The 142,468-nt window shown below is 42.0% G+C and overlaps 8 protein-coding genes and 1 long non-coding RNA gene across 22 annotated transcripts in view; 6 read left to right on the top strand and 3 right to left on the bottom strand.

The window, feature by feature from the left end:
• The window catches only part of sorcs2 (sortilin-related VPS10 domain containing receptor 2), a 443,700-nt gene extending 425,789 nt beyond the window's left edge, over positions 1-17,911 (bottom strand). For all 4 annotated transcript variants that reach the window (XM_078936689.1, XM_078936690.1, XM_078936692.1 and 1 more), the window contains exon 1: positions 17,303-17,911. In XM_078936689.1, the coding sequence (XP_078792815.1) occupies positions 17,303-17,845 (543 nt within the window). In that variant the 5' untranslated portion in view covers positions 17,846-17,911. The remainder of the gene's footprint in view (positions 1-17,302) is intronic.
• A 32,167-nt stretch (positions 17,912-50,078) lies between these two features.
• Positions 50,079-55,113, top strand: grpel1 (GrpE-like 1, mitochondrial). The gene is made up of 4 exons (XM_004080010.5): positions 50,079-50,241; positions 51,898-52,045; positions 52,760-52,841; positions 54,430-55,113. The coding sequence occupies exons 1-4, from the start codon at positions 50,174-50,176 to the stop codon at positions 54,774-54,776; spliced, it is 645 nt and encodes a 214-aa protein (XP_004080058.1). The 5' UTR covers positions 50,079-50,173; the 3' UTR covers positions 54,777-55,113.
• Positions 55,114-56,851: 1,738 nt separating this feature from the next.
• Positions 56,852-63,384, bottom strand: tada2b (transcriptional adaptor 2B). Of its 7 annotated transcripts, XR_013651212.1 has the most exons (4): positions 63,031-63,384; positions 58,175-59,935; positions 58,054-58,095; positions 56,852-57,635 (listed from the first exon to the last, which is right to left on the bottom strand). XR_013651212.1 is itself a non-coding variant. In XM_023965782.2 (2 exons), exons 1-2 carry the CDS (start codon positions 63,382-63,384, stop codon positions 58,748-58,750), a joined length of 1,542 nt encoding a protein of 513 aa, XP_023821550.1. In that variant the 3' UTR covers positions 56,852-58,747. The 7 variants fall into 7 exon arrangements, 1 of the variants encoding a protein (XP_023821550.1); XR_013651209.1 differs by having other exon boundaries at positions 57,769-59,935; XR_013651208.1 differs by having other exon boundaries at positions 58,054-59,935.
• Positions 63,385-63,389: 5 nt separating this feature from the next.
• On the top strand, positions 63,390-100,468 carry cfap184 (cilia and flagella associated protein 184). Of its 2 annotated transcripts, none has more exons than XM_011487732.4 (3): positions 63,390-63,993; positions 67,831-68,178; positions 68,251-68,596. In XM_011487732.4, the coding sequence occupies exons 1-3, from the start codon at positions 63,604-63,606 to the stop codon at positions 68,569-68,571; spliced, it is 1,059 nt and encodes a 352-aa protein (XP_011486034.1). In that variant the 5' UTR covers positions 63,390-63,603; the 3' UTR covers positions 68,572-68,596. The 2 variants fall into 2 exon arrangements, with proteins under 2 accessions (XP_011486034.1, XP_023821549.1); XM_023965781.2 differs by lacking the exons at positions 67,831-68,178; positions 68,251-68,596 and adding exons at positions 93,274-93,615; positions 93,688-100,468 and having other exon boundaries at positions 63,396-63,993.
• LOC101165008 (tripartite motif-containing protein 16-like) lies at positions 79,421-88,567 on the top strand. 2 transcript variants are annotated; one of them, XR_013651206.1, is made up of 2 exons: positions 79,421-80,286; positions 81,197-81,331. XR_013651206.1 is itself a non-coding variant. In XM_023965780.2 (2 exons), the coding sequence occupies exon 2, from the start codon at positions 86,383-86,385 to the stop codon at positions 88,051-88,053; it is 1,671 nt and encodes a 556-aa protein (XP_023821548.1). In that variant the 5' UTR covers positions 80,154-80,286; positions 86,231-86,382; the 3' UTR covers positions 88,054-88,567. The 2 variants fall into 2 exon arrangements, 1 of the variants encoding a protein (XP_023821548.1); XM_023965780.2 differs by lacking the exon at positions 81,197-81,331 and adding an exon at positions 86,231-88,567 and having other exon boundaries at positions 80,154-80,286.
• LOC110014400 (tripartite motif-containing protein 16-like) lies at positions 100,178-130,295 on the top strand. Of its 3 annotated transcripts, XM_078936687.1 has the most exons (4): positions 115,374-115,561; positions 117,793-117,874; positions 120,537-120,675; positions 127,971-130,295. In XM_078936687.1, the coding sequence occupies exon 4, from the start codon at positions 128,123-128,125 to the stop codon at positions 129,782-129,784; it is 1,662 nt and encodes a 553-aa protein (XP_078792813.1). In that variant the 5' UTR covers positions 115,374-115,561; positions 117,793-117,874; positions 120,537-120,675; positions 127,971-128,122; the 3' UTR covers positions 129,785-130,295. The 3 variants fall into 3 exon arrangements, with proteins under 3 accessions (XP_023821645.1, XP_078792813.1, XP_078792814.1); XM_078936688.1 differs by lacking the exon at positions 120,537-120,675; XM_023965877.2 differs by lacking the exons at positions 115,374-115,561; positions 117,793-117,874; positions 120,537-120,675 and adding an exon at positions 100,178-100,253 and having other exon boundaries at positions 127,935-130,295.
• Positions 100,194-113,591, top strand: LOC110017127 (tripartite motif-containing protein 16-like). The gene is made up of 2 exons (XM_023965876.2): positions 100,194-100,253; positions 111,261-113,591. The coding sequence occupies exon 2, from the start codon at positions 111,413-111,415 to the stop codon at positions 113,075-113,077; it is 1,665 nt and encodes a 554-aa protein (XP_023821644.1). The 5' UTR covers positions 100,194-100,253; positions 111,261-111,412; the 3' UTR covers positions 113,078-113,591.
• Positions 130,296-132,317: 2,022 nt separating the features above from the next.
• Positions 132,318-136,946, top strand: LOC111949232 (uncharacterized). The gene is made up of 3 exons (XR_002875251.2): positions 132,318-133,293; positions 135,268-135,634; positions 135,707-136,946. It is a non-coding gene; the product is annotated as an uncharacterized LOC111949232 (long non-coding RNA).
• Positions 136,947-138,153: 1,207 nt separating this feature from the next.
• On the bottom strand, positions 138,154-138,897 carry ccl36.1 (chemokine (C-C motif) ligand 36, duplicate 1). Its single transcript, XM_023965879.2, has 3 exons — positions 138,693-138,897; positions 138,504-138,615; positions 138,154-138,390 (listed from the first exon to the last, which is right to left on the bottom strand). Exons 1-3 carry the CDS (start codon positions 138,760-138,762, stop codon positions 138,297-138,299), a joined length of 276 nt encoding a protein of 91 aa, XP_023821647.1. The 5' UTR covers positions 138,763-138,897; the 3' UTR covers positions 138,154-138,296.
• Between the last annotated feature and the right edge of the window lie 3,571 nt (positions 138,898-142,468).

The raw sequence follows: 142,468 nt of genomic DNA, 5'->3' as shown, positions 1-142,468 counted from the left end.
TTCAGGTTTTGTGCAATATTCAAAATGTTGTTTTGCATGCTACATATCTCTTACAGCTAGTTTGAAAGCAGGATTTCTGCATTTTGTGCTGAGGTGGTTCATTTTAAACACGTATTAAAGACTCTGTCTCAAGAAAATGATGTTCTTTACCCTTGTGCTATCTTGTGGGGGTCCAGATGACCCCACTCCCAACGTTAAGGCACGTTGACGTTGGGAGATAGCAAAAGGATGGCATTTTTCTCATGGTGGAGAACATAGAGTGAGTAAATTAAGCTTAAAGTTGCAATTATTTCTTTATTCAAATTGTTTTGAATCAAGAGCAGAAAAAGACACTGTTGGAAATATATTGTATCTGTGACATAGAAAATACATTGGGAGGGCCACAAGCCCCTTGCTTCGCTCAACAGTCCTACCCACAATTTGGAGGTGAACTTCTGATGAACTACGACCTCTGTGCAGAAACTACGTCCTTGAAAACGATGAATGCTCCTTCGAACGCAAATGCTTTTACAATAGATCAAAAGAAGTTGTGTTGTTGATAATTGCAATAAATGTTGACACAATATTCATCACATCGGTAAAAAGTTTCATTTCTGTTCCATAACTAAAACAGCCACAAAAACGTTGCCAGGTCTTTGAATTTGTTTTGTGCTGCACCCATAAGCCTGATGTCTAACTCCCAATCATGCACGCTTCTGCTTTTTCATCTTTAATAACTGTCAAAGGTGCAAATCAATCAGCCTGGAATACGCTGGGACGAAGGGTGGCAGACGGGACGCAGCTCAAAGAATCGGATCACGCCGCCTCGTCTTCCGCAGAGAGCAACCGCTGCATCTGACCTGAAACCACCCGTGGAGTTCGCTGAGCTGAGATGCAGGAGCGCCAAGTTAGGAGATGTTGCCTCTCCTCTCGCTCCCACACACGCTCACCACCGACGCCCCGTCTCCCCCGACACACCGGTGTGCTCATTTCTGTCGACATGAGTCACCCAGCAGTCAGCCCGGGTTTTTATTCTTTCTCCTGAGAAAGCAATGATTGCTGGCAAGCTTCATGTCTGTCAGCACATGGTAATTCGTGTTTTACTGCCGCAGCTTGCCTGGAGTGTGGGTGTGTTTGGCAGCGATGGCTTTGAACCACTCAGCACTGAGTAAAAGGCTGGTTTGAGCTCCAAGATAAACTCTGGATAGTTGAATACGGGGAACAATTATCACTTAAAAAAAAAAAAGGAAAAGTAAAACAAAGCGCCCTGAAAAACCATCAGCAGAACAAACTTCAACCGTCCAGGACTACAAAGCTCGTCCGGCTCTCTGAGAAGGTTCAGATTAATGCAACTTTTTCAGAAGTCAAAGTTAAAACACGAACTAACAAAAAGAAAGCAGATTAATGACTTTAAATCTGATTCCATCTGAAATGAATGTTTTCAGCAGAGCTGCTCTCATGAATGATCCTTTTAACTGTGCAGAATAAAGAGAAGTCCAAACCAAATGAGATTACTGCAAATTAACTCCATTGACTTCACAGATGATGTGCTGAAGAATTAGTTAAAGGAAGGACGGGCCGGGCTTTAGAAAAGTCTTTGGGAGAACATTATGAAAGACGAAAGCTTCAGACACAAATACGAGTTCTTCTACAGCAGGATTCCTGACAGAGTTAAGACTCCCCAGCTGCTGGTCACATCAAACGTGACGAATGGGAGCAGTTTAAAGGAAGCGTGGTTCCTGCATCCTGAACTGCATCAGGACCCACAGAGGCTGTTCCCCTTTCATCTGCAGAAAGGCTCTCATTAACCTCATACAGTACAAATGAATCGTGTGAGCTGGAGACTTCAACTTTTAGAAAATCTTTATCCATGATCATTACAAAGTTCAGAATCCTGCAGCTTTGACCAGAATGTCATCAAATATTTGATCAACTTCTGGACTAACTGTGATGGACTGAGTGTTAACACACAAACCACAGGTTCAAACTATGAAAAATATGTTTTATTTTTTTAGAAACTAGAAGGGCAAAACAATTTAAATGTACAAAATTATTAAGTATTAAGTTGTGTTGACACTGAAAGGGAGTCATGTGTCAGAGGCGTCCAGTTTCAATGTTAAGTCAATGTACAGAGACCCCATCAGAGGTGCTGTGGTGCATTTGGAGCGTTGAACACAGTCTGGTGACTGCTGTGTGACCTTTTCACCGCCATGGCGTGGCGAATGTTCTGACATGTTGCAAATATTTGGCCGCGCCACAAGAGTTCAAATATCTGAACTTTGGCAAAGAATTTATGGCGTTTCAACCAGTCAGGAACTGAGCTTTGGCCGTGACAGGTTGATGATGTAATCTGTGGGTGGAGTCCAAAAACCATCATAAGGGAGAATCGGATCATTCTCCTCCTGAACTTTTTAAATTTTATTCTTCTTTTTATTTGTTCCTTCCTCGGACTAATGCGGTACAGCGAATCTTCAAACTGGGTCACAGAGAGGCAGAAGTGACCGTCATTCTGCCGCAGCTCCTGCAGTAGACGGTGAAGCTCGCCGTTCCGGGAGAAGCTCTGAATGATGTCATGAACCCAGACATGGAGACGGGATTACCGACGTTTTTGTAGAGCTCCTCAAAATTCAACCTGTCTGTCAACATCATCCGTGTCTTCCCTGTTTTGTAAAATAGCTATACACTCAGTCCTTCCATGTAGCCATGAGGATGAAAACTTTGACAAAAACTTTGACACTTGACCTTAGCTCCTCCCACAAGACATTCTTTTAGCTGAAGCACAAGGGGTAGTGATGCAACCCTTGCATGACTGTGATTATTAAAAAAATATATATATATTCTTGGTTTTATTTTTTAGTACACAAAATGTTTGCTTTCCATCAAATCCAATATTTACGTTAGAAGTAACGGTTCTATGCTTGTGGGGAGAAAAACTAAATCTTTAACCGTTTAGATTTGCTTTTGCAATCTCCTGAGGTGTCCCGCACGGCTCTGTTTTGGGTCAAAGTTCTTTTAGTTATTCATCCTGCCTCCAAAATAGTTTTTTTCTGAACCAAAAAAATACTTTTAAAGAAAACCTACACAGTCATAAAGGTGTGTAAAATCTGAACCTGCCTATGGACGCAGAAACCATATCATAAAGATTATGTGTGCTGACTTCTGCTGATCCCAGATCTGAGCAGCCTCTAACAGACTTGAAGAATGCCGATTATTTCCCTGTCACCTCATTATTTTAGTTGCTTTAGTCGTCTAAGTGTGGCTGGCAAAACCTTATTGCAAAAAGCTGCAAGCCTGTGGACCAACACAGACCGCCACTGAATTCAGATCAGGAACTGGACCACAGAAGAACCAGGCAGGATTCCTGTGTGGGTTGCCAAGGCAACATGGTAAGTTTCTGCTAAGACAGCCAGCCTCCAAACATTCAAGCAGAAGGAAAAAAAAAATAAACAAAGCTTTACATTTACAGTAACTAAACTGATAAAGCAGACAATAGCTGTATCCTGGGTTCAACGATGTATCGAGGAACTTGATAAAAGTTTGGATTTTGTAGCGTTTTTCTTGTTTTCTGCCTGTCAAGTAAATGTTTTCGCTACTGCTTAACAGCTTGTCTACCCCTTTCTCTATTAAAAAGCATTTTTTTTCCAACCTTTGTGGTTTCAGAGCCTTTAAGAGTTACCAAACCTCAAATAAGAGCCTTGTGAAACAGCAGAAGGCAGGAGATGTGCATATTTCAGCAGAAGCAGATAAAATGTTTCTCCTGCTGTCAACAGCATCCGATCTGAAACCTAGAAATTAAACATGTTGAAGTTTTCAACTGCTTGCTTCATGCATGCTACTCTCTTTCACAGTTCCTGCAACAAACCACCCAGAGGCTGCAGAGGGAAGCCTTTGATGCTATCAGTGGCTAAGCTTGATCACCTGGAAAGCTCCAATGTGGGACAAACATGATTAGAAAAATTGCATTTGTTATTTTAAGAAAACATGCCTTCTTCTGAAATGACATCAATATGCTGCATCTCTCTAACCCATCATGCGGTGCGGGAATCATTGGTCCATGAAAGGAAGTCAAGAGGCGTTTGACAGCGCTGAGGAGACGCCCTGACACACCGTGCTCAGATGAGCTCTGACAACACAGTCGTCCGTCGAAGCGGCTGTGGCGGTGTGGAGGACTCTGTAATTTAGAGGAAGAGCGGCCGTCCCGTTATGAGAGACAGGACAGGAACTGGTTTGACAAAGTACAGTCTGGGTCTGGGAACTCGTGATGAATGAGAACGGACAAGATAAATGACAAGAGAGGCTCGTCTCACATGTGCAAACAATTTTCCTCCTCAGAACAACCAGGGGCCAAATGAACTGTCTGCTCAGCCTGTGAAGCGTGAACGAATGCCTCTCACATTAAGTCACGCTGGTGTGTGTGTGTGTGTGTGTGCGACCACGGCGCACATTGACTCAGAAACACACTTGTAAACACACCTGTCTGAGCCATGATTTTACATTCAAATCAATGCAGGCTCCTTATCAGAAAAGAATTTGCTGTTTTCTAAGTACTCCATTTAAATTCCAATGCCGCCTGTAGATCAGATCCATCCTGCAGGCAGATAATCCTCGCTCCAGATTGGCTGAAAAGAGAACAGTCTTCTAAAGGTAACGCACTATTTTGGAGATGCTGCAGAGGCACGAAGGATTCGGGCTAAATGCGGTTTCTATAGAAACATCTGTGAAGAACGGGGATGCTGAGGCCAGGAATAGACAAACAGACGAAGTCGTACTCGCTCAGCAGTCTGTTGTGAGACTGAGAGGATGAAGCAGAGGACAACCAGCAGTTCAGCTGCAGACCAGTCGCCTCGGGGGAAAAAAGCTTCACATTTGGTTGCACCGCGCCTCGGTGACCCAGAGCCCGTCTGAAGCGAAGGTGTCGAAGAGGCAGCGGGCCGAGTGTGAGGCAATGGCAAAGTAAATATCTTCAAGGCTGGGAGAGGAGTACCAATGATCTACTGAGCTGACCTCGTGTCCTCTCTGTCTTCAGGCGATAGTAACACACAGCGCAGACGTGTGTGAGGACACTCAATGCTGGGCTTTAGAGAAAGCGAGTGGGAGCTCCAGGCTGAGGGTTCATTTGAAGGAGACGTCACCTGAAACTGGGAACAGGCTGTCTTCTTGAGGCTTTCCTGTGAGGTGTTTGCACTCAACTCACACGAAAGGTAGTTCCTCCTGTCTGAGCTGGAATGTTCTGGTGTCCACTGTCCTGGTTTGAGTTCACATTGCACCAAAGAAATCTCTGCCAGAGAACAAATACATCGTGTTACCCCCCCACCCACCCCCACAGGACCACCCTTCACACAAAGTGGAACAAAGAAGGCGTTGCATGCACTGAACTTGCATGTGGCCTTTTGTGACTCCTGTCATGTGATGCAATCACACCACAGGTGAGTCTGTGCCTGAATTCACAGATCTGAGCCGTTTATTTAACGCTTTAACTCTGGAGAAGTCACCTACGTAACCGTACCTCTTCAACCGTTGACACGATCATCGTGAAAGCGCTGATTCTGACGCAGAGAAAAACGCCTCATAACTTTGGCTTTGCGCTGAAATGCTCCGCCCCAAATGGAGGATTCAGACTTCACTTTTGGTAAAATGTTGCATATCAATGCAAAGCTGCTTTTCTTTTCCAGAATCCACTAGAATTATATTAATTGCGTAAACGGTTAAGGAGTTCTTCTTCCTCTTTCGACTTCTCCCATCAGGGGTCGCCACAGCGAACAAGTTGCATGGTAAACTTGGCAATGTTTTACGCCGGATGCCCTTCCTGACGCAACCTTCTCAAACCAGGCTTGGGACCGGCACAGAGGTAGAGAAGGGAACAGGGAGCAGCCTGGAGTCGAACCCTGGTTTCACGGATGGAAGGCACCGCAAACCAGCACGAGCTAAACCGGCTCCCCAAACGGTTAAGGAGTTACCGTAGTCAAAAGAAGGTCAACATTGGAACTCCAGCTCCAGAGGAAAATGGCTAAACCGCGAGTGGACAATATGATAAAATGTTCCTAAACACGGAACAGAACAATAATCCTCATCTAATCCTAACATGTTCTGGTGGCATTTTTCTGATTATGGAAGACATATATGAAGACAATTGCCTCTTTTCCTGAACCTTAAGGTGTACAGGCCGCTTTTTATGTGGCTTCATTCTGGTTGTTCTTGTTGATGTCGCAGGGATTTTGAGAGAAACACGGCGCTCTGTCAAAATTTGAGTCTGTTTTTTTTTAGCAAAACAAAGTTGGGCGTTATTGCGAATACGCCAACACGGCTGACATGTGGAGGTGTGTTTTATTAGGTGTTACTTACAAGGGTGCGAGTTAGCATAGACACAGGGATGTTTTAGCAGCATTAGTCTGTTTTTTTGCACGCTGCAAACAAAAGGCGTGTACTCACACAACGTTGGGAGTTACGTGTGTTTGCAAACACGCTAGTGCGGCTAACGTTTATAAAGTGCGACTGACTGACGGACTTATCTCTGACTCTTTGAACCCTTTTTTGACGGTGCACCATATGGTGCGGAAAATGCGATGATTGCAAAAACCATCTAAGACTCACAATCGTTCATGTGTTCTTTCCTGATGTTGGCAACAGCTCCGGCATTAAAGGGTTCAATTAACCACGGGATAATATGTTGGAAGTGTGCCTGAACACAGAACAGAACAATTTTACAATTTAAAAAAAAAAAACTGGTGATCCAGTGCCATAAAAACTGAAAAAAACATGCTTGGGTTAGTTGACTTCCTGTGAAAGCACACATGGTTAGTATCATCTGTGTTGCCCTGTAACGGACTGATTGATGCTGATAAGAAGCTGCTCATCCTCTCTGTCCATCACCAATCTTTTGTTAGTGTCTGTTTGGATCCACCCAGTTTTTTTTGTGTTTTTTTTTCAACGTTTCATGATTTCCTTTCTCTGAAAAACACTTTGTTTGTTTGGTTTTCTGGGTAGTTCGTCTGTGTTCATGATGTAGTGAGACTCTATGTTTCAGGTTTACCAGAATACACCAAACATACCAATGAAAAAAAAAACATCCTGCCAGAAACCGTCCTTGTGTGAACACATGGCAAAAACTAACCACTGATTTGATGTATTTCATGAATTATGGGATGATTCCTCTGAGGTTCATGGTGTTAGAATATCAGTGCTCCTCCCCTTCTTTCACTTATTTCCACCCAGGAGAGCTCTTATACCAGAAAGTGGCAGAAATTATTCACAATTCCCCGGTGAGTGTCCAGGGTTTGGACTGTCGGTGGCCCTTTTGGAGCTCGTTAATCACTCAGGCTGCTGCGGCCCGGGCCGCCTGGGATTAGCAGCTCACACATGCTCCCAGGTACGGCCACAACGCCCAATGTTTCATTCTGTTTTCTGCAGAACACGGGATCGCCGTAAACAGAGGAAGGCTACCTTTCCAGACGCCGACAGAAGGCTCCCGCTCTGTGAGGCTGTTCATCACCAGAGAGAGGAGATGGAAGCAGATAGAAGACAAGCGGCGCTCAGGGCTCCCCAAGGCTGCTCAGCAGCTCAGACAGAGGAGAGACAGGCACAAAGAGGCTCCTTTCAACAGTGGAGGCTCTCGTCATTCAGGCAGCTGGTGTCATGTTAAACTGACTCCCCCATCAAAGCAGATCCTGCAGGAGACACGGCGTGCGTGCACACATGTGCGGAACAACCTTCCTCTATATTTAGACCTTAAGAAAGAAAGCGATTTTGCCGGGATAAATGACGATATTCATGCTGGAGCCATAAAAAAGAAATGTATTGTCTTTAAAATAATCCCGACTGCATGAAGGGAAGAATGAGATTTAAAGGAAACAATGAAAATGTGTTATTGCTTTGTTTGTTTTGTTGTTGTTGTTTTTTAAAAAACCAGAATAAATAAATGGAAAAAAATAGAAAAAGAAATGATTAAAGAAAATAAAAAATAAAAATTCAAATAAGAAAGATGAATAACAAAAATAAGAATAAAAGAAATTTAATAAAAAATAAAATAAAGAAATAATAAAATAATTTTTAAAAAATTGTGTTTTTGATATTTTAACATTTTCTTGTGGCGTTTTCTGATGATGGAGGACATCTGTAATGAATATTAAGCAAAAAAAATGCACTTCTGAGTATTTTTTGTTCAATTTGTCATGAATCATAGTTTGTTTGTGACGTAGAAAATACGCTGGGTGGGGATGATCCTTGCCAACGGTGCAGAAACTATGACCCAGAAAATGACACAGCTTTCATGAACATAATTAAAAACCCACTTGGAACACTTTGAAAATATAATGTGGAACTTTAACCCTTGTGCTGTCTTGTGAGGGTCCAGATGACCCCACAAGACAGTGGGCAGAACCTTTAATCTTCAATGATCTTCACTGGTGTCCATGGATTACATGAAATCCTCTCCACCTTTATCCACCTTTATCATGGTATGGAGAACACGTCAATGTAAGGGTGGGGTCATCTGGACCCCACAAGACAGCACAAGAGTTAAGGCAGAAGTGGAAGACCTGGGAGTGCATCCTCACACAGACGCCTCATTTTCTTCCCTCCTGCTCTGCAGACTTCTTTTTTCTTTTCTTTTTTTTTACAAACATTGGACGCTACAGCTGTCACAGACGGTCAGTCTTAATTTTGTTAGGACTAGTCTGACAAAACAAGCTGCTCCAGTGAAGAGAGATTGCTCAGTTATATGAAAACCGTGGCCATTTACCAAACTGGAAGAAATCTGTTGTTTCATTGTGAAGATGAGACCAAATCGTTTGCAGTTTTTAACAACAGATCACCAGGTTTTAACTTAGGCCCTGTTATTTCTAATAATTTTATTTCTACTGATTTAGGTCGTTGAAGAGCTCCAGGTTTATTTTTTCGAATTATAACAACTGTTAACCCACTTTTTAATGTTTTCAGAGTTTAAAATTTGCTCTGCTAAATAAACAGAATTGTAGAGGGTTTTTTTTAAACACAATTTAAAACATTAGTGATATCATAAAATGATAAAAGTCCAAACAAATCCCCATTTTATGTAATAAAATAGCATAATAAAGGCACCTACTTGTACAAAATAAATAGCAATTTCTGTTTCTATTTAAAAAATCAATATATGAACAGAATTGAGAAGATGTTTTTGCTTTTCAGTGTCCAAGAAAATGTCTGGTTCAAGGAAAAAAAAAAAAAACTGAAATAAATGTGTTTGTTAAATGAGGCGCTTATAATTTCAAACGAAATGCAAGTTTTGTCTTTGTGTGTTTTTCCGTCTCACGTTATTCAATAAGCACCCAAATCCACAAATCGATGCATAAACGTTGGTGGCGATACGATAGAATCCAAGTCTTTCACCTAAATTGGATAATAATCCATGCCCTTTGTCAAAGAATTTTTTTTAAATATTAAAACAGCTTCAAACCTGACATTTAGGGTCTTCTGGACGGTTTTGCTCTTAGTGGTTAAAACGTTTGTCTTTTATTAGTTTACTCAGATTTAAAGTGCTGTGAAAAGAAGTTTTCTTCTGTTACACATCTATCACTGTGGTTCACTTTCATGCAACTGTAAGTGACCCACCTTGGTAGAAGGTGATCGGACATCTTTTTTGTTTGCATCACATGTACATAAAAAGACACAACAGGAAGAGAAACTGACTATTTACTCCTGATGGCTTTTGCACCTTTTTAACCAACATCATCTTGTTCATATCTGGGGTTTTCAAACAATACTGCTGTTATTACTCGATCAATTTTTCCATTTAATATCTTCTACATCCATACTGAACACTAAAACAATCCATAAACAAAGCCACCTGACCCAGAGAAAAGCAGACATGTCAGAAATGAGAAGATACAGAACAGCAGAGATGCCGTTATCGCTCAGATCAGGACATCAAACAACCTGTTTAGATCCCAGAATGTCTACAATTTCAGCTCCACCTTTTATGGAAAGATCATATTTGCACGAAATGACCTAATAGTATCTGAGAAGCAGCCATAACGCTTCCTACAGCATAGCCCTTAGTGTAAAAAAAACAGACATTAGATCTGCCAGATCTGTGCCGTCACTGCATTGGAGCCACTCGTGAAACGGTACTTTATGGTGGTTTATCTTGGCGAGCAGCGATTTTTCATTTTTGATGCCACTGATGAATGTTCCCGCAGCCCAAACAGCTGTTAGGTGTTCAGTCCTCACTCTTTGTGTCATCAGTGGGTTGGTTTCTGTCACAGGTCTGAGACCTGGGGGGCTGAACCAGAGGGAAGCTCAAACCTGACACCTTAAATGTCCCTGAACTGGAGCATCTGTGTTCTTGAAAAGGTCTGCACTTTGCCAGATAAAATAATGTCACACTGCATATGTCGAATGTCCTCTGATGCTCTACTGCTGCACATATATAGATATATAGAGATATTTTCAATTAAAAAAAAAGATTGTATATTAATGTGTTTGAAAATATTTGGGGCTCTCACAGTGGAAAATGTCTTAAAATTAGTTTTTCAATAAACGCATAAAGTAATAAATAATGGACGACCAATACCAGAGCTGGAGGTTTAAGTGTCAAATTTAAGTATAAATACATTTTTAAAGGATTCAAAATCTAAAAGAAGATAAGGAGGACTTTTACTCCAAAGTCAAAGAGATTTGAGGCCTATTGACTTCCTGGTCACGACTCCCCTTACCGGAGGATATGGTCTGTTTGCAGGCGAAAACCCAACAAACCTGTGTAGGACACGCTGGCACCCTTCTAACTTGGCCGTTGCGAGTAAAGATTGTAACTTAGGAAATAAGTAATTGAGGAAGTTAGACAATCAGAGCGTAGTTTGTGTGGGCGTCCGACGGGCGTTTACGCATCACCATGCGTGCACCATTTACATCCGGTCAGTAAGGAGTCAGTATGCGGATCTTACAAAAGACTAGAATGTGATGTAACTACACTGTACGACAGAACTACCAGTACATCATAAGTTTGCGAAACTTACATTATCCTTAAAAATGCTTCACAATACTCTCACCCATTGACTGTGAAAGCAATGAACAGCTCAACCCCTCCCTTCCCGTGTTCCCAAATAGGAAGTACCACTGCTTCCTAATACGGGTGCCGCCATGTTGAACCCAGTCGACAGTGATTGGTCCGAGTCCCTCTGAGTCATCGCATCATAGGGCAACTACTGCTGCCATTGCCATACGAAGACTGTTTTTAACATGCAGTGCCCGTATCAGGAAGCAATGGTGAGGGATTTGGCCTTATTCCGCGTGAGCCGGAGGTAAAGCATTGTCTATGGGTGACGTCACACCTCGGTTTGTCCACTGTTTTTTACAGTCTATGCTCTTACCACAAACACAACAATGGTACGTTCCATCTTCCTGAGGTAGCCGCACGAGCCTCAAGGAAGCTACAAGACACACCTTAAGATGCGAAGGCTCGTCTCTATAACCCCCCCACGGACCTGAGCAACCTAAAACCCTGCTGAACCGATATGGGTCAACCCTCGTCCAGGTGCATGTGAGTAAGGCTGAAGGTTGGCTTCCACTGGTCCGTCTGCGGTCTGTCTCCATTGCATTGACACAACTAAACAGAACATTCATTAATCAGTTGGAGCATTTACGTTGCCTCCGTCATGTCTGCATGTCGTCCCTCTGCAACGCAAAGCAATCTTTACGAAGGAGTTCTATTTCCAGTCCGTTGAAGCAGAAAAAATCCGGAGAAACCGAAAACAGGCCAGGGTTTCAAAAGAAAAACTTCCATTGTCCTTTCAAAATAAAACTTAATCAGATTTTATTTTATATTTAAGGCGATAACGCACATTAACTCCGGAGATAACACCGGCGTCCATTTTTGCCAATCTTGGAAATACAAAACAAAGCATCATTTATGACGTCAAACATGTGTTTTACAAGGACTCAGTGAGGAAGGAGAGGGCATGGGGCATGATTGCTGAAGTTTGAGATGAGCAAAGAGAGCGGGACACCAACTACTCGCCATGGGGGTGGCAGGACACACCACTCCTCTGGGAGCCAGGGGGCAGGGACCAGAGACAGAACGAAGACGATATAAACTAACTGATAACTAACTGATCTGATCTAACCGCATTCATAGTAAATATAGACTACTACTTAAAAAAACAGACTGATACTGTCAAAACAAACGTTACTGTTACTTCCATAACTCCCAACCTTGTTGGTACACAGTCAGATGCCGCTACATGTTAGCAGCGTTAGCATATTCAAAACAAAACCCAACCATGACAGAGCACATGTGGCCCCAAAATTGCTTCAACATCAGTATATATCAGTCTCTATACATTAGGCACTCCGGATCTTAAGGCAAACTGTTGTTATTCTAAGGCTTGCAGTGCAGAAAAGACGTTCAATTTTATTCCATTTTATTTCAAGCAAGGATCACCTTAAATAACCCCCTTTTAAGAAAAATGGCTCAGGTGGTCACGCCCGTTTTTCCAGCCAGACGTTATCAAGACAGATGTGTCCATGAGAGTTTGACCCTTCCACTGAGATTTACCGTCGGAATGATTCAATGGACCCACAAAGGAGGCGCAGATTCCTCTTTACCTTCCGTCAATCTGCACGCTGCTCATAAATGTCAGCCTTAGGGAAATTGAACTGCACCATTTGTCTATGTTTATGAGGTTGGGCTTGGTCCTGACGACCTTTGAGGCGTCGTGCACAGATAATTGAGAATACGTCTAGTTTGTGCTTCCAGCCCCCGGAGAAGGAATCCCTGCAGACCCGTCGCCTCCACAGAAGAGGAGAAGACAGCAGACAGAGTCCAGTCAGTCTTTAATACCAGAAAGCTCCCACATAAATGTCAAATGGTTTCTGCTCAACAAGTTAAGGCTGAGTTGTGGTGTGATGTCTGCATCACCCAGGACAAGTTTGACCTGAAGAGCTCTGCAAATTACAAATAACAGCAACAAATCTCTGTCCCATCTTCATCTGCCACCTCTGCAGCTTGTAATGTCAAATGTTTGGGTTTCTTGTCCTGAAACTCTGGGTCTGAAGTTGCCTCACCGCCTGCAGAGCTGCTGTGGAATTTGAGGTCACACTCATCAGAAAATCCAAGTTGTTCTTGCGAGAAGATAAAATCTGATTTCCCTTCCGATATTGCGCTGCAGCAACAAGGATCTCTGCTTCTGCCTCCTCTTTGAAAGGTCTGGAGAAGATTCAGAATGCATGAAAGAGCGGTGGCCAGCGCTGATCCCAACAACCGTAAAACAACTGGACAGAATCACATGACCTGATGCTTTGTGTTGAAGGCGACCGACCCCCACATTCCACTACCAAAACTGAAGCTGGAACCAAACGTTGCAAATCCTCAAATGACCACTAGAGGCGGACATCAAAAGGAAGCAAAATCCGATTGACTCCAATGTAAAAAACATAAATAAATTAAAATACAAGACATCCCTCCAAAAATAAACTGTCAGTTGGGTTAGGCTGTTTTATATTTTCCAGTCATGACAACTGTGTGTGTGCAGGGAATATTCTTTTAAAGTTACATGTTTTGATTTGTTTAGTATCGTGTTTCTGGACTAAAAATTAATTCAAATTCTACCATTATAAGCACGTTTCCTGTTCCAGAACACCTCAAAGTGCTTTAATACAAAATAAATAAACAATAATAAAAATAATAGTAACCCTAATTAAAGCCCCTCAACACACATTCACATTATACAAAAACAAACAGTCGATAATTTCAAATTAAAGCATAAAATCGACTCTAAAGCTAAGCTAAAAAGATGAGTTTTAACGTTTCGCTGAAGCCCTCACATCCTCAGGCAGGCTGTTCCACAGGTTAGGCTCACAGTGCTGCAATGTGGCCTCGCCGTGGGTTTTTGTGCTGACCTTTGGGACCACCATAAGACCTGCACCTGGGGACCTGAGGGGCTCTGGGAATATAATTCGGATAAAAGCGATGGTCCAATTCCATCAAGACAGAAAACTGCGCATGTCCCGTCAAAAATGACTGATTCTGAAAATTTGGCAAACTGAAAGAAATAAAGGCATAAAGGCCAGTCTGAAGCATTACAAAACGGAGTATTTAATAGTCACCTGTCAAAACATGACCTTACCCAAAAGGTCATGTCGTCCATGTTCAGAACCCGCTGTATTTCCAGCAGGGTCCTGGGTAAAGGTGAGGTTCACAGCTCACCGGTCCATTGCAAGACCACACGCTCATATTCCCACCTTAGAGAACCCAATAAACCAATGAAGCATGAGAAAAACCCACGGATGCACGAGGAGAACATGCAAACTCCACAGAAAGAACCCAGCCGGGATCTGAACCAGGACCTTCGCTGTGAGGCGAGAGCGCTTAACATTAACACCACGCAGCCCCCAGTCGGGTTTTAACATTACAAATATTTGAAATATTGAACAGTTTCTGACGTTTTGAATAAAACCCTTCATGCTGCTTTTGTGATCCTCAACTTCTGATTCATCTCATTTTAGAACTTTACTGGTTTGGGTAATGTCATAATTAACCGGCTAAAGTAGCCGTGAACACGTCAGTATGTTTCACAAATTACCAAAAAATTGAGAGTTTCGTAAAACAGACGAAAAACAACAAGATGTCTTTAGTCTATATTTGACTTATTGTGCAGAAACAAACCCATTTACGGGCATTTTTTGTTTGATGACTTTTATTTGAGCATCAACCTACAGAATCAATTCAAGTTCACCATTTATGCAATTGATGCAGCACAGTTCAATTAAATACCGCCGTCTTTTTTATTCTAAACCCTTTACTTTTGTTGGTTTAATTGAAAAGAGTTGACATTACAAAGTAGAAAAATGATCAATTCAGAATATCAGGGTTTTTTTTCTCCCAAACACAAACGATCTACTGTCGCCTGACAGCAGCTGGGGTTGGTTCTGACCGGGATCAAGCGGTTTTGAAGCATGGATTTCTGTGTTGTTTTCTTCACATCATCATCAGATTCAAGTGTAGGACCACCAGAATCATTTTGTGGGAATGGCTGAAATGCTGAAAGCCGTCAAAGAGAAAGTTAGCTGAATTTTGACTGAGATCTTCGGCAAAAACCAAAGACTGAGCAGGAAATAGAAGTTCTGTTAGAGCACAGGTCTCAGATCTTAGTCTGAAAATATTTAGCATGCCCCTTACGAGGTTCCTGAACAAATTCAGAAACCCGACCACAACATCAAAAACTGCCACACTTTCAAGCTGCAGGACTGTTGGAACGGTCATGTAAGCCGAGTTTGACCACTGACTGAGCTCAGCGCCAACCGGAGCTGCGCTCCGGAGGACAGACGTGACAGCTGCGGGACTCTAGAGGCCGCAGCGGTGCCCTCTGAGTGAAGGGATTTCCTTGTGACGAAATTAGCGCTTGAAGAATGTGGAAATCATAATCCTGCAGTGAGTATCTCGCAGCCTTCTGATCCCATTCCTGAGAGAAATGCTCCCTGACTTCAAAAGGCTGGATGCTAATTTCCAGTCTGCAGTGTGGCAGCGGAGCTGGCGTTCAGGGGAGAAATCACACCGCCGTGAGAAGTCATCTGTCAAAAGCAACCACTAACACTTCTGGAGAGGGCAGCCTCTGCAGAAACCTCCCAGGATGCACCTGATTACCAGTCAAATCTTTGCAGAAAGCAGTCAGAGTTTTTTTGGAATTGTTTTGAGTTTTACAGCTCGCTTCAAATCCCAAGTTTTTGTTTGTGTCTTCATGTGTGACATGCAAATGAGTGGTGTGGTAATCCCAGAGCAGACACCCCGCTGAACTGCAGTAAATGCTCTGGATGTAGGTCACTTCCACAGCCGCCTTTGTAAGTGTGGCATCGGCTTCGCAAAGAAACCAAACCTCGGTCCAGTTTAAGGCAGCATATCTGTTTCTGACAGACACACTGAGTCTGTGCTTCTCTGCAGCGCTACCTTTGCATTCAACTCTGCAGAATTATAACATTAATTGCAATAAACAGCTTGTTGAAGCCATATTTTGTGAGTTTTCTGCAAGAAATAAGCAGGATTTTTACTTTTTGTAGTAATCAGACAAAGGTGCAGCTAACAACTTTAGTAAATGTTTTTTTGCATAAATAGATTCATTAGTCCTGCTTTTACTCTGATTCTATGTGGAGAACCTAATGCAGGAGAACATCAGGGGGAAAAAACAGTAAAACATGAACTAAACTGTGACAAACAAAAAAGCTTGAACTTCATGAGCCAAAAAGGTTAATAGGAAACGGGCACTGACTCGCAAACCTGAAGACGGAGAGATCATTTCCTTCAACAGAGTCAGCTGAGGATCACATAACTTTGTGATTCACCTTCAGGTTCCCTGAGGCTTTGTTTCTCTCAGTCACAAATGGTTAATTTAATCTGAGAAAACTCAACATAAAAACACAAAATCATCAATAAATCTTAATATTAGGTGATTTTTTTAAAAAGCATCTTTGTTCCGCATATCTGTTCTTTTTTTGGGGGCTGCAGCTTCATTTCATTTTATTTAAACTGAATCTACATATTATATTTATTCTACATTGACCTCAACAGAAACAAATTCAAATTCTGCTTCTCTTATCTTCAGAATCAATATTCATGCGGTATGAAGCAGTTTTTAAAAGATTTTCTGCATGTTTCTGCATTTTCACACGTTTACCAGCAAACTGACAGGAAAGCAGCTTCTTCTGGTGATTCTTTTGCTTTCTGTCAGGGAAGCAGCTGTGTGCTGCGCTAATTGTTGCTGAGAGAAAGAGCCTCTGACTGAGAGAGATGTCCCCACCAAACACCAGACAGCCCCTGCTGCCCTCCACCACAAAGCCTCCTCTTTCCTGACATGAGTCAGGGGGAATGCATCGTGAGGATGATGTGCCCTTTCTGTCTTTTCAGTCCAGTCGAAAGTCCTGCTGGTGTTCAGACTGTTTCGGCGCCCAGATTCACTGCAGAATGCAACAAAACGCGTGACGGAGACACACACGTACGCACGCATGTCATGTGTGCGGTCCTCAGCACACTGACTCTTAAGCCACAAACATTAAACACTGACTTTTGCTGCATTGTGGAGTATTAGGGAAGCCAGGCAGTTGTCAAAGCCATTAATGTGTAAACAAAGGATAAGCAGGATGCCCGTGACCCCGGGCCACCCCGTGAACGCGACACAAGTGTGTGGATGCGCGTCCTGGCTCGGCCTCTCCACGCGTAAAAACAACTTCCATCCGCAGCAGCGCAGCACTCTCAGCGGAACAATGGTGCTGTGCGCGCAGGCTGACAAAGAGGAGGATGGCGCAGCAGCCAGCGGGTCGTGGCGGGACAGGGAGAGGGGTATGGGAGGGGGTAGTTACTTACGCTGCTGTTCTCCCCTGTCCAGTGGACCATCGCCTGGTTGTGGGTCGCGTCCCCTTTGAGCACGAACGAGCTGCTCAGCAGGGATATCTGTTTATCCCGGGACAGCGCTCTCCTGAGGCGGGCTGAGGTCCCCGCGCCGACTTCTTCCTCCTCCGCGTCCGCCCGCGCGTCCAGCTGGGAGCCTCCTCCTCCTCCGCTGCCCATGTCCATCGCACGGTCCTGCCCGACGCGCCGGTTTAAAGCCACGCCGCGACAGCGCGCGGGTCCCGGCAGTGACATCCAGGCCGAGGCGACCAGCGCGAAGAAGAAGAGCTGCGCGGCGGCGGAGGACGGCTTGTCAGCCCGCAGAGGTGCCATGCTGTACTCCGTAGTATCGCGGAGACTGATGGAGATGCTGCTGATGCTGTGGGAGATAGAGAGGTGTGTAGAGAAGGAGAGAGAGGGAAGTGGAAGCAGACAGTGTGGACAACGCGGACGCGTGTCCGTTCCAAGCGCCTTCCACAGGACGGCGCAGCGGTGCCATCTGCCGTCCTGCAGCTGCATCGGGCCGCTCCAGGCTGCAGACTGATGATCCGCTCTGAGTCTGACACGCTCTCATTTGCCCTTCATGCGCAGAGCATGGACGCAGACACTCCAGATGAAAAATAGATAGATCAGGACTTTTAATGCCAACAGAGATAAATGGTTCGTTAGTGGAAAGAAGTTTGGAGCACAGACCCAAAAACGTAAAGTGGAACTTCTATCTGAACATTATTGTAAGCCTGAACTTGGACAAAACAACGTGTCTTTCAAATTTATTAACTTAATAAATATAATTTTACATGTTAAGATTTTTAAAGACCCACTCTGATTGTGTTTTAAACCTGTTCATGTGGCATTTTTCTAATGGTGGACAACATAAATAAAGAAAATTAAGTTTAAAATAGCATTTCTGAGAATTTATTTACTCAAATCATTGAGGGAAAAATGCAGTTGGAAAAAGCTTGTAGGTGTGAAGAAGCTGCGGGCCACAAGCTTCCTGCTCCGCTCCATTCTGATGCATCCAGACAATTAGATCCATTATCTTCTTCGTTTTCCTCGTCTGGGCTGGAATCTGAATGACTGGATAGCTCCAACACTACTCGCCGTGTTTGTTGCACAGCCCTTCACACCTGGTAAAGGGCTGTAAGTGGGAATGCATGTAAACATTAGCCCCTCCCTGCCTGTCCAGTGTGAGCGTGCATCACATGACCGGTGTATCCTAGCTTTTAGCATTCAGAGTGTTAGTATTTGGAGTTTCTTCATGGGGTGTTGTGGAGCAAAGCCGAATCCGCCCTTCAGAGTTTATGGTTCCTTAGGAGGCAGAACAGAAGAATGAAGCTGGACACAGGTGAAGGACTGCTCCAGGTATGATGGTAAACATGATTGCGGCCCCAACAGACTCTTCTGTTTTTCTAATATGTATTAGGAGATCTCTTCGAGGTTCTTCTTCCCTGTTTTTATTCATTTTTGAGGGAGGATGTTCAAGATTCTTCCAATGTGTGGCCCAAAAAACACTGCTCTGATGTAAGCCTTCATAATAAATCACAAATTTATCATTATCACAGTATCAAGCTGTGCAATAAGTCATCGAAAATTGCGAGAAAGGGTTACCTTAAAAAGGCTAAAACAATCTTATGGCTGCTTGAAGTATTTAACGAATCAAATAAATCCCTTTCTGCATTTGAACAATTGGATGGAGCCCTTTTATGTTAGATGCTCGCCTCCTATGTAGACCAGGGTCATTTGGGGTGTAATTTAATGCATGTTTACTATGTGTTTGGTGGTTTTGCTATTTGTTCATGTATCGCATATATCGTCATTGCAATATTGATCACTAAAATCGCGAGTTTTCCTCGTATCGTGCAGCCTTACTCTGATGGTTATTTAGTTTGATGAACTATGCTGAGGCACTTGAGAAGTTTAGCGCCCGAGATTCTTCACCTCCAAAGTGAAAGGTTTCAGGTCAAATAAAAGCATTAATGTCAATCACCTCTGAACTTTCTGCATCAGTCGCTTACTGTATGTTCACTAAAAGAATTTTATCATTATTTTTTCAGAGATAAATTCTTTGTTCCCTGACCTTGAAAAGACCGTCTATAGGGAGGGGGGATGCTATTTCTAAGCTCCTGTTCAGTCACGGGGTACATGTGTGCATGGAGGTTGGTTTAAGGTCGAGGTTGGGGGTCATGGTCAGGATTGGGCTGCACAGAATCGATCAAAAATCAATGTGAGGCCATCAAGCTTGAGCTGCACAGACGTGGGCAACATATTGTGTGTGTTGGTGGTCAAAGTTCACACCAGAGGGAACGCTCCTCCACTGCATCCGTCTGTGGCTGTTTATCAAAGACTACATTCACACTACAGGGCTTAATGCACTCTTTTTTTTTTTTAAATCCAATTTTTTTGCAAGGCCGTTAACATTTCCAATTAAATGCGAACTTTTGTGATTTCCTGTGTGAACGTGAAATAACCCAGAAGTGACCCGCATGCGCAGAAGAGTACTCAACAGTGAACAACGTCATTCGTTTGCAGAAGTAGCTAACGTTAAGAATGGATGTCAACAACAGTGTTGTCAAAGTGCAGCTCTTTTTGCATTATTACATTTATTTTCACAAAGGAGCCAGCACAATAACAATTTTCTCATTTTAAGAAGGCATTGGAGCCGGGATCGTCTGGACCCACTGTTGTGGAATGGGGATGTGTATGTGCTGGGGCCGCGCGTGTGTGTAAGAGAGAGGAGAGAGAGCGCGTGCAGGGAGTGAGAGGGGGCTTGTGTGTTACAGAGGAAGGAGAACGATAATAAAAGAAGGCTCCTCCCAGAAGAACCGCTATTGACTCTTTATTAACCCACTCTGGAGAATCTGAGGGTCCGCAGGGGGAAGTGAACCCCGAAGGAGGAAAGTCTCCTCCGCGCATCTGACCACGGTCGGAAAGGGGAAAAAAAAGTAATGGCGGGAAAGGTTCAACACCACACTCGGCCATTTCGCTGAAAACATTTTCAAAAACCGCCCGGTTGCGATAAGAGCCCTGGAGTTTGGCCTGAATAGAGCTGTCACCCCAAATATGAATCAAATCAGCGACCTCGCTTCCCTTCCACTGACTGGTCTCAGCAGCATCGTCCGCCATGGTTGATGTTTATGCTCTCGTTCCAGCCTACTTCAACGCAGAATGATGACGTTTGTAGCGTATCGATGATGTACGAGTCGGGTTCATGTGGCCTGGCTGTTCAGACGGCGGTCGCATTTCAAAAGATCAGACACGTATTGGATTCAGGACCACATACCCAAGTGGCCTGGGTCGCATTTGAAAAGATCGGATCTGTGTCGTTCAGACTGTCATGAAAAATTCAGATACAGGACGCATAGGGGCAAAAAAAAAAAAAAAGTCAGACTTGGGTCGTTTCAGCCTGCGGTGTGAAGGCAGCCAAAGAGGAGACAATAATAACAAAGACTATCATACATCAATTTTATTGACGAAAACCATAATTTCTTCTTTGATTTTGCTTTAGTTGTTTGTCATTCTGGGCATTGTTGTTTGTGTTGACTCTTCACATCAGCAGAACTGCATCCTGTGGAGTACATTCAGAATTATTTCACATAAGGAAAGTGACGAGAACCCGGTTAATTATTGCTGACCTTACATTCTTCTGCTTGCAGCAATTTTGAAGTGGAGTGAGCTTTTTTCTGCAGGGCCCTCAGGGGCCTCATAAGTCCTCGGTTTGCCATACGCCTACCACTTTAATTAATGTAAAATGATTAATTGCTGAGATTTGAATAAAACAGGAATACATAAGCGGCTGATTCAAGGTTTCTTTGAGGTGTTACCCAGGTGTCAGGGGATGCCACACGGCCTCCCTCAACAGTTGCTTCATCTTTGGGTTTAGCACTGAAAGGTAACACCAGCTGGCTTTTAGTTTTTTTTAATGCTTACATTTTTCTTGTGCACACATCAAATAAAATTTGAAGTCAAATTTACCTGAATTCTCCTCCTGAACACTGTGAGATCACAAAACCCAAAGCTCTCATCAATCATCACCAATCTCACATTTGGTAAATTGGCGTATACTTATAAAGCGCTTTCTACCTTCATCAAAGGCCCAAAGCGCTTTGCTGTCGCAGTCCCATTCACCCATTCACACACACACACACACACTGGTGGCAGCTCCACGGCCGAACACTGGCACCAACCTTCCACCAGAGGCAAGGTGGGGTTCAGTGTCTTGCCCACGGACACTTTGACGCATGGGTGGGCAAGGCAGGAATCGAACCTGTAATAATCCGATCAGAGGTTGGCCGTCCTACTGCTGTGCAACGGCAGCCGTATTGCGTGATTTCAGTCCCGAATCAAAGGTTTGAATGTCCTTCCAGACACTTCTGCTAAAGCTACGGTCACAAGAATCTTCATGATGTCGTGCCGCCGCTCAATTTTGTGATAATCTTTGGTCATGTATGTAGATGGCGGCACTCAGGTGAAGATGGTCCCATTACGAAATCAGGCGACAGCTGGGCGGCCACAGGGTAGTGGCAGCCAGATGACCGAACAGCAGCAGCTCTGGTTGGACGATGTGTAAATGTCTCCAGATGGTAGCAGTCCACATCAAGTGCCACCAGCTGCCCAGTAGCCCAGGGGTATAAAAAAGGCGGGTCATTCTGCACCACTGGCCATTCGCAACTCAGATTTTAAGCACACATTATAATCTTGTCAGTTTACAACTTTTTAGACAACATGCCTTCCAAGAAACCCAGCAAGGGCAAAGCCTTAGCGTCCAAGAAAATGAAGATCCAAGCGGTCCAACCACAGCGGGAGTCTTCATCGGATGAAGAGCATCAACTCATCAATGCCAATGCCAATGCTATTTATAAATGGGACCTACGGGGGCCGGGATCAGCAGATTGACCTCTGACATCCCCGGGCCATGTCAACAGCCCTTGTCGAGTCCCCGTGCTGCTACCGTACAACTTCTAACAATCAGACAGTGGCAGTGGGATGACAGCACGGGGGCAGGGGGGTGGCTGAAGGGTGGAAGTCTGAAATCGGCCAATCATCAGACGATTTTGGAGAACCTCCCATCAGTCGGTTATCTACTACCTTCCTGCCACCCGCCTGTCATTGGACTGCCCCAGCGTCACTGACCGATCTAAAAAAATCGTCCAGTGGCCATTTAATTCAAACTTTTTCTTAAAGCCTCAGCGGCCGCGTGGCACGTAAAAATGTGAAAGCCAGATCACAAGTGCCGGCAACTACTAAATTTGCTGGAAAACTTGCAACTAGGTCTCTGCGTGGTGGCATTCTGGGACATGTGACCATAGTCTAAAAGAAAGACGTCTGCTGTAGTGTGCAAAGTTGAAAAGGGTGTTATAACTGAATTACATCACAGCTCCTTTGTTGTTACTGCTGCTGCTTGCTCTGCTGGTCTGAGGTCAGTTTCAGAGTACCAGTCCAAAGATTTAATGGATAGGATGCAAACATTTGGTGTAGGCAATTTAAAAGTTTTTGCACAAATGGTTGAAAAACACTGACTTATACAACCCATAAGGCTGATTTCCAGTGCTCCGTCTCTGGTGCGTCTCTGTTACGTTGCGTTGACACGAAATAAATTAAAACGTTCATTGATCGAACAGAATGTTTCCATCCCGGTTCATCTCAAAAAACTTTTTCTAAAAAGAACTTTCCGTCATACTTTCCAAATTAAACTTTTTTTTGTATTTCTGGTTATGTGCAGATAACGAATGAACCGCAAATAACACTGGCATCCATTTTCCCCGTGGATAACCAAGTTACTCTTTGGAAGTAGAAAAACACAACATTTATGACATAAAAAATGCATTTTACAAGGACTTAGCGAGGAAGGAGAAGGGGATAGAGCCTGATTGCTTAAGTTAAGGATGAGCAAAGTGATTGGGACAAACTACTCGACATGGGGTGGCAGGACAAATCACTCCTCAGGTAGCCAGGGAGGAGGGGTGACGGACCGGAGACGCAACAAAGTCAATGTAAATCGGCTGATGGCGGTCACAGAGACTCCCTATGCAACACAACAGAGATGCACCGCAGATGGACCCGTGTAAATTCAGGGTTAGGGTGATGCAGGTAAGATGGAGGAGTGTCGTTCAAATGTATATTTTTTTTCCACAGCCCCGTAAGGCCTGCGTACGGCGCAAAAGACCTGTTAGTGTTCAAGTGATAAGTGCGTGTGGCCTGACTGTTAGAAATTACGTGCACGTCACAAACATTTGCCCACGGTCAGTAGGAAGCCAGTACTCACACCTCTGGAGTGCGGCATAAGGACGTACAACAACAACACCGGTACATCATAAGTGCGTGTAACTTCCATTGTCCTTACAAGTACTTCACAATACTCTCACTGCACGCACGACCATGAGTTCCATTATCATGACGTCCCTAAAGGTGGCCGTACGAGCCTCAGAGGAACTGCAAGACTCACCGGCGCACCCCTTAGGATGCAGCCACCCGCCTCTACGACCTTCCACCGCCATGGTCTACCCAAAAGCCTGGAACGATTCAACCTGCATATGGGTGCTAAAGCTTTGTAACTACGATTTAGTTTGAATTTGTTCCCATGGACACTAGCATCACGAAAACCTTTGACTCCATGTTAATTTCTGAAGAAGCACAGCTGATTAAAATTGCACAGCAGAAGCAGAGGATCAGGGGGATAAAAGCGTTCATGTCTAATTGATGATGATGTTTTTGGAATGTGTGTAGTTATTTCAACAATGATTACCAAGTAGACAACTGAACAATTGATTATTTCGCACAGTTTTATGTATTTATGGAGTTGATCAACGAGACAACAAGTTAAAAAAACGACCTCATGGAGTTCTGATGAAGACGTCTGCAGCTGGCGTGCAACAATGAGGAAGAGTATGATCCCACCTTGACCTCCATTATCAGCATCTTATCTGTAATTTTCAGTGCTTAACTGAAGCTTAGCGTCAAATATTTCTCCAGTGTGACTATTTGTTTGCATGAGCATGAATAGTAGAGGGAATGCAAATTGGATCCATCCGAAAATGTGGAGCTAATCTGTTATAATCCCAGAAGCTGGCCTACATGAACCAAAACTAAAAAAAAAACAACTGCAGATTCTTTTGGAGAGAAAAAGATCAATGCCTTCAAACCAAAACTTTCGAATTTTATGGAAGACGTGAAAAATGCAAAAGTGAGACAGAACGGAAGAATCAATTTGGGGGCAGAGCTTTGACTCTTGAGTGCTGCTTTCTGGTGGATCTGATGGTTAAGGTCCGACTGTTGTGATGATGCTATATTCAGACCAGTTGCAGAGTCTCAATCAGTGAGGCGGGTGCTGCCCCACACCTAAAAACTTTCTCCATCAGTGCCATAGTTTGTGTCGTGTAGACAAACCTGGGCTCCGGTTAAGCCTATTTTCTACCGAGGATTAGTTATGAGGTAACAACATAAACTGGATTACCGAGAATCTTCACATTTGTTTTCTGCTCACACATCTGTAAAGAACTGCCAACACTTCTTTAGTGATTAGGGCGGGAAAGATGTCTTAAAGAAAACCAACATTGAAGTTTCCGCATCACTCATCAGCCTCATCAGTAAACTGGAACACGGTGAGGAGCTCAGCGTGGCAAAGCTCATCTGTTAGGAACGTTCAGGTGATTGTTGTGAGATCATAAAAAAACAAATGTCAGTTCTGTTTCACTAACAGAAAACACCAGAAAACCCAGTGTGTTAAAAAAGATTTAAAGTCCTACAACATTCCAGTTTCCAGCTTAGACCAAGAAAACAAAGACGTTCATGGATCTCTTTGTCTGCAGGTGGATGCATCAGAATGGAGCGGAGCAGGAAGCTTGTCACATATAGGTTTTTTTCCAACAGCATTTTTTTCATCTTCTCTTTATGCTTAATTCTTTTTATACATGTCGTCCATCATCAGAAAAATGAACATGTTACACACACCAAAATCACCATTTTCATCATTAAACATGTTGGAGGTTTCCTCCCCGTGAGGAAACATACTACCAGTTAACATTTAGAAACATCCTGGTAATTTCCTCTGGCATTCAGTTTCTAACATTGAGCAGCCAATGAGAAGCAATCCTGAGTGTTCATGTTTACCCAGCTGCTGTAAAGCTGGTTAAGAGCAAACTGGTAGAATTCATCCACAGTAGTTTGATTACCTGGTTGCAGTATTTTCAGGTTCCTTGATTTTTGCATCTACAGATTAAACAGCACTATTCCAGACATACTAAACATTATGATATTATTTTAATATTGAAATATATTTGAATAAGAAGGAAAAAAATGATCATGTGAGGATAAACTGTTTTTGAATGTACTTTGCAATATTTCTCATGGGTTTATATTCATGTCCACATTTATGTCTAATTATCAAATAAAATATGTTTAAATAAAACCAGTTTTGTGGGATGGACAGCAAAAACAGTGTTTCACACGTTTTTTGGATCAAGTTATGGTAAAGTTTTGATCCAGATGAAGAGCGCAAAAGCAGAAGAAGCGACAGAACCGGTTTTTATGTGGATCCAGAGATCGCTCACCATCCAGGAATCAAGTCGGCTCCACGACGAGCTTCAAAGAAGTGCAGCACACAGGGCCTCTGTTTGCTGGTGTCTGTCATTCTGACTGTGACTCAGTGAAACTAATGCACATTAATCTTCCTAAAATCCAATTATCCATGAAAATTTCATGACGTGCGAATCTGCAGCGCTGCAGCTTGATAACAGGGTGGACCCCTGCTGCCTGACGTCTCCTCCACATTAAATCTTCTCCGGGACCAGGAGATGAAAGAATAAACCAGCAGCTCAGTTTTCTGTTCACAGCAACATGAGGATGAAGTTCTCACTCGACCAGCCTTTCTGGTTTTTGTCAGTTGGGTATAATTGGATCTGAGGTTTTCCGTTGGCTTGTCTTCCCCCTTTGGCTTCTGTCAGGTATTTTGTTCACATTTTGGTTTAGTTTTTTTTTTCCCCACAAATCTCTTGTTCACACGCCACTCCTCCTGCATTTTGATCCTCTAACAAGAACGTTATAACAATTAATAATTTGTGGCCACAATTTAGTAGCCTATTTTGTGCACACAAATTCCTATTTTAGTATCTTTATCTACTAATGTGTGCACACAAAAATACTTATGTGTGGGGACAAAATACTAAAATACTAAACCCCAATGTGCCCATTCGAGCCCATAAAAAACAAAACAAATTATATAACTTTGTGGCAACAAAATAGAAAATTCTAGCCACAAAAATCTAAATTGCGCCCCCAAAAGGCTCAGAAAATCCTGACAAAAGTAGTGACAAAATACTTCTTTGTGGCCTCAAATTACTAAAAATACTAATTTGTATGCATTTTTATACGTCTGCGTTGGATCATGTGTATTCTACCCGCTGATCGAGTCACTGAAAACGTCATGTGCCCAAAGCGGAGGCCCTGATTGGCAGATGCGACGGTAGCCACCTAGCCAAAGTTCAGATATTCGAACTCTGGCCGCTCCGCCCAAAACGCCTTACTGCCAGACCTTCGCGCCCCTTAAATCACCCCGCAGGACCTCAGATTGCACCTCTTCCATTGATTGAACATGAATTAAAGGACTCCTCTGCTACGCGAATCGTTTTCGGATCAAACAGCACCAGCACTGTGCTAAGTCTGTGAGCAGCTCCGCTCATTTCTAGAAGATTCTGTTTTTCCGTAGACCGTGAGGACCCACCCCCGCAACCTGCTCCACTGTCTACGGGGCAGCGGCTTCTTTGCGCTCTGATCATCAGCGGATTGGAGCATAAAAAACATTCAAATCTGTTTTTCGGTCTATGGGAACACCAGAATCTTCGAGAAATGAGCGGAGTCACCGACAGAATTTTCACCACGCTAATGTTCGGTCTGAAAATTTCAAATGTTCACCAGCGCTGCCATGAAGTCGTAGCAGTCCCGAATCAGAGGGCAATGTGAAAGCAGCAAACTACACTGATTTTCTGCATTCAGTAATGAAATGCACTTTTCCTACTGGCATCAACAAAACTAGTTTCAATCCATTCCGTAACTTAGACTGTGTTACACCCCTGTCTAGGAGTCTGTAAATGGGAGTAACATGAAGGTAAAAAGAAAAACAAAATTTACCAATGACTCGAAAAACCCTCACCAGACCCAGACTGAAATTAAGCTGGGAATTTATTTACAATGACAACTCAAAATCATACAAAAATATCCGACCCAAATTACCAGGATCAATAAACTCTAACAATGTTTGTTGTAATGCTCTGCTGCTGCCAGCTGGAGGGGGAGGGGAGGCTTCAACAGATGAGGTGGCAGCTTTTAAAGCTGCCGCTGGGAAGTCCTCAGCCAATCAGGTGGTCCGGACACGGTGGAACCTAATTGGCACTATAGAGGAGGGAAAAGAAAAGGAAAGACAAACCCTCCCAAAAGAAAACATATAGAAAAACATTCCAAACATACAAACAAAACAATAGTACGGCCACAGCCGTAACTTAGACTGTAATGTACAAAAAAGACAGACGAGGAAGCCTTAGACTGGTAATACGCCGATTCATATTAGGTAACTATGCTAGCAAGTTTGGATATCACATAACGGCCACCTTCTTTAGGTTTGATCCCCATATATCAAAAATTATGAACTTATCTTTTAAGTCCTTGCTTTTGCATACTCCTTAGTCCGCCACACAGAGGGTCACGGGGTGGGCAAGGACACTGTGCAGGGGTAGTGTACTGAGCATGTGCAGAACCCATCACATTATTATTATACAGGGGCGACAGTGGCTCAGGCGGTTGAGCGGGTCGTCCAATGATCGAAGGGTCGGCGGCTCGATCCCCGCTCCCACCAGCCAAATGTCGTTGTGTCCTTGGGCAAGCCACTTCACCCTCCTTGCCTCCAGTGTGGCTCCACTGGTGTGTGAATGTGTATGAATGCCCCGGTGATGGTAGGCGCGAAATGGCAGCCACGCCTCTGTCAGTCTGCCCCAGGGCAGCTGTGGCTACAACCATAGCTTACCATCACCAAGTATGAATGAGGAGTGAATGAATAATGGACACAATGTAAGCGCTTTGAGCGTCTGGAAAAGCGCAGAAAAATCCAATCCATTATTATTATTGTACATGATATGGTGCCTCTGTCAGACTCCTCCCCCTCTCCTCTCCGCTTGGCTGCTGGTTCTCCCCAGCTGCGACCACTTACCTCATCACCTCATCCGCCTTCATAAGGAGCTCCAGGATCATCAGTCTTCGCCAGTCCGTTGACCCTGATGGTGCATAGTTGGTCTTCATGTCAAGCTCTAGATTGTTTCGCTACGTCAAGCCTGCGACTAAACTCTCTCTCTCTCTACTCACCTCCAGGAATCCATTACCACGAGTGGTCGCCCGAATCAGTGTCCAGCCCAGATCCCCCATTCTGTCCTCTCCTGCGGTCCCACCTCGAGCCTCTGCCGTTACCTTGGTTCTACGGATTTTCTCTTCCGACGCCAGCATCTTCCTACGGAGGAAACCACCAGTGACGCCACCAAGTTCTGCCTCCCGTCTGGAACCTCCCTCAAGTCCTGCTCACGCTCTGCCTACTGATCCTCTGATTAAATCTCTTACCTGCCACGCTCGTCTCCCGCTGTGTTTCTTCTGGGTTCCAGCATCTGGGCTCGAAAGTGTTCTGTAGCCATGACAGTACAAGTTGGCCAAAATGAAACTTTGAAGTAGACTGCACAATTCTTTTGTTGGAGGCATCAAAACCTAATAATTCTAGTTGAGTCCACTTTTTAGTTGACCTGACGCACAAAAATAAGTTGAGAGAACTAAAAGCCAAAATCTTTTTTTACAGTGTGCCTAGAAAAAATGCTTATGTGTGGGAACAAAATACTAAACTGTGTTAGCAAAATACGAAAAATCCTAATTTGAGCCCACAAAATACTAAACCGTGTCCACAAGATAGTAATTCTTGTGCACAATTTGTTATCTTTTAGGAATTTTTCTAAAATGTCATGTCCAGAGCTCCCTCCATTCCTTCTTTACAGTTGTACTTTATTGCTGTATCTTAAATTTACAGTTAATATTTTGTATAAATGTCTGCATTTTACATAAATATCTCCACAAATGATAATCTCTTTTCCTCTTTTTCCATTATTGTTTTTGTGTTCCTAAATCCTAAATGTTCCTGCTTTTCCAGACACCAACTGCTGGTTCTCAGCTTTAGACTCTTAAGAGCCAAGAAAAGCTCAACCACACACACACACACAGGACGTCGCCCTCACCCCCTAATTATTTCATATCTGCTTTAAAAGGTGTGACCATCCATTAGGAGGCAGTCAGGGTCCGCACCCCCCCGCTGTCCCCCGTCGGTCACCCTCTGTCATTTCCGATTAGAAGAAGTGAGGCTGATAACTCACCCCTGATTGTAGACTGAATGATTCTCTGTTTCTTGTCACCACTGGTGCATGAAGAAGCACACGTGTAGAAGTTGAGGCGACATGAATGTTTTCGTGTTTGTGCATTCAAGCAGAGAGGCTGCAACACGGCAGACGGTTCACTGCAGAAAAGACTTCAATTAGGGATGTTGGTTGAATGGGTTTTAGAGCCTCCCTTTGTCAAAGTGCTGTTGGGCAAGACTCTGAACCCCCACGCTGTCTCCAATATGCTCCTCCACTTCTGATTTCAGACTCAAAATACTGAATACAGTTAAAGCATAATTACAGTTAAAGAGAAGGAGTTTATCTTGAAATAAAAAAATGAAAGATGACTTAAATAAGGCTGTAAGATTAACTTTCCCCCCTCGGGCGCTGACCCACTTTCACAGGTTAGTGTTGTTTAACCAGACTTGCTTCCACTGATCAATGAGCAGAACTGAATCATATGCCTGTGTAATTCACCAGGCAATCTCACCGACCTCCAACGATCCTTCAAGGTTAATCAGTGGCAGCTCTGTCCACAGGCGCCTCGCCCCACCCAGCCGGAGCGGATCCATGTTCCAGCCGGAACTCTGTGACTAAAAGGATCCGCCGAGGAGTCTTATTGTGAAATCCGGTGACTGGATTGATCAGTTTGGGTTTAGCTCATTCTACCAGGAACGTATGAAATTTCTCTTTTTAAATATTCTTTCAGCATCATCAGATTTAGATGTATAGATTTCAACTAATAAAGCTTGAATTACAGTTTAGCTTCATTAAAAATGGGAATGATGCCACAATTTTTTGTGAAACGTTGTCAGCCTTCTGCACACCAGTATGCTTATGTTAAAAGTGTGAAACACCTGAAGGATTTATTATTCGTAAAGCTTAGTAGAAGCCAACTGAAAGGGTTTTTCTTCTTACTTGCCTATAAACAAATAAAAAAAGAATTGCTATCCATTGATTAATTTTTTTGCCGTTGTTTTATAATACATAAATCAAAGGTCAAACCGAAACCTCCAAAAATTGAGGTTTGTACCAAATTGTGGGGAAAGTGAACTGTTGTATCACCAGTAATTTTAGACTGTGGAAAAAAAAATGTTTGTAAATCACTAGCTGCATTCCCATTGGCTATGAAATTGCGAAAATCTGATTAGCGACAATAATTTCGCCTGATAGAAACACGAAAATTTAAAAAAAAAACTTGCATTTATCGGAAAAAGCGTTTTTGGTCTTGGAGGAGGTGTTTTATAAGGCTTTTTAAAATTAACATATTTGGCAAAACTGTGATGGAAACACTTTTTTAGGATTAAATGAGTCATGTGACCAACAAACAGATGACTACCAGTTCTTGATAGGAACTGGCGTCCTTGAGTGCTCCACAGACGGGCGCCACCAAAGGTCCCACAGCGTCACACAGCTCATCAAAGGTTTAGCGTGTCATGTGGAATTGTTGGATCCACAGCTACGGGCCGCCGTGGTGCAGTGTTAGGGTGGGTGACCTCGGATCGGAAGATAGCAGGTTCCACTCCCACCTTCCCATGTGTCAAAGTGTCCTTGGGCAAGACACCGAACCCTTGCCTCTGGTGGAAGGTTGGCGCCAGTGTTCGACAGCGGAGTCCCCATCAGTGTGTGAATGGGCCTTCGAGGAAGATAAAAAAGCGTTATACAAGTATACGCCATTTGCCATTTAAAATCACCAACCACCATTTCCGAAAATGGCTTTATACATAGCCACTCCCACATGTAAGGAGCTCGCCGCTCCATGAAAGAAGACGCTGACGTCTCCTTTGACAGATGATGATGAGCGCTAGTGCCGTGGCAGAAATGTGAATGTATCTGCTGTCAATCAACGTATTGTTCAAACCCGTCACCATTATTGCTAAGTTTTGTTTTTTTGAACATTTCTAGAATTTCGATAGAGTTAAAGCACATAAGAGTAATGGAAAAGCAGCACCAGATGACTACAGAAAATTAGTTCAGTGTTATGTAAAAGGAATGATATGTGAAATGATCTTTCTGCTCCATCTTGGAGACAACTGAGGTCTTTTGCTTTTTGGTTCTTAATTTTATTTGGTTTCTAAACTTTATTTTTATACAATAACTTACATTAAAGTCCTACTCTGATCATCTTTTGTTCTATTCTCAGTCGTATTTTAGTTTTGCTGTTTCACTAGAAACTCAGTTGTGGGTGGGACCGTTGGCACAGAGTAAGCTTGGTTATCGTCCATCTATTTACAAACTCTCCCGCTCCTCACAAACCCAACTTAACATTACTGGTGCAACAAAAATGGTGAGATAGCTATTCAGCTGCACAGTTTAGATCCAGATTCCAGCTCAGACAAGGAAAACAAAGACGAACATGGATCTATTTATCTGCAAGTGGATGCATCAGTATGGAGCAGAGCAGGAAGCTTGTGACCTGTCAATTGTAGATTCTACGTAACAACTACAAGCTTTTTTAAATACCACTTGTTTTCTTTTCCTGATTCATAAAAAATTGTAACAAATAAATACTAAAAGAAAAATGCAATTTCAATTTTTAATTTTGTTTATATATATATATATATATATATATATATATATATATATATATATATATATATATATATATCCTCCATTACCAGAAAAATGCCACAAGAATGATGTTAAAAACACCAAAAACACAATTTTCATTGTGAGTCTTTAACCAAAAAGAACTAGGCAGACGACTCCTGCGTGATACAAACATAAAAATCCCTCATTCATAACGTTCCTCTCTTCTTTTCATAGATAACTGCACTCTCAATGGAAATGCTTCTAAAAGCAGATAATACATTTCCCAATATTCTTACATGTACAATATCCACAAATTTCCATGTATTTAATTTTTTCAACAGTACACACGTAAATTTACGAAACTCATACTTCATCTATTCCTTTAACCCTTGTGCTATCTTGTGGGGTCCAGATGACCCCACCCTTACATTGACGTGTTCTCCCTACCATGATAAAGGTGGAAAGACTTCATGTAATCCATGGACACCAGTGAAGATCATTGAAGAAAAAAGGTTCGGCGCACTGTCTTGTGGGGTCCAGATGACCCCACTCCCAACGTTAACGTTGGGAGTGGGGTAAAGGACTAATTGCTCTTTCCAGTTAAACTAATGGATCAATATTTGTTTTTTTATTTTCCCAAATTTCCTTGCAATACTGTAAGTATGTTGGAGTTATTGTTGAAAATAGAAAATGTCGGCCTTGACTTATATTCCTATTCTTACATTAGCCTTTACTTGTCAATAACAGCCCAGGATCTAGACTTTAGATTATGACACCACCGCGTAATTCTCCACACACTTTAAAAATGTTCTCTGCAGCTTTAAACAACAAGTGAAAAAAATGTCCGTCTGCTGTGGACTTTCCAAATCTATTTGCATTCGTAGAGCTTCTGCAGAGAACCAGGCCTCTTCCCAGCAGCACTCCTTACTCATCCACATCGCTCCGCTTCCGTTTCCATCTCTGACCAAAGCTGCAGGAGCACCAGCTCCCGGTCCTCTCGGACACCAAGCTGGCCACCGAAATGAGCGCTGCTGGAACAACACTAATCATGACAAATCTGTTTACAGCGCAGAGCGAATGTCTTCACTGGTTTCAAGGGAGTGATGGGAAGGAGAAAAAAAAAGAGTTTGGCAGGAGGTGCAGAGAGAGTGCATATGTGCTGGCAAGGATGGTGTGAAGAGCTTGGCAGGCATGTCTGCAGGGATTAGCAGTAATAACGCACTGTCATATCAGGGAATCGAACCGTGGATTATCACCTGGAGGTGTTTCATAGCGAGGTTAGCCAGGGTCCTCTTTTACAGCGAGGAAGAGGACAGGTCATACCAAACTGCTGTCTAATAAGGTCTATTCTTCTCTGCAGACAAACATTCATTAAAAATCGCACACAGGCGACGTTTCTATGGCAACAGAACAATATTAACCACTGGAAGTTTGCAAAACTGAGTAAGAACTGTGTCCAGATTTATATTGAATTCTGCAAACAGAAAGGAAAGTATCTTTCGGTATTTTAAATCTTTTAATATGCAGTTTTTTTGCTTTTGGTTCTGGCTTTTAACAAAACATTTTACTTCTCACTATCTTCACATCTGAAAAACGAATAACGGTGTGATAAATTCATTCGTTAAACCAAAGAGAATAAATGAATAAGAATTCAATGTCACTCATGCAAACTGAAGCATCTAAGTGGAGAGCATTTAAATAAAGCATTTCCTTCTCTATAGATCATCTTTAAGATGAGTTCTGTCCCAGTTTTTTATAGAGGTGTGCCGACTGTGTTTGGGTTTGGGGGGTGGGGGGTGTCACAGAAAGCAGGCATGTCCAAAGTTTGGCCAAATGCAGCCCATGTTCACATTTTCACCAGCGCTGCAGTCTTCTGTCATAAAATCCATAATATGAGACCCTCAGCAGTTTCCAAGAACTGTGTGTACGATTTCTTGATTGTGATTGGTTAAAGGAGGTCATAGCGGTAGTAAACCTGTGCCAACAACCTGTGGTTACCTGAGCCTTAAGAGCCTTAAGGGCCAAACAAAAGGAACGGATTTGTTTCTGTGATCAAAACTGAACAAAATTGGTCGACTGTGTTTTATGTTGTGTTATTTTCCTGTTCGATGCAATTTAAATTAGTTAACTGCTGCTGCTGCGGGGGTGTTGTTGCGGGGGTGACTGGGCACTCTCCCTCCTTCTTTTTACACTCCATCATCCATTTTAGAGGAACAAAAACACTCACTCGAGCACAGGTGCTAGCTCACCTTTGCACAAATACTTTGCGTGATTGAATGAAATATTTCACACTAGTTGGTTTGAATGCATAGGTATGCGTGTGTGAACACAATCTGTGTTGTGTACATGTTGACATGTGAACATTTTTGGAGCCAACATATGGAATTACAAATCTGCCAATAAGTGAAAGGGCGTAAAGACAACTAAGCAGGCGTATTTAGGAACTGAGTGAGTGAACCTTAAAACCGCGCAGGCGCAATTCTAACTGAGAAGTGATCTTGCGCGGTCAATTCTTTTTTGCGCGCTCATGTGGATTTACGCTCAGTATTAAGGGGGCGTTTTTGTCACTTTTGGGGCAGGAACCTTTCTGGTTGATCTGATTGGCTGAAATTTGCATAGCCTATCGGCGAGGCAGAGGGGCGGGACCTTCATTTTCAGTGCGGGGGGGGGGGGGGGGGGGGGGTTAACAGGCGGCTCTTGAGCTGCGTGCGGCTCTCTGCCTTTTATCATATTTTCTATATTCACTACTTTCACAACCATAAGGCCGTGAAAGAAGACCCCCCCCCCCCCCCCCCATAGTACAAAGGAGCAGATATGAGCATAATGCAGAACAACTTCGTTTGGAAACCCTGGAAATGCAAAGAGACACGATTATGAGGCATAGTTTAAACTGCAAGCTATCAGCTACGCGGAGGAACACAGGAATAGACCAGCAGCAGTTCGGTTAAATTAGATCTTCACAGATTCGGACTTCCTGCTTCAATAACTCTTCTGATAAACGTTCAAATGTGTCAGCAAGTATCTCACTCATTTTGTATTAACACAGAGAGTGAACTACAAAAGCATTTTTAAAGAAAAAAATTTGTTTTTATTGCCTTTTAATCAGAATTGTTCGTTTCAAGCTGTGAATGCAAACAGAGCAGCGAGCCGGCTGCCAAGGGACCGTCAACAAAGTGCAACCTATGTGAAACAGCATTCTGTCAAAATCAGTGAACTTTTAAAAAGCGAATAAATGTCTTTATTTATATGAACTGGTAATGAAGACTCGTCAGCATAGTCATGGTACATTATTATTTATTATACTAAATTTTGTTAGAAAGTCAAAGTTAAAATTTAATAGAGATATGAATCATAACATAAATACTCAATAGCTCTGAAGATACTAAAGCTTCTGTCACCAAACCTCCTGTACTGAGTAATCATGACCTTATTCTCCTACTGCAATAAAGATTATGTCATAATTCACGTTGTTTATTGTTAGGAATTTTTCATATTTAAATATTGACCAGATATGGTCAAAAATGCTCAATGGCTTTGAAGATGCTGTAGTTACTGACACAAAACTTCCTGTACTGATTAATCATGACCTTATTTTATTTTATTATATTATATTTTCGTACTAAAATAAAGATTTTGCACAAAAAAATCTGGCATCTTCAGAGCTATTGAGGATTTTTGACCAAATCTGATCCATTTGTAAATATGAAAAATTCCTATAAATAAACAAAGTGAACTATTGACATTCTTTATTTTAGTATGACAATAAGGTCATGTCAAGTTACTGATAACTTTAGTCGTGATTCATATCTATTAAAATTTGAAAAAGTATATGCAACAAGATAAAATAAAGATGGACTTTCCTACAAAATATGTATTGTAACAATAATATTCTTTATAATTTTATGATTTTTTTGTAAGATTATTGATTTTTACACAGTGGTGTTTCACAGTTCAGAGGTTGCACTTTGTTGACGGTCTCTTGGCAGCCGGCTGCTGCATGTCTGCATTCACAGCTTTAAGGCCTGTTCACACCGGGACGAATTTCGCCCGCGATTTTCGCCGACGTTTAACGCCTCGTGACTAAACAAAGGGCACCAACGAGAGTGTGCACACCGACGCGAAAAAACGCCACGCGTTAAAGCGTCAAAAAAAAAAAACGCCTCGGGTTCGTTTTTTTTTTTCGACGCGTCGCGTCGAAATCTACTCGACCAATGAGAATGGCGCTTTTGCTCACGTGTCTGGAGCTTCTGAAGTTACAGTAAAACACAACTTGGGGGCGCTCAAACACAAAACTGCCTTGCTGAGCACACATACCAGCGAATGAGATAGACGCCAAGTAGCGTCTACACACTGCCGCGAAGAAATAATGACGGACATTCTAAAATATCCCCTTACCAAGTACCAGTTGGAGCTACTGGTGCTTGAAATATTCATGTTTTCTTTGTTTGATTCTGACAAGCGTGTAAATACTTGCTCTCTTCTTCTGAGTGAAAAGCGACTTTAAGAAGCGTAAAGTTGCGCAGCGCCACCTTGTGTACAGGAGTATTTCTGTTTTACATTAAGCGCCATCTAATGTCAGGGAATGAAATTGCATGTTCACTCCACTCATCGTCAGCGAAAATCGCCTGGGTGTGAACACAAAAAATGTGGCGAAAAACGCTGGCGAATAACGCCTGGCGAATATTCGTCCCGGTGTGTACGGGCCTTAAAGCGAACAATTCTGATTAAAAGGCAAAAAACGATCTTTTTTCTTTAAAAATGCATTTGTAGTTCACTCTCTGTGTTAATACAAAAGTATAGAGATACTTGCTGACATATTTGAACGTCAATCAGAAGAGTTTTTGAAGCAGGAAGTCTGAATCTTTGAAGATCTTTCTAACTTATCGAACCTCAGCTGCCAGAGAATTTAAAATAATGAATCCATGGTTCACAAGTGAGAACGCTGGAAAACCAACTCTGACAAGACAAGAAGACGCAGCAGCAGCTGAGTTTCCGCGGAAAAGGAAAGGCCTGTGTTGGAAGATCGACTCGAGGCTCAGTGCTGCAACTTCCAGCAGATGACCGTGAAGAGCTGTCCATCCTCCCCCCTTACCGGGACGCAGCGCCGGCGAGTTACGCCACACTTTGGGACTGCAGGACTTAAACTTGGCCTGACGCGTCTGCTTTCACTGTTCTTTGGAGCCGCACGGCAAAGAGACGGTGTCTGATGATGAGGAAAGGGAAGCCGGTGTGTTTGATAGAAATGTAGCCCAGCTGTTCCAGATACAGAAGATGAAGACTTTGATGGATTATAAATGCCGATTGATGACTGAAAAAATAAATCACAACCAACTCAGTTTTGCGCTCGCTGCCTTTTTTAAACACACAACAGCACACCCGTTTCACCGGTATGTGTGTTTACGTTAAATACAGAAAAAACACTCAAAACTGAAACGGCCCCGTTTAATCCAGTGCTGTTGTAAGGAGAGGAGAGGAGGGGGTTATGAGAAATAATATGGCTTTAATTGTGTGTCTGTCTGGCAGGTCAGTGTGTGGTGTGGCTCTTTGGCTATCACAGTTAGAGATGTCGGCTCTTTGTGTCAAACTTGTTTGTCCCCCCTGTTAGAAGCAATCATAGAAAAAAAAACGCGGATGTAACGTGGATTAAAACAATAACCAACGACCCAAAACTAAGGTAAGAAAGTGCAGCGGGTTTTTCTGTGCTGTATGTTTTTCTCATGTGAAATTCACTGCATTTGTTATCGTTTTAATGCTTTTAATCCACGTTACAGCCGCCGTTCGATTTCTATTAAAGCCCCAAAATTAAAGTCCCGCCCCGCTGCTTGACATGCAAATTTCAGCCAATCAGATCAACCAGAAAGGTTCCTGCCCCTAAGTGACAAACACACCCCTGAATGCCGCCCCCAAGTGACAAAAACGCCCCCTTAACAGTGAGCGTAAATCCAGGTGAGGGCGCAAAAGAGAATTGACCGAGCAGGATCCCTGCTCAGTTAGGATTTCAGCCATTCAGTTGTAAAATACGGGGTCGCTTGGTTAGAATTGTGCCATCACAGTTTTAGGTTCACTCACTCAGTTTCTAAATACGCCCGCTTAGTTGTCTTTACGCCCTTTCAATTTTTGGCATTTATGTAATTCGATACCAACAGGTGTGTTTATAACATTTGAGTGTGTGTGTGGACAGGCCCCGTCCCTTCTAGACCTGTATTACATCTGAACCTCACCGTAACAGATATAACCAGAAAATTTGTTGCTTTATGCTGCTTCATGGTTTGGTTTCGTGGTTCATTGCTTTATGCTTCATGGTTTTACCCCCCCCCCCCTCCCCCCTCTTCTATAATCACCCTCCTATCCCCCCCTCTCTAACATCCCTCTCTCTTCTTTCCTCATTTCCTTTTCCGTCCGGTCCAACATAAAACATTTTCAAATATGATTAAAATGAATAAAGTTTGGCCTCGATTACAAAAGGGGTTTATTCAGACATACCTCTGGTTTGTCTGAAGATTAATAACCCCTGTTGTTAAAGTAAAACATGTCCAACACAAGAGGCCCTCAGCTCTCATCTGTCTGCCCAGCTGTTGGACAGGACAAGTAAAAAGAAGAAAAAGTTAACGGTGAGCATTACATGATTCATAATCATATATCCTATGTTACATGTGAACCCAGATTTAATGTTGACAAAGGTTTTTTTTTTTCCCAGAGTGATTTTTTTTTATTTGGTAATCACATCAGAAATTCACAGCTATTTATGAAAAAATGATTTCCAAATATTTCTGATTTACGAGAAGAAAGGAAAAGCATCCCATTGGAATAGCATTTACATTTGATAGTTTATTAGCATTTAATGTTATTATATTCAAAGTATGCTGGTCAAATGGGTGGCCCTCACACATTTTAACCTTACCAAGTTTGGTTGCAAAGAGTTTGGACAACCCTAGTGTGAAGAGAAGAAAATAAAGAACACAAAGCAACAACAACAAAAAAACTCCTCAAAAAGATGACGTTTCTGCTGGGAGAATGTTGTCTTATTAAAGATGCAGAAGGTTTTGTAGATGCTGTTGAGGTCTCCAAAGTGAGTAAGGGCTCAGACCTCACTCTCCAAGTGTTTGCCAAAGGCTGATATAGATACAATCCAAAAGAGGTAAAAGGAGTTCCAAAAGTGCATGACTTTTAGCTGCAGAGACTCATCTAAGCACATATTTCCTCTCCAGGCAGGTGGTAAGACAGGTAACAGCAACGACAGTGACAGGAGAAGAGTTCTTAATGTGGACATTATAAACAATTACAGGCTTGTTAAGGTCACGATTGAGGGGGATCGTATGAATGCCAGAAAAAACGTTGGGCTTCGGACCAGTCCTTGGGGAACCCCACAAATGACTGTATGAGACGTTCATCTGACTAAACCAAGTCACAACCAATACAAAGTCACAGAAAAAGTGGTACCGCTGGTGCTGCGTGGTCAACTGAGCAGAAAAGGTCATGTGGAACCAGAATCAGAAGACATCAGCCCTTGGCCGCTCTCACAAGAGGTTCTGTACAGTGGTATACAACTGAAAACAGATGAGGAATTTTCTGAAATCCGTGTGCTTTGAATTAGTTTTGAAGTAGAACAGATGCAGTGTTTTCTGTTTTAGGAGTAAATGGGAGGTTTGGGAGGGGTCTGAGATGGAACAAGCCTTCAAAATCCAGAGTGTTTTTCTCAATGAGGTCCAATGAAAACTGATTTAAAGGAGGGCAGAACATCCCTGGTTTGAAGGAAGAAAGGTTTTTTTGGGTGTATTTAGTCTGGTCCAAGTCCTCTTGATCCGGACCTCTTTTGGTCCGGATCAAGTCCTGAACCTTGCGTTTGGTCTGTATTCACACTGCCGTCAAGCAGACTTTCTTGTTTCGAACCAAAGCTTTTAAACAAAACCACATGACTAAAGATCTCTTCAGTCATAGGCCATGAATTACCTAGGCGTGTGAGATTTACCCTCTGCGTTTGACCCACCCACTGGGGGAAGCAGTGAGCTGCAGACACAACCGCGCTCAGGGACCTTTTGATGGTTGAACCCCGCACACCTGTGCTGCAATCCTTGTTGGGATAAATGGTAAATGGCGTATATTTATATAGCACTTTTCTACCTTCTTCAAGGCCCAAAGCGCTTTACAGTCACAGACCCATTCACACAGTCACACACTGGTGGCGGCCCCGCAGCCGAACACTGGACGTGCAAGGCGGGAATTGAACCTCCAATTCCACGATCATGGGTCGACCGCCCAACCGCTGCACCATGGCCATGAATGTTCATGGATAGTACACGTATTCCAAAGGTGTCGCTGACCAATTCTGAACATCTGTATCAACGTCAGGTACAACACTTCTCATTTAGGTTCATGAGAAGCTGTGTTATGGCCGTTGCTTTATTTCGTTTTGTTTTCTTTCTTTTTTTTCTCAGTGTGTATTTTATTTCTATCAGAGTGGATCTTCGTTGTTTTTGTGGATCTTTTTGTGCCTGTCTTTGATTACTTCCGGGTGGGGTCCTGGAGGGGGTGTGGCTCCCATTGGACCCAGGCTGATGGAGGCCCCCCGTGTGGACCTCCAGCCTGCAAGAAGGGAGATTTGCTGCAACCTGTCTCCACTGCAGCGTGGCATGCTTTCCCATCTGTTATGTAGCCTGTGCTACACTTTGTAGTTCTTTGGGGTTTTGTGTTCAGGCCAACTCTGTGTTGTCTTTTGTTTGTAGTTATGTTTACGTGAAGCTGTTATCTTCATGTTATCTTCAGTATATGTTAGTCTAGGTGGGTTAGTGTTCTGTCATTGATTTCCCTTTTCTTTCATTCACAGGTTTGATTTCAGATTTCAGTCAGGTGGGGTTTTGTCTGATATTTTGGCCTTGGTTCACCCTGAAACCTTTTTGCTTCACCTTCTACAACACCTTCAATTTGTAAGTAAATGTATTTTGTATAGAGACAATATTTTGGTAATTTTTGTTAATTTGGGGCAAAAAAAACCTTACTTTTATGTTATCCCCCTCTAGGTCCCCTAGACATAAAAAGGGATGTGAGAAGTGTGTATGTGTATCATGTTCAACGTTTTTTTAATTGACCACATGTCATTGAGTCGCTGTGTTTCAGCGTTGTTTTGCATTGTCATGTCCAGTGATCCAAAGATTCTGGCAATATTTTCATAATTCACTTAACCTCATACAATTCACAGAAAAAGATATTTTGTTTTATAACAGTAAATTGTCAAAAGAGACAACAAAATTAGTGAACATCCTCCTGATTTTGGGAAAATATCCTATTCATTAAGAAAATGGAAAAAAGATCGGCCGAATTTCCTGTGTTTTAAAAATGAAGTCAGACTGTATTTATCCTCATTGAAATGTATTCAGAACTCAAGCCCTTTCATTGATGACGTTTGTAAATCTGCTACAAAATGGTTACTGATCTAGATTGTTGATTGCCTTGAATTTTAATTTATGCTGAAAGTCTTTTGTATTTTTATATATGTATACATTTTAGTTTTTTCGTTCTTTGTTTTTGTGAAGAGCTGTGCCTTGCATCATCGTGTGGTTGTGTCTGCGAGAGTTTTGTGATGATTATATTTCAATAAAAAAAATTAAAAACCCAGCTACGGTGGCCATGTTGGTCCAGTTGTACAGTCCAAGGACTGATTGTACTCAGACCGAGGAATCTCTGAGCGAACCAAAGCTCAGATTGATTGGAAACAAACCAAGACCACCTTGGAAGACGGGTCAGAGAGCAGTTCCTGGGTTCGTTCGGGTGTATTCAGACTGAAGATTTGTTCCCAATTATCTGGAGAAACGAACTCTGTCAAACCTCTCTTCACTTTAGGCGGACCAAATGTGTCCAATCTGAAAAATCTAGAATCCAGACCCTTTGTTATCCAAACCTTAGTTTGGCTCTGGGCCGGAGACATCTTGCATGTTTGCAATGATCTCTGACCAGATGCTGATGGGGGTTCAGTCCACACCACGCCGAATCCTAGAGCCAGGATGAGAACAGGCTGGTGAAATGTGGATAAACAAACTTCACCGAATTTAAAGACCGGAATTTGATTGCGGTTGGCTGTGGGGAAAAGAGTACTTCAGCTAAAGGCTGAGGAGAGGACTCATTGATGAGTTGGAGTGAAGAATCAGCAACTCTGCGTACCTAAAGATGAGGTCGATCTTCCTAATTGAACTTGTACCAAAGCTTCACTACTGACTGAGTCTATGCATCCATGTCTTGTTTTGAGTCATTTTGTAATCAACGTCTGTTTCTTTTCTGTTGTGTTTTCTTCATAAAAGCTCAGGTTGGCAGTCAGACTGTTAAAAAACAGTGAAAGTCCTTTTACCAAAGGCTCCCGTCACGTCCAGATTTTAGACCGTCTGTTTCCGTCTCCCCCAGCTTTCACTTTTTGATCATCTTTGTGGTCGTTGTGAACAAAGCGTTGGCGGCAGATGTTGACAACAGAAGCGACACGGCTGGTTTGTGAAGTTGTAAATAGGCTTTCCACAGAGGGGTCAGGTGAGTTTGCACAACCCTTTGAATTGAAAAGTTGTACTCTTACTCTGTCTGCTTTATCTGAATTATTTAGAAGACACAAATGTAGTTAAAAATAACTTGCTGTTGGAAAAGTTCAAAAGGAAAGGCTTTTTTTTATTTTTACTTTGAATCAGCTGGGGCCTCAATCCAGAATTGGCTGTTCTCAGATGGACGGATTTGATCAATTCTGGAGGAATGTCTTGAACTAGACACTTGTTTCCTTCTTTTTTTGAGGATTACCAGGACATAGAGCAGAAAAAAATTGTTACTAAACATTACAAACCAAGTTCAATCTAAAGCCACATGTTAAAACAAAGAACAACACATGCAACATTCATCACCTTGAGGACTTTTTTTCTTTTCCTTCTGCAAAAACATCAAATAAATTCCTCTGACTCAAAGCGCAGAACTCAGACCTGCAGCCCGATTCTGTCGTTCAAACCAGAACCATTGCCTGCTTGAAGCGATCATTTGTCTTTTTCAAAACCGAAATTGTTCCGCGTGTCCGCCACATCTTCATCTTCCTCTCTGTGCAGAAAGTCAACAGCATGGAGGCAAATCAAATGAGCTCCACTTTTGCTTTACTTCGATAACGATGCCGAGGACTTCATGACTGTTGTGTTTGTTATACAGCTGGGTTTTGTTAAAAGAGGTCAGCTAATGTAAACTGGGTTGTATAGTTTTCCTTATTGCGATCACTGCAGAGATCAGAGGCTGCCATCGGTTGCCTTGATGTCGGTATGGAGTCTGTAACCGTTCTCTTTTGGAATATTTGCTTTTCAGTTTCTCCAAAACCTTTAAAAAGCTCCATAATTTCATTGAAGTGATCATTTAGGAAGCTCATCCCTCTGAAATGAATAGTTCATGAAAACCTTTATTAGACTTTAAAAGCAAAAAATGTACAGAACAGAACTTTTACTATTGAAGTCTTTCTGTTCACATAAGTTCTTCTTTTTGTGACAAAGTATATTGATTAAAATCCCTCCAACAATCCATATTTTGAACACTAAATAAGGCAATTGTGAGTCTGTTCATATATCTGTGTGCATGTGCTGCAGCAACATCAAAGAGAATGACACAGAAATAATTCATTTTGGTTTTCCAGCTCTGTTTGATCCAGTTTCAGGCGGATGTCTCCACGCTCAGGTCTGCACACCTGCAGATCATCTCTGCTCTGTACCGGGAAACAACCCAGACCGATGGTTAATCACGGGTATTAAGCTTTCAGTCACACAGCAGACAACACAACAACGGTGTGTCTGTAGGAAAATGTGGGTAAACAAAAAGGCCTCAATGTTTCCCATAACTGATGCGTTTCTACGCCTCTTGTCTAACATGTTTTGATTACAAGGAGTCTCTGAGTAACAAACCAACAGCAGAATGAAAGATGACTTTTAAAAAAAGTCAAATGTTTAACCTGCTAGCAAGAACTAACAAGATTTCCAATCCTCTGACGTCCATCTGAGTCATCTTTAAACTGGAACCTTTTTAAAGTGTTAATATATGAATGATGAGTCACAGACTTTAAAGATAACGTTCTAAATGTGGATGCTACATCAGCTTCAGCAACAACAATAGAAAGAGCTGGGGGCTGTTTAGGCCAGAAATAAGACACATTTTTCTGTACAATATATATTTTTAAATGTGTTTTACTCCCCGTGACTGGGTAGCATTATGTGAGACTATTCAAAGCCTCAGGAAACCTCTGCAGGTGTTTTACGTTTTCAGATAACTAGGGTGGGAATGTTTTCTCTACTAATTTAGTGAGACACTGAATTCAGAGTTTTTAATATTTGTCAACTACAATCAAACTTACAAGAAAAAAAAAAATTAAAAAAATGTTTTAATTGACGTGTAATGTGCTATCCATCCCTTTTCTGAACTCGCTATATCACTTTGGGGTGTCACGGGGTTGCTGGAGCCTATCCCAGCGACTGTTGGGCAAAGTTGGGGCTTAGCCTGGGCTAGTCTCTGGTCTGTTGAATAACTCTGTACAAAAAAAAGAGTTTCTCTTTTTTAATTAACTGACAAATATAATAAAAACCTTCTTTTGAAAATCAGATATTTTTATAAGTACCTGCATCCGGCCTTATTTTCCCCATTTTTAGTTTTCTAGCTCATTTCCACAAGTAAGACACCAAACAATACAAGAGAAGTGAAAGTCTTGTCTGTATAAGAAGTGTACTGATGGTGGAATCGTTTTTTTATAAACAATGGTGCATTTTATGGTACAAGTACTAAATTTGACATAATGCGACCATGTTTCCAGATTTTCTTGTCTGCCACGAGAAAATCCAAGATATTAAAATATGTATAGTATAGTTTTCTGTATTTTGTGCATGAACATCCCATAGTCGTCAAATCCCATTCCAGTGATCTTTTAATTATGATTGTTACAATTTTCTCCTAAATTACAAAAAATGTTGTCGTTTTTAAGACATATTTTGTGCACAGCAACAGCAGCTCTTTAGAAATACACTTCTGGGTTGTGGGCGGGGCTTTTGGCGCAGAGCGACCCAGCCCCCCTATCTTTCGCTGTGAGCTCTGTTTGCGCGCTCACGCCCAAGCTTATAGCCTTCAGTTAAAATTAGCGGCGCAAAAATAACAACAAGCAAGAGACTGTTGGCATTGAGTAAGCCCGCCCCCACTTCCCTTCACCCATCACACACTCTACCGCTAGCTTACACCCCAATCTAACATTAGCGGAGCAACAAATATTGGGGGGGGGGCATTAGTGGAACTATCCAGCCAGATGCCAGTTCAGACGAGGAAAACAAAGACGTTCATGGATCTATTCGTCTGCAACTGGATGCATCAGAATGGAGCGGAGCAGGGAGCTTGTGGCCCCGCCCATCATATTTTCTACTTCAAAAATAAGCTGGCATTTTTTGTCTGCTCCAATTCACACTCCATCATGAGAGAAATGCCACAAAACACACAAAAAAACGTCCATTTTCATCTGGGTGGGTCTTGAACACGTTCGCTGTTGGGGATCCAAACATTCTCAATCGGTGAAGTTTCTATAGTAAGCATTTCTGTAGGATATTGTTGGTCCGTCCTGTAATTTAGTGGACAAATCATAAATGAATAGATTCATTTTGATGAGGATGACAAAGAGTTGAGGAAGAGCACTCGACTAATAGCCTGACGGATCTCAGAGTTCTCCTTGTTACGCCTACAGTTCCGAGTTTGATCCGACTCCAGCCAGCTCTCCTCTCGGCGTCGTGTCATGTCAGAGCTCCCCGTTGAAACAGCACAGACCAATCCTCGCAGAAAGCCTGTGCTGATGGCTTTTCTGTCATGAAGCTGTTGGGAAATAGTCCTTCCTCCATCACCAGAGGCTGTACTTCTAATGGTCTTGGCTGTGTCTGGCTCCCTCTGTGAGTTTACGGAGCACTCAGCAGGGCGGTGTGTGGCTCTGCTGCCTCTCAGAGACAGAAAAAAAAAAAAACATGAATTATGCGAGAGAGCTCTTTGGCTGTCGCTAAATCTGAGCCAGCCTCCCTCCAGGCTTTTGTTTGGAGCGTTGCATGCACTCCCTCTGCCAAGACGGATGGGAGCCAGGGCCAAACAGGCCGCTGGCTGAAGCCTGAGCGGGAGTGCCCTCTGCTGGTGGTGCGCACACTGCGTTTCCCTGCTCTGCATGGGCGGGTAAACAAACATCCACTGGATAGTACTGCGAAGGTCTTGTTAGTCTTGTCGAAGGAAATGTTTTAGGGCTCGGAAAAGGTCCCCGTGCATGAATAATAGAGTGTTGTATTCTGAGCTTTGTAAGAAAGAATAACTAACTTTGAAACAAGCTGCATCCTCTCTTCCACCCTTGACCTGCATTCCTGCCTAACAGCTTTGAAGTGCTGTTTGTTTTCCTCCCTGCTCTTGTGTTAAAGCTCTCAGACACGTTCAAACCACTTCCAGCTTCTAGGCAAACTGTTTGAGTCTGCGGGAAACAAACAGTTTCATGGCAGCGCCGCTCCCAGAGCCGAGGACTCGCAGTGATTATTCATGAGGAGTAAATCCTTAACCCAGATAAGCTGCACGTGCGTGTGCTCGTCATGTTCACGGCCAAGCGTTGGAAGGATGCAAAACAAAAAAATAACAAAGAAAAAAGCATCAGGAGAATAGAAATGGAGCATTAGACCTGTCAGAGCTCCACTAGGGAAAGTAATGACTTCTGACATTGTAAAGGAAAAACCAACTATTGTGCTGCAAACGTCTTTCTTTAGTGATAAAATAAAGCAACGGTAAATCTCTACTTTGTCACTTCTTTTGTTTATTTAAAGTTAGTTCTGTTTATTTTCAGAAGTCGCTCAGTGATTAACTTAGGACTGTGTTTGTGACTTACATTCAGAACACAGAACTATATATTTCATGGAATTTATTATTGTCTAATATTTATTTTTTATTTACTCTTTATTGTGACGAATAATTCACTAAAATTTCAATTTTTCTCCATTTTCCAATAAAAAGAAAAAGTTGATTTAACTACAAGTTTGATGTACTTAAATCCGGCTTATTGAATAATTTAAATTTATTTTTGTGACCACAAGTGAATGACATGACGCTGTAATGAAGATCACGAGCGTCAATTAAAAAATAAATAAAAAGTAAAGAGATCTTTGAATTGCTCTTTGATATGGTTTTATTTATTTTTTACATTTAAAAAGATATATTTTCATGGTTTTCCCTTTTTTGTCTCATTTCCTGACACATTTTACGATATCAATACATTTCAGATAAGCAAGCATTACATCATTTTATGAAAGCTTTCATTGTTTCCAGCATCTTTTCACACTTGCCTAAAACTTTTTCACATTTCTGCATTTGTAAATACTGTTCTGTGTAAAAGTTTGAGGCAGGCGTAAAAAATGCTGTGAACTAAAAAAAAAGCTTTTAAAAATTAAAAATGGAAGAGTTGACCATTTATGTTCATGAATCTAATGAACAGCAGAGAAATCTGAATCTCGTCAATATTTGGGGGCTGCTCAGTGACTCGCTCTCGCCTCACAGCGAGAAGGTGTTGGTTCAAATCCCAGCTGGGTCCTTTCTGTGTGGCGTTTGCCTGCTCTCCTTGTGGGTTTTCTTTCTCCATCTTCCTCCCACAGTCTAAAAAAAACATGCTTCAAAGGTTCATTGGTCTAAATTACCCCTATGTGAGTGTGGCCCTGTAACAGACTGGTGACCCAGCCCGGACTGCAGCAGATGGACTGTGTGACACACCGAGCTTGTTCTTCGGGGATCTGGACCAGGGCGGGACACCGAGGGTCCTTCGGGAATACAGGAACGTTGTTGCCTCCCTCCCGTCGCAGTGAAAATGTTGTTGTAAGCAGAGGGAGGCGATCCAGGTCTCAAGATTTGGATTTTTGTTTAAAGATCATACAGGGAGATGCCCCAAGGTATGTGAACTCCAACAGCTGGTGCAGGATTGTGTCAACCTTGGATGCCAAGGTTCCTGCGGTGAAGGCAGCCCTGGGGACCTTGTTTCCAGGTAAGCATCCCTCAGAAATCTGCTGGAGTCCGGCCTCACATGTGGTGTGGAATACGGATATCCGACTGCTTCACAGAAAGATTCCCTCCAGTGTGGTGCTACACCAGATGAACAAGGCACGGTGTGACAGGACGTGTCCCGTTTGAGACGCTGGGGCACACGTTTCTCGACCGTCCTGTTGTCGTGCCCTTCTTGCTGGAGCGCACAGCCGTAGTGAAGTCCAGGTGTGCTTTTGAGTGGACCGTGGAGGTCGATTGGAGGTGGGCTGCAGAGGGAGTTTAGTGCAAAGTTTAGTTTTAAAAAATTACGATAATGAAATATGTGATCTGAAATGTCTAAAATGGTAAAAAAAATATATATAAAATAAATTAAAAAATGCAGAAAGATATGTGTTTATTTTTTTAAACAACACAGCAGGTGAGAGCATTTTTGGAGGTTTACAGATGATCGATTAGATTTAGAGTTCATGAACGCTCATCTGCTTTATTTGAAATGTTTTTTTGATTCAATTTTTTATGTTTTCATTCAGTTGAATTTGGTTTCACTCAAGGCTGTGCAACAAAAAAAATGAATTTATTCTGGAAAACGTGTTCATGTGATCAAATAACAAACCAAAGACATAAACAGAAAGCAGTTGGAAAGAAAAATCAGCAGCTTGATGATTCTGGATAGAAAACAACTGAACTGTGAAGGAAATTGTTTTATTATTATCATTGTTTAAATGTATTTGTTTAAATGTATGTTAAAATGTTAACTCAGATTGACCTTTTTACCTTTTTAGAAAACAGTTGTGTGTTCATTCATCTGCTTCTCATCCTCAGCTAGGATGGGGGGGTTTTACAACACACTGTCCTGAGCTGATAAGGAATACTGTTTAATTTAGAATCCTCCCAAATGGGTCATTATACGACACCCCCTAATGAACTTTTCTCTTTGTTTGGAAATTGTACCCTCCTACTTGAAATCTTAATAAAAGGAGCACTGTGAGAGGCTGATCCTTTCGAGAAGAAAAGCATGGTGGACTTTCTTCCGTCACACTTGCTTTTCTCCCTTGTGCATAAGAAACTTGATTCTTGCTGTGGTTTGTTGTTTCTAAATGTGTTTTTTTTATATCTAGATGCATTTATCTGACATGAACCCACAGAAAAACGTGTCAGAGATGGAAAAGCTGCTCATTTGTTTGTGGGCTGGTGTGTGAGATAAATACAGCATTTGGACTGGCCTGAAATTTAAAATAAACTTTAAACAAAATAAAAAAAGACAGAGAGTTGATTTAGTATTTTTTTAAGTTTTTGTTTCTTCACTGAATAAAATACATTTTACAAAATACGTTAAGTACAACACTATATGTTTAAAAAACATTTTGGAAGACTTTTATAAACTTTATTAAAACGTCTAAATGGAAATCAGCTAAATATCAAATCTGTCAATCTTGATAATTATTTAAGCAGGTATGTTTGGTTCCTACACAATTTAGTTATAAAAGACATTGTGTTTCTTAAAAAAAACAAAAAACAAAAAAAGTGTTATATATTTCTAAATATGTAATATTTATTATTTGCTTAAAAGTATTTTTACAAAAGTAATCCAGTTTAATTTATTGTCATTTTTAAAACATTTGTTAGCTTTTTACTATGACTTGATTGGGTTGGATAACTAACCCTGGAGCATCATGGGAAGAAAAAAACCTGCCCTTGGTAACATGTGTAGCAGCATTCACCTTTGACTCGAACTCAACCAAACTTCCTGCTGTCGTCAGGCAATTTAGGCAAAATGATTGGCCGTTCGAGGGCGCGTTGCTTCTTTCCTGAATCTGATTGGCTGAGCCGGCACGCGGCTCCCATCACGATAGTGCAACCCTTCGGCGTGTGTCACGGGAGGATTTTTTGTCCCTGTACTTCAGGAAAAATGGCGAGCTGGTGTGTCCGGGCAGTGAGACAGAGTTACTGTCTTGTAGCGTCGCCTACTTTTGTCAGGTAGACATCTTTTTCTATCATTTTTAGGAGAATCCCTGGATTCTGGGAGGAGATTGACGCGTCTGATGTTAGCTTGCTAGCCGCTTTCGTAACCTCTGTTCCCCTTTACTATAGTATTTAGCTAAAATACGAGTTTTTAAATGTTGTATTTATTGTAATATGTAGAGAATGTTCGTCGTCAAATTTGTATTTTCTTTCGCTCTTGCTGAAATAAGCAAAATAACATGAACCTGCCTTTACGTTTTAGCTTGAGTTCTCTACTATATTAATGATGATCATATTAGTTTGGATTCTCGTTAAAATTTGAGTTTGGGTTTGCTTGAAAGCCTAATAGTAAACCTTATGAATAGAATTCTTGTTCTCGCGATATTAAAGCGGAAGATGATGACATACGTCGGACAAGGGGGGCTGCTGATAGCAGGTTCACGCTCAAAGACCCACTCCAATGAAAATGGTGTTTTTAACACCATTTTTCTGGTAATGGAGGAAATATAGAAAGAAAAATTATGCCTAAAATAGACGACAGAAGTTTTATGATTTTTGGCTGAAAACGTAAAGCTCATAATTGAAAGAACGCTTTGAAAATGGATCAAAAGAGGATCAGAGTGGAACTTTAGGCTCCAATGGCTGATTGTGTTGAACTGAAGGAAGTTGGTCTGAATCTGAACTGCAGCAGCAGAGTCTAATGATGCTATGAAACATTATTAGAGTGCATGATCTGATCCAGAGGGAGCATGCTCAGGTCAACCCAGCAGAGGTCCAACCCTGGGGCGCCTCTCAGATCCATCATCACAAAAGGAAAAGTTTACCTCCAGCCTTTAAAAGTTTCAACAACCTGAAACTGAAACTGGTGTTGCCATCTTTAAAGATTTCCATTCATTCGTTCCTCTTCAAATCCGTTTGTTCCCTTTCGGGGTCGCGGGGCTGCTGGAGCCTATCCTGCCCACTAGCGGGCGAAGGCTGGGGGGACGCCCTGGACAGGTGGCCAGTCTGTTGCAGGGTGGCAGATTTTATTTATTTTATTTTATTTTATTTTACCAGGAAATTCCATTGAGACTGCATCTCTTTTTCAAGGAAGACCTGGGCCAAAGGGCATCAATACAAAATAAATACAGTTAAAAAACAAGCCTCTGAAGAGGTTTAACAGCCACAGATTTGAGTGGATGTGAAAAAATAACCGAAGGAAACTGTTTTCAAATCTACTCAAATCTGAAAATTAAAATAATTGGTCGGATCGTGAAGCCATCGTTTAGTTTTTACAGTTTTTTATTTAAAATGTGAGGAGATTCTATCAAAATTAACATTTCTCGTGTCAGCAGATTTATGTTTTATTCTTACAGTTTCTAAGGTTATTCAGGCTAATGTGGCAAAAAGAACAATTATTAGGACACTATTGTTATTAAAGAAATATTTAGACCAAGAGTCTTTTTATTCTGATTGTCCTCTGGACTGAGTCGGACTAAAGTCGATCAGTCTGTGGGCGGATTGATGCGAGGAGCTGAGCGGCAGTCACGGAGACGTCCGATAGAAAGAGGCTAGTCGTTGTTCGTGGAGCTCAAACCGCCATCGTTCCAAATGCCTTTTAGTGTTTAAACTCTGCCAAATGTGAACATTTGTGGCCAGATCCTTATAGCTGCCTGTGTTCATCCCCTCCAGAGCGCCGCCGCGTCTGCTCTGCACGGCTGCTCAGAGGAAGAACGGCCAGGGGCCGGAAGAGGAGGCCGAGAAGGCGGAGCAGAGCGCTCCAGAGAAAACGCCGGCGGAGGAGAAGACTCAGCTGGAGGAGCAGCTCAAAGAAATGACCGTAAGAAGGAAATGACTCTTGACCTTCTTAGGCTTCCGTAGCACCGGCGTGACTGATCAATGGCTGTGTCTGAATTCCCACCCTAACTACTAAAAAACTATATAGCGCGGCACTATGCAGTACCCTGAATCTTAAAAGCAATTTGAACACCATGTTCACTAATTTTAGTGAATATAAGTAATCTAATTATGAGCATTTTGCGACAATTATTTATGAGTCCACTGTTCTCTGAAGATAAAAATATTGATGGTTTATTAAAATAAAAAACATTTAAACACATTTTTTGGCAAGAATTGTTCCGACCCAATGCATTGTGGTCTATATTCGCCGATCTAGTGAGCATCGATGCACATTGGTTTTTCGCAGAGACTTCTGGGAATTTTCCAGGGCACTTGATTTGGGAATTGTAGATTCGGACAGCACTACAAAACGGCGAACGCGCTGTGTAGTGAGTAGGGAAGGAATTCAGACGCCGCCCATAACTCCTGGATTAGGATGTTATCAAATAACACGACACACTTTGAAGATGCAGGTTTGGTGAAAGTTCAAACCACCAAACTCTGTCTGAACAGGTCAGCATGTGTGAACATATATTACTGCTGTTAGATTGAGGCAAAACAGCATCTCTATCAGAGAAGAACTGAAACCAGCATGAATGACAAATGGAAAAGGTTTTTTTTTAAAGCCTTTCTCTGTTTTGAATTTTCTGTGTAGGAAAAATACAAAAGGTCTTTAGCGGACGCCGAGAACCTGAGGAGGAGGAGTCAGAAGATGGTGGAGGATGCTAAACTATACGGTACTTTTCTGATGGCCTCGTCTTGCAGTTGCATGCAATCACCACTAGATGGCACAAATGTGCATTTGTGAGCCTTTTACAAATGTCTGTTTTTAAAGGATGTTTTACAGTGAGATCATGTGGATTTTAACTAGCTAAGGAAATTCATAGAAGAAAGATCAAAGTCTTTTGATAACTATTTGTGTGTCGATGTTTCCTGACCTCAGACAAACCGTGTAGCGATCACATGACCTGCTTTTCATTTTCTCTTTAGAACACTTTTTTTAAGCTTCCAGTTTCCAAAAAACTTTTTTTAAATTAAATCTAACAACAAACCATAAAATGTATCTTATAAGAAATATTGAAACTGCCTGTAGATATTTTGCTGTTGATGAAAGAACCAGTGCAAAGCCAGCATTACATGAGTTTATATCATAACACTAAGGACTCAATTCAGCCTTACATCATCTTTCAAGGCAGAATGCATTTATCTTATTTTGTTTTGATTTAAATCTTAATTAACTGTGTTTCTCTTCAACACGGCGGGGATTTTACTTTGCTAAAGTTTCTCCTTGTTTAGCTTTGCTGTAGAAAAATGTTTAAGTGTCTCTTTTACAAGTTCAGACAAATCAGTTACTTTGTTTTAGTGAATCTCCATCGTTAGTTAAATATTTGCAGCCAGATTAATTGTACACTTTGTGTCATAAAATGCGGTGTAGATTTTCCCTTCAAAGTTAAAGCAACTTTATTATCAGCGCACGTCCAAAGCTACGTTCACGCCGCCCGTGGCGATGTGTGTTCACACGTCCGCCGTCCGTGAAAATCGATACAAACGTTTTATGCTCGCATGTTCACGCGGACCATTTTCGGTCTCAACGGACAAAACGCGTCTACTGATAGCACCTTAGACGTTAGACCAGGAGGAACTTTGACCAATCGGATTTGGTAGTAACATATGGATGGCGTCCTTTTTACTTCCCGGTAGTGCCTACCGTTTGAAAATGGATCCTAGAGGAGAAATGAATAATGGCGGTTTTGTCTATGACTCCACGTCTGTCGTAAAGCCTGGAGCAAAATAAACCCGTTTTGCGCTGTTTCCAACATTTCACACAAAGCTTCTTCCAACTGTGGGGAACATGTGCTAATAAACTGTAGCAAAAGAAGAGGAAGCCCCTCCCTGCTTGTCCAGTGTGAACACCAATAAATCCACGTTTGGTGGATGATTTTCTTTTTTCAGTAAATGGCAAACTTTTTGTTCTTAAAGGTTGAGGGCTCTTCAGTTTCCTCAACGGCTCCTTTCTCCCCATAGAAACCCTCCAAAGATGTTTATTCTATTAACTTTGCTAGCTAAGGGGACTTTTAATTTGGCGGTGGGAGCAGCAAATGCGATTAAGGCGAACGTTTGGACAGAATCTGGTAGCTTTCTAAAATGTAATCTTCCTTCAGAATCAGAAAAATGAAAGTTATTCTGTTTTTTAGTTTTTTTTATTTGTGTCTGTGTCCCGGTACCAAGTGGGCGTGCACCGGTACTGGTCCACAGCGAGGGTTTGAGGACCGTGGGTGTAGCAGATTAAGAGCGTGGGTTGTGATCAAGTGTCTTTCTCTGAAGGGATCCAGGGCTTCTGTAAGGATCTGCTGGAGGTGGCCGACATCTTGGAGAAAGCGACGGAGAGCGTTCCCAAAGAGGAGGTGACCAGCCAGAACCCCCACCTGAAGAACCTGTACGACGGGCTGTTGATGACGGAGGTCCAGATCCAGAAGGTGTTCAGCAAGCACGGCCTGGTGAAGCTCAACCCGGAAGGCCAGAAGTTTGACCCGTACGAGCACGAGGCCCTGTTCCACGCCCCCATGGAGGGCAAGGAGCCCGGCACCGTCGCCGTGGTCACCAAAGTAGGCTACAAGCTTCACGGCCGCACCCTCCGGCCGGCGCTTGTGGGCGTGGCCAAGGCCTCCTAGAACTGCTGTGGAACCACCTTTCCCCTAAAACCAGTCCAGGCTGCCGCGGCTCCACGTCCGCCTCAGAGACGGGAGCCCGGCTGAACTTTCATGAGGGCCGCATCAGTTTTTCCACTTCTTTATCAGTTTGTCCCGTCAGACTAGAGACGAGCCTTCCGTGTTCTGATGAGAGGTCTGCTCTTCTGGGTCCGGATGTTTGTGTTTCCTGTCTGTGAGGAGCTTCAGCGCAGAGCAGACGCACAAAAAACCCACCAGAACTCCTGACGTCCACTAGAAACATCACTGATCCTCAGTGCAAACGCTGTAAGGATGAGAGATAATAAACAACAAAACAAAACATTGAATATGTTTGTTAAAAAATAGAAAATGAGTAATCTCCATTTGCAGTGGTGCTGTGGTTGCAGGTAAAACCTTGATTTCTTCAGCAGGAACGGCTGGGTTTCCTATACACTTACGGGGGGGGGGGGCTGTTTGCTTTTATAAAATAATGCCACCAAATTTAAAACTAAAGGCAGAGAAGACCGGAGTTTGGAGGAGAAATACCAGAAAAAGCAGGATCTGCATGTTTGTAAAGGGAGCTAAGTGTCAGTGATGGATGGATGGATGCATGGATGGATGGATGGATGGATGGATGGATGGATGGATGGATGGATGGATGGATGGATGGATGGATGGATGGATGGATGGATGGATGGATGGATGATGCCCTGACCTGAACAGGCTGCCTTTGAGCAGCTCTGAAAACAACCAAACCAACAACTGTTGATGTGGAGTGAAGGTTCCTGATGAGCCACTAATCTAAAGCTATTTGATCCTTTCCTCCTGTACTGAACTGTTAACAAAAACTAACATGAAGGTTCAGAAATGAAGTGACAACCAGCAACTAAAAGTTTTTTATCTGTCCATATATCCATAAGAATAAACCTGTAAAAGGAAAATGACATTTTTACGTGAATGGTTTGGGTCCGGTCTGCAACCTGAGGCCCCGGAGCCACATGTGGTTCTTTTAACCATCTATTGAGGCTCTGGTAAAAAAAAAAGGTTTTTAAGTTTGAAAAATTATCTGGGAAGGAAACGTACTCAAACTTCATTCACAAACAGTCTTGCTCTGTGAGGCTCTGGACTACAGTACCCACAATGCTCCAACAATTTATCTAGCGGAACGGTGAAAAGTCAGACCAAAATATTTTTGATGTTACTAAGCACAACCAGAATTATCCAGTGTGCTATCCTAGGCATTTTAACATTGGGAGTTGGTTCATCTAGACCCACTAGACAGTGCTCTGAACCTTTTTTCTTCAATGATTTGTGATCTTCACTGGTGTCCATGGATTACATGAAATCTTTCCACCTTTGTCCTGGTAGGGAGAACACGTCAATGGTCATCTTGACCCCATAGGACAGCTTAAGGGTTAAAACAAAGTGTGACAGATTATAAGACACATTTTCTATTTTAGAGTTGATTTTAAGTGAAGTTTGATTAAAAAAACTGAATTAATTTTAGTTTGATTTTGCTGGCTAAGATGGACCACAAACTGTAAAATAAACATCACACTACTTCCTACTAATCTGCTCTTATTTTGAAAGGAAGTCGTAGGAGCCTTTTATTTAAAAATGTAAAACTTTCATATTTTAAAAAAGGCCCTTTTTCTCCTTTACATTAAACATGAGAAAAACAATAGTTCCTGTTTATCATATTTTCCTAAAGGATGAAGTCAGACTCCTTTTAACTCCTTTCGGGTTAAAGGTTCAGACTCCTGAATAAGATGAATGATAAAATGGAACCTTTGCTTTTAAAAATGAGGTTTAGCTACAGCTGAGGCTGCAACAATCTCATAAATGTAAACCCTTGAGTTAGTTTTATGATCACATCAGATGCATGAAAAACAAGTTTCAGGTCCTGCTGGATCAGAAACTATCAAATGTCCTGTTCGTGGAGAAAACGCCACCAAGACGAACATCCGATGCTTGTTTGGAGAACCGTTTTCCAAACTTCAAGGTGAAGCACGAATCATCAGCACCTGATCTGCAGTTCTGACAGAAACACTCAAATAAAAGGGAAGAATCAGCAAAAATTTATGTTTTAATCCAAGAATCTCTTTATTACAAAGGCTTTACAAAATACTGTACATTAGTAAACATATTCTTTCTCCATCCTGTTTATCTTACAAAAATATTTACATCTGATTTGATAAAGTTGCTTTTACAAAACCATCTTCCTGCTTTTCCCTTGGGGGGGTAACCGGATCTCCGGTTATCCTTGGGGTCCCGTGGAGACAGCATCGTCACAGCCCACCTGAGGGGACAGTTTTACGTCGTCGCCCTGAAGAAGCTGCAGAACATTCAGTGTTTTCACCCAAACCAACAAAAGAACCTCTTTTGTTGTTCTTTCCCCGCATTTTCACAACATCCTGACCGTCACTGAACCGGAGGGCGTGCACAGCTGGAAGGAAACCAAGCGCCGCCATGAGTTCTGAGGACAGACTTTTAGCTCTGAATGTGGAAAAGGACAAGTTGGTTTTTTAAGAATCAAAACAGCTTCTGGTTCTAAAAGGTTATCAAGCGACCTGCTTTGTTCTGACAGCAGGAACCAGAACTTTCAGCTGGAAAGGAATCTGGATCTGAGGCTTTTGATGAGTGAAGCCGGAAGTTTGAAGAGTCTGAGAGCAGAAACACAATCAAACCTGCCCTCTGCAGAGCAAAAGTGCAAGTGCTGGAGTCCCCCCGCCCCCCTCCCCATCACGGTTCTAGGTCAGCTTAACGTAAACATGCAGAGATGCGGCCCTGGTCCAAAGCTTCAGATGCACTTTTTACACCAATGTTTGCTGTCACCCCAAGAAAGGCAGGCTCCCTGCAGGCCTTTGCATCCCTGCAGCTGCAGACAGACTGCATACCTTTGCCTCCCTGCAGCTGCAGACAGACTGCAGGCCTTAGCATCTCTGCAGCTGCAGACAGACTGCATGCCTTTGCATCCCTGCAGCTGCAGACAGACTGCATACCTTTGCATCCCTGCAGCTGCAGACAGACTGCAGGCCTAAGCATCCCTGCAGCTGCAGACAGACTGCAGGCCTTATGCAGACAGACTGCAGGCGTTCTGCAGACAGACTGCAGGCGTTCTGCAGACAGACTGCAGGCGTTCTGCAGACAGACTGCAGGCGTTCTGCAGACAGACTGCAGGCCTTAGCATCTCTGCAGCTGCAGACAGACTGCAGGCCTTAGCATCTCTGCAGCTGCAGACAGACTGCATGCCTTTGCATCCCTGCAGCTGCAGACAGACTGCAGGCCTTTGCATCCCTGCAGCTGCAGACAGACTGCATACCTTTGCATCCCTGCAGCTGCAGACAGACTGCAGGCCTTATGCAGACAGACTGCAGACCTTATGCAGACAGACTGCATACCTTTGCATCCCTGCAGCTGCAGACAGACTGCAGGCCTTATGCAGACAGACTGCAGGCCTTATGCAGACAGACTGCAGGCCTTATGCAGACAGACTGCAGGCCTTATGCAGACAGACTGCATACCTTTGCATCCCTGCAGCTGCAGACAGACTGCAGGCCTTAGCATCTCTGCAGCTGCAGACAGACTGCAGGCCTTAGCATCTCTGCAGCTGCAGACAGACTGCAGGCCTTTGCATCCATGCAGCTGCAGACAGACTGCAGGCCTTATGCAGACAGACTGCAGGCCTTATGCAGACAGACTGCAGGCCTTTGCATCTTAAATTAAACTCAAGAATAATCCTGACAGCGCCCTCTGTTGGACCAACAGAGTTACCAGCTCCATGCTGGGATGACCCTGCAGACTCTGTCCGTACGCAGCTTTGATGTTGTCGAAAGGAACCTAATCCACAATCATCTTCATAAAACATCTGGTGTTTTTTTTCTTTTTTGCATTTACACATTTATAAAAACAAAAGCTTTAAAAGGCAAAAACCCGTAATTTCAACAAGCTTGTGAGGGAAGCGGAGCGAGATGCTAGGAGGCGTCTCTGGAGATCCAGCCGCTCTCTGTGAGGAAGGTGAGGATGCGCTTCTTCAGGACCTTGTCCAGGTAGCTGGGCAGGCGGCTTTTGGCGGGGATGCCCTGCCTCTTCTGCAGGTGGTCTTTGATGATGATGGTTTTGACCGTCAGGTATCGGGCGGGCGTGAGGTTCAGCGAGCTGCACAGCATCTTCTCTCTGTCCGACAGCAGCTCGAAGCCGGCCAGGTTCTCGATGGCCGCAAACTCGCCTTCTTTACCCTCTTCTTTAATCCCGCCTCCCAGCCCCAGCACTCCACCCACACCCCCTCCCCCGAGTCCGATCCCGGAGCCGAGGCCGCCCCCCCCTGAGCTGCCCCGTTTGGAGTTCACCACGCTCTTGTTCTCCTTTCGTTTCTCCCTCTTTTGGCGCGCTGCGTCGTATTCGTGCGACTCTTTCAGGCGCGTGATCCCGTTGCGGCGGTAGCGCTGCAGCTCGCGCACCTTGGCCCTGAGCGCACGCTCTTTGTGCATGTTCTCAAAGAAGTCCTCGAATTCCCGATGGGCCATGAACTGGCACAGAGCGCGCAGCCGCACCCGCTGCTCCTTCTCCTCCTTGGTGATCTTTCTTTTGGGCGTGGTCGGGATGGGAATGGATCCTGCCGCTGTCGCAGAGCCCACCCCCACCGCTCCGCCCACCCCAGCTCCGCCCACAGAACCCGAGCCTCCAGAGAGCCCCAGCCCTCCGGGCTTCTCCTTGTCCTTCTTGTCTCTGCCCAGGAAGACGGGCACCAGGTTGTAGTCCCGAGCGATGTTCTTCCGCCGCTGCCGCTCTCGGAGCTTGCGCACGTACATGTCCACGTGCGCGCGCTTCAGCTCGATCTCCACGTCTTCGTCGTCGTAGTTGACGGACAGCCCGCTGATGAGCTTCTCCGCGTCCTGGTCGTACTCGATTTCGTAGTCGTCTCGCAGCGGCATGTAGCCCAGCTGCTGCTGCTCGGCCAGGCTGATGTCCAGGGGGGGCAGCGGGGTGGTGAGGCTGGGGGACAGGGGGCCGCCGCTCGGACAGGTGTGGTCGGTCACGCGGTTGGGGATGCTGTCGGGGATGCACGCCTTGCCCAGGTTTCCGTGGATGTACATGGTGACGTAGTGCTCCATGACCTCCTGAGGACTGCGGGACGCCCCCACGTGAGCGGCCATGTCCTCCTGGGGGAGCACAAGACACAGGAACGATGAAGAAAACTTTGCCTCAGGACAGAAATTCAGCTCCAGGTAAAAGTAGATGCCAACTTTTAAGTCCCACTCTAAACATTGTCTTTTTCAATAGCCGGGCAAAAATGCATTCAGTCTGCCACCACTTGTTCAAGTTCTCCCTCATAAAAAGATGAGAGAGGCATGTAGTTTTAGTCATAGGTGAACCTCAACCATGAGAGACTAAATGAGGGGGGAAGAAATCCAGAAAATCACATTGTCAGACTTTTAAAGAACTTATTAGTAAATTATGGTAGAAAATAAGAATTTGGTCACCTACAAATTGCTGGCTCTCATAGACCTGGAATTTCTCCTGTGAGGGGATCCTCTGTCCTCCACTCATTACCTGTATTAATGGTACCAGTTTGAACTGGTTATCTATAGAAAGGACACCTGTCCACAACCTCAAACAGTCACTCTCCAAACTTAACTGTGGTCAAGAACAAAGAGCTGTCTAAGGACACCAGAAACCAAACTGTTGACCTGCACCAGGCTGGGAAGACTGAATCTGCAACAGCAAAGCAGCTTGAGGTGAAGAAATCAACTGTGGGAGCAATTATTAGGAAATAGAAGACACACAAGACCACTGATGATCTCCCTCCATCTGGGGTTCCTGTCAACATCTCACTCCGTGGATCAGAATGATCACAAGAACGCTGAGCAAAAACCCCAGAACCACACGGGGGACCTAGTGAACGACCTGCAGAGAGCTGGGACCAAAGTAACAAAGACTACCATCAGTAACACACGACGCCACCAGGGACTCAAACCCTGCAGTGCCAGACGTGTCCCGCTGCTAAAGCCAGTACATGTGCAGGCCCGTCTAAAGTTAGCTAGAGAGCATCTGGATGATCCAGAAGAGGATTGGGAGAATGTCCTATGGTCAGATAAAACCAAAATAGAACTTTTTGTTAAGAACTCTACTCGTCATGTTTGGAGGAGAAAGAATGCTGAGTTGAATCCACAGAACACCATAAGCATGGGGGTGGAAGCATCATACTTTGGGGCTGATTTTCAGCAAAGGGACCAGGACGACTGATCCATGTAAGGGAAAGAATGACTGGGGCGGTGCATCGTCAGATTTTGAGTGAAAACCTCCTTCCAGCAGTTGGGCATTGAAGATGAAATGGGGCTGGGTCTTTCTGCATGACATTGATCCCAAACAAACGAAGGAGTGGTTTCATAAGAAGGATTTCAAGGTCCTGGAGTGGCCTAGTCAGTCTCAACAACTCAACCCCATAGAAAATCTTTAGGGGGAGTTGAAAGTCCGTGTTGCCCAGCGACAGCCCCAAAACATCATGGCTCTAGTGGAGATCTGCATGGAGGAATGGGCCAAAATAGCAGCAACAGTTTGTGAAAATCCTGTGAAGACTTACAGGAAACGTTTGACTGCTGTCATTGCCAACAAAGGGTATATAACAAAGTACTGAGTTGAACTTTTGTTATCGACCAAATATGTGATTTTCTGCATTTTTGTTCTCATCTTGTCCCTCATACACTCATCTACTTACTTAAGAGGGAGAACTTGCACAATTGGTGGATGACTAAATGCCCCACTGTATTTTCAAAGCATAAATAGAAAGTAGCTGCTGGTTCCAAGAAGCCAAAATCCCATAGACTTCTACTGAGAAACAAACAGCCGTTACTCTGTCATTCTATTGGTCAGAATCAACATTCTTGCTCTGATACTTTTTTTTAAACATACTTTTGATCATCCTAATTTTTTCTGTAGTGTAATTTATTCAAGTAATAAACTAACCAATCAGATGCCTTAAAAAATAAAAATGAAAAGAAAGATTCTCCGGCTTTCAGTGGAAGGGGTGTGGACTTCCAACAAGCTCACTCCTGATTGGTGAGAGCGGTTGCCATCGGAATGTTGACTCAGACCAACTTGGACCAATCACTGTTGACTGACAACGTCTGGCTCCAACATGGCGACTTCCATATTGCGTAAAAATGGCGACTGAATTGCCTTAATTTAGCTGAAGTCAGAATTAAGTCGCTTTCCATGGATGAAGTCACACTCACTCAGCTCTCATGAAGAGTCAATGATTGCGCTCTGCCTTTGCCTAACAGCAGCTGGGATAGGCTCCAGCAACCCTGTGACCACAAAAAGGGGTTGATTGGGTTCAAAAAATGGATGAAACGTTTGACTTTAGTTACGGACCGTAACGGTTGTCACTGCACGTGCCGTTCACACAGTGATAGTATGTGTGCGTCGCAGTGCTGATACTTTAGATTAGAATTCGGAACCAGGAACAGGGGGACTTATCCGGACATTTGGGAGCCAACAGCATCTTACGTCTTTGGATCAACTTCACAGCTTCGTGAAAGCTACCGAGTGATACAAGTCCCCCAAAAGTACCACCTGGCAGAAATAAAGCCCGTAATAACATTATTTGATCGATCAAGAAAAACGTATCAATAATCGCCAAAGCACCTGAATAATGTCCTGTGATAATTTGATGGGAAGATGTTTCTAGAAGACAAAACACAAACGTTGATATTTGTACCTGTGATGACAAAGTTCTCCAATTGTTCTATCCAAAAATGTTATCGTTAAGACGTTGTTATTTCGGTGTTCAGAATTGAAAGCTCTACCAGATCTGTGGCCACCAGATTTGGTCTCTGGGTGTCTTGTGGTCCCAACATTAGTGAAAAGGGTTCATGAATCTGCTTTTACAAAGACAACTGGAGGAAGTTTCATTTAAAATGAACGGATTCTGCCAAAAATACTGAATCTAACCTAAAGAATTCATGTGGTTTAAGTCACAAAGTGAAGGCTGTCAGCTGGTTGGAGCCGTTTTAAGGCTCTGAACCCTAGAATGAAACGTTTCCCTCCGTGGTTCCGGGGGTTCGGTCTGCCAGGTGAACGTCTCACCTGTCAGTCACAGTCCTGCTACTTTCCAAAAAAAAACCGACACTTCTCTGTTAAGTTTAAACTATTACCGTCAAACTGTAGAGACACAAAGTTTATCAACTTATCCACCAAACCCGGAGGAGTTTATGAGGAAAAAAGCTCTAAACAGATGATGTCAGTGATGATGTACCCAGTTTCCGAAGCCGTACTGCTCGATGGCATCGAGCAGCGACTGCTCTTCCCTGCTGGTCCATCCTCCCTCCGCTTCGGGACCCCAGATCGAAAAGCGCCCGCCGTCGACCTGCTGGTAGCCGTGCCACCTCCGGTGGTTACCGATCTCTGCTCCCGCCGAGAAGCACTCCGGGCACAGGTCGATATCGGTGCACTCGGTGCACCGGAGCCGCAGGTTGGTGACATCGGCGAGGCAGTTAACGCAGTACTTTTTCCCCAGGTCGGCCATCTTGGCTGGGCTCCTGCTTCTTGTTTGTTGGAGGCGGAACCTCGCGCCTGCGCACATTGAAGCGTGCGGCGCGCGGCCCGTCATTGGCTCTTTGCCCCAGTTTCCAAGACAACGCAAACTAAACTCAAAGCGAGCTTTTTTCTCACCAGTTAGCAGTTTCTTTAGAATATTTACATTTTTCCAGCGGTTTAAACCCAAATGGAAGAATATTATTAAACATAAATATGGTGAAGGAAGAAAAAAAAGGTAAAGAAGAGGAAAATAAGGTTTCCAGCTGAAGCATCAACATCACAAGGGGACCTGATGAGCAGGAAGGTCATGGAAGAGGTTTCTGATAAAACACGTGACGTCACAAACAGCAGCAGGAGTGAGGTTCAAACCGGGTTCAAACCCGCTGCAGGGAGGGACGACAGCCCAGAGGCACAGCGAGTCCTCCAGGAGCTGGAGAAGGAGAACGAGGACCTCTCCCAGAGAAGTAGACAGCTGCAGAGGAAGCTGGCAAGATACGTCTGCAAAGCTGCAGAAGCAAACGCCAAGCTGAGGAGGAGCCCAGACCTGCCCAGGGACCGGTACGAGTACGAGGTCTGCATCCGGACCCTGAGCGCCCTGAAGCAGCAGGTCACGGCGGACTCAGAGTCCGCTCACCTGCAGGCCGAGGAGCTGAGCTCACAGCTTCAGGAGAAGCTGGAAAAGGTTGGTGTCTGCTTGAAACTGCACTCCTGCAACTTCTGACAGGAAGTCAATAGTTTGGGAGTTTACAAAAAAAAGAGTGTAGTGCAGGTACAAATGTAGATATTAAAACGTCAGATTTTTCAACAGTTTTGTCTGGATGAATATTATTTATATCCCATTTTGTCAAATGTCAAATGTGTTTCAGTAAAATAGGAGTTTTTCTGATGTTATGTTTAAAAAAAAAACTAAAAGTGTTATAAAGGTTAAAGAAAGTCTCTCATTTATTTATTTTTAGAAAATATTGATTCTAAAACAGCCAAAGATGAGTTAATGTGCAAAAAAAATGTCATTTTAACTTCAGTTCTGTTTATATGACTTTTTTTTATGTAACCACATTTCTAAATGTAAATAACTTTAGAAATGTGGTTCCATGTTTAAAATATCCACCTGTTTACTCAGTTGAGGACTTGGGGGCCCCAGGGGAACAACAGCATGGTGCCCTCTGCTGCATTTTTATTCATTTTTTCTTTAAAAATCCGAACCCATAGGGTAAAATGTCGGACAACCTCCTCACTGATCCACTTTTAGACAACATCAATGTCAAGAATCCAAATGTTTTGATAAAAATTTTAAAAACTTAAATGTAAAATAAAATGTGTTTCTTTATAAACATTATTTTTACTTGGAAAAACATTAAATTTATTAAATGCACTAATTTCATAATCCTCCACTTCCTAGAAGGAACAAATGTCTTTTCTTTTCTTTTTGTCAGGTTTTGCTAAAGAATAAAAAAACTTGAATGAAATAACAAAACAGTACAAAATGACATCTATAAAAAAAACCAAATATATTTAAAGTTACCGTTTGCTTTTCCTCCCTATGGCGTCCTTTTCTCATTTTTTTTTTACTCTTTTACTTTTTTTTCTCGCTCTTGTTATTTTATCCATCTTCCAGCACTTTTGGAGGTTTGGTAGCAAACCTCTTGCTTTCTTTAGTCCTCTTTTCCCTCTGCTTCATTTGATCACTTTTTAAAAACTGTTTTGAATCATCATTTAATCTCTGCCAGTGTTGCCAGATAGAGTCTTGGTTTTCCAGCCGAAAACTCACCTAGAAACCACCAGACCCAACAAAAAAAACAACAACCAAAATATTAATCAATGATTAATTATCAGTAATTAATCATCCATGATTTATTACTTCCTGATTTAAATGAAAGTCCAACTTTAACACATTTTTAATGATATTGCATCCACCATGTTTGCAGTTAGTCAGAGAAAAACATGAAATATTGGATTTCTATTGAACTTTACTAGCAACCACTGATGTTTTCACTTGTTTGCTCATCATGAACAAAAGTGGAAATTGTTTCTTGTATTTCGACTCTTCACGGATTTAGGTGAGATCAAATAAAAGCAAAAGTCCTCGTGAGACGTAAGAAGGAGGACTTTGATTTGTTTACACACACACATGCATTTAAAAGCAGGTGACGTTCACAGAGTATGTGAGAAAGTCATGTCAATCAGCTGAAACAGTCAGATTAGAGCGCCATTCCAATCAACCCGAACCCCTTTGATCATTAGGGAAATGTTCCAGCAGGGGGCGCCATAAACCAGTGAAAAACAATGTCTTTGTTCCTGAACTTGGCGCTAATTCTTTCCATTGGAAGGGTTTTGAAAATGTCTGTATAGATTTATAAAATAGCATATTTATTCTTTCTAGTCACGGTTATTAAGGGTTCAGCTTGGGGCCCTGGAGAGTTGGGGGCCCCAGGCGATCGCCCACCTTTGCCTATAATGTTAAGTTCGCCCCGGGGTCTGAATTAGAAAAGCTTTTAAACCTGAAACTTTTTTATGGTTTTCATGTTAGGATGATTAAAAAGCAGCATTTTTCATGAAGTGATCTGTCATGTGCACCTGCCCCAGAGCATGCTGGGAGGTTCCATGGTGCCTTCAGGTTCAGAAAGAGGTCTGCCCTCCACTAAGCTGCATGTGTGGCGTACTGAACCTCACTCTGGCATCCTGAGCCTCACTCTGGCGTCCTGAACCTCACTCTGGCGTCCTGAACCTCACTCTGGCGTCCTGAGCCTCACTCTGGCGTCCTGAACCTCACTCTGGCGTCCTGAGCCTCACTCTGGCGTCCTGAGCCTCACTCTGGCATCCTGAGCCTCACTCTGGCGTCCTGAGCCTCACTCTGGCGTCCTGAACCTCACTCTGGCGTCCTGAGCCTCACTCTGGCGTCCTGAACCTCACTCTGGCGTCCTGAGCCTCACTCTGGCGTCCTGAGCCTCACTCTGGCATCCTGAGCCTCACTCTGGCCGCTCTCTAATGTGTGAAGATCAGAAAAACTGTGTAAAAAAAAATCCACCATAAGGATTTGAAATCCTCAAAGTCCCGCTCTGAACTGTCTCTGAAGTTATTTTAAACGCGTTCCCAGTGGTCTTTTAATTATGATTTTGTTGTTTTTAGCCAAAAAAAAAAAAAAAACATGTTATTTTCTAAGTCATTCTTTCTGCAGAGCGGCATGAGTTTATTACAAATTCACCTCTGAGTTGTGATACAAAGACTGGGAGCAACATTGAAGCTTTCCAGTTCAGATGTTGGATTGAAATAAAGACGAACATGTTCTGTTTGTCTGCAAGTGGATGCATCAGAATGGAGCAGAGCAAGTAGCTTTCCGCCTGCCCAGCGTGTTTTCCACGTTACAAATAAGCTCCTTCACAACAGTTTGAATACAGAAATACTCAGAAAAGCTGTTTTAATGATAGTTTTCTTTATAAATGTCCTCCATCATGAGAAAAATGACACAAGAACATGTTAAAAACAGCTTTTTCATCAGAGTGAGTCTTTAACCCTAACCAAAATCTAACCAATATGTCCGCTTCTCTCATGTTTGGTCTGTGGAGGGGCAGTTTTTAGTTTGAACACGCCTTTTGGGAGTTTTCCTGCAAACTTTTGGCTCAGGAGTCTGCAACCTGAGGCCCCGGAGCCACAGGCTCTTTCATTCCTCCATTATGGCTCTTTGGCTTTGAAAAAAGTGCTTATCATTTCAATAAATAACAGGTTAGTTATGTTTTGTTATTTAACTTATACTTTTAAACTGAGGTGATCTTAAACTAGTAAAAAGTGACCTTTTTTTCATTTAACATGACAGTATATTGAGAGGCATTGCGATATTCCTCCAGAATTCACGTCAGATTACTTTAAAAAAATCAGATTCAGAGGGGTTTATCATTGGAATAAGTTTAAACTCATATTTTTGTCTTGGTTCCTGTTGAGGGGAAAAGTTATTCGAGTATAATTGCGAGTTAATCTACTGCTACTACTTTTTTGAGACAGGATGTATTTTATTTTAAAAGGAACTTGCATGCGCTGCTGTCAGAAGTAATATAATAGAAATGTAAGACAGTTGTTCTACAATTATTGTAAATATTTGAAATCTGCATGAATTACTGACCTTAAAAGCATAAATGAAGTGGAATGATTGAAGTGGGACTTTGCAGGTCCAAATGGCTCTTTAGTGTCAAAGGTCGCAGACCCCTGAATCGGAGTGGTAAGGCGCACGAGCGCCCTCTGCTGGCAATCACTTGCAATTACAGGACTGACGTTTCAAATCTGTGAGAAAACATGACACTGCAAAGGAAATAACAAAGGACAAAAAAAGTTGTTGTTCTTATTGTTTTCTTCCTTTAAAATTCCCTATTTAGTATTTTAGTGTTCTTGTTCACATATGACACCATCATTTCTATTGTTTTATCAGGTCTAATACTTCAGAAATGCTCCATTTGGATAATAACATTTATAGATCTTGCAGGTACAGCAGCTGGAACTGATTCTGGATGTTTCCTCCTTCACATCTCAGGTGGAAACCGAGCAGCAGGAGTTGGAGGCTCTGTGGCGCTCAGCTGTGGCGGCACTGAGCCCCCATCTGGGTGAAGAAGCAGCTCGGGCCAGGGTGGAGGCCAGCCTGAGAGCAGAGAAACTCGCACAGGACAGCCTGTCCCAAGTGCGGCTGAAGCACTTCAAGCTGACGTTAAGGATCCGCAGGCTGGAGGCGGAGCTCAGGGAGGAGGAGGAGGAGGAGTTCAACAGGGAGGTCCTGGAGGTCAAAAACCAGCAGCTGGAAGCTGAGCGGCGGCAGAAGGAACTCAGTGAAAGAAAAGCTGCAGAGATAAAACAGCTGATAAATGAGAACATCAGGGTCTCCCAGGTTGGTACAGATTCAGGTTGACATGGTCTTCTTCCACTTTGTGGATCAACAGTTTCTGTGCTGCTGTTTGAGGTCCTGCCAAAGGTGAAGGAGAAGCTCTGCCAGATTCAGGTGGAGGTCAAGAACAAGCGGCAGCAGCTGGCAGAGGTGGAGGCCGTGGTGATGGAGAAGAAGGACCTCCTGACCCGGACCAAACAGGCATGCCACCGGCTGCAGAGAGACAACCTGAGGCTGCAGGAGAGGCGAGGACTTCTGGGAAACAGGGTCCTGCTGCAGGACTTTGAGGACACTGTGGATGCTGCAGAGCAGCTGGAGAACCGCCTGGAGACTCTGGAGCTTCAGCACGCTGACATGATCTCCTGCTGTTACAAATTAAGAAACTTGATGGAATAAATGCAGACAAAATCTGTTTTGTCAACTGTTTAGTATTTCTTAAGCATAGAATAGATAGATCTGGAGGTCCCTTGAAAATATGCATGTGGTTGTATTGATCAGATCATCCCTTGAAGTGTGTGTGGTGCAAAGGTCAGGTCGGGTTGGGTCGAGTCATGTCCTAGATGGTTTGAGATGCAGGCAGGATCTGATGCAGCCTACTAGCAAATAACTGTTATTGTTGTTAAGTTTAATCCAAACGATTTAATAGTGATTTAAATAACTTTACTTTTACTAATTCTAGGAACCACAGCAGTCCTGCATTTATGAGTGAAGTGTTCTGTTTGGATGGTAAGGGACTATGAGGTCCTTAATGTAGGGCGGGGCCATACCATGTAAGGCCTTATAGGTTAACAGGAGGATCTTGAACTTGATTCTAGAATCAACTGGGATCCAGTGAAGTGAAACTAACACAGGAGTGATGTGATCTCTTCTGCTAGTTCCAGCTAACAATCTAGCTGCTGCGTTCTGAACAAGCTGGAGACTTCTTAAGGAACTCTTAGGACACGCTGCTAACAAAGAGTTACAGTAATCCAGCCTAGACGTAACAAATGCATGGATGAGTTTTTCAGCATCACTCTTAGAAAGTATATTTCTGATCTTAGTTTCTGCAGACACACATTTAAAGCTGAATGTCAGAGAAAGAACTTTTAAAATACAGAGCAAAAAAGTTTTACCAATGAAAGAAAACAACACACTTTCAAAATAGAAAGTTGAGGTTGTTTTGAGTCAGAGGTGGCACACAGGGAGGGTGGCTGTGGTTAAAGGGGGCAGATAGCTGAAGTTTCCACTCACTTCTATTGAGAGGTGCAGATGAACTGCAGCTGTGGTTGGACCAGAGGTCGGACTCTTGTAGAGAAAAAGGTGATGTTTCTGCAGCCTCCAGTGAAGATCACATCACAACAAACGGAACCCAAGGTTGAATGAATGTTTTCTGGTAATATTCATTTCATCGCATAAAAGCATGAGCTCATATTAGTAGTGAAGGATTGTCCTCTGATGGATCCCATAGTTCAGGGGTGGGCAAACCTTATGACTCGTGGGCCACATGGGGTTCTAAAATTGGATAGAAAGGACGGGCCAGGAAGAGATGTGTGGAGTGAAGAAGAAATAACATGGAGTCTGGATGAAAACATTTGGATTGAAAATTATATTTTAAAACCGAGATTTTAGATTTTTTAGGTTCAAACTTTTGTTCCCATTTTAGAGCCGATTACACCAACGGATAGTGTACCATAAGTAAAAATTGGAGAAATGCTGCACTCATGTGGTGTTTGAATGACTGGAAGAATGAAAAACAACTAATCTTCCAACACCACATGGATGATGGAGCAGGAGTCCACAAACTCTTACTTGTGAGGCCACAATAACACTTTTTCTTTAAAACTTCAAACCTCTGCTGTCTTTCTTTTATTGTGAAGGCCTTTGGTAACTTCAAGGAGTTGTAAACTGCTCTATGAATACATTTTCATTCATTCATGATCTTTTTAATAAAATAAATAACATTATTTAGGAAATAAAGCAATGAACAATTAACACTATGATTTTCGACGACAAAAATTCAGGAAAAATATACTGATACATAAAAAAACACGATAAATAGTGAATCCTCTCCCGTCATTTTCCTGCTGAGAGATTTGAGGGCTGCAGCTGCATCTGTGTCCTGCACGTCTGTTTCTCATCCATTAATAATGAAAAAAGCAAATTTCTATGTCTTCTGCTGCAGCTAAGCTTATATCTGCATTACGTTTTCACCAGAACAGAGTCCCTCGTTTGTTGCAGGAGTTATGTTCTAAAAATAACCGTGATCGGTGAAATCCACGGAGAACGATTATATGTTATGGCAGTAAAACTCCCCAGTGCCCAAATACACTTTTCTCACACAGACGTGAACATTTTCATCCTTTTCTCTCTTGTTTAAATTAACCTTCATAGAAATTAGGTCCAGGATCTTACAATGAAAACAAAGATCTGATCGATCACAGATTTCTGTAGATCTGAAGAGCTCCAGGTTTCTGTACAGGAGACACGGCATGGAGAAGATTGATTGACAAGGCCTCCAGCCAATCAGGACACAGAACAGGGTGCGCTCTTTAAAAAAAAAGCAGCATTATCGCTCCAAAGTAAAAGAATGAGCTAAACCGGGAAAGATGAACTGCAACGTAGAAAGGGAAGACTGTCTTCTGTTCTGATTGACAGGGATTTTAGAGAGTTTCAGGTTTGAACACAGACTGGAGAAGGGAGGAATAAAAGGTGATGTTCTATGCGGGTCTGGGTCGTGTGGCCAGATTTAAAAAAACAACATGGGTCTCTGATATTTTTCAGTGAACCAAGCATGGAGGCAGCCTGCAGGCCGTAGTTTGCCTACCCCTGCCATAGTCCTTTGTGCAGCTAACCAGCCTCTGCAAAGCCTTTTTCTCTGCTGCCGAGCAGCTGCAGCACCACAAGGGAGGACAGGAGGCTCAACATACAGACCTGTAGAAGGAGGTCAGGACTGAGCTCCTCATCCCAACGACCCGAGCCTCCCAAGGAAGTCAAACACTAACAGAAAAGAATTTTAAAATGCTTTAATTTTTTTTTTCAGAGAATGAAAGGCCTTCATGAAAGTGTTACACAAATAAATGACACTTAAATAAAGAAAACTGCAGATTCAGAAAAATCATGAGCACGTCTGTGTTCATGTTACGTTTCTTCAGATGAAGCGTTAAGAGGTGTGAGCAGAAGCAGGAGGACGAGCAGGCCCCACCAACATTTGAAGGATTTCTTGAACCCAGGCGGCATTCTGCTTCACGCAGATGTTGATTTTCTTTTTTGTCTCTAAACTAAAACTAAGAAAACACAAGTTTTTATTTCAGCGTTAGCAGATATTATGGGGTTAGTTAGACTCATAATCACTTCTGAGGCTATACAGAAGAGAAGAGTGCAGCACTTACATGACTCCAGGTTTGGGACAACGATCATCAGTGAGAGTGAAAGAACGGACTCTGGAGGCACTCAACGTTCCCGGGAAGAATTTGAAGCAGCAGTTGTCTGGACCGTTGGAATCTGAAGAAAACACATTTTTAGAAAGAATATGAATTTAATTAAAAAGCTTCCTTTTCGTCTGAACTCACTGTTGCAGGAGACGGTGCAGAAGAGTGCAGCTCCCAGGATGCAGAGCAGGAGGATGGCGGCGGTCCTCATGTTGATGGATTCCTCTGGAGACGATGAAGGAGAAGAAGGTGATCCTCACGGTTGATCTTTGGTTTGAGTTTGGGCTGGAGATGAGTCAGGGTTGTATTTATTAGGATCCTCAGAAAGGTGTCAGAAGAGTTAAAAAAACAAAAAGAGGGAGGTCCGTTGTGGTTTGAAAGGGGCTGATGACAAAGTTTCCGCTCGTCTCTGAAGAGGTGCAGAGGAAAAGGGTCTGTGGTTACAGCAAAGGTGAATGCATGGCGGTGGATTTCTGCAGCTGTTTGTAACCATCACACGATTTTAGACAAGCTAAAAGGAGAATTCTCACATTTAAATATTTTTCTCTGCAGGTTTGAAACATCAACAGCTGTTTTCTGTCATTACTAAAATGTTACATTTTGAAAATAATGTAAATATTTAACATTTTTATCTGAATTGAGCTGACAAACCCACCCTTATTGTGAACAGAGCAGAGAGAACTTCTTTATGCCTGATATTTGTGCTGAAACAGAAATGTATCTAAATCAGGTTTTAGAGTTTAATTTGAAGCTGCCTGATTGTAGCTTGTTCCCTGTTTGTCTACAGTCTGAATAGTGGATTTAAAACAAAACAAATCTACCTGTTGTGTTTTCCGTTAAGACAATTATCCCCTCTATTTTTTAAGGTGAAAAATCGTGGGTCTTGTGGGTAGTGGGTGCACTAAACCTGCCCACCCGTGGATGGTGATCAGGTTCAAAACCTGTTAGCATCTTGATTTGTTCACAGGCATAGCTGCAACACAAGATTACACAGTCTACTCTTGGCTGTGAGTCTCTTACTACCACACAGCTGACCCCTAGGACTAGTTTCAGTAACGAATGGGGGCTCGTCCGGGATTTCCTCTAGCGGGAGCCAATGCCAGATGAAGAGTGCAAGACCACCTTTAAAAGTGTCCGGAACTTAAGGGAAGGCCTCATCCATGTGTGTTGCCCAGAGAGTCTCTGCCACCTTTGAAATGTCAAGGCCACTAAAGCACCTTGGCAGGCACTGATTGGCAAGATTCAGAGACAATTTAGTCAGTATTTAGTCAGCAACAATTCATCTTCTGGTCCATCGATGACAGCGGACCACAGTCTCCAGTGATGATTTACGGAAGACTGACCTGAATGAGACGATTGTCAACTGCTTAAGAAGTGACAAGCTACAGTCACTGGAGGATGAAGGCATGTTACACCTACACCAACTCAATCTACAAAAACTGGATACTCCTCTAAGTGAGGCTTGTTCATCATTCTGCGCAGGGAACAGGTATTGAGTCATTTTGATGTCGTAAGTCTGGACAGATTTTCTCCATTTTTCCTCCTCTTATCTGGGACCGGGTCGCGGGGGCAGCAGTCTAAGCAAAGATGCCCTGACTTCCCTTGCCCTGGCCACTTCCTCTAGCCCCCAAGGGGGGACCCCAAGATGTTCCCAGACCATTAGAGAGACATAATCTCTCCAGCGTGTCCTGGGTCTTCCCCGGGGCTTCCGCCCAGTGGGACATGCCCAGAACACCTCCCCAGGGAGGCATCCAGGACGCATCCAGACCAAATGCCCGAGCCACCTCAACTGGGCCCTCTGGATGTGGAGAAGAAGCTATTCTACTCTGACTTCTCCATGGGTAACAGAGTTCCTCACCTTATCTCTAAGGGAGCGCCCAGCCCCCCTACGGAGGAAGCTCAATTCAGCCGCTTGTATTCTGGACCTCGTTCTTTCAGTCATGACCCAGACTTCATGACCATAGGTGAGAATTGGAACGAAGATCGATCAGTAAATTGACAGCTTTGCTTTCTGGCTCAGCTCTCTTTTTACCACAACGGACCAATACAGTGACCGCATAACTACGGACGCTGCCCTGATCCACCTGTCAATTTCACTCTCCAGTCTTCCCTCACTTGTAAACAAAATCCCAAGATATTTAAACTCCTCCACCTGGGGTAGGGACACTCCACCCATCGAGAGATGGCAAACTACCTTTCTCTGGTCAAGAACCATGGCCTCAGACATAGCAGTGCTAACTTTTATCCCAGCGGCTTCACACTCGGCTGCAAACCACCTCAATAGACCCTGGAGGACCCGGCTTGATGATGCAGGACAACATCATCTGCAAAGAGCACAGAGGAGATACTGTGGTCCCCAAACCAGACCCCTTCCAGCCCCTGGCTTTGCTTAGAAATTCTGTCCATAAAAACTATTAATAGAACCGGTGATAAAAGGCAGCCCTGCCAGAGTCCAACATGCACTGGGAACAGGTCTGACTTACTGCTGGCTATGTGATCCAAGGTCTTGCTCCGATCATACAGAGCCCGGACAGTCCTCAGTAAGGCTCCCCGGACCCCATAATCCCAGAGCACCCTCCACAGGATACCACGGGGGACATGGTCGATCGTCTTCTCTAAATCCACAAAACACATATGGACTGGATGAGTGAACTCCCACAATCCCTCCAAGCACCCTAAAGCGGGTGTAGAGCTGGTCCACTGTTCCACGACCAGGACGGAAACCGCACTGTTGTTCCTGGATCCGAGGTTCGACTATCGGAAGGACTCTCCTCTCCAGTACCCTGGCATAGACTTTCCCAGGGAGGCTGAGGAGTGTAATTCACTGGTAGTTGGAACACACCCTCCTTCTTAAAAAGGGGAACCACCACCCCTGTCTGCCAGTCCAGTGGTGCAGTTCCCGACCTTTATCTTATTTCTGCTCATATGTGTTTGCACATTTGAGACTCCAAAAGCAACAGTTTAAGCTGTTTTTTTTAAATGACAAATTTAGCACTTTTTCTCCTTATTATTGGTATTCTATTCCAGAAAGTTGACTCCTGGAATGACACTTTATTTTGTGAGAAAGACTTTTGTTCTAAATGAGATCTCACAGTCACCTCTAACAACAGCCTGAGTTTCTCTGGAGGAGCCTCTGAGTGATTTCTGCTTAGATTCAGTCAGACAAGCCGATTGAAACCGTTAAAAATGTTCAAAGCTCAGACGTCTGCTGCAGGTCTGGATGAGTCACTGAACATCTGAGATGAAGAAACCATCAGCAGGACTTTACTGTCCACTGCAGCTTCTGGAGCCAAACGAGCACTGACTCATGAAGCAGAAGCATCAAACAACAAAAGGAAAAAGGAGATTAGGGATCATTTTGGTTTATTTACTTGTATGAAAAACATGGAGGCAGTTTTGGACATACCTTTAAGTGATTCAATGATTAAACTGTTTGGATTTCTTCAAGATCTTTAAGTGTAAATGAAATATGTGTCCCAACAAACAAGTGAACTAGAATGAATGTCAAATCCATTCACATCTTAGTTTCCTAAAGTTCAGCCCACTGTTGTTTTTCCACATCCAAAAAATCCAAAGGAAACATTCCTAGAACATTCTAGACACTGGATGGTCACATGACTTTGCTAAATTCAGTCTTTCCACACATTGGAATGGAATGATGGATCTTCCAAGATCAAATACAATCGATTTATTTCATTTTGAAATAATGTCATATACAGGTTGATTTGATTCAATTAAAAACTTGTCTCAGACACATCAATCTGGCTGGATCATAAGAAAATGTATTCAATAATTAAGTCGATAACCAGTAACACCCCTATTGCCACCAAATGCCCCCCAAGCCGTAGGTCCTGTGTCCATCCCATAATAATTTCTAAACTTCCTTTGGATAGCACCGACACGTGCGATTTGGTTTTGTTAGTGGATTTTGACATTTACATATATATTGGGATTTTGGGACCATTTTATTGATAGTTTCTCCCGCTGTGATGTCATCTCTTTCTTTGGCGGGGGTCGTCCACTATGCTCAACGTGCGCTTTCAGCGGGTTCTAGGTGTAAAAGAAGAATTGTAAAAACAATCTGCAGTTCAGGACTGCTGCAGTCTCACTTTTTGAAGAACAGCCTTTTCTCTGGTTTTTGTTTATGCCAAAAAAGAATTTACATTTTTTTTTTAAAGTAACATCAAAGCAAAAGCAAAGCAGCATCAACATTTTCAAAAGAGTGAAAAAGGACTCTTTTAGCACTCTTCTAACTATAAAGAGGTAAAAACTGTGGCATTTGTCCATGTCTCTCGTAAAAAAAAAGATTTGGAATGATAATGGGTCTGAATTTACAGCTTGCATTGACAGTCCTCTCCTGATGGGGGCGCTGTGACCCACAGCTGTCCTGTCATGCTCAGTAGCTGCAGCTGGACGCCGTCTGGTTTAACAGTTTGATGTTTTAAAAATGTCATTTCATGGCTGTGATTAATGTCTGTATTTGTTAGAGTCAAACGTTTACTGTGATAAACTCATTAACTAGATAACGATGGATTTCTGAAATTACAGAATCGCTAAACCTCAGATGACCTTACGTGACCTTAGGATTAATTTGAGAGCAGTTTGTCTCTTTAACTCCTTTTGGACTTAAAGACATTTAGAGGAGCCAGTTTTAGTGGACAAACTTCAGGTTTTATAAGATGGAGGACCTAAAAACTGCAGCTGTTTGGATGCAGGGAGCTGAAATCCAGACTTTTATCTTCATCCGTTCCAGACGTGGCAGAAACATGGCGAGGTGACCTGACAGGCCTGAAGCTGACAGATACAGACAGATGTGTCGTCCCTCATTCATGTTTTACAAGTCTGCATGTGAACAACTCGCCTCATCCAGACACAGCTGCTTTATCTGCAGATTGAGTTCTTCAACTATGAGGGGGAGATGTAGCGCCCTCTAGTGGGGATAGTGGGGGTGAATGCTAAACTCAAGAAGTGTCAGAATTCTCTGGACAGATTCTATAAATTATTTAAAAAAAAAAGATTTACTTCAAATAAAATAAGTTTCTGCAGACACACTTTTAAAGCTGAATGTCACAGAAAGACCTTTTAAAATACCTAATGAAAACTTTTACTAATGAAAGACAACAACATACTTTCAAGTTGAGGTCGTTTTCATTCAGAGATGACAAACAGGGAGGGTGGCTGTGGTCAAAGGGGGCAGATTGAGCTGATAGCAGAAGTTTACACTAAATTCTATTGAGAGGTGCAGAGGAAATGCAGCTGTAGTTAGAGCAGATGTAAGGGGAAGCAATAAATGTTGATACATTTGTCACATACCTCCATGTTTTTCTGTATGTTTTGTTTTTTATGAACTTTATGATGCTCATGGTCATAAAACAGCACTCAGCTTACTGAACAGAGTACAGCGATTACTTTCAGCCTATGACTCTTGATTTTATTTGACATCATTTTGGCTGATCATGTCTTGGACCACCCTGGCATCTCTTTGGTCAGCTGGGTTTGATGGGGCATCCACTGGGCCGTCTTCATCAAGAAGGGGCGGGGCCCTTTCACCTCTCATGGTAGCGATGTTGTGAAAAACAACACATGCAGCTGTAATGTCACATGCCCTCTCTGGCGTAACCCTGAGCCCACATAGACACTGAAATCTTCCCTTCAGGACGCCTATAGTCATCTCCACCCTGACCCGTGTTCTGCTGTAAGTTAAATTGTTCCTGTGGTCCAGGCTGAGGTTCAGGATAGTGGGTCATCAGATGTGGCAGACAAGGATACCCCCTGTCCCCCAGCAAGTAACCATTGAAATGTCCTATATTATAAGTCACATAACATAAAATACATAACATTGTATTTTGCGAGCCGGTTTAGCTCGTGCTGGTTTGCGGCGGCTTCCGTCCGTGAAACCAGGGTTCGACTCCGGGCTGCTCCCTGTTCCCTTCTCTACCTCTGTGCCGGTCCCAAGCCCGGTTTGAGAAGGTTGCGTCAGGAAGGGCATCCGGCGTAAAACATTGCCAAGTTTACCATGCGACTTGTTCGCTGTGGCGACCCCTGATGGGAGAAGCCGAAAGAGGAAGAACAATAAGTCACATAACATAAAATACATAACATTGTATAAAAAGAAGAAAGTAAGCCAAATTATACCCTGTTGAAATTTGTGGCACAAGGATGACTCCCTAAAAATTCTGGCATTATGAACAGAACTGGGCCATTTGGCTCCAATGTCTGTGATGAGGGGAGTGGCATCACATATTATCTAGATAGTGGGGAACAGTAATCAGTATGATTCACATATTTAAAAACTGTAATATATTGTTAGCTGCACATTGATGCTATGCATTGACTAAAGTCTCCTTCAGTCAATGAAGGAGATGTAATAGGAATGTGTGCTCCATCCATGCACCCAATCACATTTGGGAACCCTGAAATTGGAGGATATATATTTATAAAACATTTTCATGATTGTGACTGTAAACAGTATGGATATATTGATAAAGCAGTGCTATGTCATTGAAACTGTGTCAAATAAAACAACAGGACAAAGCTGCTATTCTGTGGAATTCCTCTTTAATGACCCTCAGTGGTTTATGGCCACAGAATAGCACTAAACATCCCAGGACGCGTTTGAATGACAGACATACTGTCTGAACTGCCCTGCACACAGTTGCATTTCCCACATGTTCTGCATCACCCACGCTGAACAAAAAACTCCCAGTCACAAAAAAACCAAGGGCGATGCATAAAATGTGCACAGTGCTCCACGATGTGTCATGTTCGATATAAACTGCTTTAAAAGATTCCTTAAATAAATTAACAAGTCTCTTGAAAAACGATAACACTCTAGCAAATATTCATTTGGATAAGAAAAAACATTGATCTGGGTCTAATCACCCTCTCACTGCTGAAAAAAGTATTATCTGAGTTTCTTCATCCACTAAATCATCTTCAAACGGACATGTCATGCTGCTTCACCTCTCTGAAAACAAACTAACCTTCAACTAAACCTGCTCCAGACCAGGTTATGTTCAGAGCTCATGTTGCCATGGCAACTTAACACCCTGAAACTTACCTCCGTTTTTAGAATCGAAGGCTGGGGTTAACCGCTTCCTTACCCTCAAAATTACTGAGCTACCTCACATAACCTGCCTTCTGGAACAGGACTCTGGTTTGCTGCACTAAGGCCTTATGGCTGCCCTGGATTGGAGGATGAGAGAATGGAGCTGGCTCAGGAATGGAGGGAGGAAGATTAGTGGCTGCATGTAAATACAGGATGGGATTTAAATACCTGGCATCTCCACTGCCCCACAGGGGGAGGAATTTCTGTCTCTCCTTCCCCCCATTGGCAACACTTGTGTTTTTGGTGAGCTTTTGTGAACAACTGTTACATTTTGTGTAACTTTCAATGTGAAAGCTTTAGTTGAGAAGCAGTGGGTTAACTGCCTTTTTGTTTGTGATTGTTTTCTCCAGTTTTTGTTAAGACTCAGGGAGACAGGTCAGACTGTCATTTATTTTCCTTTAGTTTGATTGAAGGTCAGATAGAGTATTAAGTATTTGACGTTTAAGTTAGTTCTGTTTTGTTTATTATTTTGGCCTTGGCACATTCTCCTTTTGTCCTATTTTCATTTGGGGCAATAAACCCTTCTATTATCTGTATAGACACTGGTCTTGGCAGTTTTATTAAATATTTTGGTGATTAGAGGGCTTATGTTATGTCATTAGGGTTTATTTCCTTCTTATGTTATGCCCCGCCCCCCTAGACATAAGGTGCATAACACAGAGAAACTGCAGCAGCTTCAACACACATCTGCTCACGAGGAGAAGATGAATATTGATGAGATGCTCAGTGTTTGTTCAACTCAGCTAAGTGTTGCATTTAGAAATGGAGATGTCTGTGGTGGTCTGCAACTGCATCCCATAATCCTTTGTGCAGCCTTTTTCTCTGCTGTAGAGCAGCTGCAGCAGCACAAGGGAGGACAGGAGGCTCTGCACTACAGACCTGTAGAAGGAGGTCAGGACTGAGCTCCTCATCCCAGCGCCCTGAGCCTCCTAAGGAAGTAAAACAAACATTTTGAAATGCTTTTATTTTTAACAGAGAGTGAAAGGCCTTCATGAAAATGTCAAATAAAAGACCCTTAAAGAAAAATACAACAGAGATTCTGAAAAATCACGAGCACCTCAGTGTTCATGTCACGTTTCTTCTGTCGAAGCGACAAAATCCGTGAGCAGGAGCAGGCCCCATCAATGTTTGTAGGACATCTTGAACCCAGGTGGCACTCTGTTCCACACAGATGTTGAGGTTCCTTTTTGTCACTAAACTGAAACAAAGAAAACAAGTTTTATTTCAGCGTTAGCAGATTTTAGAGGTTAGTTAGACTCATAATCACTTCTGAGGCTATACAGAAGTGAAGAGTGCAGCACTTACATGACTCCAGGTTTGGGACAACGATCATCAGTGAGAATGAAAGAACGGACTCTGGAGGGACTCAACGTTCCCTGGAAGAATTTGAAGCAGCAGTTGTCTGGACCGCTGGAACCTGAAAAAAAACCACATTTTTAGAAAAGAATGTGAAGTAAATTTAAAAGCTTCCTTTTCGTCTGAACTCACTGTTGCAGGAGACGGTGCAGAAGAGCGCAGCTCCCAGGATGCAGAGCAGGAGGATGGCGGCGGTCCTCATGTTGATGGATTCCTCTGGAGACGATGAAGGAGAAGAAGGTGATCCTCACGGTTGATCTTTGGTTTGAGTTTGGGCTGAAGATGAGTCGGGTTGTATTTATTAGGATCCTCAGGAAGGTGTCAGAAGAGTTGAAACAAAAAGAGGGAGGTCCGTTGTGGTTTGAAAGGGGCTGATGACAAAGTTTCCGTTTGTCTCTGAAGAGGTGCAGAGGAAAAGGGTCTGTGGTTACAGCAAAGGTGAATGCATGGCGGTGGATTTCTGCAGCTGATTGTAACCATCACACGACTTGACACAATTTTTTCCATTAAGACAAGATCCCCTCTATTTTGTAGGTGTAAACTTGTGGGTCTGGTAAGTAGTGGATGTGCTAAACATTCCCACCCAGGGATGGTGATGTTGACACTGCTGTGGACAGCAGAGGAATGAGATTAAGGTTCAAAACCGGTTAACACCTCTCCTCTGTTGGCAACCAAAACTGAGGCCATCCATCTGGCAGAAATTGCATTTTTTTTCATCCATGTCCTCTATTATCTGAAAAATACAACAGCATGTTAAAAACACTCAAAAACAATTTTCATTGGAGAAGGTCTTTAACCCAAATGATCCTGTTCTGACTGAATGAGGCTCCACAAAGCTGTAGTTTCCTTTTCTCTCTGAAGTCTGACTGGTAAAGGATAAGAGCGACCTCTGCTGGTACTTGTTTGTAATCACAGGGCAGACTTATATCATTACACAGTGCAGGAAAAAAGCTGTTGTTCTTGTTTTCTTTACAATAGCCTATTTAGTATTTTAGTGTTCTTGCTCACATATGTCACCATCATTTCTATTGTTTAATCTGGTCTAATACTTCAGAAATGCTCCATCTGAATAACAAAATATATAGATCTTGCAGGTGTGTCTGTACAGCAGCTAAAGCTGATTCTGGATGTTTCCTCGTTCACATCTCAGGTGGAAACTGAGCAGCAGGAATTGGAGGATCTGAGCAGTGGCGCCTCCGGACATCTCTCATGGGGGTTGCCAGAAGGGGGCCACTTCAAATCTTGGGGTGGGGTAAAAAGAAGTGAACGCTGACATTAATGGTTATAAAGTGCTGTCGTAGGAAAGCCCGTATCATTGTTCCTCCACCACCGTGTTGAAAGAAGATGTTTCTTCAGAACTGTTCTCATGTTGATGCAGTGACCTCCAGCTTCTGGTCTCAGATGTTTACATTAAAAGCCAGATGAAGGTGAAGAGCAGACAGGGAAGATCATCGTCCTGCAGGCTCAGACGTCTGCTGCAGGTCTGGATGAGTCACTGAACATCTGAGACGAAGAAACCATCAGCAGGACTTTACCGTCCACTGCAGCTTCTGGAGCCGAGCAAAAGCCTCAAACAACAAAAAGAAAAAGGAGATTAGGGATCATTTTGGTTTATTTACTTGTATGAAAAACATGGAGGCAGTTTTGGACATACCTTTAAGTGAGTCAATGATTACACTGTTTTTAGCCAGAATCACAAAACCTGTGTCGTTTTCTAGAACATAGGTACATCTTCAGCTCAAACTGTGACTCAGAAAAATTCCTGCTACTGAACCGAAGTACCCCAGATTCCTTGCATTTCTTCCAGATCCTCAATGAATGTCAAATCCATTCACATTTTAGTTTCCTAAAGTTCAGCCCACTGTTGTTTTTCCACATCCAAAGAATCCAAAGGAAACATTCCTAGAACATTCTAGACACTAAATTCAGTCTTTCCACACATTGGACTAGAATGATGGATCTTCCAAGATCAAATACAATCGATTTATTTCATTTTGAAATGATGTCATATTTGTACAGGTTGATTTGATTCAATTAAAAACTTGTCTCAGAAACGTCGATCTGGCTGGATTATAAGAAAATTGATTCAAAAATTTCAATCGATTACCAGTAACACCCGTATCGCCACCAAATGCCCAAGCCGTAGGTCCTGTGTCCATCCCATAATAATTTCTACACTTCCTTTGAATATTGGAGAATGTAAAAACAATCTGGGCCTTGCAGTTCAGGACTCCTGCAGTCTCACTTTTTGAAGAACAGCCTTTTCTCTGTTTTTTGTTTATGCCAAAAAAAATTTGAAAGGTTTTTTGCAAAGTAACATCAATGCAAAAGCAAAGAAGCATCAACGTTTTCAAAAGAGAAATAAGACTCATTTAGCATTAAAGGTGGGAGACCCCTGAACTATAAAGGGGTAAAAACTGTGGCATGTGTCCATGTCACTAGTAAAAAAAAAAAAGGTTTGGAATGAAAATGGGTCTGAATCTACAGCTTGCATTGACAGTCCTCTCCTGATGGGGGCGCTGTGACCCACAGCTGCCCTGTCATGCTCAGTAGCTGCAGCTGGACACCGCATTGTTTAACAGTTTGGTGTTTTAGAAATGTCATTTCATGACTGTGATTAATGTCTGTATTTGTTAGTCAAACTTTTACTGTGATAAACTCAATAAATGGAAAACGATGGATTTCTGAAATCCTTTCGGACTTAAAAGACATTTAGAGGAGCCAGTTTTAGTGGACAAACTTCAGGTTTTATAAGCTGGAGGACCTAAAAACTGCAGCTGTTTGGATGCAGGGAGCTAAAATCCAGACTTTTATCTTCATCCGTTCCAGACGTGGCAGAAACATGGCGAGGTGACCTGACAGGCCTGAAGCGGACAGATACAGACAGATGGGTCGTCCCTCATTCATGTTTTACAAGTCTGCATGTGAACAACATGCCTCATCCAGACACAGCTACTTTATCTGCAGATAGTTCAACAATGAGAGGGAGATGTGGCGCCCTCTAGTGGGGGTGAATGCTAAACTCAAGAAGTGTCAGAATTCTCTGGACAGATTCTATAAATTATTTAAAAAATAGATTTACTTCAAATAAAATAAGTTTCTGCATACACAGTTTACACTAAATTCTATTGAGAAGTGCAGAGGAAATGCAGCTGTGGTTAGAGCAGATGTAAGGGGAAGCAATAAATGTTAATACATTTGTCACATACCTCCATGTTTTTCTGAATGTTTTCTTTTTTGTAACTCAATGATACTCATGGTCATAAAACAGCACTCAGCTTACTGAACAGAGTACAGCGGTTCTTCTGTCTCACCACAAAAGAGAAGATTCCCTTTACTGAGCAGGCCAGAAGAGCGGCATACTGAGCCTGTTCAATGAGACACAGACAGAAGTTGACTGTGTGCTGTTTGTGTTCTAGCTGGTTACTAAAGGTTAACTTAAAAAAAAAAAATAAAAAAAAAAAAAATCCACTTTCTTCCTGGTCATCCTGTCAAGTATGCAACTAAAACTGGTGTCAGAAGTGGGATCAGCTGTGCTGTTGAAGAGCGGAGATCAGGAAGACAAAGACAAAGATGGAGTTGGAGGAACTACAGGACCGGCTGAGTGAAGTTGTGCTGCAGCTAAAGTTGGAACAACTGCAAGAGGTGTGATTCAAGCCAAAATCTCAACTGAGAAAGAAACAAGAAAACATACGCTGATCAGAGCTATTAGTGAAGCAGTTGATACTGCAATAGAAAATGAACACTTGGACCACTTACTGTAATTAAACATGCAAAAGAAGTGAAAGAAAGAGACAGCCAAACGAAAGTTAGCGATGGGCATAGCAGGAAAGGTCAGGTGTCTTGTCACTGATGCAGCAGCAAACATGACTGCATGTGCTGGAATGCTGCAAATACGGCATACCATTTGTATAGCCCATTCCCTGAATTTAATCGTGAGAAAATCATGTGATCAAATACCAACAATAACTGAAATACACAACAAAACACGACACATTGTGACATACTTTCGATCGAGCATGACTGCTAAAGAGAAGCTCACTCAAATACAGCAACAGCTGGGAACATCGGGCCATAAATGAATAAACGAGGTGCCAACACGATGGAACAGTACCTACCAAATGTTTGAGAGAATGACTGAGCAGAAGGAGGCAGTCTGGGTGTCACTGGCCTCATTAAAACCTGACGTCACTCCACTGACTCCAGAAGAATGTCAGATCATTGAAGAGATGCTCAGGGTTCTTGCTCCTTTTGACCAAGCTGCAAGGGTCTCTGGGTCAAAGGTCATTCCCATGATGAGAATGCTCCACATTGAGCTTCAACGTCAGGCCACAACAGTAACAAAAACAGCTGCTCAGCAACTGGCTGAAATCCTGAGGAAGCGGCTAACTGACGCTATTTGCGGCATGGAATCTCTCAGTGTGATGACTCTGCAACTCTGTTAGATCCCAGATTTAAAAAGAATGGATTTGTTAGTCAGCAAAAAGCAAGTGAAGCGGTGAAGAGACTGCAGTCAGAATGTGCAGAAGAAATGAGGAGCCAAGAGCCTGACCCAAGAGAAGAAGAGCCTAGCTCTTCACATGGGTCAGAACCCAGTTCAGGTATGAAAATACATTTCTGTGGCACTTTGTGATATGATATATATCATGTGATAATAAAGTAACGATTAACTATTTTTTAGGGCACAATCTCTGGAAAACTTTAGATATGGAGGTTGCAGAGACCCAGAAGTCGAGAAACGCAACAGCTGACTCCATTATTGAAGTCCAACGCTACCTGGCAGAAACAAACACACCCACAAACCAAGATCCTTTGCAATATTGGAAATGGAACCAGGAAGTATACCCACATCTTCATCAACTTGCACTTAAAACTCTCTGCTCACCATTATCGTCTGTATCATGCGAAAGAGTATTTTCCAAGGCTGGGAAGCTGGTGTGTAAGAGGAGAAATCGCCTTGGAGCAAAGACACTCCAAAAACTTTTGTTTCTCAATAAAAATTCATTAACTAATCACTTTTTCGTCTTTTATTTCATTTGATTTAACAGTTAAGTTTACAAATGAGCACATAAGTTAAACAATTGCAACTCTGAATTTTTACTCTAATTTGCTATATTTTACATACCAACTCAGTTTTAGTATTTACAAGAAAAAGGAATTTCTATACCTACAATGATTTTATAACTACTGCAGGGGTCACTATTGGGTGACCACCATGGTATCAATACAGTGCCGACACAGTTTGTTTAGTGTGTCAATACACTCCTTGAGGTATCATCGTCCCATCACTAGTATTGACTTTTATTTTTAATTATGCTACAGAATCGCTTCCATACTCATCCGGAGTTATAACATTATGTAAGTATGAGACAGCGAACGAACTCCTGCAATCAGTCTACCACCAGTACGTTACCTGTGAACCGAAGATGTGCAACAGGAAGTGGGCGCTTCCAAATGCTGCCCATGACCAAGTGAGGGTTTCTTGGCCTTTTATAGCGCCCCATGAGGCCACTGCCTGTCATTATCCTCCCCACTGCACCTGAGCCAATTAATCCTGCCACAATTACATTAAATTATTATTTATTCATTATTATTGACTTATTTATATATTGTTATTATTTATTATTGCAATTGACTTATTGTTGGGCTTTTCTAAATAATTTAAATTACATGTCAAAGAGGTCTAAAACTTCTACATGTTTAAAAATTAATCTCAAAAATTCTTTGAAATGATTTTTTTATTTGTAAGAAGTCCTGCAACTATGCATTTTTCATTTAAGTTTGAACGTTTACGGCTGACTCTCTTATTAAGCAACAACAAATTCTGTATATATATAAATTATACACATATATATTACACACTGTGCCACCGTCGGCCAGGCTTCCCAAGTGGGCGTGTCTCCTCTAGCCATAAAACTCATTGGTTGGCTCCCCCTCAGGCTGCTTCCTGCTAGCAGGCTGGGGTCTTCCTGCTGCTTGTCAAAGTGAGCAAAGAAGAGGTTGAGTGTGTCTGGGAGATGTTTGTCCTGATTGACCTGTGTGGTGGTTCTGTTGGAGTCAGAGTCCTGATTCCTCTCCACATGCTGGGGGGGTCGTTGTTCCTAAAGAGTCCCTCTAACTGTTGTCTGTAGTTTTCTCTTTCTGAAAGGGTTAACAGATCAGGACTCCTCTTCCTCATCTGCAGCTCCTCCTCTGTCATGATGGGCGTCACCAACAGGAAGAGAAGAAAGAAGCTGATTGGCTGAACTCACAGTGGAACCATCTGATTGGAGGATCAGAGTCAAACCGGTTTCTGAGGAAGTGAAACTCTCACAGTCTGTGTGTCTGAGAGGAGAAATGGCGCAGAAAGGAGTGGATCTGGATGAAGAAAGCTTCAGCTGTTCCATCTGTCTGGATCTGCTGAAGGATCCGGTGACTATTCCCTGTGGACACAGCTACTGCATGAAGTGTCTTCAAGGATTGTGGGATGCAGAGGAGAAAGTCCACAGCTGTCCTCAGTGCAGGAAGACCTTCACACCGAGGCCTGTTCTGGGGAAAAATGTCATGTTAGCAGCTTTAGTGGAGCAGCTGAAGAAGACCGGACTCCAAGCTGCTCCTGCTGGTCTCTGCTATGCTGGACCTGAAGATGTGGTCTGTGACGTCTGCACTGGAAGAAAACTGAAAGCCATCAAGTCCTGCTTGAGCTGTCTGGCCTCTTACTGTGAGGAACACCTTCAGCCTCATTTGAAAGCAGCTGCATTGAAGAAACACAAGCTGGTGGAACCCTCCAAGAACCTGCAGGAGAACATCTGCTCCCGTCATGATGAGGTGATGAAGATGTTCTGTCGCACTGATCAGAAGAGCATCTGTTATCTCTGCTCTGTGGATGAACATGAGGGACATAAAATAGTCTCAGCTGCAGCAGAAAGGACTGAGAAGCAGAGAGAGCTGGAGGAGAGTCAGCAACAAATCCAGCAGAGAATCCAGGACAGAGAGAAAGAGGTGAAGCTGCTTCAACAGGAGGTGGAGGCCATCAATCACTCTGCTGATCAAAGCGTGGAGGACAGTGAGAAGATCTTCACTGAGATGATCCGTCTCCTCCAGAAAAGAAGCCGTGATGTGGAGCAGCAGATCAGATCCCAGCAGCAAACTGAAGTGAGGCGAGTCAAAGGTCTTCAGGAGGAGCTGGAGCAGGACATGGCTGAGCTGAAGAGGAGAGACGCTGAGCTGAAGCAGCTCTGCCTCACAGAGGATCACAGCCACTTTCTGCTCAACTACCCCTCACTGCCCCCACTCAGTGAGTCCACCCCCTCAGCCAGCATCCATGTCCGTCCTCTGACATACTTTGAGGATGTGACAGCAGCTGTGTCAGAGCTCAGAGACAAACTGCAGGACATTCTGAGAGAGGAATGGACAAATATTTCACTGACAGTCTCTCATCTGGACGTTTTACTGTCAGAACCAGAACCAGAACCAAAGAGCAGAGCTGACTTCCTCAGATATTCATGTCAAATCACACTGGATCCAAACACAGCATTCAGAAATCTGTTACTGTCAGAGGAGAACAGAAAGGTGACAGTGATGAGAAAACCTCAGTCTGTTTCTGATCATCCAGACAGATTTACTGATAAAGTTCAGGTTCTGAGTAGAGAGAGTCTGACTGGACGTTGTTACTGGGAGGTGGAGAGAAGACGAAACTGTGTTTATGTAGCAGTCGCATACAAGAACATCAGCAGATCTGGAAAAGAAAGTGGATTTGGTTTAAATGATAAATCTTGGGCAATACTTTGTTCTCCAGACAGTTTCTCATTTGTCCACAACAGCATAGAAACCTCCATCTCAGCTCCTGTTCCCTCCAGAGTAGGAGTGTACCTGGATCACAGAGCAGGTGTTCTGTCCTTCTACAGCGTCTCTGAAAGCAGGACTCTCCTCCACAGAGTCCAGACCACTTTCACTCAGCCGCTCCATGCTGGACTGTGGGTGGGTTGGGTCTTTGGAGACACAGCAGAGTTGTGTAAAGTGAAATAGTTCCTGAAAGAAGTGAAATGTTTGTTTTCAGTGATTTCTCTGCTTTGGATCATTTAGAACTAAACGTTTGAACTGTTCAGATTCTGTGGAGAAATGTTTGTAGTCAGAAATAGAGAGAAATGAAAATCTCTAGAATGTGGATTGGAGACATTTTGGAACATGAATGTCAAACTTTTGGGAGTCAAATCTGTTTTCTTTTGGTTTCTTTGAATTCAAATTTCACACACATGTTTTTGTGTTGTTGTCATGGGAACTGAAGGAAGCTGCAGCACAAATGGAATCAGTGAGGTCACAATCCCAGACTTTCTCTGGTTTGTTCTCCACAGAAACGACAAGAGAAGAAGCTGAAGGAGAAGATTGTGTTTGTGGAAAGAAGAACATTTACAACTTTGTTTTCTTTCTGCTTCATTTGACAACTTTGGATTGAAGATTTGTGTTTTCATGTCTCTGTTCTTCAGAGAAAAGTTGTTTCTGATCATGTGACAATAAAAACCTCCTGATTCTTTTGTCTTCATTCCAGAGTTTGAGTGAAATGTGATGAAGAAAAGTGGGAATAATATGAGGGAAGAACTGAAGCAGTTTTCCTGGAACTCCAGAAATGACAGAGTTCATGTTTAGAGCAGAAACATCTGTCAGTCAGTCTGAGTCCTTTTAGCTTCATTATTGGTAGGATTATTATCAGCTCACGAGTTTCTAAATATGTTGGCCAGAGCTTTATTCCTGGTTGAACAGACCCAGAAGAAGGGTTAGGATTAGGCTAATCCGTGCCAACAACAACATTTAGCTTCTGTCTATGAAGACTCTCATTCATCCAGGTTGATTCCATCATAGTAGTAGGTTTAGGGGCTGTCATCTCAACATTTAGCTTAGGATGCACTGAAAATTCATGCGGGCAATGCCACAATGTGCATCTTGGCACGAAGCTGAAGTTGGCTTCTGATTGGTGAGGACACTAAAGGAACATTCCACTGCATTTTTCACACTAAGACCACATAGAACCGGGTCCTGTTCAGAAACCACAGGACCTGGACTGCTCAAACCTGGATTAAATTAGGATTTAGATAGTAAAGATTACACTAAGCACAGTTTCTGATTTGTGAAACCTTTATTTCAGAAAAAAATCTTTACACCTGGTCTGAGGTGGTGTCAGTGTGAAAAATGTGATAAAATCATCTTATTTCACGTTTTCACAAATCTAATAAAGGTTTTTGTGTAGCGTCCTCTTTGGGCCGCTAGACGGGGGGATTGGGGGCGTAACAAAGGTTTTACGGAATAAGTGAAGTTACAGTTTTACAGAATAAAGGACAGAAAAAAAGTGATTCATTGTCCTAGAGCAGGGGTGTCCAACTCCAGGCCTGGAGGGCCGGCCTCCTGCTGGTTTTCCTGCCTTATCTGCTGCTGATTACCTGGATCAGGTGTGTTTAGCCAATAAGGATCTTCAATGGCAGCTTGGTTGGAAAACATGTGGGACACCGGCCCTCCAGGCCTGGATTTGGGGACCCCTGTCCTAGAGTGTGGTAACTCCAACAGTCCTCCAACAGGAGGCTGGGTAACTGGGTTGGATTAGGATGTTGTCAAAGTTTTTTCTGAAAACACAAGACAGTATAAAAAAGAAAACAGAAACCAAGAGCCGAGTACGATTTCTCATGAGGAGAGCTGGGAACAGACAACCCTTCAGCACCTCTGCTCCAAACAGCTCTGAGGGTGTCTGCCCCCTCCTCACACCTTGATTCAGAATGGGGTCACCCTGGTTACATGGGGGGTGAAATACCTACAGGTCCCAAGTTTAGCAGTTGTTAATATATTCTGATCATCCTGATGCAGCAAATGTTCTCTGATGAAAAATGTCAACAAGTCAAAAATGACATTTTCTATCAGTACAGCTTTAAGTCTACTGTGGTGAACCGTCATCCTTTTTCCTTCTTCCTGCTGCTGTTAAGCTGAATAGAAACAGGACTTCATTGTTTCAGGATCCAATAAAAGTTCTATCAAGTTTTAGTACAAATCTAGATTTTTAGCACTTCCTTCCTGAAATCTGATGGGATTTTCTGTCTTTTTTCTCATTTTAGTGGCAGAAATATCTCTTCATAGTTCCAGAGTCTGTCTTAAATTCATTCTAAAGAACTTCTGACTGTTGTTACTAAAACACAACATTTGTTGATAACCATGAAGAACTCTGGACTTTGTCTCTTTCATGATCTTTGACTGACAGTAAAACCAATAAATGTTACTGAGTTGCAGTAAATCTTCTGGGAAATCCCAGACTGTCCTGGACTCTGATCCTGAAATCCCTCCTCCTGATGACAAAACCTTTGAAAGTCTTGAAGGGAAACAAGTTGTGAGGAAACCTTTAGTGCAGAAAGAACTGCAGCTTCTTCAACTGGAACTCTGCAGCAAAATGAGCAGGAAGGATCTGGATGAAGAAAGCTTCTGCTGTTCCATCTGTCTGGATCTGCTGAAGGAGAAGACTTTTGATGTCTTCTTGTCAAAGATTCAAAGGTTTTTATTTTGGCCCACAGCAGTCACAGACTGCAAGGACCATATTGATTGATTGATATTATTGTATGTTTCTGAGAGAGTTGATGATACTGATCTCAATGCTAGCACTTTTAGCCACATTAGTATAGCTAGCATAGTTAGCATAATTAGCATTTTAGGCAATGTGTTTTTTGAGAGTTGATGATGCTGATCGCGAAGCTAGTACTTTCAGCCACATTAGTATAATTGGCATAGTTAGCATAATTAGCAATTTCAGCTTTCACTAGCATTGATCAAAGGTGGGCGGTGAGGGCGGCGAATGTGCGTAGAGTTGGGCGTGGAAGGCAGGTTGCGTCTGCGGGCAGGACAACGTCGCTTCCGGCTTTAATTTCTGTGTTCTTTGACCTGTCTGTTGCTCCCAGACCACCACCTGGTCCTACAGTTGTCCAAAGGAGACACATAAATGGCAACACTAGAGCACAGTTTGCAGAAATGATCAACCTTGAAAACGCCTCTGGTGCTAATGGTGATGAATTAGTGAACACTGTTACTTCTAGCATTTTGAATGTTCTGGATGCCATTGCTCCTATGAAGATGAAAATCAGAAAAAGTAGACAGAAAGCTCCCTGGATGAACAATGATTTGGTCAGCGGACAGAAAAGGCACAGAGCTGAGCGAAAAACTCCAGGTTCATCATGAAATCTATAAGGGAGAGTTGTAAACCTACAACCAAACCGTATGCAGAACAAGGGAAGACGCGTTTCTGAAATCACTGGAAGCTGCACCAAGATCAGTGAGTGTAAATGAACATGTTCCACTTTATCTGTCAACGATGCTCTGATGTGTTTAAAATGATGTAAATTACAATTTATTATTTTTAGCACTTATAAAAGCAGAAGCAACCAAAGAACTGGACATTAAGTCAACTATGAATAAAATCACAAAAAAATAAAAAACAATAAAAGTTTAGGGGTTCAACTGTTGAGTTTGGTTCTGATGCTGAGTTTGGTTTGTTCTGAGTTTCCCCGTCTGTCTCTCCAGGTTCAGGCTGTCTTCCTTTAGTTAAAGAAATGTCCGTCAGCTTAGCGTCAGCTCATCTGCTCTGTTTTGGCCCCCCGTTGTCATGTTTCAATTTATTTATGAAATATTTTAAGTTTCTGTCATCAACCCAGGTCTCTGGTATTTTGGGTCCCTGATAAAAAGACAATAAAAGTTAACAAGCAGGCCCACTAGATCTGCTGGAATTAAAAGCCTTAGGAAAAAGATAAGAGTTGCTGCAGTCCAGTCTGTTCCAGAACAATAAGATTAACTTTGCTGATTAGCCTCAAGTGATAAAACTAGGAATACTGCACTGACCTGTTTGTCAAATGTAAAAAGCCTGTCAAGGTTTACCCCAAGATTCCTCATAACAGGAGCATTTGAGGGGTTCAGGGGGCCAACAGCACTGCAGCAACATGTCAGCAGGTCAGTTTTTCCAAAAAAACAAAGCAAAAGTAAGTTTTGTTTTCATTCAGACATAGGAGGTTCAGATCCATCCAAGATTTTATGCAATCTACCTCTGCAGATTGTCATCCAGCTCCACCAGATTATAAGGGACGGTAGAGCTCTGTTGACACTCTCTCCCTCTAGCTTACAGCCCCTCACAAACCCAACCTAACATTACCGGTGCAACAAAAATGGCAACCAAAATTGGGGCCATCCAGCCGGCATAAATGAGGTTTTTTCCTCTATGTCCTCCATTATCAGAAAAATTCAACAGCATGTTAAAAACACAATTTTCATTGAGAAGGTCTTTAACCCAAGTTCTCCTGTTTTGACTGAATGAGGCTCCACAAAGCTGTAGTTTCTTTTTCTCTCTGAAGCTCATGCGTCAGACTCAAGGCCCGAGGGCCAAATGTGGCCCGCCATGTCATTTTATGTGGCCCCAGAGAGCAATAGAGTTTTGAATTTCTTAAAATAAAAAAAAATGAAAATTAGTTTGTATTTATTCCTATCTAGGGGGAATTGGACTTGAAAGGTCGGATTGGGCTACTATACATTAGGGCTTAAACACTGTCCATATAACCTAACCTGACAGAATCAAATTTAAAAGAATTTATGCTAGAGTAACAAGCAAATACATGTTTTCTATAAAACGTTATAGTACATAAATAATGAGTTATTTAACATTAAGGAGTAGTTAGGTTTATTTTTCATTACATTTAGTTACATGTGTAAGTTACATCTGGCCCTTTGAGGACAGCCACTATGCTGATGTGGCCCTCAGGGCAGACTTAAGAAAGCATTACACAGTTCAGGAAAAAAGTTGTTCTTACTGTTGTTTCTTTTACAATAACTTATTTAGTATTTTTAGTGTCCTTGCTCACATATGACACCATCATTTTGTATTGTTTTATCAATAGAAATCGAGAGGTATAGGAAAATCGGAGTGGTAAGGCGCACGAGCGCCCTCTGCTGGCATTTGTTTGAACCTACAAGACTGACGTTTCAAACCTGGGAGAAAACATGACACGGCAAAGGGAATAACAAAGGACAAACGCTATTGTTCTTATGAATGTTTCATTTACAATAGTATGTTAGTGTTCATTTAGTATGTTAGTGTTCTTGCTCACATATGACACCATCATTTCTATTGTTTTATCAGGTCTAATACTTCAGAAATGCTCCATCTGGATAACATTTATAGATCTTGCTTTACAGCAGCTAGACCTGATTCTGGATGTTTCCTCCTTCACATCTTAGGTGGAAACTGAGCAGCAGGAGTTGGAGGCTCTGTGGCGCTCGGCTGTGGCGGCGCTGAGCCCCCATCTGGGTGAAGAAGCAGCTCGGGTGGAGGCCAGCCTGAGAGCAGAGAAACTCACACAGGACAGGCTGTCCCAAGTGCGGCTGAAGCACTTCAAGCTGACGTTAAGGATCTGCAGGCTGGAGGCGGAGCTCAGGGAAGAGGAGGAGGAAGAGTTCAACAGGGAGGTCCTGGAGGTCAAAAACCAGCAGCTGGAGGCTGAGCGGCGGCAGAAGGAACTCACTGAAAGAAAAGCTGCAGAGATAAAACAGCTGATAAACGAGAACATCAGGGTCTCCCAGGTTGGTACAGATTCAGGTTGACATGGTCTTCTTCCACTTTGTGGATAAACAGCTTCTGTGCTGCTGTTTGAGGTCCTGCCAAAGGTGAAGGAGAAGCTCTGCCAGATTCAGGTGGAGGTCCAGAACAAGCAGCAGCAGCTGGCAGAGGTGGAGGCCGTGGTGATGGAGAAGAAGGACCTCCTGACCCGGACCAGACAGGCAGGCGATCACCGGAAAATCATCTGTCATCGGTAGACGGTGGATCACCAGTTCTGATCCAGATTCCAGCTAAGATGAGGAAAACAAAGACGTTCATGGATCTATTTGTCTCGTAGTTCATGAATCAGAATGGAGCGGAGCTGGGAGCTTGTGGCCCCTCCCCCAGCGTATTTCCTATGTCACAAACAGGATTAGGAAATACTCAAAATGCAATTTTAATCTTAATTTTTTTATGTGTCCTGCATCATCAGAAAAATGCTACATGAAAAGGGTTAAAAACACCCAAAACACTTCAAAGCTGAGATAACAAAAGGCCCCAGCTGTTCCTGGTGAAGTCTGCTTCCTCTGAGACTCCCGACACGAACCAGTTGAGCTGGATCAGAATGAAAATGGGTCTGAATCTACAGCTTGCATTGACAGTCCTCTCCTGATGGGGGCGCTGTGACCCACAGCTGCCCTGTCATGCTCAGTGGCTGCAGCTGGACACTGCCTGGTTTAACAGTTTGGTGTTTTAAAAATGTCATTTCATGGCTGTGATTAATGTCTGTATTTGTTAGAGTCAAACTTTTACTGTGATAAACTCATTAACTAGATAACGATGGACTTCTGAAATTGCAGAATCGCTAAACCTCAGATGACCTTCTGTGACCTTAGGATTAATTTGAGAGCAGTTTGTGTCTTTAACTCCTTTTTGACTTAAAGACATTTAGAGGAGCCAGTTTTAGTGGACAAGAACTGAAGTGTCAGGATTCACAGATACTATCAATAAATAAATAAATAAACGATTTATTTGAGATAAAAACAATTTTCTGCAGACACACTTTAAAGCTGAAGGTCAGAGAAACCAGATGCATCAATGCTTCTCATGTTTAGGAGAACTGCAGTCCAGAACGTCCGTGTTTGTGACTGAGCTTCACAACCAGGAAGTGATTCTGAAATCCACTAAAGGCCCGTACACACAGGGACGAATATTCGCCAGCCGTTATTCGCAGCGTTTTTCAACACGTCATTATGCCCGCTTTAAATGACGCATTTACGCGTGACGTTTTTTGCGTCGGTGTGCACACTCACATTGTTGCCCTTTGTTTAGTCACAAAGCGTTAAACGTCGGCAAATATCGCGCGCAAAATTCGTCCCGGTGTGAACGGGCCTTTATTCTGATGCTATACCTGCAGTTACACCATGTAGAAAGCCAAGCAACATCCCCTGCAAGAAGGTTGTGACCAGCCCCACTGAAGCTAATCTCCAACTTGCTGCACTTAAAGTCGGATCTTTATGTAACAAATAATTTTTAATCAGTAATTTCTTCTCTTCTTAAAATCTGGATTTTATGTTGTCAACTGAAACATGGCTTGAAAAAAAACAGGAAACATCGTTCTAGTCGATTCAGCTCCCACCAACCACAAATCTAAATCTGAAGAACGAGAAAGTAAAATATATGGAGACGTTTCTGCACTGTTTAGAGATAATAATGTAACCTACAGATTATAATTAGGTGTTGTAGGTTTCCAATAAACCTATCAGGGTGACCACAAAACTTCCCCCGCCCCTGTCTCATGTCAGATGTGCTAAGTCATTTAAAGTACAGAATGTTGCGATTTTAGCTAGCGCACACATTTTTATCGGAATGTCCTGAAAATGAAATATGCGATTCCCTGGCCCACACTGAACAGAATGATGTTACAAACGACAAGATCGATAAAGGAATGTTGGCGTGGTAAACAAAAAACTATCACAAAAAAAAGTCCAAACTCGGCTAAAAAAAAATAATTCGGATTTTTTTTAAAGAATCGGCTAACAAAAGCGAGATAACTTTGTAGGGTATATCCAAACGAAGTTTTGAAATCATTACGTGTTGGCGACACGACGTACGGTTTGGCAGCCATTTCCTGCCAAAATCTGCCATTTTGAGATTTTTGCGTTTTTTACACAATATGGAATGTAATGCCTTTCGTTAAGTTGGTAAAAGAAGCATTTTCGTAATCTATGCTTAACAGCTCGTTTTGGAAAATAGTCAGAGTGAGACATCTGTCATTTCTGTTAAGTTTCGATTTTAAATTTGTGTCAGAGTGAGTGCTCTCACCAATGACTTGTATCACTAGAGGAGACACGCCCGCTTTAGAAGCCTGGCCGGCGGTGGCGGAGCGCGACGCCATCTTGGTGAGGTCGACGACGCCCACAAAACAATGATTTCTATTGCTTTTGGTGGTGTCTAAGTAGCTTTTATAAACTGTATATATTTTTAGATTTAAATATATTTATACATATATATAAATATATTATATTTTATGTATATAATATATATATATATATACATCATTTGTTGTTGTTAAAGAAGAGAAACAGTCAGCCTTAAAAGCTCAAACTTGAATGAAAATGCATTGTTGCAGGACTTCTTACAAATAAAAAAATTATTAGAAAGAATTTTTAAAATTAATTTCTAAACATTTAGAAGTTTTTGACATGTAATTTTAATTATTTAGAAAAACCCAACAATAAGTCAATAATAATAATAATAATAATAATAATAATAATAATAAATCAATAGTAAGTCAATACAAACAATAAATAAATAATAAGTCAATAAATAATAATAAAAATCATGATATTATTACTATTGTTATTATTATTACTATTATTATTATTATTATTATTATTATTAATAATAATAATAATAATAATAATAATAATAATAATAATAATAATAATAATAATCAAAAGAAGCCGAAAAGTGAACAACAGATTTACCCTAAAAAAAACAGTCTGGCCTCTCATCAAAATCTGTTTCCACAAATGTTTTGAACAGCCAGACTGTGTTGCTAGTTGGTACCACAGTGATCCATCTGGGTTAACTCTTTTTATAGCTAAGGCCCACTTTTTCCCTAAGTCTGAATCCATTGGATACCTGCAAGAAAAGTTCAGTCACTGAGTCAGAAATATATAAATCTATATTACTATAATAGCCTAGTATGCTGTATACAGGTTTAGCAAAATAAAATGTACATTTATATTGACAGCAAAATAAATGTACATCATGCAGCATGTTGATAATAGCCCTGCAGCATCATGCATGTCAACATGTGTTCTATTAATGAAGCCCCTGCAGCCTTAAAAGAAAAAAAAATTAAAATACTTACCTGTGAAATGATACACCTACCTCCTTATTGGACTCATTTCTCTGATTTTGGCAGTTGAAACCCAAACAATGAACTGGTATTTTGCAAAAAATGTGTTCAAATGCATTCACTGCAGCAGTAACTTGACCTCACCAAGATGGCGGTGCTCTCCTCCCATGAGGAACCACGTGATGTCTCCTTTAGTGATATAACTCATTGGCTCTCACCATGCGTTCTCAAGTTCAATAGACCTTTTTCACACTTCCGCATTTTTCGACCGGAAATACGTCAATGACGTGTAAAACAACTTCCTGTTAGCATAGCGGCACATATGAAGAATGGCAGAGTCGAAGAGTTGCAGTTTCTGTTGTGTTCCAGGCTGTTCGTCTTCCAACCAAAAACAGCCTGGCCTCTCATATCATTATTTTCCTGTGGATCCAAACCTGAAACCCAAATGGATACAGGCGATCCGAAGAGAGGAAGGGCATAGTTTTAATGTAAACACAGGTAGCACCCTCTGCTGCCGGCACTTCGCTCCGGATGTTGTGCGGCTGCGTCGTTCGTCGCCTGAAGAGTGGTGTCGTCCCGAGTATTTTCCCTTGGAACAACTTTACTGCTCCTTAGAGAGGGGAGTCAGTATATGACAGAACCTCAAACGTCAGTCTATGCAGCTATGCTGTGAAGCTAGCGACACGGTGGCTAAGCTAAGGCAGTAAGATGGATCACGACTACGTGACACACCCACCTGCAGGTAAGTTTGTTCATAATGTGTTTAGTTAACGTTAGTCAACTATGTGTACCGTTATTGGATAAATGCATTTCTACCTGAACAAATGAATGTTTATAATAAAAGCTGTTCACACTGTCACCTATTTTTATTACATGTATTTAATTAATTTTGGGTATTTTGTCATTAACAAAAATAAATGAAATGTATTTGTAATTAAATACTTAACATACTTTTCAAAACATGATTACTGTGTTGTGTTGAAAGGTAGAATAAATGTGTTTAGACTGATTTTTAATTTCTTTATCTTCACAGGTGCTCTGGATGAGGCTTTGGAATACATCCATGACTTAGAAGCCAAGTTCCTTTGCTGGAGCCAGGAGACGATGTCATGGCGGACAAAGAGTTCCTCATTGAAGACCTCCTTACTAACAACGGATCTAAGATCATGATTCCACCTTTTAAGCTTTCAGCTCCATCAGCAAAGAGGAAACAGAACAAACCCAAGCCATCACCCACCTCAGAATTATGGTGGAAAGAGTGATCGGTAGGATAAAGTCCTTTCACATCAGGGACTCTCCCGTGCCGCTCACACTGATGGGCAGTGTGAATCAGATCTGGCTTAACTGCCGTGTTTTGGCAAATTATCATGGACTTTTTTGTGTTGAAGAGTGAATTAATGTTTGGTATTTAAATAATGTATAATGTGCAAATAGTATGGAAAAATTTAGGGTTTCCACATATTCTTAAAATCTAATTAAATCTAATTGTTATATTCGTAATATTTTCCTGTTGAAATGTGACTTTGACTTCACAAAAAAATTAGATGAACAAATAAAACAATTTTAGTCAAAATTGTGCCTCATTTAATTTTTTGGTAACATCAACTGATTAATCACAACACAAATAACGTCAAAGATTTACAATAAAAAATAACATTACAGATCATCAACAGTAAGGCAGAAGGCTGAACTGATTGTTAAAGACAAGATAAGTGTAATTTAAGGTATGCATTCATGCATTTGCCATAATAATATATATCCAAGTTCTCTTTCATTCCATCTCAGAAACCCCATCCAACACAGCCATTAGAGGTTGGGGCTGCACCTAGCATAATCTGCTTCCAGATGCCATCATATGTGGATCTGGCTGTGGTCCTACACAAGAGAAACACAACACACAAAAGTTAGACATAAGTGCATAACTACATTTAAATTTAATTCATTATATCTGCTGTAACCATAATTTGGTTAGTCATAACATCAAAAAAAAAAACTTAACTTGCTCTCACAAAGCAACAAAAAGTTAAATGAATCACCTGTATATGCCTTGTACAGTGTGGACCTCAGACCATCCCTGCCAACTGTTTTGGGCTTTTGCACCACCAGCTCACTAACCGGTTCAGGATGGATTCCCTTATAAGTAATTACAGTCTGTAGTCACTACTGGGGGTGTTTTTATAATAATTTATAGTTGTTATGGATACACATCCGTTCTTAAATCATAATGATAATTTGATCACAAACCCACCTGTGTTCTTGGTCTGTGCCATCAAGCCACTTGTGCAGGCCAGGGGGGGTGAAACAGCCTGCTGACCCAACTGTGAATAATGTGCGGTCTGGAACAGGATGGCAAAAGGATGTCATTGCAGAATCCTTTACCAGCTGCACAACTGCAGGAGAAAGCTTTCAGGTTGGCACTTTCTGCATCCATCCAGTGATATCTAACCACAATAAAATAAATAGGTTAAAATTAAGACATACTTATGTTGCTACATCAATGTAACACGAAACTATAACTGTCAGTAGGGTGACCAGATTTGAGTTAGTAAAAAAGAGGAGTGAAGTGAGTTTGTGAGATATATTTCATCGAAAGTAATTGGTGTGCAGAGCTGCATACATGAAGCAAATATGATTACATTTCATCTATGTTCAATGTTATTTTATTATATAAGTTTCAAAAAAGAGGACATGTCCAGGAAAAGAGGACGTCTGGTCACCCTACTTTCAGAAAAATAATACTAGTAAGTGAAGAAAGTGCCGCAACTGTCTGCAGCAAGAAGAATGAACACGCAAACGGGCAACTTAACATTTCTTATTTACAGCTTCACCAAATTTTTGGGTGTTATGTTAATCTCATGCCTTTTCACTTAAACATACACACAACATATTCACTGCGATGTGTTATACCTTATATTACAAATAACACCAGGATTTACAGTTGACGTAAACAAACACACAGACTGACAGAGTTACCGGCGATGCGGCTATGGCTAAGCTAGCTAAAGCTTACCTTGATAATGGTGGATAAACTCTTCGTGGACGAATTTACATCCCTTGTCCAATTTGTTTCCTTTAGTGGACGAATGCATCTTCACACTCTTCATCACATCGGCGCTGATGAACTTCGGAACACAACTCAGGCTCTTCGAAAACACTCTAGGCTCTGCCATTCTCCGCCAGCGAAGCACAAACCGGAACTAAGTTTACACGTTGCTGACGTGTTTCCGGTTTTTGCGAAAAAGGTCTATTAAGCACATTTTCATGGAGATGCGGCCATGTTCGTGCTGAGCTGGGCGTTGGGAATTTTCCGTCTTTGTAAGTTGATTATACATTGTTTATGTTTCTTAAGAAGTTGTTTAGCTGTTTCTTGTGTAGTTTAAAGTGTTTTTACGAGCTGTGAATTAGTAATTGGCCTGCCATGCCTTGGAAAGCTGATGTCTGAACACATTTTTTCTGTTTTATTTCAGTTACAAATAATAATATGAGTATTGTTCAAGATGAAGACAAATTAAAGAAACATCTCAAACCAACTTGGAAGTACTTGTATTTGTTCGCTGGCTGTCTAGCAGCATCAAGTCACATGTTGTGAGGACAGTACATGGAAAAATGAACTTTTTTCGAGGGCTTTTCATGAAATTTGATGCACATGTCCCGAGTGTAAGTCTACAATCACCTCTGGAGTTTCGTCGACCTTTGACTTCAGGAAAAGGCCGCCATCTTGAATGTTCTATAAAAACCACCTTTACCACCGGATTCAAACACAAACTTGTCGTCGGAATTTTTCTCTGGACTTTTTGGGCATCAATGGCAAGCTACTGTGGAAAAATGTTGGAATTAAAAGTTGTAGATTTTGAACGGCGTGCGCGTGGCGAGCTAGCAAAGTGGTGCACTGTTAAAACTGTTTTTCAATGGAATACTGTGAAATTTTAATGCTTGCTTCCATGTCAGGAAGTGAACATAATGAAAAACACTGGATATGGACATATAAGGAATGTGGGCGCTGTTAGCAAAAAAAACACTGTTTCTAAGGACAACAAAGTTGACCTTTTCCCATTTGTCTCAAACTGACGTCGATCTGCTAGTCGTCCCAAGGCGAGCAATACAAAAAATGGTTGCTATGGAGATAAAATCAACAGAAAGGCTGTCAAACTCCTGACGTGCAATAAAGCCCAACCCGGCCAGAGCCCGACCAATTAACTTGATTTACAGGCCCGAGCCCGAAGCAAACCCGAAATTTCAATTTATCCCATAGTATTTTTGGCAGAAAGAAACGCAAGATTTCTTAAGGTTAAAATAATCTACATATTTTTATGATAATGATAAATTCATGTGCACAACGAAATAACCGTTCTGACATACAGGATTAATAAAGAGCTGTTTGACAGCCGCGCGCCTAAGGAGCTTCTTTGCAGCCATTACAAAATATTTATTAAAAAAGTCAACGAGAAAAGCCCAGCCCGGCCTAGCCTGGCCTGACCCGACCTAAATTTTTTGGGTCGGGTTCTGACTCGGGTTTCGGGCTTAAGATCTTACCTCTAGTTTGTCACGGAGCAGTGATGGAACTATTGTGTTGAAGGCGGAGCTGAAGTCTACAAACAGGATCCTGGCGTAGGATCCTGGAGAGTCCAGATGCTGGAGGATGAAGTTGAGGGCCATGTTTACAGCATCGTCTACCGATCTGTTGGCTCTGTAGGCAAATTGCAGGGGGTCCAGGAGGGGGTCTGTAATGTCTTTGAGGTAGGGGAGGACGAGGCGCTCAAAGGACTTCATAACTACAGAGGTCAGGGCAACGGGTCTGTAGTCATTCAGTCCTGTGATTCTGGTCTTTTTGGGGACAGGGATGATGACTGAGGATTTGAAGCAGGCTGGCACATGACAGGACTCCAGTGAAGTGTTGAAAATGTCTGTGAACACTGGAGACAGCTGGTTGGCACAGTGCTTCAGGGTGGAGGGGGAGACAGAGTCCGGGCCCCCAGCTTTGTGGGGGTTCAGCCGTTTCAAGAGTTTGTTTACATTTAATTATTATTTATTATTAATTCATTATTATTGACAAATTTATATATTGTTATTATTTATCATTGCAATTAACTTACTATTGACTTATTGTTGGGCTTTTCCAAATAATTTAAATTACATGTCAAAGAGGTCTAAAACTTCTACATGTTTAAAAATTATTTTTAAAAGTTCTTTGAAATGATTTTTTTTATTTGTAAGAAGTCCTGCAACTATGCATTTTTCATTCAAGTTTGAGCTTTTAAGGATGACTGTTTCTCTTATTTAACAACAATAAAATGTATATATAAATTATATACATATATATTTACTGCGCCACCCTCGGCCAGGCTTCCCAAGCGGGCGTGTCTCCTCTAGAGATTGAACTTTTTTTGTTGTTTTGTTTTTAATCTATATTGAAGATATACAGGATACAAAATCAAGTCAATTTTTAAGTACACAGATAAAAAAAGAGTAGCAAAATGTGCCAGGGGAACATAAAGAAAAAAGGAGAAAAAAATTAAAAAAAAAGATTATAAACAAGAGCAGTAAAAGCAGTAAGCTGCTATTCTGTACATTTAAAAAATTCCAGGGTGTCAAAGGTTCTTATAGCTTTGGGGTTGGAAGAATATTTTATTGCTTTGATGTATTGGTTTAATTCAATCATAAAAGGTTTGATTAATGGATTTTTTTCAGGAAATTTGCATTTATGAATATGGAATTTGGCTAGCATCGTCAAAAGGTTAATTAGATAGTATTCCCTTATTAGTGAATTATTAACATGATAAAAACCAAATAAATATCCTTGTATACCAAATCAAATTTTTCATAAATTTTACATTGAACAAAGGAAGTAAAGTCTTTCCAAAAAGTTGCTGTTTGGGGGCATTTCCAGAAAAGATGTATAATTGTTTCAGTGTCTAATTTACAGAAGGAGCAGTTTTTATCAATCTATGTGGAGTGAGGATTTGGCTGGGTAGCATCTGTGAAGAAGTTTAAACAAACATTTATTCGAAATAAAATATTTGGAGGACAAAGTCCAAACTTTCTTCCATTCAATATCTGGGGCAAATTTTCTCCAATAGTGGGTCACGTAGGGAACAACTGCAATATCTTTCTGAAACAGGGATCTTATTTTTTTATTTCTTGTAGACGTTCTCGTAGTAAACCAGGTCTTACCAATATTGGTTTCAAATAAAGAGACTGAACGTGAGGGTAGTGGGTGTACCAGACCTTTAAATAACATTATAATTCCTTCAGGAATAGCATCCATGACTATTGCAAATTCTTTGGGGGTAACTGGAATATTATAAGTGGTCAAGAATTGATTATATGACATTAAACACCCTCCTGAGTTAAAAAGTTGATTCACATAGAGTATATTATTTTGAAACCAGTAAGGGAAGAATAAAGATTTGTTTTTGTATAAAATATTAGTATTATTCCAGATATGAAAGTTGTGAGGAGAAAATGAATGTTTATAGATTAGGGACCAGGCCAGAAGCATTTCTTTGTGAAAATGTGCTGCTAATTTAATGGGCAACTTTTGAATGTTATAGTTAGATTGGAGAAGAAAAGGAAGGCCACCAAGTTTAGAAAATAAATAGTTTGGAATAAAATTCCATAAGGAATCTGGGTTGCTAAGAAATTTCTTAATCCAATTGATCTTAAAGGTGTAGTTTAAGGTGGTGAAATCTAAGACATTAAGTCCTCCTGTGTCTATTGAGTTCAAAAGCACTTTATCTTTAATGTAGTGAGTTTTATTTTTCCAAATAAATTTGTAAAGCATTTTATCAACGGTTTTAAGAGTGGTTGTGTTAACATTGAGAGCAAGTGCTGGATATGTCAATCTGGAGATTCCTTCAGCTTTGGATAGTAAAGTTCTTCCTCTTAAAGTGATGTCCCTCTGAAGCCAGAGGTTAAATCTCTTTTTGGTCTTTTCAATTATGGGATTAAAAATTAAGTTGCATCTATCCTCCGTGTTTTTAGAAATCATAATTCCAAGATAAGTTATTTGTGATTTTACAGGTATGTCCTCTAATTTCTGAGTAATTAGAGGAGTAAAGTTTGTTGTAAAAGTCAGAGCAAAAAGAGCCAAGAATTTTATGATCTGTTTCAATTTTGTTGTTAATTTGAAGAGAATCTAGAGAGTTATTGCTGAATTTAGTATTTTCTAGTCCAAAAAAAATAGGAAGAACATTGTTCCCCTTCTTCCATCCACTTTGCTCTAGATCTTATAAATGTACCTTGTGTTTTCCTTTTATACATCTCTTCCAGCTTGTTCTGATATTCACCAAGTTCTATCAGCTCATTTTCAGTGATGCTCTCACTGCTTTTATTAGACAAGGCAGCGATTTTAGAGCAAAGTTCATTTTCCTTTTTCCTTCTAAGTTTTGCTAAGTTACTACTATAAGATCTCATAAATGTCCCAATACCAAATTTTAATAGTTCCCATTTAGGGCTGAATATTTTTAATTCAGTAGCTTCTTCCCAGTAAGATGTTATTATTTTTATTTGTCATTTCTATTATGGTGTTGTGGGACAGAAGACTGTTATTTATTTTCCAGCATACAGCCCAGGGAATTTTGGACATTGGGGAGAGAGTTAACTTTAGGGTGACTATCATATGGTCAGAAAAAGAACCTGCAGGAGAATTTACATCAATATTAGTGACATTATTTTCTTTTTATGTCAGCCAGTAATCAATCCAAGATTGTTTAGAATAATCTTTGGTGTGCCAAGTAAATGATTTTAACGATGGGAATTTTGCTCTAAAAACATCCACAATTTCAAATTTATCCATGAAATTTTCTAAATACTTATTGTTTGGATTAGTTTTTTTAGGAGGGTGTCTATCTAAGGTATTGTCATTAACAACATTGAAATCACCACCAAAAATCAAAAAGGCCTCAGGATATTTTTTAAGCCACCAACAATTTTTTTCATCCCATAAATCAAATAACTGACTGTTTTCCAAAGGAGAGTTGTAGACTTATACATTAGAAATGATCACCACATTCTGGCAGATTAACAGCACCATAATAACTAAATGCCCATTAGGGTCACTGTAGTGATGGAGGATTTCACCAAGAAATTTATCATCTAGAATCAAAACACCAGCCATTTTTTTAGAACCATGAGCTCCCCATAATGCTTTACACCACTGACTTATCCAAAGGTTTAAATCTTCCTTTGTGCTATGAGACTCCTGAATAAAACAAAAATCACATTTAAATTGAACAAAAAAAACTGCTTTGCATTTCAAAATATTTCTTAAACCCCTGGCATTAAAAGAAAGAAACGATAAAGACATGAACAATAGAACAAATTCTCAACAGAGAACAATAAAGAGAAATGTGAACTTTAGAAGAGTGCTTCTTACTTAAAGAAACAGGTTAGAACTCGAGCTTCACTTACTCAGAATATCAACATGTTTAAAGCCTAATAATGTCATTAAAAACTAAGTGACATGAATAGTCACATTTTAACAACCAAGAACAAGATAGAAAGATTTCAACTAAGTTTTGCAGACACCTTGAAGTTAAGTTTTCTACCAGAAAGGAGTCAGAGTGGTGTTCCGCATCATCCTCAGGGTGGTAACATGGTGACGGTTAGGTGAAAGGGGGCAGGAACAACTCGGTGCCGTTGGCGAAGGCGCGTCCAGCAACGAAGTACCGTATTTTCACGACCATAGGGCGCACCAGATGGTAGGGCGCGGTCTCAGTCACGGGGGATTTGTCCGTCTTTGACACATACAAAAGGCGCACCGGGTGTTAAGGCGCGCGCACGTTAACGCCCCGTTCAGAACTGCTGCGCGTCTAGAGTGGGTTAATAAACATCCAGTCTCTGCGTAGCTGTCACAAAATATGTTTTCATTTTGTAAATGTTCTATATGTTCAATTTTTTGTGACTCATTGCTGACCCCTTGTGGTGAACCGAAAAATTGACTGTGCATGCGTTGTCCATGCGTTTGGTCATAAAAAGTCTGATGGGGCAGCATTAGCGTTATAAGAAAGAAAGCAGAGAACAAGCTTGAACTTGACAAGGACAGGATTGCTAGGTATTTAGCCAAAACCCAGTGTGACTTCTAAATGAACATTCCCAACGCTAGTCATAGAGGGGGAGTTTGGGAGCGACAGATCAGAGCAGTAAAGAGCGTGATGAGTTCTGTTCTTGCACAAGTTGCCGGACGATTAGATGACGTGTCTTTAAGAACCATGTTTTACGAGGCTATGTCAATTGTAAATAACCGTCCACTCACTATTGAGACAATCAACGATCCAATGAGTGTTGAGCCTTTAACGCCTAACCATGTGCTCACGATGAAAACAGCAGTTCCACTCCTACCTCCAGGTAGATTTGTCAGAGAAGATTTGTATGCTAGAAAAGATGGCGCAGAGTTCAGTAACTGACAGAGCATTTCTGGCACAGGTGGCGCAAAGAGTATCTAACCACCATAAGCTAAAGACAGCAGTGGCACATGCCTAAAAGAAATGTGAAGGTTGGAGATGTTGTGCTACTCAAAGAAGACAACATGCCTAGAAATGAGTGGAAACTGGGGAGGATAGTTGAAGCAGACAAAGACGATGATGGTTTAGTGCGAAAGGTTAAGATTAAAATGGGACAGAGAGATTTGGGAGAAAAGGGTGAACGCTTGAAGCAAGTGTCTTTTCTTGAACGCCCAGTTCAAAAACTTGTAGTTTTAGTACAACATGAGTAAGATGTTAAAAATGAAAGTTAACAGTTTAAGGTTCTTCATATTGTTATTTTTGAAAATTACAAGATTTTACATGTGTACATACAAATCTTATGTAATTTTGGTGGCAGTGTAGCTGTCACAAATATGTTTTCGTCTTGTAAATGTTCTATATGTTCATTTTTTTGTGACTCATTGCTGACCCCTTGTGGTGAACCGAAAAATTGACTGTGCATGTGTTTGGTCATAAGAAGTCTGATGGGGCAGCATTAGCGTTATCAGAAAGAAAGCAGAGAACAAGCTGGAAGAAGAAGGAACAGAGCACGGTGCAAAGACTCTCAAATGGAAAAGCAACTCCTTAAAGTGTGATCAGAGGGTAATATTGTTTCATTATATTGTAATTTTGTAAATCATTATTTATACGTGTATTCTGAAAAGTGTAATTTGTGATTCATTTGGTTACGTGAAAATAAACAACCAAAAGATCAGCAGTCGGAGCGTGGCTTTTTCCTGATCATATTGAAAAACTTAAGGAGCAGCGACAGTGAAAACCATGACCTGTCGGTGAGACGACAGAAGCTGGCGGGAGTCGTCCTGTTGCCATTGGAAAAGGCCTGCAGCAGCTAGGGAGCTGAAGAAGAGCACAGCCACATCATTGGAGACGAAAATGGACTGAACTTCTCAGCACAGTGCATTTTATGCCTAACAGGTCAGACTGTATCATTAGAGTTGGTTAGAAAAAGAAGAAGACAAAAAAAAAGGGAAAAAAGAAAAATGTTACTGATGTTCTAAGTTACTTGTTATTAGTTTGTTACTTGATGGCTTTTGAATTTTGTTATTGTTGAACATTTAAAGATAGTGATTTGTCAATACTGTTCTGATAATGTGAATTAGAGGTAATAATTAATGCGTTACAGTCTGAAAAGGCTCAACTGGAAGAAAAGTTAAACAGTGTTTACCTTGATGAGTCAGAAAAGGAACAAATTGAGGTACGCATAGGAGAGATTTGTGCAGACCTGGAAATACACAAAATCGAAATACAAGCAGGTTGTCATGCTGACCCGCAAGTTAGACGTTCTGAAAGAGAGAAACGTTTGACTGAAAGGATGTTTGAGTTGAAGAAAGATGAGTTGATAAAGAGAGAGAAAAGCTTTTTGTCAACTTACATGCAGTTCAAGGCAGAAGTTCAGTTGACAAGAGCTAAACTTAAAGTGCAATGCTCCAAATCAGAGCTAGTTGAGAGAATTCGTTCGATTGAACAGTCTGAATGTGATGTAAAACATAATTATGAGTCAATACGTGTAATAACTGCACCGCCTCAAGACATTAGGAGGAAAATGGACAGTTGTACATCAGTCTCTGCTGAAGTCATTCTACTGTTGGAAAGGCGTTATGCAGACGTAGACAAGGAGTTTGACGCTGAAGCAGTAAAAGAATCACTTCAGAAGTTACTCCAAAGAAAGGATGCGAAGTCGATATATGGCTCAACGGTATCAAGAGCAGAAAAGAGTCAGCATGATTTAAGTTCTCAAAGCAGTCATGTAACAGCAAAAAGGGCAGAAGCTGCTGCACGCTTAGCAGCAAAAAGGGCTGAAATTAATCGAGAAATTGAAATTTCCGCGCAGAGACGGGAGATTGTTGTTCAACAAGAAAGGCTAAAAATGTTGGAAATTCACAGGGATCTTGAGGCGATCGAAGCAGAATATAATGTGTATGTTGAAGAGGAAACAAAGGCAAATGCTGAAATAAGAGACATTGAGGTAGAAGCCACTTCACTAAGTCAGCTGTTAGAACAGTGGCACAGTTCCTTGCAGCCTCAAATTCATCTGAGTGCAGCTCCACTTCCTTTTCCAGCCACAAGAAATGTTCAAAACTGTCTGTCTTTGAACATTTTCAATGCATAGCATCTGTAATTTTCATTTTGTAATACATGTACCATCCCCTGACATTCTCGTTGTTCTGACTATTGTTCCTGTCATACATATTTGTTCTAGTTGTTTTGAACAATAAGGTTAAAAAAGAAGAGGTTGAGTGTGTTTGGGAGATATTTGTCCTGATTGACCCGTTTGGTGGTTCTGTTGGAGTCAGAGTCCTGATTCCTCTCCACATGCTGGGGGGGTCGTTGTTCCTAAAGAGTCCCTCTATCCGTTCTCTGTAGTTTTCTCTTTCTGAAAGGGTTAACAGATCAGGACTCCTCTTCCTATGCACACCCATCTCACAACACGTGGAAATTCAACAGAAAACCTTTACTAAATTATATATTTATTAAGGAGATCAAATCTCTATGTTTGAAAGTCAAGGGAATGGAAATGACAAACAAAGGGAAGTGGGAGTGGTTTAAATTTGAAAGCAAACGTATAGCAGGTGAAATTGGCAAACATGTTGTAAAAAATAGGAAAATAAAGCAAAAGGAAATTGTCAGAAAGATGAATATTTTATGCAACAAGGCTGATCCTTCAGAGGAAGATCTGGCCGAGTTAAACATGCTCCAGAAACAACTTGATGAGATTTATTCAGAAAAAGCAAACGGTACTTTTATATGATCCAGAGCTAAGTGGATTGAAGAGGGAGAAAAAAACACAACATACTTCTATGGATTAGAAAAATGTAGACAAACAAAAAAACAATTAGGTAAAATAAACAAAAATGGAAGATTAATTGCAGACCCAGAGCAAATTAAATCTGAAATATTTTCATTTTACTCAACTTTATATAGCTCAAATTTTTGCCAAGAAAATTGTGACATATTCTTTACCCAAATTAAAGAACACATCCAAATGATAGAAGACGTTGATAGAATTAGTTTAGAAGAAGATGTAACTATATTTATTTAACACCCAGAATAAATGTACCATGTGGAATAAGGCAAGGATGTCCGATATCACCAAAAATTTTCATTCTATGTACTCAACTCTTAGCATACTTATTTCTAAACAACCCTAATTTTTAAGGCATTAAAGTTTTTGATTTTGAATTCCGCCTTAGCCAGTTTGCAGATGACACTTTTTTTTTCTAAAAGACAAAAACATGGTAATTAAATTAATTAGAGATGAAAAAGAAAGAGAAGAAATAAACATGACGGAAAAAATTAAATGCAGAAATGATTCAATCATTGGTTAATCAGAGATCTAACCATTTTTGGAAGAAATTTGTTGTCCAAATCTGAAGGAATTTCAAAATGAATATATCCGTGTCAATCTCTCTACATTAACCCAAAGAATGTCAAAAAAATTAACTCAGTTATTTATAAATTTATTTGGAGAAATAAGACCCATTACATCAGAAAATCTCAACTAATTAAGGAATATAATTTAGGAGGTATAAGAACGACTGATTTTGAATCAATGGTTGGAACCTTTAGAATAAAATGGTTAAAAGACTTTCTGGCTAATCTTGACTCATTATGGTTTCATTTTCCCAAAAACATCTTCAAAAAAGTTGGTGGATTAGATTTTTTGCTGAGATGTGACTTTGAAATTTCCAAACTTCCTATAAAGATTTCAGAATTTCACAAACAAGTAATTTTCCACTGGAAAATGATATTTAGTCACAATTTCACCTCTCAGTGCGCCCCCCTGTGGAACAACAGAGTAACTACCACAAACAGGAAGACAATGTTTCATCAGAATTGGTTTGACCACAAGATCATTTTTGTAAGTGATATTCTTGATTCAAATGGAGAAATTCTTCAGTTAAGAGACTCAAAAAGTAAAAATGATATTGAATTATCAACCAAGGAATTTCAGAAAACCTGCAGAGAAATTCCAATTGCTTTAAAACTTTTAGTAAAAAATACAATATTGTCTTCCTATGTTCAAATTAAACTACCAAATTTAGTAATAGGAGAAATACAACTTAGTGGGGAAAAAATGTAATAATAAATACGTAAACAAATCCTGTAAAGGGAAATTATACCATGACTTTAGTAGAAGAGTGAAATATAAAATAACTGAGACACCTGTCACATCAACTATGGAAATTCATAAAATGGCCAGAGGTCCCCAAAATTAAAGAAATATATTTCTTTAATTATAAAAAATTATTACCCATCGACAGAGACATTGAGAAGTAGATTTGGCTTTGAGGTTGATCCGTGTGATTTCTGTCATGTACATCCAGAAACAACCAGACAGCTGTTTTTTTCATGTCCAGTGATCCAAAGATTCAGGCAAGATTTTCATAACTGGCTTAGTCCAAAAAATGAACAACATACAATTCACAGAAAAATATATTTTGTTTTATAACAATAAGTTGCCAAAAGAGACAACAAACTTAGAGAACATCCTCCTGATTTTGGGAAAATATCATATCTATAAGAAAAAGTGGAAAAAAGATCAGCCAAACCTCCTGTATTTTCAAAATGAAGTCAGACTGTATTTATCATCATTGAAATGTATTCACAACTCAAATACTTTCATTGATGAGATTTGTAACTCTGTAACTGTAACTGATTTTTTAAATATCTTTTATACATGATACTTTGTTGTTTTGTGTTTTTTAGTTTTTTTTATCTTTGTTTTTGAAAAGAGCTGTGCCTTGCATCTTTGTGTGTTGTGTCTGCGAGAGTTTTGTAATGATTATATTTCAATAAAAAAAAAAAAAAAAAAAAAAGGACTCCTCTTCCTCATCTGCAGCTCCTCCTCTGTCATGATGGGCGTCACCAACAGGAAGAGAAGAAAGAAGCTGATTGGCTGAACTCACAGTGAAACCATCTGATTGGAGGATCAGAGTCAAACCGGTTTCTGAGGAAGTGAAACTCTCACAGTCTGTGTGTCTGAGAGGAGAAATGGCGCAGAAAGGAGTGGATCTGGATGAAGAAAGCTTCAGCTGTTCCATCTGTCTGGATCTGCTGAAAGATCCGGTGACTATTCCCTGTGGACACAGCTACTGCATGAAGTGTCTTCAAGGATTGTGGGATGCAGAGGAGAAAGTCCACAGCTGTCCTCAGTGCAGGAAGACCTTCACACCGAGGCCTGTTCTGGTGAAAAATGTCATGTTAGCAGCTTTAGTGGAGCAGCTGAAGAAGACCGGACTCCAAGCTGCTCCTGCTGGTCTCTGCTATGCTGGACCTGAAGATGTGGTCTGTGACGTCTGCACTGGAAGAAAACTGAAAGCCATCAAGTCCTGCTTGAGCTGTCCGGCCTCTTACTGTGAGGAACACCTTCAGCCTCATTTGAAAGCAGCTGCATTGAAGAAACACAAGCTGGTGGAACCCTCCAAGAACCTGCAGGAGAACATCTGCTCCCGTCATGATGAGGTGATGAAGATGTTCTGTCGCACTGATCAGAAGAGCATCTGTTATCTCTGCCCTGTGGATGAACATAGAGGCCACGACACAGTCTCAGCTGCAGCAGAAAGGACTGAGAAGCAGAGAGAGCTGGAGGAGAGTCAGCAACAAATCCAGCAGAGAATCCAGGACAGAGAGAAAGAGGTGAAGCTGCTTCAACAGGAGGTGGAGGCCATCAATCACTCTGCTGATCAAAGCGTGGAGGACAGTGAGAAGATCTTCACTGAGATGATCCGTCTCCTCCAGAAAAGAAGCCGTGATGTGGAGCAGCAGATCAGATCCCAGCAGCAAACTGAAGTGAGGCGAGTCAAAGGTCTTCAGGAGGAGCTGGAGCAGGACATGGCTGAGCTGAAGAGGAGAGACGCTGAGCTGAAGCAGCTCTGCCTCACAGAGGATCACAGCCACTTTCTGCTCAACTACCCCTCACTGCCACCACTCAGTGAGTCCACCCCCTCAGCCAGCATCCATGTCCGTCCTCTGACATACTTTGAGGATGTGACAGCAGCTGTGTCAGAGCTCAGAGACAAACTGCAGGACATTCTGAGAGAGGAATGGACAAACATCTCACTGACAGTCTCTCATGTGGACGTTTTACTGTCAGAACCAGAACCAAAGAGCAGAGCGGACTTCCTCAGATATTCATGTCAAATCACACTGGATCCAAACACAGCAAACAGAAATCTGTTACTGTCAGAGGAGAACAGAAAGGTGACAGTGATGGAAGAACCTCAGTCTGATTCTGATCATCCAGACAGATTTACTGATTATGATCAGGTTCTGAGTAGAGAGAGTCTGACTGGACGTTGTTACTGGGAGGTGGAGAGAAGAGGAAACTCTGTTTATGTAGCAGTCGCATACAAGAACATCAGCAGATCTGGAAGAGAAAGTGGATTTGGTTATAATGATAAATCTTGGGCAATACTTTGTTCTCCAGACAGGTTCTCATTTGTCCACAACAGCATAAAAACCTCCATCTCAGCTCGTGTTCCATCCAGAGTAGGAGTGTACCTGGATCACAGAGCAGGTGTTCTGTCCTTCTACAGCGTCTCTGAAAGCAGGACTCTCCTCCACAGAGTCCAGACCACTTTCACTCAGCCGCTCCATGCTGGACTGTGGGTGGGTTGGGTTTCTGGATCCACAGCAGAGTTGTGTAAAGTGAAATAGTTCCTGAAATAAGTGAAATGTTTGTTTTCAGTGATTTCTCTGCTTTGGATTTTTTAGAACTAAACGTTTGAACTGTTCAGATTCTGTGGAGAAATGTTTGTAGTCAGAAATAGAGAGAAATGAAAATCTCTAGAATGTGGATTGGAGACATTTTTGAACATGAATGTCAAACTTTTGGGAGTCAAATCTGTTTTCTTTTGGTTTCTTTGAATTCAAATTTCACACACATGTTTTTGTGTTGTTGTCATGGGAACTGAAGGAAGCTGCAGCACAAATGGAATCAGTGAGGTCACAATCCCAGACTTTCTCTGGTTTGTTCTCCACAGAAACGACAAGAGAAGAAGCTGAAGGAGAAGATTGTGTTTGTGGAAAGAAGAACATTTACAACTTTGTTTTCTTTCTGCTTCATTTGACAACTTTGGATTGAAGATTTGTGTTTTCATGTCTGTGTTCTTCAGAGAAAAGTTTTTTCTGATCATGTGACAATAAAAACCTCCTGATTCTTTTGTCTTCATTTCAGAGTTTGAGTGAAATGTGATGAAGAAAAGTGGGAATAATATGAGGGAAGAACTGAAGCAGTTTTCCTGGAACTCCAGAAATGACAGAGTTCATGTTTAGAGCAGAAACATCTGTCAGTCAGTCTGAGTCCTTTTAGCTTCATTATTGGTAGGATTATTATCAGCTCACGAGTTTCTAAATATGTTGGCCAGAGCTTTATTCCTGGTTGAACAGACCCAGAAGAAGGGTTAGGATTAGGCTAATCCGTGTCAACAACAACATTTAGCTTCTGTCTATGAAGACTCTCATTCATCCAGGTTGATTCCATCATAGTAGTAGGTTTAGGGGCTGTCATCTCAACATTTAGCTTAGGATGCACTGAAAATTCATGCGGGCAATGCCACAATGTGCATCTTGGTACGACGCTGAAGTTGGCTTCTGATTGGTGAGGACACTAAAGGAACATTCCACTGCATTTTTCACACTAAGACCACATAGAACCGGGTCCTGTTCAGAAACCACAGGACCTGGACTGCTCAAACCTGGATTAAATTAGGATTTAGATAGTAAAGATTACACTAAGCACAGTTTCTGATTTGTGAAACCTTTATTTCAGAAAAAAATCTTTACACCTGGTCTGAGGTGGTGTCAGTGTGAAAAATGTGATAAAATCATCTTATTTCACGTTTTCACAAATCTAATAAAGGTTTTTGTGTAGCGTCCTCTCTGGGCCGCTAGACGGGGGGATTGGGGGCGTAACAAAGGTTTTACGGAATATGTGAAGTTACAGTTTTACAGAATAAAGGACATAAAAAAGTGATTCATTGTCCTAGAGCAGGGGTGTCCAACTCCAGGCCTGGAGGGCCGGCCTCCTGCGGGTTTTCCTGCCTTATCTGCTGCTGATTACCTGGATCAGGTGTGTTTAGCCAATAAGGATCTTCAATGGCAGCTTGGTTGGAAAACATGTGGGACACCGGCCCTCCAGGCCTGGATTTGGGGACCCCTGTCCTAGAGTGTGGTAACTCCAACAGGAGGCTGGGTAACTGGGTTGGATCAGGATGTTGTCAAAGTTATTTCTGAAAACACAAGACAGTATTAAAAAAGAAAACAGAAACCAAGAGCCAAGTATGATTTCTCATGAGGAGAGCTGGGAACAGACAACCCTTCAGCACCTCTGCTCCAAACAGCTCTGAGGGTGTCTGCCCCCTCCTCACACCTTGATTCAGAATGGGGTCGCCCTGGTTACATGGGGAGTGAAATACCTACAGGTCCCAAGGATAGTAGTTGTCAATATATTCTGATCATCCTGATGCAGCGAATGTTCTCTGATGAAAAATGTCAACAAGTCAGAAATGACATTTTCTATACAGCTTTAAGTCTACTGTGGTGAACCGTCATCCTTTTTCCTACTTCCTGCTGCTGTTAAGCTGAATAGAAACAGGACTTCATTGTTTCAGGATCCAATAAAAATTCTATCAAGTTTTAGTACAAATCTAGATTTTTAGCACTTCCTTCCTGAAATCTGATGGGATTTTCTGTCTTTTTTTCTCATTTTAGTGGCAGAAATATCTCTTCATAGTTCCAGAGTCTGTCTTAAATTCATTCTAAAGAACTTCTGACTGTTGTTGCTAAAACACAATAGTTGTTGATAACCATGAAGAACTCTGGACTTTGTCTCTTTTATGATCTTTGACTGACAGTAAAACCAATAAATGTTACTGAGTTGCAGTAAATCTTCTGGGAAATCCCAGACTGTCCTGGACTCTGATCCTGAAATCCCTCCTCCTGATGACAAAACCTTTAAAAGTCTTGAAGGAAACAAGTTGTGAGGAAACCTTTAGTGCAGAAAGAACTGCAGCTTCTTCAACTGGAACTCTGCAGCAAAATGAGCAGGAAGGATCTGGATGAAGAAAGCTTCTGCTGTTCCATCTGTCTGGATCTGCTGAAGGAGAAGACTTTTGATGTCTTCTTGTCAAAGATTCAAAGGTTTTTATTTTGGCCAGCAGCAGTCACAGACTGCAAGGACCATATTGATTGATTGATATTATTGTATGTTTCTGAGAGAGTTGATGATACTGATCTCAATGCTAGCACTTTTAGCCACATTAGCATAGCTAGCATAGTTAGCATAATTAGCATTTTAGGCAATGTGTTTTTTGAGAGTTGATGATGCTGATCGCGAAGCTAGTACTTTCAGCCACATTAGTATAATTGGCATAGTTAGCATAATTATCAAATGCAGCTTTCACTAGCATTGATCAAAGGTGGGCAGTGAGGGCGGCGAATGTGCGTAGAGTTGGGCGTGGAAGGCAGGTTGCGTCTGCGGGCCAGACAACGTCGCTTCCGACTTTAATTTCTGTGTGTTTTTTGACCTGTCTGTTGCTCCCAGACCACCACCTGGTCCTGCAGTTGTCCGAAGGAGACACATAAATGGCAACACTAGGGCACAGTTTGCAGAAATGATCAACCTTGAAAACGCCCCTGGTGCTAATTTTGATGAATTAGTGAACACTGTTACTTCTAGCATTTTGAATGTTCTGGATGCCATTGCTCCTATGAAGATGAAAATCAGATAAAGTAGACAGAAAGCTCCCTGGATAAACAATGATTTGGTCAGCGGACAGAAAAGGCACAGAGCTGAGCAAAAACTCCAGGTTCATCATGAAATCTATAAGGGAGAGTTGTACACCTACAACCAAACCGTATGCAGAACAAGGGAAGATACTTTTCTGAAATCACTGGAAGCTGCAGCCAGATTAGTGAGTTTAAATGAACATGTGCCACTTTATCTGTCAACGATGCTCTGATGTGTTTAAAATGATGTAAATTACAATTTATTATTTTTTAGCACTTATAAAAGCAGAAGCAACAAAAGCACTGGACATTAAGTCAACTATGAATAAAATCACAAAAAAATAAAAAACAATAAAAGTTTAGGGGTTCAGCTGTTGAGTTTGGTTCTGATGCTGAGTTTGGTTTGTTCTGAGTTTCCCCGTCTGTCTCTCCAGGTTCAAGCTGTCTTCCTTTAGTTAAAGAAGTGTCCGTCAGCTTAGCGTCAGCTCATCTCCTCTGTTTCGGCCCTCCTTTGTCATGTTTCAATTTATTTATGAAATGCTTTAAGTTTCTGCAACCAGGCCAGGTCTCTGGTATTTTGGGTCCCTGATAAAAATAAAATAAAATTTAACAAGCTGGCCCACTAGATCTGCTGGAGTTAAAAGCCTTAGGAAAAAGATAAGTCTTTAAAAGCGTCAAATTGGAGTTATTTGCTCCCACCGTCTGGTCCCCGTTAACAGAATGGTGTTGAGCCAGCCTTCTCTCGTCGAACTACTTTTTTTTAATGTAAAAGCAAAGTGTAATACATATATATATATATATATATATATATATATATATATATATATATATATATATATATATATATATATATAAATATATAAGTATATACATATAAGTATATATATATATATATACATATAAGAATATACATATAAGTATATACATATAAGTTACATGACAGTTCTTACATTTTGCTTTTACATTAGAAATATGTAGTTCTTGCTGTTGCCGCAATGTACGGAAGAAAAAAACAAAGCAAAAGTAAGTTTTGTTTTCATCCAGACATAGGAAGTTCAGATCCATCCAAGATTTTATGTAATCTACCTCTGCAGATTGTCATCCATCTCCACCAGATTATAAGGGACGGTAAAGCTCTGTTGACACTCTCTCCCTCTATCTTACAGCCCCTCACAAACCCAACCTAACATTACAGGTGCAACAAAAATGGCAACCAAAATTGGGGCCATCCAGCCGGCATAAATTAAGTTTTTTCCTCTATGTCCTCATATCTTGAACATATCTTGAACCCAGGTGGCACTCAGTTCCACGCAGATGTGGAGGTTCCTTCTTGTCACTAAACTGAAACAAAGAAAACACAAAAACACAAGTTTTATTTCAGCGTTAGCAGATAGAGGTTAGTTAGACTCATAATCACTTCTGAAGCTATACAGAAGTGAGGAGTGCAGCACTTACATGACTCCAGGTTTGGGACAACGATCATCAGTGAGAATGAAAGAACGGACTCTGGAGGGACTCAACGTTCCTGGGAAGAATTTGAAGCAGCAGTTGTCTGGACCGTTGGAATCTGAAGAAAACACATTTTTAGAAAGAAAATGAAATAAATTAAAAATCATCCTTTTTGTCTGAACTCACTGTTGCAGGAGACGGTGCAGAAGAGCGCAGGATGGATGGCGGCGGTCCTCATGTTGATGGATTCCTCTGGAAATGATGAAGGAGAAGAAGGTGATCCTCACGGTTGATCTTTGATTTGAGTTTGGGCTGAAGATGAGTCGGGGTGGTATTTATTAGGATCCTCAGAAAGGTGTCAGAAGAGTTAATACAAAAAGAGGGAGGTCCGTTGTAGTTTGAAAGGGGCTGATGACAAAGTTTCCGTTCGTCTCTGAAGAGTGGGCAACCTTCTTAGAATTCAACGATACTTCTGAAATATCACCAAGTATTCTTTGGGAAACAGCAAAAGCAGTCATGAGAGGGAAAATCATCTCTTATTCAACGCATAAAAAACGCAAAGAGAAAGCAGATTTATTAGAATTAGAAAATAAAATAAAAACTCTGGAGACTGCATATGCTGCTTCTGCACAGGAACACATACTGGGCGACCTGAAAAATTTAAAACTGCAGTTAAATGACATCATTAATAAACAAACACAATTCCAGATACAAAGGCTTCGACTGGAAAGATATGAAAACTCAAATAAATCTGGCAAATTTCTAGCTAATCAGCTTAAAATTAATAAAGAAAAATCAACAATCACTTCTATTATGGACCAAACAGGGAATGTCACCCATGACCTGGTAAAAATTAATAATGCGTTTAAACACTTTTATCAAAACTTATACACTCCACAGATCAATCCATCAGAACAAAGCATCAACTCATTTCTCAACAATATAAACCTGCCCAAGTTAAACGAAGATCAAATCACAAATTTAGACTCTCCGCTCTCGTTGTCTGAGCTTCATGAAGCTCTGTTACTTATGCCTAACAGCAAAGCACCAGGACCCGACGGCTTTCCTGCAGAGTTTTATAAGGAATTCTGGGAACAACTGGCACCAACGTTTTATAAAACGGTAAAATTTATCAATGAAAGCCAATCTCTACCACCTAACATGAACTCTGCCAACATTATCCTTCTTCTAAAACCAGGCAAAGACCCCACGAGTCCTTCAAGCTATCGCCCCATTTCTTTAATTAATGCAGATGTAAAAATTATCTGCAAAGCACTAGCACAGAGAATAGAAAAAATCACTCCTCGCATAATTCACTTTGATCAAACTGGATTCATCAAAGGCAGACACTCGGATGACAATGTCCGCAGACTCGTTAACATAATAGACTTTGCCACCATCAAAAACCAGGAAATGACTATACTATCACTGGATGCTGAAAAAGCCTTTGATAGAGTAAATTGGAAGTTCCTCATTGCTGCCCTCCATAAGTTTGGGTTTGGAGAATCATTCATCAATTGGATCAAAATATTATATCACAACCCCAAGGCATCAGTTAGAACTAATAAACAGACTTCCAACAGGTTTTTTCTTGGAAGAGGAACTAGACAGGGTTGCCAACTCTCCCCCTCTCTTTTTGCAATATTTATCGAGCCTCTAGCTGCAGCAATAAGACAGAATGAGAGCATTAAAGGAATTAAAACCAAACACAGCCATCATAAAATCAGTCTCCATGCAGATGACATATTACTGTTTTTAAGTAATATACATTCTGTAAATGAAACGGCAACAATCATTAATGAATTCTCTTCTATATCAGACTATTCCATTAATTGGAATAAATCTGTTTTATTACCACTGAACAGTAATGCGGAGCAAGGACTCACAATACCAGTTAAATCAGGCAATATAAAATATCTAGGTATTTATTTTTCCCTAAAATATCAGAACTGGTGCAGCTAAACTACACCCCATTACTGAAAAACATACAGGACGATCTAACACGCTGGACCAACCTGCCTCTGTCCCTTATGGGCAAGGTAGCCACGGTAAAAATGAAAATCTTACCCAAAGTTAATTATCTCTTCTCAATGATTCCCACACAACCGCCATTAAAATGGTTCAAAACATTAGACTCATCCATATCAAGTTTTCTATGGAACAATAAACCTGCAAGAATTAGTCTAAAAACTTTAAAATCTGCAAAAAGCTGTGGAGGATTAGAATTACCTAACTTCCACAATTACTTTCTTGCAAATAGATTACAATACATCTTAAAATGGTTAAAAAATAATCCAGAAACCAACTCATGGTTAGACTTGGAACAGGCGTTATGTGGAAAGATCAACCTGTCAGATCTTCCATTTATTAGCCAAATAGTTAAAAAACAGGATTGTTTCAAAAGTATTAATATAAATGCCACTTTAACAGCCTGGTGGGAATTTCTCAAAATATCAAAATCATCAATTCAACCGTGCAAAATGACACCCATCTGGAACAACCCAGACATCCTCATAAACAAAAAAATTATCCACTTCCCAGCTTGGCAAGCAGGGTGCATAAAACAACTAGAGCACATAATTATTGATAGAAGCTTCATAACTCCCCAGGAACTTCAAGACAAACATGGAATAAATAACTTCTTGGAATATCAGCAACTTAAATCAATTATTACTAAAAAGTTTAAATACAGAGACAACGATTTAAAGCTACCAGATGTAGTTACCACTCTGATCAATTTCTCAATGAATAAAACTCTCTCCAAAATATACAAACTTTTATGTAATTTAGATAACAATATTTCACTTCCGACAACAAAATGGGATGCAGATTTGAGCATCAGCACAGATGAAAGCTTCTGGTCAGAACTCTGTCTAAACACCTTTAAAATGACAAAAAGTCCAAATCTGCAGCTAATCCATTTCAAAACTCTTCACAGAATTTACTACACTGGACAGAGGATGTTCAAGATGGATCTCAGTAACTCAGACATTTGTCAGCACTGTGACAGTAATCTACCCGATAATTACATGCATGCACTATGGTTCTGCACGCCTATCCAGGCTCTCTGGCAGCAGGTATGTGCCGATCTATCAGTCTGGCTTAAGGTTTCAATCACAGCTTCACCGTCACTTTGTGTGCTTGGTGACATGAGTGCCATCGAGGTTGAAAGAGGATTAGACTCTATCATTTTCATAACTCTTTGCATTGCTAAAAAAACTATTTTAATAAATTGGAAAAGCAAAAAAAATATAAATATAAGTCAACACAGAAATCTGCTGCTTGATCATATCAGCTTGGAAAAAATGTCAGCCCAAAGTTCAAGTAACTTTGAAAGAATTAGGTCTCTCTGGTCTCCCATAGCTAACTCCATGACTTAGGGGGTGGGGGGGGCCTGGTCGTCGCTGCTCCTTGCCCTTCTGCCGTGGGCCGGGGTGGGGGTCGGGGCCTCCGGTGCCTGGCGGGGGGTGGTGGGGGCTCCGTTGGTCGGGGGGTCGGGTCCGGCGCCTGGGTTGGGCGGGCTGGGGCGCTGCGTGGTCCTCTGGGCTTGGGTGTGGGGGTGCGTGGTGGGGGGGTGGGGTGGTGGTCTGGTTTGGCTTGGGGGGGTGGTCCCTTTGCCTGTGCTGGGGGGGGTTGGCGGGGGGCGCTGCTTGGGGGGGAGCCCAGCGGCGCTGGATGGGCTTCCCACCTACGCCCGGGGCTGGGATCGGCCCTTCCCTGGCTCTGGGGCGGGACGGGACAACCCTCTTGGGGCCCCCGGTCGCTCTGGGTGTCATCCGCTTCGGCTGCGGGGTCTGGGGTGGGGTGGGGTGGGGGGTCTTGTCGGCCCTGTCCAGTGGGGGGGCATTGTGGGGGAGGGGGGGGGGCACTATTGGTACGGGGCAGGGGGGTTGATGGGTCGGGGTCTCCGCTGAGGCCATCGGCGGTTTCCCTGGCCGGTTGGCTGCCTCGGTCCCGTCGAGGCCTGACCAGAGCTCTTCTAGGGCCGGCGTTTGGGGGTGGGGGCCTGGGCTTGCTCCGGGGGGGGCCGGCGCTTTCTGGCTCCTCTCTCTCTGTGTGGGGGGGGTGGTGCTGGGCCTGGGGTGTCGGCGCCTCCGGGGGTGGGGCCCCTGGGCTGGGTGGGCCTGGCCCCCTTGCTGGGGGGGGGGGGGGGCGGGGGACAGCTGTTTGACCACCGGGGGACAGTCTATCAGCTGTCCCCAACTTACCCCCTTCCTCATATAACTTCATAATAGGGTGAGGGGGTGGGGGGCTTAGCCTGCGATGAGCCTTGGGGGGGGGGGTTTACTAGGCAGTGGCCCCCCTCCTATGGTTGCCGTATGGAGTGGGCCCCCCTCTTTCGGTTTTATTTGCACCTTAGACATGTAGGGCCCTTGGTAGGGGGGGGGTGCTTGGACATCACTGCCAGCAAGCAGCGGATGTCCTCCTAGCACGCTACCCGTCAATTTTAACCGCACCTTAGACATTTAGGGTCCCTTGGTGGGGAGGGTGAGGGGACGTCACTGTGAGTAATCAGGAGATGTCCCCTTAGTGCCCTACTCGCCAATTTTAACTGCACCCCCCTTAGTACACACACCCCTCCCCCCTCAATATATACATCCCAACATAAACACACACATATGCACACACACACCTTCTCAAACACACATACACGCACACACTTTTTGCAAGGAAGGTGGGACCTAGGACCATCTGTCCCCTGCCTCTTCCCTGGTGGGGGGTACGGGCCCCTTTGCAACGGCGGCCGTGTCCCCAGGGTGCCGGCTTCCTGGGCCCGGCGGTGCTCTCTCCGCACGGTGGGGGGGTTCACATTACATCTGAGCCGGGGGTGTTTGTGTCCCTGGGGGGTGGGTTCTGGTCCTTGCTCCTGAGTGCTGGGCCCCGCCAAATTTCCAACTGTGGCCGAGCCTGGTCGGGCCATATTTACAACACCCCTTGTGGGCCCTCTTTTTTCCCCGGGGTTCCCCCCTCCTGGGCGGGGGCGGCGGGCCCCTGCCTCGCTCCTCCCTGGACCAGCCGTCGGCCGGGCGGATGGCTGCCTGGAGTGCGGAGCGGGTCTCCCTTGGGGGGTCCTGGCTCGTACCTGGGGTTGGGGCGGGGGGATGCTCGGAACTCCTGGGTGGTGGTGGGGTGCTCGTCTGGGGCTGTGGGCATCCTTCTCCGGTGGGGCCCTGCGTTGGGCTCTTCCGGCGCGGCGGGGGGGCTGCTCTCCTGGTTGGGCTGGGGCGGCGCTCTCTTTCCCTCCGTGCCTCCCTGCTCTCTGGCTCTGGGGGCCTCGCGGCGGTCCTGCTGGCCCTGGCCTGGGTGGGGGGCTTGGTCGCCTGGGCGGCGGTTGTTCCCTGCCGGTTCCCGTGTGGCGTTGGGGGGATTCCGGCTGCCGCTGCTGCTGCGGTGGGGGTCTTGGGGTGGGGATGGCTGGGCACTCTCCCTCCTTCTTTTCACGTTCCACCATCCATTTTAGAAGAACATAAACACTCACCTGAGCACTGGTGTTAGCTCACCTTTGCACTAACAGTTTGCATGATTGATTGACTGAAATATTTCACACTAGTTGGTTTTAAGGCATAAGTATGCGTGTGAACACTATCTGTTTTGTGTACATGTCGACAGATGGACATTTTTTCAGCTAGCAGGTGTGTTTATAACACTTGAGTGTGTGCGTGGACAGGCTCCGCCCTTTTTGTACTACATTAGAACCTTACTATAATGATTAACAACCAGTTAACTTGTTGCTTTATGGTGCTTCATGGTCTTATCCCCCTTCCCCTCCTATTATCACCACCTACCCCCCCTCTCTCTAACGTCCCTCTCTCTTCTTCCCCTCTTTCCTTTTCCGTCCGGTCCAACACCAAAGATTTTCAGACATGATTGAAATTAATAAAGTTTGGCCTCAATTACAAAAGGGGTTTATTCAGACATACATTTGGTTTGTCTGAAGATGAATAACCCCTCTTGTTAAAGTAAAATATGTCCAACACAAGAGGCCCTCAGCTCTCATCTGTCTGCCCAGCTGTTGGACAGGACAAGTTAAAAAAAAATAAATAAATAAATAAAACAAGTTTCCGTTCGTCTCTGAAGAGGTGCAGAGGAAAAGGGTCTGTGGTTACAGCAAAGGTGAATGCATGGAGGTGGATTTCTGCAGCTGTTTGTAACCATCACATGATTTTAGACAAGCTAAAAGGAGAATTCTCACATTTAAATATTTTTCTCTGCAGGTTTTTTGATTCTGATTTCTTGAATGTAAATATTTTACATTTTTATCTGAATTGAGCTGACAAACCCACCCTTATCGCGAACAAAGAGAACCTCTTTATGCCTGATATTTGTGCTGAGACAGAAATGTAGCTAAATCAGGTTTTAGAGTTTAATTTGAAGCTGCTTGATTGCAGTTTGTTCCCTGTTTGTTTACAGTCTGAATAGTGGGTTTAAAACAAAACACAACAAAACTGCCGGGGTTTTCCATTAGGACAATACCCCCTCTATTTTGTAGGTTGAAACTTGTGGGTCTTGTAAGTAGTGGATGTGCTAAACACTCCCACCCGTGGATGGTGATTTTGGCGCCACTGTGGACAGTAGAGGAATGAGGTTCAGGTTCAAAACCTGTTAGCATCTTGATTTGTTCACAGGCATAGCTGCAACACAAGATTACACAGTCTACTCTTGGCTGTGAGTCTCTTACTACCACACAGCTGACCCCTAGGACTAGTTTCAGTAACGAATGGGGGCTCGTCTGGGATTTCCTCTAGCTGGAGCAATTGCCAGATGAAGAGTGCAAGTCCAGCACCAAAAGTGTCCGGAACTTAAGGGAATCCATGTGCGTTGCCCAGAGAGTCTCTGCCACCTTTGAAATGTCACGGCCACTAAAGCACCTTGGCCGGCAGTGATTGGCAAGATTCAGAGACAACTTTAGTATTTGAACACCAGTCAGCAGCAATTCATCTTCCGATCCATGAATGACGGCGGCACCACAGCCTCCAGTGAGGAATTACGTGAGACTGACCTGAATGTCGACTGTGTGAGAAGTGACAAGCTACAGTCACTGGAGGATGAAGGCAGGTCACACCCACACAATTCAATCTACAAAACCGCGGATCCTCCTCTGAGTGAGGCTTGTTCATCATTCAGTGCAGGAAACAGGTATTGAGTCATTGTGAAATTGTAAGTCTGTTTCCACACAGAAAGTTTAAACTCCATGGTGGACAGATTTCAGACACCAGTTCTGATGTTTCTTTTGGTAATCTGTGGAAACAAAGTGCTGTTTTTATTCCCAAAGAACATGCGTTGTTTTCTAGGACATAGTTTCAGCAGAAGAAGTAGTTTATCAAATTATTCTTGTCTGAGTTGTGGGTAGGACCATTGGCAACCCTGCTAATAATTAACTTTATTGAGAAAGGGACAATGCATATCAATGAACATTAAAAACAAATGAAAATATGCCCACTATGCGCACTGTTATAACTGTTTTTCAATGGAATACTGTGAAATTTTAATGCATCCATCCATGTCAGGAAATGAACATAATGAAAAACACTGGATACGGACATATAAGGAATGTGGGTGTGGTTAGCAAAAAAACACTGTTGCTAAGGACAACAAAAAAGTTGACCTTTTCCCATTCGTCTCAAACTGACGTCGATCTGTTAGTCGTCCCAAGCCGACCAATACAAAAAAATTGTTGATATGGAGATAAAATCAAGTCCATATCAGAAATTGTTAAGATTTCTTTAAAAAGTCTAGTGGGAATTGGGTCTAACATTCAAGCTGAGGATTTGGAGAACGTAATAATTGATGTTATTTCCGCTTGATCCACAGCAGTGAAGCAGTCTAATGTTACAGAGGTTTCTATGGATGCCTCCATTTCTGTCGCTTCAGCCTGTTCTGGGCTGATAGTAGAATAACTTGATTCAACTTATATCTAATATTTGAGATTTTACTATCGAAAAATGTAAGAAAATCATCAGAGCTGAGAGAAACAGGAACAAGTGGTTCTATTGAGCTCTGACTGCGAGTTAATTTAGCAATAGTGCTAAAAAGGAATCTTGGATTATTTCCATTCTCCGATATTTCTTAGTTCTTAGAAAATGAAGTAGGCCACAGACTGAGGGGATATAGGAACTTCAAGACCAAACTGATAAGAACCACTAGGAAAAGTCTCTGTGTGTCGGAGTGTGGCACTAAACTTTGGAACGGTTTAAGTAATGAGCTCAAAAAATGTTCAAATATCCAAATATTCATTAAACAGGTGTTTGAATAATTCCAAATCCATGTGTGAACTTGAATGTGGTGAAATAATCAAAGCTCTTTTAATTACAACCAATGAGTGTTACATTCTAATGTGCAATCATGATTTCAAAGAACTTTCTCGGGTCGCGTGTGGGCGGAGCTACGAGCTAACGTTCTGGTCTGATCGCTGCATGTCTGTGTGTATCGATGCATGGTGGACACGTAGAATGTGGAGAGATCAAGAGTTCTACTTGGTAATCATGTTTCCATGTTTGAATTCATAAAATCATCCCAGGGAAAGTCTCTTCTTCAACTATCACAGTGAAAGCTGCGTCTGAATCTGACGCCCGTGTGTTTCCATCTCTCTGACAGTTTGAAGCCAAAGCCCCTCCCCTGCCTCTCTACCTGCTTTTCCTCTCTACCTGTTCACCTGTTCACATCCTCTGCAGCTCAGAGTTGTTTTCCCCCGCGCTCGTCCAGTGTGTCCAACACAGAGAGCGCTAAATACGGTCATCATAGCAGCAGGTTGACACGGTAGTAGTCGGGGCGCTTTGGCGCAAGCCCAGCACAAGGATGGAAGAGGTTATACATAGGTTATAGCGGGTTAAGAAAATGAATGGAAGAAGGCCGGTCCGCTGAAGAAGTTTTCAATACTGTACTCCCCCCCCCCCCCCCCCCCCCCCCCCCGTTGGGCGGGTTTTTGCGGGGTCTGGCGGTTTTCAGATGACTTTTGGGATGGAAAACTGTGACTCCATCTGGCAACACTGCTGGCCTCCAGTCCACTGTCATCTCCACTGTCTTCAGAGCATTGAGCTCCAGGTTGTTAGCGCTGCACTATGACACCAGACTGGCTATCTCACTCCTGTAGGCCGACTCATCTCCATCAGAGATGAGGCCGATGAGTGTGGTGTCGTCAGCAAACTTCAGGAGTTTGACAGACTGGTGTCCTGGGGGGTATCTGGTGGTCCGGGTATCTGAGACAAGCTTCTCCAGCCTCACATACTGCTGCCTGTCCGTGAGGAAGTCTGTGATCCACCTGCAGGTGGAGTCAGGCACATTCAGCTGGGAGAGTTTGTCATGGAGCAGGGATGGAACTATTGTGTTGAAGGCAGAGCTGAAGTCTACAAACAGGATCCTGGCGTAGGATCCTGGAGAGTCCAGATGCTGGAGGATGAAGTTGAGGGCCATGTTTACAGCATCGTCTACCGATCTGTTGGCTTTGTAGGCAAACTGCAGGGGGTCCAGGAGGGGGTCTGTAATGTCTTTGAGGTAGGGGAGGACGAGGCGCTCAAAGGACTTCATAACTACAGAGGTCAGGGCAACGGGTCTGTAGTCATTCAGTCCTGTGATTCTGGTCTTTTTGGGGACAGGGATGATGACTGAGGATTTGAAGCAGGCTGGCACATGACAGGACTCCAGTGAAGTGTTGAAAATGTCTGTGAACACTGGAGACAGCTGGTTGGCACAGTGCTTCAGGGTGGAGGGGGAGACAGAGTCCGGGACCACGGCTTTGCGGGGGTTCAGCCGTTTAAAGAGTTAGTTCACATTAAATTATTATTTATTATTGATTCATTATTATTGACTTATTTATATATTGTTATCATTTATTATTGCAATAAACTTACTATTGACTTATTGTTGGGCTTTTCTGAATAATTTAAATTACATGTCAAAGAGGTCTAAAACTTCTACATGTTTAAAAATTATTTTTAAAAGTTCTTTGAAATGATTTTTTTATTTGTAAGAAGTCCTGCAACTCTGCATTTTTCATTAAATGTTTCTCTTATTTAACAGCAACAAATGATGTTTATCTATAAATTATACACATATATATTATACACTGCGCCACCGTCAGCCAGGCTTCCCAAGTGGGCGTGTCTCCTCCAGCCATATAACTCATTGGTTGGCTCCTCCTCAGGCTGCTTCCTGCTAGCAGGCTGGGGTCTTCCTGCTGCTTGTCAAAGCGAGCAAAGAAGAGGTTGAGTGTGTCTGGGAGATGTTTGTCCTGACTGACCTGTGTGGTGGTTCTGTTGGAGTCAGTCAGAGTCCTGATTCCTCTACTGTTCCTAAAGAGTCCCTCTATCCGTTGTCTGTAGTTTTCTCTCTCTGAAAGGGTTAACAGATCAGGACTCCTCTTACTCATCTGCAGCTCCTCCTCTGTCATGATGGGCGTCACCAACAGGAAGAGAAGAAAGAAGCTGATTGGCTGAACTCACAGTGAAACCATCTGGTTGGAGGATCAGAGTCAAACCGGTTTCTGAGGAAGTGAAACTCTCACAGTCTGTGTATCTGAGAGGAGAAATGGCGCAGAAAGGAGTGGATCTGGATGAAGAAAGCTTCAGCTGTTCCATCTGTCTGGATCTGCTGAAGGATCCGGTGACTATTCCCTGTGGACACAGCTACTGCATGAAGTGTCTCCAAGGATTGTGGGATGCAGAGGAGAAAGTCCACAGCTGTCCTCAGTGCAGGAAGACCTTCACACCGAGGCCTGTTCTGGGGAAAAATGTCATGTTAGCAGCTTTAGTGGAGCAGCTGAAGAAGACCGGACTCCAAGCTGCTCCTGCTGGTCTCTGCTATGCTGGACCTGAAGATGTGGTCTGTGACGTCTGCACTGGAAGAAAACTGAAAGCCATCAAGTCCTGCTTGAGCTGTCTGGCCTCTTACTGTGAGGAACACCTTCAGCCTCATTTGAAAGCAGCTGCATTGAAGAAACACAAGCTGGTGGAACCCTCCAAGAACCTGCAGGAGAACATCTGCTCCCGTCATGATGAGGTGATGAAGATGTTCTGTCGCACTGATCAGAAGAGCATCTGTTATCTCTGCTCTGTGGATGAACATAGAGGCCACGACACAGTCTCAGCTGCAGCAGAAAGGACTGAGAAGCAGAGAGAGCTGGAGGAGAGTCAGCAACAAATCCAGCAGAGAATCCAGGACAGAGAGAAAGAGGTGAAGCTGCTTCAACAGGAGGTGGAGGCCATCAATCACTCTGCTGATCAAAGCGTGGAGGACAGTGTGAAGATCTTCACTGAGATGATCTGTCTCCTCCAGAAAAGAAGCCGTGATGTGGAGCAGCAGATCAGATCCCAGCAGCAAACTGAAGTGAGGCGAGTCAAAGGTCTTCAGGAGGAGCTGGAGCAGGACATGGCTGAGCTGAAGAGGAGAGACGCTGAGCTGAAGCAGCTCTGGCTCCCAGAGGATCACAGCCACTTTCTGCTCAACTACCCCTCACTGCCACCACTCAGTGAGTCCACCCCCTCAGCCAGCATCCATGTCCGTCCTCTGACATACTTTGAGGATGTGACAGCAGCTGTGTCAGAGCTCAGAGACAAACTGCAGGACATTCTGAGAGAGGAATGGACAAACATCTCACTGACAGTCTCTCATGTGGACGTTTTACTGTCAGAACCAGAACCAAAGAGCAGAACTGACTTCCTCAGATATTCATGTCAAATCACACTGGATCCAAACACAGCATTCAGAAATCTGTTACTGTCAGAGGAGAACAGAAAGGTGACAGGGATGGAAAAACCTCAGTCTGATTCTGATCATCCAGACAGATTTACTGATTATGATCAGGTTCTGAGTAGAGAGACTCTGACTGGACGTTGTTACTGGGAGGTGGAGAGGAGAGGAAAATATGTTTGTGTAGCAGTTGCATACAAGAACATCAGCAGATCTGGAAGAGAAAATAGATTTGGTTTAAATGATAAATCTTGGGCATTAGTTTGTTATCCAGACTGTTTCTCATTTCTCCACAACAGCATAGAAACCTCCATCTCAGCTCCTGTTTCCTCCAGAGTAGGAGTGTACCTGGATCACAGAGCAGGTGTTCTGTCCTTCTACAGCGTCTCTGAAAGCAGGACTCTCCTCCACAGAGTCCAGACCACTTTCACTCAGCCGCTCCATGCTGGACTGGGGTTGTATTATTATGGAGCCAAAGCAGAGTTGTGTAAAGTGAAATAGTTCCTGAAAGAAGTGAAATGTTTGTTTTCAGTGATTTCTCTGCTTTGGATCATTTAGAACTAAACGTTTGAACTGTTCAGATTCTGTGGAGAAATGTTTGTAGTCAGAAATAGAGAGAAATGAAAATCTCTAGAATGTGGATTGGAGACATTTTGGAACATGAATGTCAAACTTTTGGGAGTCAAATCTGTTTTCTTTTGGTTTCTTTGAATTCAAATTTCACACACATGTTTTTGTGTTGTTGTCATGGGAACTGAAGGAAGCTGCAACACAAATGGAATCAGTGAGGTCACAATCCCAGACTTTCTCTGGTTTGTTCTCCACAGAAACGACAAGAGAAGAAGCTGAAGGAGAAGATTGTGTTTGTGGAAAGAAGAACATTTACAACTTTGTTTATTTCTGCTTCATTTGACAACTTTGGATTGAAGATTTGTGTTTTCATGTCTGTTCTTCAGAGAAAAGTTGTTTCTGATCATGTGACAATAAAAACCTCCTGATTCTTTTGTCTTCATTCCAGAGTTTGAGTGAAATGTGATGAAGAAAAGTGGGAATAATATGAGGGAAGAACTGAGGCAGTTTTCCTGGAACTCCAGAAATGACAGAGTTCATGTTTAGAGCAGAAACATCTGTCAGTCAGTCTGAGTCCTTTTAGCTTCATTTCAGTCAGACAACTCTTGCAGTAAGAAATATTTATTTGACATTTTTCCACATTCTTTAAGTTGGCATTCACATATTTTCGTTTGGCATAAGGCTCCGTTCAATTCCATAAAACTTCCATAAAATTCCATAAAATTTCCATAAAACTTTCGGGTAACAAAACCCCCCTTTACGGAGCCCACAGGTGGAAGCCGGGGAGGAGGGTGGGGCGAAGAATGAGCGCTGAAGGTAAGAAAGAATGAACAACTGCGCACCTGCCTTAAATAGGACGCTGAGCAGGTGAGTTAATTAACTGAACCGCCCTAGGGTATTTACCTGAAAACACTGCTTCGAGTATCTGCCCGAAATACGATAAATCGTCATTATTGGTAGGATTATTATCAGCTCATGAGTTTCTAAATATGTTGGCCAGAGCTTTATTCCTGGTTGAACAGACCCAGAAGAAAGGTTAGGATTAGGCTAATCCGTGCCAACAACAACATTTAGCTTCTGTCTATGAAGACTCTCATTCATCCAGGTTGATTCCATCATAGTAGTAGGTTTAGGGGCTGTCATCTCAACATTTAGCTTAGGATGCTCTGAAAATTCATGCGGGCAATGCCACAATGTGCATCTTGGCACGACGCTGAAGTTGGCTTCTGATTGGTGAGGACACTAAAGGAACATTCCACTGCATTTTTCACACTAAGACCACATAGAACCGGGTCCTGTTCAGAAACCACAGGACCTGGACTGCTCAAACCTGGATTAAATTAGGATTTAGATAGTAAAGATTACACTAAACACAGTTTCTGATTTGTGAAACCTTTATTTCAGAAAAAAAAATCTTTACACCTGGTCTGAGGTGGTGTCAGTGCCTGAAATGTGATAAAATCATCTTATTTCACATTTTAACAAATCAAATAAAGGTTTTTGTGTAGCGTCCTCTCTGGGCCGCTAGACGGGGGGATTGGGGGCGTATTGGGCGCCTTATCTGCTGCTGATTACCTGGATCAGGTGTGTTTAGCCAATAAGGATCTTCAATGGCAGCTTGGTTGGAAAACATGTGGGACACCGGCCCTCCAGGCCTGGATTTGGGGACCCCTGTCCTAGAGTGTGGTAACTCCAACAGTCCTCCAACAGGAGGCTGGGTAACTGGGTTGGATCAGGATGTTGTCAAAGTTATTTCTGAAAACACAAGACAGTATTAAAAAGAAAACAGAAACCAAGAGCCGAGTACGATTTCTGGTGAGGAGAGCTGGGAACAGACAACCCTTCAGCACCTCTGCTCCAAACAGCTCTGAGGGTGTCTGCCCCCTCCTCACACCTTTATTCAGAATGGGGTCACCCTGGTTACATGGGGAGTGAAATACCTACAGGTCCCAAGGATAGTAGTTGTCAATATATTCTGATCATCCTGATGCAGCAAATGTTCTCTGATGAACAATGTCAACAAGTCAAAAATGACATTTTCTATCAGTACAGCTTTAAGTCTACTGTGGTGAACCGTCATCCTTTTTCCTACTTCCTGCTGCTGTTAAGCTGAATAGAAACAGGACTTCATTGTTTCAGGATCCAATAAAAGTTCTATCAAGTTTAAGTACAAATCTAGATTTTTAGCACTTCCTTCCTGAAATCTGATGGGATTTTCTCTCTTTTTTTCTCATTTTAGTGACAGAAATATCTCTTCATAGTTCCAGAGTCTGTCTTAAATTCATTCTAAAGAACTTCTGACTGTTGTTGCTAAAACACAATAGTTGTTGATAACCATGAAGAACTCTGGACTTTGTCTCTTTCATGATCTTTGACTGACGGTAAAACCAATAAATGTTACTGAGTTGCAGTAAATCTTCTGGGAAATCCCAGACTGTCCTGGACTCTGATCCTGAAATCCCTCCTCCTGATGACAAAACCTTTGAAAGTCTTGAAGGGAAACAAGTTGTGAGGAAACCTTCAGTGCAGAAAGAACTGCAGCTTCTTCAACTGGAACTCTGCAGCAAAATGAGCAGGAAGGATCTGGATGAAGAAAGCTTCTGCTGTTCCATCTGTCTGGATCTGCTGAAGGAGAAGACTTTTGATGTCTTCTTGTCAAAGATTCAATGATTTTTATTATGGCCTGCAGCAGTCACAGACTGCAAGCACCATATTGATTGATTGATATTATTGTATGTTTCTGAGAGAGTTGATGATACTGATCGCAATGCTAGCACTTTTAGCCAAATTAGCATAGCTAGCATAGTTAGCATAATTAGCATTTTAGGCAATGTGTTTTTTGAGAGTTGATGATGCTGATCGCGAAGCTAGTACTTTCAGCCACATTACTACAATTGGCATAGTTAGCATAATTATCAAATGCAGCTTTCACTAGCATTGATCAAAGGTGGGCGGTGAGGGCGGCGAATGTGCGTAGAGTTGGGCGTGGAAGGCAGGTTGCGTCTGCGGGCCATACAACGTCGCTTGCGGCTTTAATTTCTGTGTTCTTTGACCTGTCTGTTGCTCCCAGACCACCTCCTGGTCCTGCAGTTGTCCAAAGGAGACACATAAATGGCAACACTAGAGCACAGTTTGCAGAAATGATCAACCTTGAAAACGCCTCTGGTGCTAATGGTGATGAATTAGTGAACACTGTTACTTCTAGCATTTTGAATGTTCTGGATGCCTTTGCTCCTATGAAGATGACAATCAGATAAAGTAGACAGAAAGCTCCCTGGATAAACAATGATTTGGTCAGCGGACAGAAAAGGCACAGAGCTGAGCAAAAACTCCAGGTTCATCATGAAATCTATAAGGGAGAGTTGTACACCTACAACCAAACCGTATGCAGAACATGGGCAGATACTTTTCTGAAATCACTGGAAGCTGCAGCCAGATCAGTGAGTGTAAATGAACATGTGCCACTTTATCTGTCAACGATGCTCTGATGTGTTAAAAATATGTGAATTACAATTTATTATTTTTTAGCACTTGTAAAAGCAGAAGCAACCAAAGAACTGGACATTAAGTCAACTATGAATAAAATTACAAAAAAATAAAAACAATAAAAGTTTAGGGGTTCAGCTGTTGAGTTTGGTTCTGATGCTGCTTTGGTTTGTTCTGATTTTCCCCGTCTGTCTCTCCAGGTTCAGGCTGTCTTCCTTTAGTTAAAGAAATGTCCGTCAGCTTAGCGTCAGCTCATCTGCTCTGTTTCGGCCCTCCTTTGTCATGTTTCAATTTATTTATGAAATGTTTTAAGTTTCTGTCATCAACCCAGGTCTCTGGTTTTTGGGGTCCCTGATAAAAATAAAATAAAATTAAACAGGCAGGCCCACTAGATCTGCTGGAGTTAAAATCCTTAGGAAAGAGATAAAAGTTGCTGCAGTCCAGTCTGGAAAAGATGAAAGAATGGTTCACTTGTTCCAGAGCAATAAGATTAACTTTGCTGATTAGCCTCAAGTGATAAAACTAGGAATACTGCACTGACCTGTTTGTCAAATGTAAAAAGCCTGTCAAGGTTTACCCCAAGATTCCTCATAACAGGAGCATTTGAGGGGTTCAGGGGGCCAACAGCACTGCAGCAACATGTCAGCAGGTCAGTTTTTCCAATAAAACAAAGCAAAAGTAAGTTTTGTTTTCATTCAGACATAGGAGGTTCAGATCCATCCAAGATTTTATGTGATCTACCTCTGTAGATTGTCATCCAGCTCCACCAGATTATAAGGGACGGTGGAGCTCTGTTGACACTCTCTCCCTCTAGCTTACAGCCCCTCACAAACCCAACCTAACATTACTGGTGCAACAAAAATGGCAACCAAAATTGGGGCCATCCAGCCGGCATGAATTAGGTTTTTTCTTCTGTCCTCCATTATCAGAAAAATGCAACAGCATGTTAAAAACACAATTTTCATTGGAGAAGGTCTTTAACCCAAGTTCTCCTGTTTTGACTGAATGAGGCTCCACAAAGCTGTAGTTTCTTTTTCTCTCTAAAGCACATGCGTCAAACTCAAGGCCCGGGGGCCAAATGTGGCCCGCCATGTCATTTTATGTTGCCCCAGAGAGCAAGAGAGTTTTGAATTTCTTAAAATAAAAAAAATGAAAATTAGTGTGTATTTATTCCTATCTAGGGGGAATTGGACTTGAAAGGTCGGATTGGGCTACTATACATTAGGGCTTAAACACTGTCCATATAACCTAACCTGACAGAATCAAATTTAAAAGAATTTATGCTAGAGTAACAAGCAAATACATGTTTTCTATAAAACGTTATAGTAAATAAATAATGAGTTATTTAACATTAAGGAGTAGTTAGGTTTATTTTTCATTACATTTAGTTACATGTGTAAGTTATATCTGGCCCTTTGAGGACAGCCACTATGCTGATGTGGCCCACAGGGCAGACTTAAGAAAGCATTACACAGTTCAGGAAAAAAGTTGTTATTACTGTTGTTTCTTTTACAATAACTTATTTAGTATTTTTAGTGTCCTTGCTCACATATGACACCATCATTTTGTATTGTTTTATCAATAGAAATCGAGAGGTATAGGAAAATCGGAGTGGTAAGGCGCACGAGCGCCCTCTGCTGGCAATGGTTTGCAACTACAAGACTGACATTTCAAACCTGTGAGAAAACATGACACGGCAAAGGAAATAACAAAGGACAAACGCTATTGTTCTTATGAATGTTTCATTTACAATAGCCTATTTAGTATTGTTAGTGTTCTTGCTCACATATGACACCATCATTTCTATTGTTTTATCAGGTCTAATACTTCAGAAATGCTCCATCTGGATGAAACCATTTAAAGATCTTGCAGGTGTGTTTGTACAGCAGCTAGACCTGATTCTGGATGTTTCCTCGTTCACATCTCAGGTGGAAACTGAGCAGCAGGAGTTGGAGGCTCTGTGGCGCTCGGCTCAGGCTGTGGCGCTCGGCTGTGGCGGCACTGAGCCCCCATCTGGGTGAAGAAGCAGCTCGGGCCAGGGTGGAGGCCAGCCTGAGAGCAGAGAAACTCGCACAGGACAGCCTGTCCCAAGTGCGGCTGAAGCACTTCAAGCTGACGTTAAGGATCTGCAGGCTGGAGGCGGAGCTCAGGGAGGAGGAGGAGGAGGAGTTCAACAGGGAGGTCCTGGAGGTCAAAAACCAGCAGCTGGAGGCTGAGCGGCGGCAGAAGGAACTCACTGAAAGAAAAGCTGCAGAGATAAAACAGCTGATAAATGAGAACATCAGGGTCTCCCAGGTTGGTACTGATTCAGGTTGACATGGTCTTCTTCCCACTTGTGGATCAACAGATTCTGTGCTGCTGTTTGAGGTCCTGCCAGAGGTGAAGGAGAAACTCTGCCAGATTCAGGTGGAGGTCAAGAACAAGCTTTCAGCTGGCAGAGGTGGAGGCCGTGGTGATGGACAAGAAGGACCTCCTGACCCGGACCAGACAGGCAGGCGATCACCGGAAAATCGTCTATCATCGCAGCTTCCACCAGACCAACTTCATCACCAACCCAAGCAATCCAGAACTCTCCACCGCAACTGGGATTTGATAAAACCTTTTTCAACTCACTAGTGGGTCCAGCCCCCATTCAACAAAACAACTGTGTTGTTTTCTAGAACATAGTTTCTGCAGAGCAGCAGGAGTTGATTAGAGTTGTAGGTTGGACTGTTGGCGTGGAGGAATCCCATCCCCTCTTCCTCTCCCCATTGCTAAGAGCTCCTCTTTATAATTGCTCTTTCAGTATCTCACAACCCCTCACACCCCCAACCTAACATAAGTGGTGCAACTAAAATCAAGATCCATTTCAGAGCTATCCAGCCATCCAGTTCTGATCCAGATTCCAGCTAAGATGAGGAAAACTAAGACGTTCATGGATCTATTTGTCTCATAGTTCATGAATCAGAATGGAGCGGAGCTGGGAGCTTGTGGCCCCTCCCCCAGCGTATTTCCTATGTCACAAACAGGATTAGGAAATACTCAAAATGCAATTTTAACCTTAATTTTTTATATGTGTCCTGCATCATCAGAGAAATGCTACATAAAAAGGGTTAAAAACACCCAAAACACTTCAAAGCTGAGATAACAAAAGGCCCCAGCTGTTCCTGGTGAAGTCTGCTTCCTCTGAGACTCCTGACACGAACCAGTTGAGCTGGATCAGAATGAAAATGGGTCTGAATCTACAGCTTGCATTGACAGTTCTCTCCTGATGGGGGCGCTGTGACCCACAGCTGCCCTGTCATGCTCAGTAGCTGCAGCTGGACACTGCCTGGTTTAACAGTTTGGTGTTTTAAAAATGTCATTTCATGGCTGTGATTAATGTCTGTATTTGTTAGAGTCAAACGTTTACTGTGATAAACTCATTAACTAGATAACGATGGACTTCTGAAATTACAGAATCGCTAAACCTCAGATGACCTTCCGTGACCTTAGGATTAATTTGAGAGCAGTTTGTCTCTTTAACTCCTTTTGGACTTAAAGACATTTAGAGGAGCCAGTTTTAGTGGACAAGAACTGAAGGATTCACAGTTACTGTAAATAAATAAATAAACGATTTATTTGAGATCTGTTTCTGCAGACACACATTTAAAGCTGAAGGTCAGAAAAAACAGATGCATCACTGCTTTGCATGTTTAGGAGAACTGCAACGATGTTCTGAGTCAGGAACGTCTGTGTTTGTGACTGAGCTTCACAACCAGGAAGTGGTTCTGAAATCCACTAACACTGGAATTTCTGCATGAAGCTGCTATTTACTATTTAGCTTCGGCTGTTTATATTTTACAACAGCATTGCTCTTAAGTCTGCAGACTTGGTTCACTACAATTTTAAGTCTTCATACAAGTTTTAAACGGCGCTACATGGTTCTTAACCCAAATGATATGTAGGGGCAATACAGCGTCAAATAAATGACAAAAATATTAACTCAGTAAAATGAAGTGTCTTCAGTAAGGAAAGCTTCTCAGCGGAACGCTGAGGGACTTTAAGTTCAACTTTTAAATGCAACATTTCCTTTTATTATAACTTTCTTTAAAAACATTTTGTTTTGTTTTAGTAAAGAATTAAGGAAGAAGGAATGGGGGAAGAACTACTTGTTCTGATAAAGCAAAGTTTAAAAATATAAAGACTTTCAGTTGTAAATCATCGAAAACAAACAATCTCATTTTTGGATTTCAAACTTTTTAAAAGAGTAATAATCTGTAAGTGAACATCTACATAAATATTTAAACTTACTCTACTTTGATATTTGTCTTAATTTCATTCAAATATTTAAGATTTTGCAAAACAATATGTAAAATTGGACTAATAATGTGCACTCTGGGTATTAGAGAGAAACACAGTGGAGGTGTTGAATATTTAACAACAAAAGCCTAAAACCTTTAAGTCATTTCCTGTCATTCTTGTGGTGCTACAGTTTGTGGGCAGTTTTTCATCTCAGCAGTTTTTCCTCCACAGAACTTCAGCCTCATCCATTGATAGATTCTATTTTTTAACTGTTTAGAACATATTTATTCATTTATTGAAGTTTGGGTGAACTGATTTTGTAGTAATTTGAATTGAATGTGTTTATTTTGAATCAGAACAGACTGAACGTCATTAGCTGATCATTTTGCCCAAAGAGTTTTACTTCTGAATGTTTGAACACAGAGAGTTGAGAAAAACACAAACCTTCATGCTTTTTTTTCATAGAAAACACACTTTTTACCTCAATTCATAAAGGATTTTACAAGAAAAATGTTAGAATTGTTAATGTAAAGTAGAAAATGACAAAGACATAAAAAAATGCTTTTATTATATACAAAATAAAAAGAACATGAACAGACAGAAAGAAATAGTTGTACAGTTGACTATAATAAAAGAATCCAGATAAAAAAGTGGATGAAAGGATGAAAAGTGATGATCCGACTGCCGTGTGACTTTAGAAAGCCTTTTCATCCAGAAACTGCGTGACCTCTTTGACCCAGTCGTCATTTGGATTCACACAGACCTTTAAACCCCGTTTGGTCCTTAAACTAAAACCAAAAGGTTCACGTTTAAGTTCTTTGCAGATTAAAGCAGACAAACTGAGCGATGATCATTCAGGAAGCTGTGCTGAAAGCCTCAGGATGTAAAGAAAGTTACTTACATGACCGCAGACCAGGCGCAGCGATTATCAGTCAGATTGTAGGATTTGATTCGTTGTTTTTGGATCTTTTTTGGGTAGAATTTGAAGCAGCAGTTTTCGGGTCCAACTGCATCTGAAAGAAACAAGCAGTGACTAAATGATCCTCACTTTTTCCAAATGTGAAGCGTTTTTGCTCCAAAGTGAACTGACTGTTGCAGGAGACGGTGCAGAAGAGCGCCGCTCCCAGCATGCAGAGCAGGAGGATACAAGCAGTCTTCATGTTGGAGGCGATGAAGGAGAAGGAGATCCACACAGCTGATCTTTGAACTGAGTCCGATGTTCTCTTGAGGAAGAAGAGTCAGGTTGTGATCAAAGTGGCGTTGTGTCAGAGGTGTTACAGAGGGAGGGTGGCTGTGGTGAAAGGGGGCCGATTGAGCCGATAGCTGAACTTTCCACTCACTTCTATTGAGAGGTGCAGAGGAAATGCAGCTGTGGTTAGAGCAGAGGTCAGACTCACGTAGAGACAAAAGCTGACGTTTCTGCAGCCTCCAGTGAAGATCACATTACACCAAGGCTTTCTTTCTTAGAAAATTGAATAAATATTTGATGCTAATGTTCATTTAATTGCATAAAAGCATGAACTCATATTTGTAGTGAAGGGTTGTCCTCTGATGGAGCGTTTGTCAGAGTTTTCACAGAAACTGCAGCGGCTTCAACACACATCTGCTTACGAGGAGAAACTGAGGATTCATGATCAGTGTTTGTTTTTCACCTCAGTTGAGTGACCTGACAAAAAGAGCAAATTTCAAGGATTCGTGAATTCAAGGATTTAAAATTTCATGGACTTAGTCTTTAAAGGATGTATAGATTCAAAACCTCATGCATTTAAGGAATAAGAACTTTTGGATTCAAGAGCTGAGGGGTTCATGGATTCTAGAATTCACCAATTGGTGGATTTAATGATTTACAAATTCAGAAATTTATGTATTCAATAATTTTAACATTCATATATTCAAAGGTTCATGGATTGTGGATTCGGAATTCAATGATTTATGGATTCAATGATTAATGAATTTAGGAATTCATTGATTCAATGATTTAAATAATCATGAATTCCAGGATAGATAGATAGACAGATAGATATAAACTTTATTAATCTCCCAAAGGAGAAATTCAGGTGTCCGGTAGCAAAACACACAACCACAGACAACAAACAACAGTAAAAAGACAGTTCATATCAGGCAGGTTCATTAAACAGCCTGATAGCTGTAGGGACAAATGAGTTCTTAAAGCGCTCTGTCCTGCAGCGCAGTGAAAGGAGTCTATTAGTCCGTGTGCTCCTCTGACCTGACATCGTGTTGTGCAAAGGATGTATGAATTCAAGAATTTGTGCATGGAAGAAGTCATAGATTAACCCTTGTGCTATCCCTAGGCACTTTGACATTGGGAGTTGGGTCATCTAGACCAGTGTTTTTCAACCAGTGTGCCGCGGCACACTAGTGTGCCGTGGAAGATGGTCAAGTGTGCCGTGGGAAATTACCCTCATTAATCATTCACTGATCTAAAAACATTTCCCATCTCCAGGAAATCAGCTCTGTGTTCATCCAAACAGGCCCTGATTAAACACTGAGTAGTTAGGAATATAAAAGATCTTAAACTTACTTTTTCTTGTGTTTATTTAATTCTATTAAAGACATTTTGATAAGAATGACGATACCGCGATTAAGCTGCAGCTATAACTGTGTAAGGAAAAGTCCCGCCCCTTTAACTGTCTCCGCCAATCATTCTTGAAAGTTTAATCACATGTCATCAGTCTGACCAATCAGAAGTGGTTAAAGTCTTCACTTCCTTGTTCTTAATTCTGCTGATAAAGTCGCTCAGTTCTAACAAAAATACCAGCTAAAGCTCGTCTTTAGCTGATGGTTCTTTCCAACTTTATCCACCTTTGTCATGGTAGGGAGAACACGTCAATGCAAGGGTGGGGTCAACTAAGATAGCACAAGGGTTATTTAATTCAAGGATTAATGGATTCAATTATTCATGATTTCAAGAATTCACAGATTTAAGAATTCATGGATTCATAAATTCATTGATTTGAGGATTCATGGGTTGGATGATTTCCAAATTCAATAATTATTTGAATCACTGGTTTAACTATATCATTGATCCATAAATTTGAGGATTCAATAATTCATTCATTCAAAGATTCATATATTAAACGATTCATGGATTCAAGGATTAATGAATTCAAGGATATTTGGATTTAAGGAGAAATGGATTTATTAATTCATTCATTAATGGATTCAATAATTTTACTTTTCATAAATTTATGAATTCAAAAATTAATTGATTTAAAAAATGATGAATTTAAGGATTCATGGATTAATGATTTCAAGATTTGTGGATTCATGAATTAAAGGATTCATTGATTACTGGTTTCATGATTAGTAAACACAATAATTCATGGATTCAATTATTCCTGAAGAGTCATGGATTCAATGATTAATTGATTCAAGGATAAAGGTATTTAATGATTTAATTATTCATAAATTCAAGGACTCTTGGATTAAAGGATTCATAAATTCAAGGCTTCATGGATTCACAAATTCCTGGAATCATGAATTAAAAAATTGATGAAATTTAATGAGTTGTAGAGTTATTGATTCGAGGATTCATGGATTCAATCAATCACAAATGCAAGAATTCATGGATTCAATGATTTGATGATTCATAAAGTCAAGGATTAATGGATTTGAGGATTAATGAATTCAAAAATTGATGAATTAATAAATTCAAGAGTCATGGATTCATGGATTCAAGGATTCGTGGATTGAAAGTTTATTGATTCAATGATTCAGAGATTCTATAATGTGATCATTCATTAATTTAAGGATTCATGGATTTAAGGAGTCGTGGAGTCATTGATTCATCGGTTTCATGGATCTAATGATTCAAAAATTCGGAAATCCATGGGTTCAGTGATTCATTGTTTCGAGGATTCATGGAATAAATAATTCACAAATTCAAGAATTCATGGATTCAAGGATTTGACTATTCATAAATTCAATGTTTCATAGATTTGAGGATTCATGATTTTAAGAATTGATGAATCCATAAATTAAAAAATTCATGGATTTAATGAGTCATGGATTCAATGATTTGATGATCCATAAAATGAAGAATTTATGTATTTATTAATTAATTTATTCCATTTTTCATGAATTTAATAATTCATGGATTTAATGATTAATTGATTCAGGTATTCATGGATTCAGTGATTAAAAATTCAAGTATTCACGTATTTAAGGAGTCATGAATTCATTGATTCATGAATTGGTAGATCTAATGATTCACAACATTTCACAAACTAAAGAATTCATTGACTCAATGATTCTAAGATTCATGTATTTATGAATTCAAAGATTTAAAGATTCAGGAATTCAAGGATTCATAGATTTAATAATTCATGGATTTAATGATTCATTGATTCAAGGTTTCATGATTTCAATGATTCATGAATTTATAAATTCATCAATTTAAGGAGTCAGGGATTTAATGATTTATTGATATGAGAATTCAAGGATTCACAAATTAATGAATTCATGGATTTAAGGATTCTTGAATTGAGTCATGATTTCAAGTATTCATGGATTCAATGTGTCATTGATTTAGCAATTCATTGATTTAATGATTCATTGATTCAAGGATTTGTGAATTTAATTATTTATAAATTCAAGGATTCATGAATTCAAGAATTCCCTGTTTCATTAATTTAACGTATTTAAGGAGTCATGAATTCAGTGACTCATTGATTCAAGGATTCATGGATTCATGAATTTAATGATTCATGAATTCATGGATTCAACAATTCAATTACTTATAAATTCAAGAACTCCTAGAGTCATGGATCATGGATTTTTGAATTCAAGGATTTATGGACCTATTGATTCATAGATTTAAGGATTCATGACATCACAAGTTCAAGA

The sequence above is a fragment of the Oryzias latipes genome, chromosome 18, assembly GCF_053564925.1.
Source record: "Oryzias latipes strain Hd-rR chromosome 18, Olatipes_Hd-rR_3.1".
Lineage (NCBI taxonomy): Eukaryota > Metazoa > Chordata > Actinopteri > Beloniformes > Adrianichthyidae > Oryzias > Oryzias latipes.
Note: the sequence above shows the minus strand (reverse complement) of the source record. Positions and strands in the feature narration are given on the sequence as shown.

Excerpts from the sequence above, each read along its gene's own strand:
- LOC101165008 (XM_023965780.2), top strand. The coding sequence starts at position 86,383 with ATGGCGCAGAAAGGAGTGGATCTGGATGAAGAAAGCTTCAGCTGTTCC.
- tada2b (XM_023965782.2), bottom strand. The coding sequence starts at position 63,384 with ATGACGGGCCGCGCGCCGCACGCTTCAATGTGCGCAGGCGCGAGGTTC. Across the intron at positions 59,936-63,030 it reads AGTACGGCTTCGGAAACTGG|GAGGACATGGCCGCTCACGT; the intron begins GTACATCATCAC and ends GTGCTCCCCCAG.
- LOC110014400 (XM_023965877.2), top strand. The coding sequence starts at position 128,123 with ATGGCGCAGAAAGGAGTGGATCTGGATGAAGAAAGCTTCAGCTGTTCC.
- ccl36.1 (XM_023965879.2), bottom strand. The coding sequence starts at position 138,762 with ATGAAGACTGCTTGTATCCTCCTGCTCTGCATGCTGGGAGCGGCGCTC. Across the intron at positions 138,616-138,692 it reads CTGCACCGTCTCCTGCAACA|ATGCAGTTGGACCCGAAAAC; the intron begins GTCAGTTCACTT and ends TGTTTCTTTCAG. Across the intron at positions 138,391-138,503 it reads TGCGCCTGGTCTGCGGTCAT|TTTAAGGACCAAACGGGGTT; the intron begins GTAAGTAACTTT and ends TTTTGGTTTTAG.
- LOC110017127 (XM_023965876.2), top strand. The coding sequence starts at position 111,413 with ATGGCGCAGAAAGGAGTGGATCTGGATGAAGAAAGCTTCAGCTGTTCC.
- cfap184 (XM_011487732.4), top strand. The coding sequence starts at position 63,604 with ATGAGCAGGAAGGTCATGGAAGAGGTTTCTGATAAAACACGTGACGTC. Across the intron at positions 63,994-67,830 it reads TTCAGGAGAAGCTGGAAAAG|GTGGAAACCGAGCAGCAGGA; the intron begins GTTGGTGTCTGC and ends TTCACATCTCAG. Across the intron at positions 68,179-68,250 it reads AGAACATCAGGGTCTCCCAG|GTCCTGCCAAAGGTGAAGGA; the intron begins GTTGGTACAGAT and ends CTGCTGTTTGAG.
- grpel1 (XM_004080010.5), top strand. The coding sequence starts at position 50,174 with ATGGCGAGCTGGTGTGTCCGGGCAGTGAGACAGAGTTACTGTCTTGTA. Across the intron at positions 50,242-51,897 it reads GCGTCGCCTACTTTTGTCAG|AGCGCCGCCGCGTCTGCTCT; the intron begins GTAGACATCTTT and ends CATCCCCTCCAG. Across the intron at positions 52,842-54,429 it reads GGAGGATGCTAAACTATACG|GGATCCAGGGCTTCTGTAAG; the intron begins GTACTTTTCTGA and ends CTTTCTCTGAAG.